The sequence below is a fragment of the Labrus mixtus genome, chromosome 16 (assembly GCF_963584025.1).
Source record: "Labrus mixtus chromosome 16, fLabMix1.1, whole genome shotgun sequence".
Taxonomy (NCBI): Eukaryota; Metazoa; Chordata; class Actinopteri; order Labriformes; family Labridae; genus Labrus; species Labrus mixtus.
In genome coordinates this window covers 18,635,812-18,774,803 of record NC_083627.1, presented here as the reverse complement: position 1 = coordinate 18,774,803, position 138,992 = coordinate 18,635,812, and the positions used below count along the sequence as shown (strand labels likewise).

The 138,992-nt window shown below is 40.8% G+C and overlaps 10 protein-coding genes across 22 annotated transcripts; 5 read left to right on the top strand and 5 right to left on the bottom strand.

Moving 5' to 3' along the window:
* The first annotated feature begins 8,690 nt into the window (after positions 1-8,690).
* LOC132991642 (protein Fer3) lies at positions 8,691-10,336 on the top strand. The gene has a single exon (XM_061060456.1). The coding sequence runs from the start codon at positions 9,629-9,631 to the stop codon at positions 10,091-10,093; it is 465 nt and encodes a 154-aa protein (XP_060916439.1). The 5' UTR covers positions 8,691-9,628; the 3' UTR covers positions 10,094-10,336.
* A 1,321-nt stretch (positions 10,337-11,657) lies between these two features.
* twist1a (twist family bHLH transcription factor 1a) lies at positions 11,658-13,548 on the top strand. The gene is made up of 2 exons (XM_061060255.1): positions 11,658-12,791; positions 13,064-13,548. The coding sequence occupies exon 1, from the start codon at positions 12,214-12,216 to the stop codon at positions 12,763-12,765; it is 552 nt and encodes a 183-aa protein (XP_060916238.1). The 5' UTR covers positions 11,658-12,213; the 3' UTR covers positions 12,766-12,791; positions 13,064-13,548.
* Positions 13,549-28,176: 14,628 nt separating this feature from the next.
* Positions 28,177-50,803, top strand: snx13 (sorting nexin 13). 4 transcript variants are annotated; one of them, XM_061060536.1, is made up of 25 exons: positions 28,177-28,349; positions 37,830-37,942; positions 38,056-38,158; positions 38,316-38,405; positions 40,383-40,504; positions 40,625-40,743; positions 40,957-41,061; positions 41,193-41,281; positions 41,562-41,645; positions 41,852-41,990; positions 42,139-42,227; positions 42,418-42,517; positions 43,205-43,398; positions 43,577-43,681; positions 43,782-43,952; positions 44,089-44,158; positions 44,642-44,784; positions 44,885-44,992; positions 45,079-45,189; positions 45,390-45,551; positions 45,720-45,791; positions 45,886-46,031; positions 46,604-46,672; positions 46,960-47,072; positions 48,109-50,803. In XM_061060536.1, exons 1-25 carry the CDS (start codon positions 28,338-28,340, stop codon positions 48,342-48,344), a joined length of 2,865 nt encoding a protein of 954 aa, XP_060916519.1. In that variant the 5' UTR covers positions 28,177-28,337; the 3' UTR covers positions 48,345-50,803. The 4 variants fall into 4 exon arrangements, with proteins under 4 accessions (XP_060916519.1, XP_060916518.1, XP_060916517.1 ...); XM_061060535.1 differs by having other exon boundaries at positions 44,642-44,790; XM_061060534.1 differs by having other exon boundaries at positions 44,606-44,784.
* Positions 50,804-51,624: 821 nt separating this feature from the next.
* On the bottom strand, positions 51,625-52,425 carry dmac1 (distal membrane arm assembly component 1). The gene is made up of 2 exons (XM_061060538.1): positions 52,021-52,425; positions 51,625-51,943 (listed from the first exon to the last, which is right to left on the bottom strand). The coding sequence occupies exons 1-2, from the start codon at positions 52,208-52,210 to the stop codon at positions 51,879-51,881; spliced, it is 255 nt and encodes an 84-aa protein (XP_060916521.1). The 5' UTR covers positions 52,211-52,425; the 3' UTR covers positions 51,625-51,878.
* Positions 52,426-52,892: 467 nt separating this feature from the next.
* On the top strand, positions 52,893-57,112 carry LOC132991586 (biotinidase-like). The gene is made up of 6 exons (XM_061060384.1): positions 52,893-53,199; positions 53,722-53,871; positions 54,043-54,194; positions 54,283-54,460; positions 54,548-55,126; positions 55,211-57,112. The coding sequence occupies exons 1-6, from the start codon at positions 52,984-52,986 to the stop codon at positions 55,481-55,483; spliced, it is 1,548 nt and encodes a 515-aa protein (XP_060916367.1). The 5' UTR covers positions 52,893-52,983; the 3' UTR covers positions 55,484-57,112.
* Positions 57,113-66,072: 8,960 nt separating this feature from the next.
* btd (biotinidase) lies at positions 66,073-68,597 on the top strand. The gene is made up of 6 exons (XM_061060385.1): positions 66,073-66,611; positions 66,876-67,025; positions 67,130-67,281; positions 67,381-67,558; positions 67,634-68,185; positions 68,271-68,597. The coding sequence occupies exons 1-6, from the start codon at positions 66,372-66,374 to the stop codon at positions 68,541-68,543; spliced, it is 1,545 nt and encodes a 514-aa protein (XP_060916368.1). The 5' UTR covers positions 66,073-66,371; the 3' UTR covers positions 68,544-68,597.
* Positions 68,598-68,633: 36 nt separating this feature from the next.
* On the bottom strand, positions 68,634-87,179 carry LOC132991584 (serine/threonine-protein phosphatase 6 regulatory ankyrin repeat subunit A). Of its 2 annotated transcripts, none has more exons than XM_061060383.1 (29): positions 87,025-87,179; positions 78,903-78,986; positions 78,028-78,106; positions 76,966-77,036; positions 76,160-76,360; positions 75,995-76,082; positions 75,728-75,870; positions 75,484-75,591; positions 75,004-75,108; positions 74,517-74,595; positions 74,261-74,375; positions 74,003-74,085; positions 73,858-73,921; positions 73,548-73,616; positions 73,296-73,436; positions 73,107-73,218; positions 72,937-72,963; positions 72,544-72,618; positions 72,216-72,417; positions 72,004-72,088; positions 71,731-71,848; positions 71,418-71,637; positions 71,228-71,315; positions 71,062-71,145; positions 70,814-70,962; positions 70,632-70,714; positions 70,230-70,312; positions 70,050-70,141; positions 68,634-69,950 (listed from the first exon to the last, which is right to left on the bottom strand). In XM_061060383.1, the coding sequence occupies exons 1-29, from the start codon at positions 87,049-87,051 to the stop codon at positions 69,652-69,654; spliced, it is 3,174 nt and encodes a 1,057-aa protein (XP_060916366.1). In that variant the 5' UTR covers positions 87,052-87,179; the 3' UTR covers positions 68,634-69,651. The 2 variants fall into 2 exon arrangements, with proteins under 2 accessions (XP_060916366.1, XP_060916365.1); XM_061060382.1 differs by lacking the exon at positions 87,025-87,179 and adding an exon at positions 81,115-81,812.
* Positions 87,180-90,542: 3,363 nt separating this feature from the next.
* On the bottom strand, positions 90,543-93,823 carry LOC132990556 (progranulin-like). The gene is made up of 6 exons (XM_061058814.1): positions 93,669-93,823; positions 93,247-93,384; positions 92,881-93,174; positions 92,523-92,690; positions 91,059-91,202; positions 90,543-90,888 (listed from the first exon to the last, which is right to left on the bottom strand). The coding sequence occupies exons 1-6, from the start codon at positions 93,699-93,701 to the stop codon at positions 90,760-90,762; spliced, it is 906 nt and encodes a 301-aa protein (XP_060914797.1). The 5' UTR covers positions 93,702-93,823; the 3' UTR covers positions 90,543-90,759.
* A 1,647-nt stretch (positions 93,824-95,470) lies between these two features.
* On the bottom strand, positions 95,471-103,875 carry fam133b (family with sequence similarity 133 member B). Of its 8 annotated transcripts, none has more exons than XM_061058815.1 (11): positions 103,721-103,875; positions 102,921-103,018; positions 101,034-101,112; positions 99,539-99,658; positions 99,422-99,454; positions 99,090-99,161; positions 98,628-98,726; positions 98,452-98,493; positions 98,094-98,186; positions 96,538-96,588; positions 95,471-96,203 (listed from the first exon to the last, which is right to left on the bottom strand). In XM_061058815.1, exons 1-11 carry the CDS (start codon positions 103,742-103,744, stop codon positions 96,108-96,110), a joined length of 807 nt encoding a protein of 268 aa, XP_060914798.1. In that variant the 5' UTR covers positions 103,745-103,875; the 3' UTR covers positions 95,471-96,107. The 8 variants fall into 8 exon arrangements, with proteins under 8 accessions (XP_060914798.1, XP_060914799.1, XP_060914801.1 ...); XM_061058816.1 differs by having other exon boundaries at positions 98,097-98,186; XM_061058818.1 differs by having other exon boundaries at positions 98,452-98,490.
* Positions 103,876-104,692: 817 nt separating this feature from the next.
* Positions 104,693-138,593, bottom strand: cdk6 (cyclin dependent kinase 6). Of its 2 annotated transcripts, none has more exons than XM_061060545.1 (8): positions 137,797-138,593; positions 136,590-137,117; positions 132,769-132,904; positions 128,049-128,216; positions 115,021-115,130; positions 108,544-108,594; positions 108,011-108,146; positions 104,693-107,882 (listed from the first exon to the last, which is right to left on the bottom strand). In XM_061060545.1, exons 2-8 carry the CDS (start codon positions 136,811-136,813, stop codon positions 107,730-107,732), a joined length of 978 nt encoding a protein of 325 aa, XP_060916528.1. In that variant the 5' UTR covers positions 136,814-137,117; positions 137,797-138,593; the 3' UTR covers positions 104,693-107,729. The 2 variants fall into 2 exon arrangements, with proteins under 2 accessions (XP_060916528.1, XP_060916529.1); XM_061060546.1 differs by having other exon boundaries at positions 136,590-136,938.
* Between the last annotated feature and the right edge of the window lie 399 nt (positions 138,594-138,992).

The following is a 138,992-nucleotide window of genomic DNA, read 5'->3' as shown; positions in this document are numbered from 1 at the left end:
GTTGAGAGACGCCTTTAAGATCTTTGTGTTTTCTTTACCCCCCACTCCCACCCAACAAACACACACACACACACACACACACACACACACACACACACATCCACACAAATCCCCGCTGTCTTTGAGTGGGGAGTCTCATCATCAGCTGTGAGGTGCTAAAAGTCTGAGAGCTTATCAGGAGCTGCCTAAAGAGGGCAGATAAGCAGCTGCAATTAACTCGGCTCATCCTCTGTGACACATGATCGAGTACATCTGTGCTTTTTAATGCAAAGCCCATAATGATGTCTTAGAAAGTGAAAAACTTTCTAATACGCCATCATTCTCATTGCTGTAAAAGAAATGTAGCGCTAATGCATGCTTCTGATTTGAAGAATACACATAATCACTGAAGCTTATTTTTTAACATATGCTTTGAGCAGTGACTTCCTGGAGTCTATTGTAACATATCTTTAATATATATACGTAAATCACCTATCTGCTTGTTTTTAAACCATTTTAAAGTGTGCCATGTTAGGAACTTATACCAACATGTGATTTGAGGTCAACATGAATAACCTCATTGGAATGGGCTAAAGCTGAACCTTGGAACTTTTGGACAAACACCTCAAATAATTACATTAAAAGCTAGTTTTACTCAGATGTTAGACTTCAACAGAGGAACCATTCCTTCTGGACCCTCCAAGTTAACTTGTGATTTCATAGTCATATCAGATCGCTCTTGATTTTCACAGAATGAAAAGAGAGTTTAAAACAGTATTCTTAAAAGTTCAAGTGGACTCTAAACCATTCAGTGTCCTCCCCTGACCTCTGTCTGCCTTTATCCCACTTTCGCCCTAACTCCAGCCATAGCATGTGTGCATCTCTCTTACACCTGTACCCCCACTTCCCCTCCATCACCACTCATTTATCATGTGACTCCTATTCCTATCACTCCCTCACGCTGACTCCCCCTTTTCCTCCGTCCTGCTTTGCCTCCTCCTCCACCTTCTTCCTCCTTCTACTTGTCTCCCTGATTTATAGGAGCTGGTGTGCAGTTCACACACATTCCACTTTTGACACTCCCCCCCCCCCCCTCCTCCCCTTCCTCCTCCTGCCACAGGACTCTCATATCTCTGCTCGCTCATTTATCTTCATGATCCTGGGATGAAGACGACAAAATGAAACGAGAGCAGGAGAGCACAAGACAATAAGGGGAGTGTTGTTTTTGTTGAGCAGGCCAGAGTATCTTTTTGAACACCTCTGTCTCTTGCTGGTCTCTGATGTGTGTTTATGTGTGTGGGTTTGTGTGTGTGTGTGTCTCCCTGGCTCTCTTTTTGTCAAAGTTTCCAGGCCTCCTACATGAAAAAACCCCAGAATTCTGTATGATGAACACACAGCTGCCTGACGCAATGCTCCAGGTTCAGGGCACACACAAACACATCACATCCACAAATCTCCGTCCTTGCACACCCGCATCAGCCAGGCCTAATTAGTCCTGTGGTCGGCACTCTGCTCCGTCCCAGAGCCCCAAATGGCAGCAGGTCATAAAAGCTAAGTGTTCCACCAGTCGGAGCCCAGCGTCTGCGGCCATATATCGTCCAAAACAGCAGAGTCGTATCAAAGCCCGTCTCTCACAGGTCTTCTAACATCCATGAAATCCCTTTATAGCGCTTTCAAAGGCATATCTGAGAGATTTTTGGCACTTCTGTTCAACATCTCTGTGTTTTAAGCTCCCTCAGGTGGGCAAAGAGCGCACAATCACACAGTGTCAGACAGATTGAGCATTAAACTCTTTCCCAAGGGATCGATGTCCTCACGCACACATGCTAAAAGCTAACATGCACACACACCATTAACCCCAAAGTAAACATGACGAGGATGAGTTGGAATCTCAGTTAGTTTGTTTCCTTGGTAACCACAACCCACTGATTAGTGTTTCTTCTGACACCATTTTACTCAGGGAGATAGTGTTTGGGTCATTGTTTGTGCCTGGCTTATTTCAGATGCCTTTCATTTATAAGATCACTCAGGCAGTCATCAACTCATTCAACCATCATCACATAGCCTTATAGAAAATTGTTTTACATCCAAATAATTCACTGAAAAAACAACAACAACAAAAAACTACATTTTTGACCTAGCCTAGCCTAAATACTGAAAAGTTTCAGATTCAACCACTTAAAGGTCCTGTGAGGAGTTTTAAGCTGGTTCTGGAACTGACTGAAGTAATATTGATATATTTTATCTCCCAAAGCAAAAGAGATCATTAGAGAAAAGATTGCAGGATGATTCCTTTAGTTCAAAACATTAATCATGCATGTACAGGACAAGATCAGCAAAAGAATGCAAGGTATCTCTTTTGACCACAGAGGGCGCCAAACTCAACAAAGACCAAAACTCCTCACAGGAGTTTTAAGTTGAGCTCTTGAATTTTTTCAAACACCCTTTTAAGCTTTGTTGCCATTTTTAAACCATAAATGTGTCCCTTGTATACAACTATAGACTTTTCCACCATCCTATAATACATTATGGGTAGGAGTCATTTTTAAATAGTAACATTTGCTCTAGACACTCATATTAATTCATATCAAGCCTCTTGTCTCTCTCCAGTGTCACCTTCCAATGTCAGAGAGTTCTTCATCATTCAAAGTGCATTTTACAGGTACTCCTGAGTCACATTTTGTATGACGGATTTTCAATTTGATATAAAATCTCTCTGTTTAACACATGCAAAGGATTTGAATCGGGACATAATTATTATTTTTTTATGTGCAGAAAAAGGAAGAGAGATAGCCTACAAAAATGTATTATTTACTTTGAAACTGAGGTGAAACACATAATGCATCATGTCTGGAGGATATATTATATTTTCTCATATTTACTTGTCATATTGTTCAAATTCAACATTCATTATAGTTTGCATCATCCTGTGTGTGTGTGTGCGTGCGTGTGCGTGTGTGTGTGCCTCTTTTCTACCCCGGCCAGTGAGATTAATAGGGCTCAGTGTAATCAGCAGTAAATGGGAGGCTCAGAGGCGTCTAGACAGTGTTCTGACCAAATTGTTACTCCTACACCCAAAGCACTGCAGGGAAATATGGCAGAAAGAGGACAAAAGGTAAAATAAAAGATTTAATCTTAACTTTATTATGATAGTAATATCCTTGACAGAGACAAAGCTTAAATTGAAAGAATGGGGCCTTGTCACACGTAGTGAACACAGTGATATACTGTACAACAACAAGCCAATGTAAAAATGTATTTTTATTAATCCTTATACCTTTTCCCTATAAATCAAGGAGAAAGCAGATATGCAGGGAGGGGTAATGATGGGAGGGGTAAGTAAAGGAACACACACATGCACAATATCATCAAACTTTCAGCCACAAACTCCCAAAACCACAGAAAATAAATAAGCCAAAAGGGGGGAAAAAACTCCTAGGTCTGGAAAAAAATGATCTCATGTTTAGTCGTGCGGAGCTTTACAGGACAATACCCAAGACAACACTAAATGTTTTATTATAATATTTTTATGACAACCTTGTAGAAGTGCTGAGCAGAGAGGTTTGAATAGGAAAGATTGTGAGATAGAGAGAGGCATGAAGAGAAAGTAAAACCTGGGTGGCCCAAGTGCTGCTGAGGATGTGTACTTCAGAACTGATAGAAATTTTGGAAAAGATTAAAGAAACTCATCTGATCAGTCAGTGAAATATCTGCTGACTCTGGCAAGCAGGCCATTTTTAATAACAAATGACAAATGTGTTAAATATAAAAAGTGAAAGACAGAAAGGTTTCCTCAGTGGGTTTAAGGATGCATCTGTGAGCCATGTGCCCGTGCGAGAGTAGATTGGTTATCAGGGCTGATGAGATTCAGTGTTATATGGTTCTGAAATGACAGGTTTCATATTTGACTGGAGTGGAAAATAATCAATAATCTGCCACAGTGTTATTGTAATAAACTACAACTCTTCTTAATCTATGAAACAGACAAAATATGCTCTTGTAATTGTAAAAATCAGTTCTGTGTGCACAAGGCTTTGGGAATTTTACTTTTATTTAACATTTTTGTGAAAAATAAAAAAATATTCTTTAAAGATGATATTCCAACAAGTGTTTCACAAGAATTTTATTATGAACATAAATCATCATGTTACAGTGTCTAATCTTCCTGAAAAGCTCATGCTGTCATTTCTAGACTCAAATAAACAATTTCTCCTTCCAGATTCCACTCAGTAAATGTGATTAATAACAAGTATATAAATATCTACTACCTTCTGATGATACTAAACAATAGCTATTTTAATATATCCCTAACTTTTAGATGAGCTCCTAGCATTATCAGTTAAGTCGGGACTGCTTCTTAGTTTGTTACTAAAGCCTTTAAAGCTCAAGAACCTGATAAACAAAGAGTAGGTCCTTATCTTGGACTGAATTGAACTAGTTCTGAATTGATCAAACACTTTTGGCGTTGTTTTAAGTTAAGAAAAGTCTAACCCATCTAAAACATTCAAGAGTAAACATACATTAATGAAAAGAGGAAAAATACTTTTATGGCATGGTAGACAAGCCTACAGTGCCAACCTATGACATTAAAATCAGTGTCAGAGCGGCATTCATCTGCACAATCTGCCGACATCTAGTCGCATATATATAAATAGCCAGTATATTTTTGTCAAAACAAATGAAACATGGCACCATCAAAATACACAGTAAGGGTGACAAACTTTCAGGAAACAAAGCTCAGGCAAGGCGCTGACATGATGGGTGTGTGTGATTTTAGTGTGGTGGTGGAGAGGGAGAGCTGAGAGGTTTTGAAAAAGGAGGAGTGCAAGAAGCATTTTGGCGAGCAGGAGACGTGGGAGAAAAAGGGGGAAGAGAGGGGGAAGAGATGTAAGATGTGGTATTGGGGTTTATTCAAATTTCACACACAAAAAAAGCAAATACCCTTCACTGGCAACCCAACCGTGTAAATACTCCATGATTGGTTGTTAGTCTGTAGCCAATCAGCGGAAGAGATGTGTGGGACAAATGTAGCAATGAGTCAGCTTTATGGGTGTGTAAAGAGGAGAGAAAGATAACAGAGGTCAGGAGTTAAACTCATCCTCTTTTCTATTCCCGTTATCGTTTCTTTTCTTCCCTCCATCTCTTTAAAATCAGTTGACTTGCTCCACTCAGGAGTGACGAATGTAGAAACATAATATTTGATCCGCGTTTGGAGAGAATCAGATCAACTATAGGGAAAAAGAAGAGTCAAAGAGAGAGAGAGAGAGAGAGTGTGTAGCTGAGAAAGAAAAAAAGAGTCAGAGAGGAGTGTCTAGTTTCAGATTTACTGTAGTGGTGGGAGAGATTTGGCGTTGTTCATACAGCACACTGAGGACCGAGCCAGAGGAGGAGTAGGAAGACAGATTTACACGGTGAGAACAGCTCAGGCTGCACTGGAGCAGCTCTGCACACATACTGTTCTCTGATGATCTCTATATTAGAAAACTACTTCAGAACATGTATGTTTTTCTGCAGTAAAACAAAACACATGACTCTTTCCAGGCTTGCCTCTTGGATACTTTGATTCTGCTTTTACAATATTTGGGATAAACTGTAATTCTGTAAGATAAAAACGAGACTCATTTGTCGATCCTCTATTCTCAGGTTGAGATAACTTGCATTATTACAATGAATGGTCACACTCTGACTGTGAGGTTACTGACAGTAAAAATTGGCGAGTGATATATTTTATTACAGGAAGGTGATGTATCACAGTGATCTCTGCTGCGACATTGAAATATACCTGCAACCTTAGATGTTAAAAAAGGAAGCCAATGCTGATGTGCATAAAACTGCAGTTCCTCTAGTGTCCACTTGAGGTTGGTTCAAAAAATCAAAGAATCTTTATCAGGCCACATATTAAAATGCCCATTTCTACAGCAGAAATGAACATGTTAACAGCCTAGTACAAAGCCTGTTTTGGTCTCTATAGCTCTTTCTCTTATTGGTTAAAACTATAGGGGGGTTATAACTCATCTGGTGTGATTATATTTAGGCTAAGAGTTTATCTTATAAGGCATAACTAGGGGCATGGCTGATTGAACTGATTGCAGGTACATTGTCGCTGTTTGCCAGGCTTCACTTAAATCCCTTTACTGACTCTAAACTGTGGGTTTTGTTTAATGCTTTTTTTCCCATTGTTTGGAATATGCTAGCTAGACGGCAAGCGAGAAGGGCTGGATGATATTCATGAGCAGACAGCATTCCCCAATATGGCGACCTCCATCGTTACGCTTCATAACACCTTTTCAGAAACAAATGGGACGATACTGAGAGAATATCCATGTTTTATGAAGTCTGTGTTAGAACGTCTACTAGACGCACATTGAATGAAGATGTCCGTATGGTCTTGCGTAGAAAGAAAGTGCTATTCATTTAAGAACATTATTTTTATTTTTGACTCCAAGACAACCCAATGTTACTCAAATTACAAACAAACAAAACATGAGGTCAAAAATGAAGTTGTAGGCTACTTGATTTATATAAAAATTTGCAAATGTAAGCATGCTTACTTAGATGATAAACATGTTAACATTATACCTACTGTGCTTCAGCATGCTATAACTGTGTTATCTCAAAGCACTGATGGTTCATGGCTTCTTATGTAACTGGTATGGCTGTAGACTCTTATTTTATGAATACGAATCTCCACTTGACTAACTTTGACAAAAAATTGGTGTCACTCTGAGGTTTTACTCCACTTGACTTCCACTGTTTACCTCCATAAACATTCAGTCACACCACAAACTGTCATTAATTTCACTCTGTGTACCCACTAATAACAGAGCAGAGCAGGAAACGGGCCATTATGAGTGTGTGTGTGTGTGTGTGTGTGTGTGTGTGTGTGTGTGTGTGTGTGTGTGTGTGTGTGTGTGTGTGTGTGTGTGTGTGTGTGTGTGTGTGTGTGTGTGTGTGTGTTTCCACTCTGACAAAACTGGGATAAACCCCTGTAGGTGTGTGTGTTTCTGTGTGTTTGTGTGACTCTTTTGGGGTTTTACTCCTTATTTAAGACCAATATTTACCCAGCAGCCCCAGGGTGAGATTACCTCATATTCTCCCACCCAGCTGTGCTTTCTCAGTGTTACCACGACAACCGACGGAATGTCTCATCATGTTTATCTGCCCGCCAGGAAAACAGAGCGAGAGGAAGAGGAGGCAGCGAAGGGAGATGGAGAAGATACACTTAGGTTGGAATTGAAGTGTGCATACAGACACTTGTGCACTCAAACTCTCATTCTTTAGTAATTGTATTGCTCACACAGGATTGCATAAGCCACGGCAAAAAGCAAAAAACTAACTATTAACACTGGCCGTAGCTCTGTCAACATGCTACCAAAAGTTAATCCAAGCAGTTCATTATAAAACATTATGTGGAACAGCCCTTTAAAGCACTTCTTCTTGTCCATTTTCATTGAGTAGACAAATTAAATCTCCCTTTGTTTACTTTTGATTCAAGATGATTAACTTTTCATAGTGATTCGTTAGTTTACCGGCCTCTATTTTGCATTATAAAGAATAATATAAATACTTAATCAAAGATTAATGACGCACTAAAAAATTGCTGCAAACAAATGTGCCTGTGTTTTCATACATTTGGGTGGACTACGCAATGAAGCAGCCTTGACTATGGGTGCAAAGAGTAAATAAAAACTTAAAACACAGTTGATTTAATAATGAACTGGAAAAATGCTTACATTGTATTAAGAATTTGTTAAGCCAGAATGATGAGTATTAAAGCAGTTCACATCTTACATATGGCACCCTTTAAAACTAGTTATCTGTTATAATTTTAGCCATTAAAGCTCCTGTGAGGGATTTGTGTTTTTGTTGATTTTGGCGCCCTCTTTGGTCAAAGTGGTACTTTTAATCCTTTTGTCGATGTTGTCACGAATATGCGCAATTAGTATTTTCTGCTGAAAAAATCTCATCTTGCTGTCTTTGACTTTAACATTTCACTTTCTGTGAACGTTTGCCATTCAAACGTTTTGTTTTTTTTGGCAGCGTGCTGTTGATCTACCCGGTGGCAGCGTTTACAGGTAAAAAGAAAAAGAAAAGAATTCAGAAATATAAAACTTCTCCCCAATGCTCTCTTCTGCTTTTGTGGATCATATATAGACATCAGTAATAATTTAATTTGTTTCATAACCAGCTAAAAACTCCTCACAAAAACTTTAATAAACACTTTCAGCGTCTTTTGTACACTTTTGTACGTCGAGAACTATGTATTCAGGTTTCAAACTCTAAATGCTCAGTACTTGGGGTTAAAATTAAATTTGATATTAATCTCATTAAAGCAGGTAAGCTTCATTAAATGGAACCAAAGCAGAAACCAGAAGACCATTTAAACAAACAGACAGTGCACATTCAATGTGTCTCTGCATGAATTAATTGAAACTTCTGCTGAAACCTCTGAATGTATACTATTTCAACACCATTGATATTATCATTTGGCCCTGTTCTAATAACTTAGCTTTAATTGTCATGCCCCTGAAACAATTTGTCATTACTTGTGGGCTTTTAAAACCATCAGCAGAATACAGTTACACCATGATAGTTGAGTTGCCCTTGAGTTAGTTATTTTACTACAAGAAACTGAAACTATTTATTATCGCCTATAATGACAGCAGTTTCTCTCTCTGGGGTATTTTTTAAAAAAAAATGCAAACCTTTTTTGCTCCGTATCCACATATAAGGATAATAAATATTTGTGTTCTAAGTGAAACTGCCAGGATAAAGCAAATGCTAAATCTTAGAAATTTACAACAAGAAGGAAATTCTCTTTGGCGAGTCAACTGTGGCTCAAAATATTTGAACAATTTCTCTCTCTTACCACTGAGAGGTCATCGTCATCATCATTGACAATTAAACACAAAATGTGATGTTATAAAGCAGATTTGTGGATGTCCTATCTCTCCAGAGTCAAGAAGTGCAGCAGTGATAGCAGTGTCTCTCCCAGCAACCCCTGCGCTGAGGACTTAGTCGTGCCATGGGAACGGACAGTTATTTGCTTACATTTGCAACAGAAAAGCGTGTGGTGTGTAGCGACTGTTATGGAATGTTCTATTTGGTCTTCCCCTGGCCTGTTTAAGTGATAAAAGTGTCATTATTTAGCCTCTGAAGCAGAAGGGACAGCGCAAACATGACTGCGTGACCCTCCGTCAAGAGGCTCTGTTCTTCAGAAGCTCATTAAGGGCCTCCAGGAGGAGTGCGCTTCAATCGACGGGGCCCTCCAGTTTCTTTCGGCCTTCTAGCCTCTCTGCTCGGATTAAACCCACGCACCGGCAAAGGAGAGTCAGAAATGCACTCGTTGTGGAGCCGGACTCGAGTGGACATCACTTAAAAGATTTCGCGCTGTGAGGAGGCATATTAAAACAGCAGGATAGGCCCTTGGACTTGAGCCAAATAGGATCTCATCCTGTAGCGCGCAGACCGGATTCGGAAAAGTTTGGGATTTACTTGTTGAGATGATTTCCTTGTTCAGTCTCTGAAAGATTTCTGCCTTTTCTGTCAGTTTTGATTTTGCTCCTGTTGGAATAGGATACTAATACAAGTGACAATTTCTCCATCACACTACTTTTTGGGCATGCATGTGGGGATGCAATGCCGCTAAATGGACTCTACGATAGCTCATTTTGCCGATGACTTGAATTTGATGGATTTTCCGCAGAAATACAACATGGGACCAAAACAGCAGGTGGATGATGACCTATCTAGTCCCAGCAAACAGGCGCACCTGGACGCCTCACCCTGGGGCCGGGACATGGACACCGGCGTGCAAACCACTGAGCATCTTGTGGTGAACTCCCCGAGGTGCTACAGCCGCGGGGCGCACGGGCATCTCAGCAAGTCCAAGCGGAGGAGGCTTATCACCGTGGTGCAGCGGCAAGCGGCCAACGTGCGGGAAAGGAAGAGGATGTTCAGCCTGAATGAGGCGTTTGACGAGCTGAGGACAAAAGTGCCCACGTTCGCCTACGAAAAGAGACTGTCCCGGATCGACACGCTCCGCCTGGCTATCATCTACATCTCATTCATGACGGACCTGCTGGAGCAAAACATCCAAAATAATCCAATGTGAATTTTATTCCATTGAGACTGGAACAGTTAGAGTTGGATACTGATATACGTGAAGACAATGGCACTGGACGGATAAACTAATTAACTTTCTGTATTCCAAACTGGGAAATCTTAGAACTAGACATGAGGCTTTGCAGAAATACATATATTAAACTATTAAAATCGTATTTTACCTTTCAATCCCCCGTTCCTTAAATGTATAGCACGGACTGCATTGTATTAATAATAAAATTCCCTATATAGACCCCCCCCCCCCCCCCCCAATACCTATTGACGCTTTAAAAACAAATTATATTATTATATAATAGTATATTTAACTGATTTTAAAATCCCAATTGCATCCAAATTGTAAGCAAAATTACATTAATGTAAAGAAATATACTTAGGTCAAAGCACACATAGGCCACATATCATGCAGTAGATAGACAAACACAGTTTTTCATTGACACCTTTTTTTAAATTATCTGTTTTAAAAGGTTGCGTCTGTTAATAACCTACCTTTCAATAAAAGTTAACGAACAGCAGCATTTTCTGAAGTGGTTGACGCAAGGCCGGATGACCAGGTGTGTTCTTTCAGTACCCTGGAGAGCGACACAGCCGCGTGCCTTACCTGGCCTCGTGCAGGCCGGGCAGGTGTGGGTGAGAAGAACGAAGGAAAAGAACAACAACTAAATAGATGAATTTTTCCCATTTAAAGCCTTATCATCGTATCACAGTCACATTCAAATGCATAAAGAATCAGCGTATTTAAATCGTAAATTCCAGGCTCACTGCATGATACTATGTTATCTTTGGCACCGAGGTGTGAATCTATTGATTAAGTCAAGGGTTAATTGAGTGTCAGATCCTGGTTGTGAGACAGAGATATAAAAAATGTTTTTTAAAAAAGATGCTTGTCGCTGTTCCTCTCATAAAACCGGACCAGACAGAGCCTGCTGTGGCCATCCTCGCGTGTCATCCTCCCCATCAAAGGTGAGGCCTCCCCGAGGACACATTCACACCACAGATCACCTCCAAAAGATGTCAGATCCAGTTTCAGCCACATGTCGAGGTTTCTCTGCTGGATTTTGATATTATACCGTGGAAGGACCCACATGCTGGGTGGTCATGTGTGCGTGTTAGATACTCTCTCTCTCTCTTTTCCCCTGTCCATCTTTATCACATCCACTGTTTACATTTCTCTCCAGCCGTCCCCCCGCCTTTAGCGACCCCGCTGTGAGGACGGATCCGCCCTGAGAGCTCCCTGGAACGGGCCGTCTTTTAAACCTGAGCCGCGGTGTCGAGATCCCTGCGGGAGTCAGACCTCATTTAAGCGCATACCTCAACGCGGGGCCGCTGACGGGAAAATAAACACCTTGGTCTGCTTACGAGCAGAGGCCTCCTGCTGTGACAGCCTCCTGTGTTTCAGTAGGTCTGATATTTTTCACCGCCACCGCTGCTCCCTTCTCAGGCAGTGTCTAGACCTGTGCAGAGAGACTTTTAGGCCAACAGATACAAGCTGATTTATTTCTGTTAGTAATGTTTTTCATTTGTTTGCGATACGACGAAAAAGAAGGTCGATGTTATGTAGGCTACAAGAAGCAATTTTAGAAAGTATTTGGAAAAATTAGGCTACATATTTTGATTTTTGTCACATTGCACTTTAAACCGAGACAAAAACTTCTAAGCTGGTCAAAATATGCTTTTGGGTTAATAAATGGAACACCATGTGAACATCATTTAAATACAAATTCGTCCCCCTTTCTGTTGTGCCAAAATCCATACCCTTATTTAAAAAACACAACGCCCCTGCCACACCTCCTCTCATATTCCCGTGTAAAGGAGCCTGCATGTCTTAACCACCAATCCTATAATAACTTGAACTCTCCGTCTCCTTCTGCAGTATAATGTTACACCCCTCCTCACCCAATCACAGCGCTCCCCAAAATCCTCCTGCGCGCTCCCCATTATAAGAGCCCTGGCCCTCCTAGTCTGGCAGACACCTCTCCATCTCTGTGGAGAGACACCTCTGTCCAGGGTTTCTATTACCTGTCGTGTTTGTTGACGCTGTAACCAGTTCAGTGGATAAAGTTCAGAAGTTGTAAGGGCCCCAGAGATTACAGAAAAGTTTTGAAAGATACGATGCGGGAAGAGGATCCTTTTCAAATGGACAGTGCAGGGAACAGTGAGGAAGAGACAGACTGTCAGCTGCCGAGGAGAGGCGCAAGGAAGCGGAGGGCGACGCGGAGGAGTCCGGACGACGAGGACGAGGAGGACGACACGGAGAGCCCGAGTCCAGGAAAGAAGAAATGCAGAAAGAGCTGCGAGGCAGGAGACGGCAGCGCGGGTAGCGGCGGCAGTGAAGGCAGCAGCAGCCCCATTCCCTCCTTCGACGACCTGCACACACAGCGCGTGATGGCCAACATCCGCGAGCGGCAACGGACGCAGTCCCTCAACGAGGCTTTCACGTCGTTACGTAAGATCATTCCCACTCTGCCGTCCGACAAACTCAGCAAGATCCAGACGCTGAAGCTCGCGTCCCGGTATATCGACTTTTTGTGCCAAGTTCTGCAGAGCGACGAGCTGGACGCGCGAGGGACCAGCTGCAGCTACGTGGCGCACGAGCGGCTGAGCTATGCGTTTTCCGTCTGGAGGATGGGGGGCGCGTGGTCCTTGTCTACCACGACCCACTAGCAGGCTGCTGTGGATGGAACAGCACGGTAGGCTTTTCACTCTTCATCCTGTAGGGAGGCCAGCTCTGCCAAAAAGAATCCATGCTCAGTATTACACACTGCAACCTAGAAGTCAAATGAAAGCCATAGAGTTACAATTTTTCAGATTATTTTTATTTTTCTCATAGTATTTCACTCAACGACTATTTTATGAAAGAGCTGTAGATAACAAAACAATTGAACACATTTGACACGCCTTGATCCCTACTATAATTTCATGTCCATGTATTGATTTTTATTGTTTTTTTTTTCTTTTACAGATTATTCTGACCAAATAACCAGTGGATCCGGCCGATCCTTCAGACTGAAACAGGACAATCCCAGATGAGGTTGTGCTGCTGTGTTTTAGGCCTGGGAGGAGAGCAGGCTGTTCTTCCACTTCCCTCTGCATGGACTGAAATGTTTGCTAAGGAGCACTTAGGACAGAGAGGACCGATATGAAGGAAGAAAGACCACTGCGACTATGAATGTTGTAAAAACAAAGATGAGCTCTGAGGAACTGCTCTGTTTGGAAACACAAGACAATCACCTCCTTCCACATTCCCTGTGACAATGTCTCACAGCAAATGAAATATTTTCTATTTATTTTTCTACACAGGCTCTAAATTCCATTTCCCTTCCCTTTCCAATAAAGCGTATTTATTTTGGAATATCTCGGAATGCTGAATAGATCTGCAGTCTGCACATTTTGAGTGTTGTAAATATTTGGTAATATTTTGAATTAAAAATGAAAGTATCATTCTAACCTTGTAGTTGTCTGCATATTCTTTATATACTTAAAATTAGGCTCCAACAGAAAGAATAACACGTAAAATACCCCAAATGTCTTTGAACACACTCATTTCCCATAGTGTCAGTACTTTGGGCTCACTCTGGAAAGTTTATTTTCATTGGTTGTTGCTGAATCCCCAGTTAACTAAACCACGGACGAGGGGGGGGGCAAAAGAAAACATCTCATACCCGAGGCTTATTTTGTAGTGATTTCTTGAGCTGGGGGATCTGGGATAGCCATAATTAGCTGGTGGTCTGTTTTAAAGCGGTGAATGTGGAGCAGTGGGAGGCATGCACGATATTCCCAGATGTCCTGTGAAGCCACAGGTCAGCATGGGGGTCTCCTGCAGGTGCTACAGCAGCTACACCCAGGAGCTTTGACAGATAAGATAGAGTGGATAAAGGTCATGATGCAAACTGGAGAGCCTATGACAACAGTCTTCAATTCTTAGAAGAAACGAGTAGATAATCATGAAAGAACAATTACACCATTATTTGAAGAATTCAGGTTTGTGTAGATGGAAATTCTCTCCATCTGAGATGCCCATCTAAGTATTTAAGTATCTCCCTGCATAATAGAGTATTCTTGAGCAAAATCAAAACACTTTAAAGCATCCATCTGTTCAGAATACCTGTAGAAATGAAACGGCAAGCAAATAGGACAGGTGTTGCAAATTAGCATTTTGCTATAAACACTAAGAGCAGTGCATCTGGAACCTGTGCATGGTTAAATGTTACAGCACCAATGTTACTGTGTGTTCATGTTAAATAAACAAACAAACAAATAGAAGGCATTTTTTCTCTACTAAAATAGGTCCTGAGATGTATTCAGGAAGTGTAGGACTAGATTGTAGCATTACTAAATTGGAGATCCTAGTTTGGACTTCGCTAGTTATCTATGCTTATATGCCTCTAAATGTCCACTTCAAGAGGACTACTTCATGTCTGTTTCCTTCCCACTTTCTTGGCCCAGATGGTTGTCACAAATCACTTTCCACCAATGATATTTCTGCTCGAGGTTTCTTCCTTTTATAAGGACGTTTTCCTTGTCACCTTTACCAGGTTGCTCATGGTGGATTAGGGTCTGTGTAAATAATATTATTAAGAGAACTGCCTTGAACTGCTCTTTTTGTAAAGGGTCTTGAGATTGCTTCTGCTGTGATTTGGCACTGGATAGATATAGTTCTTTCTCACAGTGAAATCCTTTAAATTTCCTATAAGAGCAGTCGGCTATTTCAGTGTTGTATGAGTTGGACGTATCACGCTGTAGATGAAAGATACCGAGGTCAATGCAAACAGCTCATATTGTGTTCTTAGTCTCTCTGTAGGATTGTTGAGGGAGAATATGGCAGTGTTACCGTGTTTTTGCGTCACGGGTGTGCGTGTGGAAGGTAAAGCCATCAGCTCTGGCCCTCGCCATTCGACCGGGGGGAATCGATTCCCACCCTCAGATCACCGTGGCCATGTTTTTTTAAACTTGAGGCTGTTGCTCTGACACACAGGAATGTCACCTCTCTCACACACACATACACGTAGGTTATACACACACACATAGGAAGATTTCTCACGCCTACCAAACAGGGAAATACATTCCTCTGAGGAGAAAGAGAAAGAGGGGGTAAGAGGGCTCCTGCTCCTCACCTCCTGCCCCCCGCCTTTTGATGTTTGAAGGTAATGGGATGAGCGCTTGTTATCAGTGTGAAGGCATCTGGTTTTCTGGATTTAAGTATGCTATGACAGACTCTTTGATGACCGACACACGCACTCATTAATCACTCTTTATATCTACTTGCTTTGCGCTCACAGGCCTTATAACGATCTAAAAGTCAAAGGTGCAGGTCTGTGTGTGCTTTGTTATAAATATTTGTAAAGCTTTTACTCCAAAGGGCTGACACTCTTGTTTGTTTGTCTGTTTGGTGCAGCAGAATCCTACCTGTCTTTTCTCTGCTTTCACTTCTTTCAGCTTTGTGTCTCCCTCACTTCCATCTCCCTCTGAAGTTTCCCATTATGGGGTAACAAGACCTGGTTTACATTAACCATTGACACCACAAGGAGACAGGAGGGGAGAGGGAGTTTGTCACAAACACAGACACAGACACAGACACACACACACACACACACACACACACACACACACACACACACACACACACACACACACATACACACATGCGTGCGCATGTCTATAGAGGAAAGACAGGGAAAGAGACTTGAATTGTCAGTCTGTTAGTCTGGTTTCCCTTAGAGCTAATTAGTTGTGTTTCATCGCCAACTCGAAGCAGTCAGTTTGTGAGCGTAAGTGTGTATATGTTGTGTGTTTTATAACCTCTTCACAATTATTGCTTTACTGCTCTTAAATATCACATCTCAAATCATGAAAAATCATACCTGAGGACATGCTCTGAATTAAAATGTAATACTGCTCTGCAGAAAAGATAAACACGGAGTACAGATCATTGCATTTCAATATGCTGCAGAGGTTTTAAGCAAATGAAAATTAAAGTTTTTTTGTGGAGTTTTCTACTGTTTAATGTTTAATGTTTTTCATACTACCTTAAAACCTTTATAGAAGTTATTTATTCAAAAACTAAAAAACTTGATGCTTAGCTGATGATTCTATTCTTTGAAGAAAAAAATAGATGCCTTTAATACTGTTTCCTATTTACTGTGTATTTAATACAAAAACAAGGTTCAGCATTTTGAGGTTTAACTGGTTCTGTCATCTTGCATCCAGGTTTACACATAAAGTTTAGCTACTTTTAATCAAGAGCCTCTGGAATCATACTGATCTGTTTGGTCTGGAAGTAACTCTCCAAAATCACAAAACTTACCCAGATGGTGACGTCAGGTTATCCCTGCTTTCACCACACACTAAATAAAACATGGACATAGTCTCAGTGACGTCATTGGTTTCTGAAATGGCATTACGAAGGCAAACGGTCGAGGTCGCCTTATTGGAATTGCTGATTCTACCTAACTTTTAATCTAGTAACAGGCAACGAGGTAGAGCTGAGGCCAGCCTTCAGCCTTCAGCCTCCTGGCAAACAGCTTGCACCCACTTGATATAGTCCACTCAGACATGCCTCAAAATATGCAAATGTAGGCATTTCTCTTAGCCATAATGTAATAAAAACAGGTACTTCCTTAAGAAATTACCCCGTATCATTTTTTTTTAACCAATTAGGAAAGAGCTGTTGAGACCAAAATCTTTTTTTAAACCAGGCTGTGATCACATTTATTTCTGCTCTAAAAGATGATATTTTAATATGGGTATTAATGGGGGTTCCCTGTTTTTTTGCCATGCCTTTCGTTTTAAACTGGAGGTTTCCACTTGGGTTCGACTTGTGTGCATGGATAAATGATCTGTTCATCTTGACTGTATGTGATTAGTTTATAGATCATTACTATGGTGACCGGCAGGGGCAATCACACTGCAATGGTCCAAAGATTTCCAAAAGGGCTAATAGGCTGCACATTTAGAAACCATGCAAAATCCAAAACAAATGCAAAAGTCCAAAACAAATGCAATGTCAGAAACACGCTGCAGATAACAGAGCGTGCTGCAAAAAGTCAAAACAGCTGCATTAACAGTTAACAAACCAATTGCCAATTCACGATATATCCATTTTATATTTGTTGTTTAACTTTTTTATGTGTAACTTGTGAATACTATTTAGTGACATACCTAAATGCACCTTATCCTGATGATTCAAATCTTTGTCCTGCTTAATAATTTAGATAATTAGTAAAAAAAAAAAAAAAAAAGTGTTTGAGAGTGTTGCAAGTATTTTGAAAGAGAACCTCTTTGTAGCTTTGTTAAAGCAATCAGGAAGCAATAAGAGTGACAGAAAGGAAGTCGGGACAAAAACTGCCCCAGCTGCGCAATAACATAATGAGCTCACACACACACACCGACACACACTCCCTGAGGACGATGCCAACTGCATCCATCAGTCCTGGCCTTTGACCTCTCAAACTGACTCCATCCCCGGACCACAGCGACCCCCAGCAGGACCACAAGCCATCGTGTTCACCTCCACAAAGTAAGCTCTCAGCTCACTGTCGCACTTATCAGATTCAGATTGTTTTACTGAGGAGAAAAGAGCAATGGACTGTGGATTGTGAAAGGGTAAGATTTGAGAGGAGTCTAAAACAAAGTGAGAAAAAAAGAGGAGAGCTGGAGAAACGAGGGCAGGAAGGAGGGAGCAAACTTACACAAATCCTCTCAGCCTCGCTCCTGCTTCAGGGCTGTTTATCTAGCAGATTGAGTTAAGCACAAGCCTCTTATAACTCTCCACATACCAGACAATATCACAGTGACCCCCGTTTTACGAACATAAACATGCACGCTTTTATCAAAGAGCAGCACGGCTCATTCAAACACACAGGCTCTTTCTCCTAACTTAATTTACCTCAAAACTACACCAGGGTCCTATATTGGATTTGAGATGTTTGAATGTCTGAATCCGGCTTAAAACGGGGAACATTAGGGGTCTTTTGATGGATTTGAAGGGGCTTTTTCTCAGTGTTTACTTCTGGAAACCACACTGGCCTCTTATCTGTGGATTATCAGAAAGAAATAACACAAAGTCACGCACAACACACCTTGTGTATTATCCACAAAAGGACACCATTGTTTGAGTGAACATAGGTCTATTCACACTGATGGAGTGTGGCTTTAAAAAGGAGATATGTATGTTTCCTTGTTGTGTTAAAAGTTTGTCCAAATTCTGCAGTGTGTTGCATCATCCTGAATTATATAAAGTTTCCAAGCTTTTCTCTTTCGAAAGTAATAACCAGAGCACAGCCATAGTTTACTGGCGTTCTGAGGGCCTTTGTAATGAGCCAGCATGCACACACACACACACGCACACACGCGCACACACACACACACACACACACACACACACACACACACACACACACACACACAGGGGTAAAGTGAAGGATGACTTGGCAGCAGGAACAAATCCAGCCTCTCTGAGGGGAGCTGTGCTGGGAGAGAAAAATACGTTGAAATCTGCAGCCTTCCCTCTGGTAGGGTGGTCTTTCTCTCTCTCTCTGTCTTTTTCAGTCTCCACCTTCTTTATCTCTCCCTCCTAGGTTTGCTCTCTTTGCTTTGGTGGTAACACTCCTTTTCCACCTCTCTTTCTCCCAAATACCTCCTCCTCTTCTTTTCATTCTCTCCTTATCGTACAATCTCCTTCTCTTTGTTTAATATTCCCCCCTCTCTCATTTCCTCCTCTTCTTCAAACTCCCCTCCCTTCCTCCCCTTTTGTTTACCTCCACACAAACACATAAACACTCATCATGTCTCACTATGTGCTGGATGGCATTTGCCAAATGTGTGTTTAGAAAAAAAAAGAAGAAATATCCTGCCCAGACAAAGAGAAAGATACTGTGACTAAAAGAAAACAAAGTCTTGCTGATGCAGAGATTATCGCATGTCAGCAGTTTTTTCTGAGTGTCTGTTTTTTTTTCTTTCCTCAGCGAAAAGTTTAATATTAGAGCTTTATATTTTATTTTCTGGCTGTTGTTTTTCTGTCTGTGTGTCTCTCTCAGAAGGTGTTGGTTGTGTGATTTTATAAGTCTGGCAGTTTGGTGTCACATGAACCATTTGGAGGTTTTTTTTTCCAGCTCCTGTAAAAAGGGCCTAAATGCCCAATAATTCTCTTCCCCTGGTTGGTTTGTGAGAGTTAGTGCCAACTTTCAAAAGTCACACACACAAATACTTGCACACACAACTTGAGTCATGGCACAGACCGAGCTGAGAGGAAAAGTGAAGTAACACCGCTGATTTATAAAAAGTAGCAAAAGGTCTTCTTGAGACCAAAAGTGCGTATAAATGACAGAAAGGACACATAAACTAAGAGAGGGTGAGAAAGCAGAAGAAAAAAGTGTGTTTTGGGTGTGTGTGTGTTCATGCACAAAACTAGTCTTAAGAAATGATAGCATAGTAAAAAACAGGCGCCAGGATTACAACAGGGCAGAGGAGTTTGAAGGTGTGGGTATGTTCGTGTGTTCAAGTGTGTGTGGACGTATGTGTGTGTGTGTGTGTGTGTGTGTGTGTGTGTGTGTGTGTGTGTGAGAGAGAGAGAGAGAGAGAGTTATAAATAGTTGGATCATCTGGAGTGCATTAGAGGTACAGTTTTTAAGTGAACAGGTCCGCTACCTGCAGCCACAGAAACCTCAAAGCAGACACAGCTGAGCCCCAAGCTGCACTCACACACACACACACACACACACACACACACACACACACACACACACACACACTCACACACACACACACACACACACACACACACACACACACACACACACACGCACACAAGTTTAAACCAATAACACAACCACCAGAGATGATTAGCAGAAACACCACAGGGATATTAACTGCTATTTAATGGTGGACCTTATGTTAATTTAAAGGGAGGGGAGCGTAATGTCTGAAGAAGGATGTTTAGCCTAGAACTTCTCATACTCCACTTCCTAAGGCCACACAACATGAATGGCAATAACACAAAAATATGTCGGACAACTGAAATAATACAGGTTGAACAAGAAAAAAAGATGCATTGATGGAATATTAATATGGACAATGCATCTCTCCTACCCTGTAAAAAGGTAAAGCAAAAATACTCCCACGATGGGTGCTGAACTAAAGCACCATTAAAATTTATAAAATGTCTGATTCCAGAGGTTGGTATACAGTCCATAGAAAAACTGATTTTTGCAGACACCTATATTTATGGAAAGTGCAATGACTGTAATGTTTTATCTAAGTTTTTGTTTTTTTCCTTTCCTCCTCTGCTCTGCTAAGCCAGCAGATAATATTGCAGGAGCCACAATTGTCAACAGAGCCGACAAGATGTTACTTCTGCTTTGTTTTTGTTGCATCAAATAACTAATTAAAACAAAGCTACTCGGAAAAAATAGCACTTGGATATAAACCAGCATGGTAAGTATCACAACAGAATGCAGGCTTGAGATAAATTAATTTGATGTTTATTTTAGTTTTGTAGTTTGACCCATGTTTTGTTAACATGGAGGAGACGGGGTTCATGACCTATACTGCAGCCAGTCAGCAGGGGGAGCTCTAAATCTTTTGGCTTCAATTCCAGGCGTCTTTTGTTGCATCCATCTTAATATGCAGTCATTGATTTAAATCTTCATCCTTTAAAATCCTGTTTTATCATGTTACACTATTACATTTAGAACATGTATTTGAGGAAAATGTCATATTTACAGTCACTACACTCAAGCAAATCTCAATAGCCAAAATCAATCTTTCAAATATGATACTTTACAAAGAGCTGCTCCCACAGCATCTTCTTTCCAAATTTTCCACAAAAAGCAAGGCCCCCAAAAGTCAGGAGTAGGTGCAGGAAGTGGACCCTCCCCCCGCCGCACATTTACACTCACACACTGAAACCTGAGCCACAGGAAGTGGTCCTGCACAGCATCATGTCAGGGCAGACAAATTATTCACCATTTGAAAAATGCACCTTCTCCCCTCTCCTATATGTTCCACCTCCTCCCTCTCCCACCTCCTCATCTTCTTTCTCCATTAATTGTTTTCATTTCAAGTCCTCCAGAGAGGAACAGTCAAGGAGACAAAACGCTCTGCTACCTGCGTTATCTCAAAATGAGCAGCTTTCAGGCTCAAAACGAGCAGTCGCTGTGGTTACACAGGCCCCCAAAATTCCGGGAAATATTCTCCTGTGGTATTCCCTGAAGACTTGCGGTATTCCTGCCCTCAGTATCCCCACAACGCTTTTGTGGAATTTCCTAAATGGATGAAAAGCAGGTTTATTTAAACTCTTTTGAAAATTGAAAATAGATCTTTCTTATCTCTACACAGCTGTATTATTTTACTGTATAAACTCAACAGGGACAAAGCTGAGGGGGAGAATAAAAAAAAAACATTTTTTGCGGGTTCGAGAATAGAATGAACAAAAAAAAGTTTAACACAAAATGTGGGTGATTAACACTGTAAAACCTCCTCCCAGAGACCTCACCACAAACTTTACTCTGTGTTACAAATCCATCTGTCAGAACAGGAATCAAAACAGACCATGGTATTTTTTAGAAATGAATAATAACCATTAAAAAGATTTTATCAAGTGAATAACTGTTGGAGTTAAACAGCAGGTCTTCATTTACACATTGCAAATGTAGCTCCTTTTTCTTGACTCAAGCGGGACCACTGAGATGAAACTGAGACTTGCAAAAGCTTTAGTAAGTAATTGTTAGCTTTTAACTTGTTCAGCAGACTTTTTTCAACTCTTAATTTAAAATTGAAGGAATTCCTCATCGCAATCATTATTACAAAGATTTCTCATTTCTGGTTGAATACAAATAGACACAAGAGTTATTTTCAATTCATGGCAGCTGCACCTCAGGTCATTACAGTTCTCAAAGTGTTTGACATGTATTGTCAACCTGATAGATTTATATGTAAGATGAGATAAGATGTTTAGTCTGAAATAGTTCTACAACAAATAGTTCTTTAGCTTTGGATTTAAAGGCTTCTTGGATCTCCTGGGTTATTTTTCAGACGTGTCAGTGCTTCAATTTGTAATGTGAACACCACATAGAGACTTTAAAGAACATGCTTTGGATTTGAATGATTTGCACAGGTAACCCCACATGAACTGCAAATAATGGAAACAGCCTAATACCATACTTTGATTAAACCTGAGAAAAATATTGGTATGCAAAGGTTTTAAAGGTTTTTGACCATTGTGCAAACAAATAGTGTAGTCTGCCATGCTTTGAACTCATCCTAAAAGATTTTGGATCTGACTCAGGGGGGGGGGGGGGCTTCACGTTGTTTTTTTGCCAATCACAAACTAATTTGTGAAAGAATTATGCCCATGATCACATTGCTGGAACCTCTTGTAGCAAAATGCCGAACCTCAAAGCCTGACATGAATAAACAAGTTACTTTAACAAGATGCTCTGTAATGCATTTAATAAACATCTTGACCTCCTTATCTCGCTCCTTTTCTTCTTCTTCCTCCTACTTTCACTCACTTTTTAATGCGGTTAGTGTGCAACATTCTTCTGACTTGCAGAACTGTGAGCTGATTGCTGAGTCTGCTATGTGGCTTGTTATTTTGTCTTAGTGCAATGTCATCCCTGTGTTTTCCCCTCAAAATATGTTCCCCACACGGACACTAAACTATCCAGCGTGTGTCGTATCCGACCACAGGGACGAGCACACATCACCAGAGTGACATGATCTTTGTGCACCAGGAAGTGTCAGCTCTCCTCCTCCTGTGGATTGTGTGGAGGTCAGGGGGGAGAAGGTTGTGTTAAGTGGAGTTTGGAGGGGCAGCGCGGCCAAACACACTTTCCCCTCAGGCGAGCAGTCAGGGGACAATTGAGGGCGCACACAAACACGGAAACCTCACGCACACACTCGTATAACCACAAATGGTTGATTCTGAGGTAAATATCTCGCCCCATTACTACCCACAGTGCCTCAGGCTTCTTGGCCTATACCCCGGTGACCCTTCTTACCATGGTGATTAAATATTGGGAGCCCTCATCTGCAAACATTTAGCCAGTGTCACCCTAAATCTACCGCCTGTCACCCTGCCACCACAAACATGCATCTCAAGACACACATTGTGCCACATAATTAACGACTTAAAAATGAATATATCATTCTGCTCTTTTCACATTATGCGTTAAAGTGACTATTCCCTTATTTTAACTGTCCCTCTTGATGGCTGTGAAAAGTTTATTGTTTCATACTTGACAGAAAACAGTGGCTGAAACAATAGGTCTGAATTAACTGCATCCTGTAAAACACATTCTTATTCTTCCAAGCTCTCATTTGTTTGCCAACACATGATTGAAATCATACTTTCTGTTGGAAAGAAAAGTTATTTGTCTGCACTGTATAAAGTGTTTCAAGGGGATTATTTATCCATGTCTATTGTGTTATCAGAAGATACATTTTGAGAATCACAATTCAAGAATGTTGTGGTTTTCAAAGGTACTGTAATCCAATGAAACAGGTTTTAAGTAAGGTTGATAAAAGGTGCAGTTTGAAAATAATCAATTGATAGTGAATAAATGTACCTATATCAAATTCATTTCCCTTGTCATTAGATTACAACTGGCCCGTCACATTCCACCTCCTGACCTCTGTCCTTTGACACACAGGTCCTCCTCCTTCAGGCCAAACCTCCCTGGATGCACTGCCTCAGGTCACTCATTGGCTTACTAAGCAGAGCAAAGGACTGTGTAAAGCCTGGAAACAACTCAATGACTCCTTTATATGAAAACATTGTATGGTTGTTAAGGGACATCAATTGATGCATAGGTATCCAAAGGGGTTGATATTATGATTTACCTTATATCTGACTCCCAATACAAAAAATGAAGGATATCCCAAAAGCAAAGTCTTACAAGTGTTTAAGTGTTTCTAAAAGACTCAGGATCAGCCCACAGCCTCGTTGTGCTTTCATTTTCTCATTCAGGGTGATGGACGTTAACTCTGGGATCCAGTCATGCCTAAGCAGAGTGGTGGAGAGCATAGTACCACAAACACAGGATTAATTACGTTGTTTTATGTAAGAACACATCGGAACAGGTACATAATACAGGCAACAGTTTGAACCCTGCAGACCACATATTGCACATAGGACTGAGATGGACCGTGTTGATGTTTCACACTCCACTATTGGAGGGGACATGAATTGGAATAACAGACATTGTCTGTGTGCTGTCTGGTGCAGTGACAATACACATTTTTGTATGACACAAGACACACTATAAAGCTGAAAGGATGAGGTTGTAACTTAACTGTGCCCATTGGGCTGCACCATGGCTGCTTGAGTTTATTTTTTATAAATTGAAGTGCAGATGAACCGGTATGAAAAGTTGTTTCACGTCACTGGAAGATTAAATTTTTTCAATCTGATAGCAGCAGCCTTTCTTTAATGCTCCTGTGAAGACTTTAAAGCTGGTTATGAAACAGACTGAAATGTATACTGATGCATGTATATGAACTGCAGCAGCAAAAGAGACCATCAGTGTAAAAGATTGATTATTCCTATATTGTTATTTTTAATGAATGTAGCACCAGGTACCAGGTATATGTTTCAGACGAAAGGATTCACAGCACTCTGGTGAAACATCCTTTTTTTTTTACATTAACCCCAGAAAAGGTTCAAGGTGTGTGACGTGTTTGAGTGTTAAAAGAAAGCAGGGTGACATTTCACATCAGAAAACAACGTATGCATGTACAAACGTTAAAAAACAAAAGCCGGGCTGTTTTCAAATGCTAAATCTAAGCCACTGAACATGTCTTTAAAGACAAAGCGAGTCTGTTTTTTTTTTTTACTTTCCAATATCTTGGTATTTTAACTGATGAGACCCTCTCTTTTACTCATCATGTCCAAAAGTTGGTAAAAAAGTAAAAAAAACGGAAAGTGTTATTTTTATGTCTTTCAATGTGTTCATGTGTCTTATATTATGTGGTAAGTATGGCTACTTGCTGTTTGTCAGAAACAGCAGCACATAGTGTGTTACCATGTGCTCACAGGAGCTTTAATTCAGACATTAATAATGGATAAGATCGGCAGAAGATAATAAGGTATTAAATGCCCATATAATATACTCAGAATCCTTTTGCAGCATAATGCAACCTTGACACTATAACTTCTGTTAAAATGTGGCTTGATAAGCAGTTTTAAGGGGAGCTTTAAATAAATGAGCGCTGTATTGAGGAAACAGTATGTGACTTATATTTGTTAATCTTATTATTTTATGTTGACATTTCTTGGAGATTGTTTCTGTATCACATTTTTCTGATAATGTTCATCAAATTGAATTAACCCTGAGTTAAATGCCTTATTTTATAATGGACCTCACATTCCTTTTGGTATTTTATGTATGTGGATTATGTTTCCACTTTTGGGTTGTTGCATTTTGGTTTAGCTGTGCTTGGCATGGACAGTGTCATTAAATGTAGACATTCCATTTATATTTATTTCAGCCTCACAGAAAGTTTATGACAGATTGACAGTGACCTCCAGTGGTAATAAAACCACACTGCAGTCAACAGCTGTGTCACATGGTATAGATTTAGAAAAAAAACATATTGCAACATCCTACCTTTAGAAAACTTTGGAGCAAGTTCAATTCAGAGGAGTGCATATTTTTTTATTTAATTTATTCACTATTAGCAAGACATATGATGCTTATGATGGGTGATCACATCTGCAAAATATGTTGACCATCATTCCACTGTAATTAGTCTGTGGAAGAGTTTGTAATATATCAGCATATCTTTGCTCTTTATTTTTATTTATTTTAATAGTTTATATTTATGGAAAATGACTTAGAACTTATCTTGATGCATTCAATGATCTTGATACAGAAACACTGGTCTTCTTGTCACGTTTTTTCTCATAAAAGGCCTGCGAATCATAAAATCCACTGTTAACTGTGGTTATAAAGTCCACTGTTAAAACTTTGCAGCATGTTTCTTTGAGTGTGTCAGGGAGGCAGAGAAAAGAGCAAAAGGGCTAAAGAAACATGAGAGCCCAGAGGAAGTCTTTTCTGTAAGTAACCAGGTGTTTGATGAAGAATGGGCAGCCTGGTGAGCGGGCTCTGCTCTTTGAACATTAGGGATCATAGACTTCATTTTGCTTAATACTTCTTAACAAACTGTGCACATGGAGACAGGTATCATGAGGCAGGCTCTTTGAAGCTGACAATCTTTTTCAATCACTCTTGAGCTCATTGTCTCTTGCTGCTTTCACTTTGCCAGGAAGTGTAAGCTATAGCCCGGGTTAATGAAGGTGCCACGGGGGCAATAAATAATGCACTATCACCAGGTCTGCAGGTAGCCTCTGGTCAACGATTGAATCAGACAACATTAGAACTTTATTTGACCTTAGTGTTTGGTGTCAAGAGGATGTTATTTATTAACATTATCCTGAATAGTGCTACAAGTTATATTATCAATCCTTTGTTGGTGAGGGTAATTTGAATCCTGAATATTTCAGTCTGGCACATACACGTTTTCAGAAAAAAAATTGAGATTTTATTTGGACAGTCACATCAATATTGAATTTCACTATATTTGTGTGTATGTTTTTTTTAACAGAACACAAATGTAATCCAGGCAATAGGCTGATAAAATGTTGGTGCACAATTTCTTCAACTATTTATTTTAGCCATAATAATGTGCTTCTTTATTTAGATGACTCGGACTTGGATACATGGATTGAAATGTGTCAGGCCACTTGAAAGAAAGACAAAACAACACACACAAATAAATGACTAGAAAATGTACATGTGAGTTTTTACACCATGCAGAAGTAAGGTATTTACATTCTAAAAAGTACTAAATATTTTTGGAATATTTCAATGTAAGTAACAGATCCCTTCATGAAATAAGCCACTTGTCGTGGATCAAATGGGAGAGCTATGTAGAAAGTAGGGGTGAAAGGTCATAAAGATGATGCACCACAACTTAATAAAAACAGACAAAAAATAAGTATTGTCTTGTTTAAATATACGCCCAGTAAATAGATTGTTTATATATATCGAGAGAAGTCAACAACTAAACACAGGGAGCATACTTACTTACTTATTTATTTTGATGTCATTGTCGTTGCTATGTTTTGTAAACAGTTGACTATCAGTTACTTTTTTATTGCTAGTATTTCTTGTATTTCTAAATATGCTTTCACAATGAATTATGTATAAATGAATCATGTATTATGTCTAAGACATTTTTTAATTTGACTGTTTATCTAACATGTATTTTTACCGCCTTGCTTCATATTGTATCTACTTGAACTTAATCTCAAGTTATCGGTCCCAGTTGTGGAACCGGGGGTCGTACCATGGGCAGCAGGGTTTTTGTTTTGTCTTGTGTGTTTGTTTGTTTGTTTATTTGTTGTTGCTTATTTATATACTAGTGTTATTCTTTTTTTTTAAGTGGGATGGTTTACATACCTATGACATATGAATTTGGACTGGTGTTTTGATGTTACTGGTTTGTTTGATTGTTTTGTTTTTATAGTATGCTTTACGTATGTCTTTTCGTTTTGTCACATTGGTGATTTACTTTTGGAAAAATAAAGTACAAAAATAAAAAAGTAACAGATCCCTTGTAAAACATTATTCTAGGATCCAAATGTAAAAAGCCAAACAAACAAAAAAGCTTTTTTGTTTGACCTAAACTTTTACAGTCCTTTTTAAATGATAGGCTACGTTTATCTTTTTTTCAGAACAATCACACAGATTCCATTTTCTGTTTTTAGATAAACAATATTTATGGGGGGGAGGGGGGGAGGGGGGGAGGGGGGGAGGAGGGTGAGAGAGGTAAAGATCCTTGATACCAACATAAAGAAAATACATCCAAGTCCGTTTTTCGGATAGGGATTGGTTTATTATGACAATGAAGTCCCCTTATATGTGATAACTCGAGTAAGATGTACATTTGTTTTTAAAATACATTTTCACTTCAGGTAATTCAATCGCTATCATCGCTGCATCTGTGTCCGTCAATCAGTCACGGGTGTGTTTCTGCGTCATCGCTTTACATCCAATCGCGTGGCGACGTCCAGAAACGGGGCAGCCGAGACATAAACCTCGCAAACATGGCGACGCTCCGAAGAGAGTACGGAGACTGGAAATACGACCGTTTTTAACCGAGCAAATAACCTCCTCGTCGCATGTTACAATGTGGTGGGGTTAGCCGGAGCCACCGCACGCACAGCCTTTGTGACGATGTTTGCAGAGGTGAGTAAGTGCAAGTGAAATGGACGTGTGTGTGTGTGTGTGTGTGTGTACGGTGATAAGACACGGCTAGTTAGCTTGTAGCAGCTAGCTACTAAGCGTTAGCCCCGCAGGTAAACACACAGCAGCCTGACAGGGAGAGGACGGAGCTGTGTGTTTGGAAATGCTGCCTTCTATAAGTCTGCATGGGATTACACAGGTAACGCGAAGTTAATACGATGAGTCCAGGATATCCTAAGTGTCAACGCGTCCTGGAATTAGCTCAACATAGTCAGTGTCGTTAGTATGTTTAGATTATGATTCACGTCCCTCAACAACCAATTTCTACTCTACTAGCACAGGTGAGCTGGGCGTTAGCTGCTAAGGAGCGCTAAGTGCACAAGAAAGTCATCTGTGTTGTACCATATAGCACATGTTTATGTTTATCATACTGTCTTGTCTGTGATAAGCTCACATTGAATTTGTCAACAACCTTATCTATTTGTCCGGACTAATAGGATGTCAAGGTATTTCCTTCCCTTATTTCTGTTTACTTCAGAGAAAATGTGACATTAAAACAAATAGCTGTTCATTGTATATGTTTACAGAGGGGTTTCAGAGTCCACACAGACAACTGGCCTAATAAAGGCTTCTACTAAAATATTAATATGTTGTCGTTGGTTCAGTGCTGCTGGTCAGTGGTTGTAGAGACTAAGTCATCTCTTGGTGGTCAATCGGGATGACATGCCATTTTTGGAGTGTGTGTGACTTGTTATGACAGTGTAGTTTTGCTGCCGCTCTGACATGTAGTTTCTCAATACGTGTTGGTTTCCTGCCTTCAAACAAACATAGTACTTGCCATGACATCTGTTGAGCAGCGAACAGCCTTCACTGTCTGCCCCACTTGAGAGGCAGGTGACCTGATAACATGCAGGCACTTCTCCAGCAGTTTAAGTACAGGTTTAGCCTCGGTAATGAGGCTTTAGGTTCCTCTGCACTTGTTCTGCATGGCTGACAGGGAGTCCTGATTTCTGTGTGATGGGGAGTCAGGTGTTGAAGTATAGTGTAGTAGCTCTTTGCAAAAATGTTGTTCCTGCTAGCTTTAAGTCTGAAGTAAATTATTTGTTGACATTGGACCATGCTGTTATTGGGCTGTTATACTGCCATCTTTATCTTTTATTATGTAGGTGTAAAGTGACTGTGAGGTTAAGATGCATGACAGTAGTTATGGCAACTTAATATGATAGGGGTGTAAATCACATGTTTCATAATGTTACTGTATTTTATTAATTATTTGTACAAAAATAAGATACTTGCTGATATTACAAACTCTTCCACAAAAAACTATTTCAATTTGATATAAGTGCCTAAAAATATAGCACATGCATATTCATTCAAATCTGATATAACAACTCAGATGAACAATCTACAAATGATTTGACTGTTTAATAACTGAAACCTCCCAGACATTTGTTGAACAATCTATTGTTTAAGCAAAAAATAAATAGATATTAGGTCCCTGTGATTTCTGCGATGCAGAGAACACGGACGGAATCACAGAATTTAACAATGGAAATAGAATCAATTTGGAATTTGCTGAAATGTTGGTGTGATTTGAAAAACTTGTGAAGTAAGCTAGGTTTCTCCTACCAATCTAAGTTTTTTTTTTTGTTGTTGTTGTTGTTGTATGTAATATGCCGAGTTTTAAGCGTACTTGGTGTAACTGCAGCTTCTTTCTCTGCTCTCTGTCGTCTGCATTTAGGAGCACCACAGGGACACGCTGACCCACACAAACACTCAAGGCATAACGCATACACGCAAACAGAAACACCAGTTAACTTTAACAGTATATGGAAAATATATGAGTCAGTGAATATATGAGTCAGTGAATTTATCGGTGTGCATAGCTTAATGAGTGTATGGGTTATTGTTTTCAGTTTTTATTGGTGATATTGAACCTTTGACTGAATATGTCTGTTTTGTAACACTCCTACAAATTGGGTGCATTTAATTACAGCAAAATGTATAATTCAAGATCTTCACACAAGGCTGGGGCCTCTTTGCTAATGATAAACCACTAGCTTCAATTCATTTGACTACACTGACCATGTGACCTCCTGGTGTCATGATACAAAGTTTTAGAAACATTTTATTTATTACCCTAAATTATCGGCTTTTGGATTAGATGTTCCTTTTTGTTTTATAAACTTGTTTTTTGCAGGGTATCAATTATTACTCTGCTGTTTTGTGTTCTTGTTGAACATTGTATAGTTTATCAAGGCTGGCTTTACACTCTTTGAAAGCTGACTGTGATTACCTCCTTTTGAGCAAATGGCTTAACCATTTAGTTTGATGAATGCACCTTTGCACACTGAGTTAGTCTGTTGTGTGTGCATTGTGTTCATCTACAGGCCCACATAGTTATCTCTGTGGTTTCCGACCCTGGCTTAATCTCATTTAGGTGTCTTAATTAAAGCTTGATGGACATATAGGCCAGTGCTTTGTCACAAACGGCCTAGTACACCTCATTCTCTGTCCTTCAGTCAGTGAAACAGAGTTCCCTGCCAAACAGGCAGACACATTCAAGAATTAAGCTCTGTACAGACCTGTGTTTTGTATCCACTATATATCAACAATGTGTCTACATAAGCCTGAGGTATTGACTTCAATCTGCCACAGATTATTGAAAAGAAAGAAAAAGTTTGGGATATGGCACTATTGCAGGACCTCACACACCTTTAAAGCTTGGCTATAATCCAATTGGTGGGATGCTGCTGGCCCAGTGTTTTCTACTTTTTGGTTAGTTTCTCTGATGAATCACATACCAAAAAACTCGAGATGCACTCTACCTACCTCAATACAATGTTAAAGGGCTGGATGTTGTTGCTGAAATATAATCACAATATTTCTTTGTTAATGATCAATAAAAAATACTTATCGGTGGTCTTAGAGGAGCCCAAGCAAAGCTGCTGCTAATAATAGCTTAGTTTGTTTCATGGAGCTCAGCTTGTAAAACGGTTACAGTGGTTAAAAGTAAAAGCACTAAATAAATGTGTTTCAGGTTAAACATCAGTGCATCTCTGGAGATCTTTATTAGACACAGGTCTTAAGTGGAGGAAGTTAGCTAGCTGCGTCTAACATTCACTTGTTTATAGCTTTGGAGCTTAACTTATTTTAGGGAGGAGATTTTTCCAATTCCAGTTTTTCTTCCTAATATCAATTCCAAAACCTAGACATTACTATATGACCATATTTGGTACCCCTAAGATACTAGTAGTGTGGTCAAGAAAATGCTATAGCTTTGAATAACATACATCCTTTGCTAGCAGCACATTTTTGTTTATGAAACCAGTTGATTTTGTTGGCTGCTCATGGTTATGGTGTCCGATAAGTGCATTGACTGACTTAATCACCAAACCCATACATCATTTTAAGCAGTATTGGAGGCTGATACTGATTGTCCTTGTATTTGTGAGTGAAAGGCTATTTGATGTATCCATTTAGAGTTTAAATGACCAAAGATCACTTTAATTGATATAAACTATATCACACAATTTCTTTAGGGATTTAGTTTCATTGCCATGGCCTAGAAGTTTAAGAAAAGTAAACAAGCGACCTCAGTATGGGTCAAAGGAATCTGACTTCACTCAGGGCAACAGTGGAGTTAATGCAGTGTCAAACTACAGGGAGCTGGCCATACCAGCTTGGACAGAAAATAGAGAAACAAATTAGTTCTCAGCCAGAGAGCCAGAGAGTGGACAGCCAATTGGTACTTCACCTTGGCCAAAGACTGTGTTTGTGGGATGAATCTGATACAGCTAAGTGACCACATTAAGTGTCTTAGTCAGGTGTTCTGACACTGGAAACTGCCAGATAAACACCAGTCCTCCATTGTACAAGTTTCTCAAACTTCACAGCAGAGATAAAGCCCTTTCTCAACACATTCACTCATTTGTTCATTTGATACTGTTGACTGTTTTCACATGTACCCTCCACTTCAAAGAGTCAAGTACTTTTACACCAAAATATCATTTTGTGTTCTTCTTCCTGTATGAAGTTTGAGCAAAAGCAAAGGTTATTTATTAAACTTGTGGATCATAAAATCTCCCATGACTCTCTGACATTTTAATCTCCTGTTCACCTATTGTAAAATATGTACTAGTGCAAACTATAAATAGTATGGTATGTACACAATACTCTCCCATAACCCACTTGTTGTTACCCTTTAACTGCTATTTCAAATATGTGCTCGGGGAAGTACTCTGCTGGTAAATCATGTTTTCAGTGATTAAAAAAAGAAAACCAGTTTGCCTAACCATCTCAGGTTATATTCTGTGCTGTCTTGAGATTGTTTGCATGTTTATGAGTGGATAGTTCTGGCTTTGTGTGCTTTCCTGTTATACTTGTTGCTCCACTTAATGTTAATGTAGTTCTGGTAATGACAGCTAAGGGTAGCTAAATAGGCAAAGGCTTGTTAGCTGAGAATTGCACAGCACAGGGTTTGAATTAGAATGTACTGGTAGCTTTGCACATTATCTGCTCTGCTACTGTACTGACTGTGGTGTTTGTTAGTGTGAGCTGTCAGTGATGTGACAGCCGCAGGCCAACCACCTTTAGATGACAGACAAGGTCAGATGCGCTTGTGAGATTTCAGATAAACTGTGGGCAATACAACATAAAGAGTACGTTTTCAGTATGATTTCTAATTCATTATTTAAGTGACATATCACAACCTCATTTTTCAGAAGCAATAACTTGTTATAATCAATTTCCCCATAACAAAAGGAAAGAGTAGCCACTATAGTAAAAGTGAAACCAGTCCTTGGATCCTGCTATTACTACCAGTCCAATGGTGTCTTTTTAGGATAAAGACCAGACCACAACAACTACATTTAATCACTATCTCCAGGGCTGCAATTTAGAATTATTTTTATAATTGATAAATCTACCATGGGTTCTTGAATTAATCTTTTTGTCTTTATGATATGAGAAAACAATGAAAATGGTCCTTCCTATATTCTCAAAGTTGTTGTTTTCTTCAGTGTAGTGGAGTTGTTAAAGCTCCTTGTAATCCTTCTATAATATTATGACTTTTGTCCAACATCCTTCTGTTCTTCTCTCCCATCATTACTGGAAGACGTTTTTAATGGCGCAATTCCACTAATATACCAGTACTTTTTCATTGTAGAGATGTAATCTCGAAGCTAATATGGAGGCTCTTTCTATTATGGTGGTCATGGTGGATTAGTCGAACATGATCAGTCAGCCCCACTCACTTTCTCTCCCTCTGAGGAATTAACCGTGAATCTCTCACAGGAGAGCTTTAATGGGCTGAGTTAACCTTTCCCCTAAAGACCACAGTTATCGACGTCGTCGCTTGTGGACTTGTGCATCACAAAAATAGCAGGATTAACCGTTGAGGAGTTCTTCCCACACGCGCAAGCCTGCAACTTTGCAGTGCAGGGTGTGTGTGTCGTTGCGTAGGATTTGTTGTCAAGTTGCGCCAGGAAATCTGGGAAATGATAATCTTCAAGACACTGATAAGAGGATGTTTGTGTGTGAATGCCTGGAGCCAATGACGTCAAATAGTGCAGATCTACATGGAAATGTTACCTCTTTATGTGGTAGTGCTCGAGATTGTGTGCAGGGGAAGTTGATATTTGTCGTTTTAAGTTTATGAGAGAAAGTGAAAAAACAAATGCAGGCAGAGTATGAATCATTATTTAAGTATCATGATGTCACACTAAAAGTGAAATTTTGTTTATCAAGAAATACAAAACTTTGAAGTTATTTTAGCGTTTTAGTAAAGTGAAACGAACACTGAATATTTTCACTCTTTATACTTGGCCATTTTCTTCATACAACTAATCATTTTTAACACATTATTGATTCTACGTCATCAGTCACTTAACTTATACTTAAACATTTATGTCAGCCTAGTGCTTACATGTGCGCTTATCTTGGTCCGACACTCAAAGTATTGTAGCACACATCTTTATGTGTCCATTCAGGGTGTGTTGTGTAAGGAATTGCTTTTGTTTAGATGTGTGTGTTCCTGATCGCCTGGGTGTTAATCACTGGAACAGATGGTTCATGTTTAAAACCCTGTGTAAGCTGTAATGACTCAAGAGTGTCAGTTATCATCTCTCCTATAGAGCCAAGCCTCCACAGCCTCATCACACAGACTCACTGATAGCCTCCACAGTCACTGCTGCTCACCAGCACCACAGACCATGTTTGATTCTGATGTTCAGCCCAGATGATCTGTTATTGTGAGGAGTTAGACCTCCCAAACAGAGAGTCATCAGGGAAATTAAAGATCACTTTTGACCTGTTCAATGATTAAATATTTTAGAAATGGGTAAGGTAATGACTTTCTGATTGGGACCACAATATCCCTTGAGGGGAGAAGTATACACAGCTGGTGATGGTGTGGCAAAACCACAGTGAACAATCTGGTCCCTGAGGCTAACGTTAGCAATCACACAAATTGACGTCAAACTAGAAGGTTCAGTCTCAGCTCTGGTTCAAAAATACACAAATGCACAACCTGTGTTGACCATTTCCGCCCAACCAATTTAAGATTAAGAACAAAACTACTTGAAAATCAGTCTGCTTTTTTCTGTTTTGTTTACATCTTTTTTTCTTGCGAGATTATACGATTTTCACTTGAGGTGGTTCATAACTCCCTCTAAAACACACAATAATCGTAGGAATATTCTGTTGTAAAATACGTGCGATTGTGTTTAAAACGTGCTTGTTCATGTTTGAGATGAAATAGAATATCTGTTGAGATCTTTTTAAATCTGTCAGGAATTTCAACGACTGTAGACCCAGCCCAGTCGAAGTATTTCACTGGAGATGTTTAGATAGTAGTTGCTGCTTCAGGTTAAGTTTTGAAAGCTAGCTAGCTCACTTAGAGTGCCTTCTCTGTATGGTGTGGGTGAAAGGTAAACAGAGCAGCTGTGTTACTACAGTTCAAACTGTTTGCATGGATATCTTGAGTTTAATTTGGTCGTTTGTAAGTGGCTAGTGGCTAAAACATAAAGGCTGATGTTATAGCTGCCTTGGTAGTGTCAGAGTTTAGGACACTGCTGTTCATTTTAGATAGTCAAAGTGTGTGGCACAATAAAAACCGCTGAGTGAAAAGCACTCCTTTGTTTTTTTCTGTCACTCCTTTCATAACTGTAATAATAGTCCCTTCTTTGACCAGCTTTTTGTTACTCCCTAAAGTCCTAACCCTGCAATTTGTGACTTTGTCCCAGCTAGTTATGACTTGCTAAAGACTAGGTAGTCGAGCCAGTTTGGACACATTCTGCTGCCAAGACAATTATGTGTCACAGGAACTGAAGACACTTTTAGTAAGAACCAGAACTTCACATCCATGAAGAATATTTTTTGGCACTACTGTGTATGATATGTTTGCTATCAACAGTGCTTATTTTATCCAAAATATTAAATGTTTAGAGCTGAAATAGAAATGAATAATAAAAGGGTGTTCATTGGCTGGCTTTTATAGTAAATACATTTTTTTGCTCTCTTACTAAAGTCCAGTTGATTCAACAAAAAAGACTAACCTTCTTGGTTATGTCAAGTCTTGCTATGTCTGCCCATACCTGATTTCTCCTATTACCAGATCTATTAACCAAGCAAGTGTCTGCTGTGTAACATATGCAAAGGCATGCTGGTAAATGCTGTTTTGGTATTAATGTGATAACTAACAATATAACCTGCCCTGTTTTGTCTTGGCCTGTGTTTTAGTTGTTTAGTTTACATTGAGTAAATAAATTCTGGGTCAACGGGTCCTCACTGACAGCCCTAAGCATCAGGTTTTCATCGCTCCAGAGTGCTGTCAGTGTAATCAGCCTGTCCTTCACTGGTGTGCTGAATAGGGATGTCACAAACTCATCAGACCTGAAAATAAGCCAGTCAGTTCCTTTTTAAATTGTCTTGTATTAGTGTTAAGAAGCCTGAACCGATTGTAACCCATCATGCTCTGGTTTCACTGGGCAGCACCATGAGCAAGAGTGGTCTGTTGAAATTGAACTCCCTCTATCATCATCATTCCTTACATTGTAAGCTTTCAGGTCCATTTTTCTGAATCCAACACAGTAAGTAGCAGGTCTTGTGTATTACATCAGATTGTCTATAGTTGGCTGCGGCAGAGAAAACAATGTCCCAGTGTCCTGCTGAAGCTCACTCTGTCCCTATCTGGCTCCATCAGTGGGAGCTGATTATCTAGGAACTCTGGTATGAATGTAGGGCAGCAGAAGATCATCACTGCTGATCATCATGATGTCTGTCAGGGACTCTTCTGATGCCTCAGAGTGTGAGCTCTTCATACCGTGTCCCTCTGTGAAAGGGAATTGCTGTGCTAAGGTTTGCATGGCCTGGTTACATTAGCACAAATTAGCTCATCTTTGCAAGGTTGCAGGAGTAGCACACTTCTGATGTAGTACTACTTGGTGCAAGAAGGTGTCTGCAAACTAGACTTCAGATGTGATTTGGCAGAAGGCTAAGGTATACAGTTGGGAGATATGCTTTATTTAGACTGTGAGATTCCAGACCACCAAGATGACAAGAATCCAGTCATGCTTTAGTGTAAATCTCCGAGAGAAAACACGGATTTGCCTTCCTTTTATGGGTAAACGAGACAAAGAAAACACATCCTATATTATGTATGATGGAGGTCATTTCCAGCTTTAAAAAAAAATCCTTAGCTATGGACAGTCACAGCACTGACCTGACCTAAGTGAATGTTTAGTCCTGCTTTATGTGGCTGTGCAACTTCATGAAGTGCCTAGTCTGGCTTCACTGTCTCAAAACTCAGAGGGGATTCTTAAGGTAACAGCTGAATTATATGTTACTTTTATAATTCAGATGGTTGCATCTGTAGCATCAGCATTGCATTGGACTAAAAAATTTGAGCTGCAAGATCGACTTATGTGGAAAACTGGGACACAGAGCTGTGAGCTGGAAACGAGAGCTTTGTTTCCTGCACTGACAATAACAGGAAAACCATAGGATGTGTCACACAAGTCTGTACACACACAGAGTCTATCCCTGAAACTTTCTAACAATACAATACAATCAATATTATTTTTCTTCATAAGCGTAGACTTGTGTTTTTAATGGCTGAAATCATTATATAGAACTATTGTCGGATCTTCTTTTTCCGTTTGTATCAGAATTCCATCTATCTATTTTTATTATTTCTTTACAGTTTTGTGAGCAGTAGTGCACGCATTTCTTAAGTGAGGAATTGATGATTTGATTGGTCTGGGGAAAAATATCAAGCAACACCAGCGACAAATATCACTTTTAACATGAATACACTGGATGTGTTTAGTGTTAAGTTTGCATATATTCTTTAAAAAAAAAATTAAAATGTCGTAAACTGTCCGTAGGGAGCCTTTCTTCAACCAGCTCTAATAATCCTCAGACCGGTTAAAGTGTAAACTTAAGCACAGGGAGTATTAACCTTGTGTGTTTGTGTTTTTTCAGGCCAGTCTGTCCATCTGGGGATGGGGGGGTCTTGGAGTCGTGCTGTTCCTCGTCACCTTTGGACCCTTTGCCATATTCTACCTGGCCTTTTATATCTTCTGCTTTATTGGAGGGTGAGCTTTGAGCAGGAGAACCTCTAAATCATTGTTCACGCACAAGGGAACTCTTTCAAATGTACTACAATACTCTGATCAGCTATTTTCTCACTCTCACTTCTGTTTTCCAGGGGCTTTGCAGTGACACTGCTCTATGGAAAGATCAATTCCGAGAAACATCTGGAAAAGTGCGAGCACTCATACCTACCACCCACACAAATTGGTATACTAAAGGTAAAAGCACAGTTATATATACACACACACACAAACAAATGAACTAGTTATTACTCAAGGTCCTTTGTTGGTGAAGTGCACTACAGGTTAGCTTTCAATGACTCAATTGCTTTCATTTCAGTGTTGTCTTTCTGTGTTTCTCTTTTGTCTCTCTTAGACGTTGGATGAGATGAAGCTGGAGCTGAAGCCAATAAAGATTGACAGGAGACTAACTGGCTCCTCTTTCATAGATGAACCACTACAACAGGTGTGTGTCTATTTGGCTTTGTGTGTGTTTGGTACTTTAGTCAAGATTCATCAGAAGTGCGTTTGCAATTGGGTGACCCACGAGAAAGGGAATCACAGAATTATCATGTTTTAAAAAAGAGATTAAAAAAAAAAAAAAAAAACCTACATGGTCTCTGTTAACCATTTTTTTCATTAAAAAAATATTTATTGTCCCTTGTATGTTGTCACAGCTGAAACTGAGATTCCAGTTCATGAGATAAAAATAGCTCAATGACAAAAGCTCTGCACTACATTATGTATTAATTACAAGTTCACATGTTATAAACTGTTTAGGATTGACTGCTTTAAAAGTTCTTCCTGCACACTTCACTCAGCTATGTAGTGGCACCGCTGAGTGATTGTTCTTAAAAAGCATGGCATACATGCTAAAGGGACAAGTGCTGAGTAGAGAAGCATCTGAAAGAAAACAGGATTAATACTGACTGAGAAATACTGACACGTCAGGCTTTTTGGATGCTGGCCCAGTTAGGTATTTGTCTGACCCATCAGCTGGTCCAGGCCAGCAATTTAATGGCCACAAACCATAAAGAAGTCTTCCTGAAGCCTCAGTGTGTCATGGCCACAGGAAGTTGGTTCCCGCTGATTTGTGTCGGTGGGTTCGTCCTCAGCAGAATGTCTGTCAGTTGATAAATGCTGGCTTTATTCCCAGCAACCATAAGCTGTGGAGAAAATGAATTAAGTTATAGCTTAATTTAGTTATAGAGGATATTAACAACTTACTGCTGGTACACACATAATAAATGGATGTCAGTTTTTCTTGTATATTTTTTGAGAATAACAGATGAGTAACTTTCTACTTGTGTGTATTTATTTTCCTCTAAACATCAAACAGCTCTGTGAAATGAATGTTAATTTGCAAAAATGTGTTTTTATGAGCCTAAAGAAAGTTTTATCATTTTAATACAATGTGTGATAAAATACTGTATTTATGGTTTATATTTAACACATTTATAAACTGTCTAAGAAACAATGTTTTAAATGCAGTTTAGATAAAGCACATAGTGTGGAGATGTGCCCTTTTGATGTCCAAGAAGCAAGTGGAACTGAAAGTTTCGGTCCTGTTTCCCTGTCAGGGCAGCACACTTCTGCAGTGCTGAGGTGCAATTTATTTCCAGCTAAATGCATACACACATAGATCCTCTGAATTTGAGTTTTTTCTGCCTGTCAAAAGGCACGAAATAGAAGTGTTTAGTTGCTTCTATCTGTTGGTCAGTGTTTTTTTCTTTCCACCCAGTCCTGTGGTTACAACCCTTGGAGAAGAAAACAAGATTTAAGCACACTGCCCTGAGTAAAGCAGCGTGGCCGGCAGAGTTAGCTGCAGACACAGCAGATTGTGACAGTCAGGTGACAGTGACTGCTCTGCTGTGGTGCATCTGTTCCCCCGGGAATGCACACTAATCATTTCAGCAACATGTGAACCTTGAGGTCTTGCACAGTTAACGTGACATGATGTTAACCTGCGTCATACTCTCTGAAAGACATTCATTGTCTTTATTGTTTTTCACTTCACGACCAAATCTTTCCATCTGTGCAGCTCTTAAAGTCTCTGCAAAATGTCAACTGACAAATACAATGATACATGTGTTAGCTTGATTTAACTTCACCTATGTAGTATCCTCCTTACTCTATGCAACAGAGTGGAACTAGATGTCTGACTTAGACCAGGTTTCCTCTGCTCAAACAGTCCAATAACCTGTTCTCTGGATGTTTCACCAATGAATCAACAGAATTAAGTGTGTTACCCATCTCAAACTAAAATCTTCTGCAGCATTTAATTAACCCATTCCTCATTGCTCAATTTACTTTCCACAATGGCTTTACCCTATTCAGAATGTTCATTTTATTTTCATGGTGGCCGTTGTTCTTTTAACCTCTCTCAGTTCATCTCATTGAGTTGTCCTTACTAATCATCTTTTTTGATTCTTTGCCCCTGTAGGTGATCCAGTTTGCTCTGAGAGACTACATCCAGTACTGGTACTACACTCTGAGCGAGGATGAATCCTTCTTATTGGAGATTAGACAGACGCTGCAGAATGCCCTCGTCCAGTTCTCTACACGGTACAAGACGCGTTGACATGCTCCGTCTTACTACTTAATTTTGTTCTACATCCTGTTTTTTATTTTCTAGTTGTTGTTTTTTTTTTTACTCATTTGAATATGTGTGTTTTTTCTTCCAAGGTCCAAAGAGGTGGACTGGCAGCCTTACTTCACCACTCGCCTAGTGGATGACTTTGCCACCCATTTACGTGTCTTTAGAAAAGCCCAAGACCGCCTCGCTGACAGGGAGGACAAGCAAAGTGAGCAGACGCATGCATAATTAAATGACTGGCATGGCTCCTATTCAACAATGATTCTGATTGTGTAGTTTGTTGCTCTTTTGATGAGCTACACAATACGGTTTGATTGCAATCGCGGTGCAGAAAACTTCAGCTGTGGAGTTTTTTGATGGAGCATAATGATGAGAGATTTTGCATTAGCAGTGATTATGACAATCATCGATTTCTAAACAGGGGACATAACAGAGGAGCTGGTGGACTCCTTCTTTGAGGCCGAGGTGGAGATGGAGAGGAAGATTTGTCGAGACGTCGTGTGCACTTCACACAAAGACGAAGAAGGTAAACACACATGGGCAAGGTGCCTGACCTTATAGTTAACACAGTCACGTAGAACTGGTTCACACAAACATGTGGATGCTTGACGGGAAAAAAAGAAAAAAAAAAACTCAAACCTGATGCGTTTGTGACAGGTTTTCTTCGGGACTTGTGTGAGTTGCTTCTGTACCTGTTACTACCTCCTGGAGATTTCCACAACAAAAACATGAGATACTTCCTGAGGGTGAGTACAAAACAAGGACAACAAGACCTGTCAAACAATCACAACAAGCATGACTTCATAAGTTTGACAAAAACCCTTATCATAACACACATGATGTCACACAACTGTTGTTTATCATGAATGAGCTACTAGCCATTCAGACATGAGTATTATTTTCCTACAACACAATGCTACTAAATAGACTATGCCACTTTGCCAGACCATGTGACTGCATGTTTGTAGTGTAAATTTATACGTGTGTGTGTGTGTGTCTTGAAGTGCACTGTGATGTTTCTTTTAGGAGGTGCTGGCACGTGGAGTGCTACTTCCTCTGATCAACCAGCTTAGCGACCCAGACTACATCAACCAGTTTGTCATCTGGATGGTGAGAACCGACACACACACCCTGCCTTACCACTCACACCCATCCTTACAACCTACATATGAACTATTTTGCAAACCTTTTTGTGGATCTAATATTACAACTACATACATATAAAAAAAACTAGAGTGCAAATGAAATGGGACATGACCAGCTTTGGGACCTATTGTATGTGCTGCGTAAGTGTAAATGCATTTGATTTCCTATAGATTCGGGACTCAAGCTGTAACTACGAAGCCTTCATGAACATCCTGAAGCTGACTGACAAGCCTTCAGAGCTGGAGTCCGTCAAAGACAAGGTGATGGAGGAGCTGCAGTACCTCCGCTCCCTGGACACTGCTGGAGATGGTGAGCAACACCCTTTTCCTCATTTACATACAAATACATACTCTCTTGAATTCATGGTGTAAGTGAGAAGGTATGAGGGCATTGTGGAGTCAATAAATGCCCTGCTTTGTTGTCCTCCTTTTGATGTCCTTGTTTCTCTGTCTTTTAGACATCAACGTGATCAAGAACCAGATTAACAGTCTTCTGTTTGTGAAGAAGGTGTGTGAGACCAGGATCCAGAGACTACATTCTGGCAAGGTGAGATGCAGCTGCACAGCCTCATTGTGCTAACACTGAAGGACCCAATCAAAACGTTCAAAACTTTGTTAGTGTGATTCAGGCTTTAAATGTCAGTTTGGTAAATTTCATTTTACGGAGTCAACCGGGCTAAGAATAGTTTATCATTCCTGTGTAGCAGACTTTGCTTACCATTTCCTGTGTTTTGTAGGAGGTGGATGCCTTAAAGCTGGCAGCCAATTTTGGAAAGCTGTGTGTCATTCCGCTGGATCACATCCTTGTCCACAACATCGCCCTGCAGTTCTTTATGGGTAATTCTGGAAAATGCAACATCAAATACACCAGTGTGCCAAAACTATAGTCTAAATGTTGTCATTCCAAGACTCAAATCCTGAACATTTCTGTTAATCATCTTTATAATCTATAACTTATTCCCTTTCTGTGGACTTTATAGCCCCAACCTGTTTGTTAGACACACCCCTTTTCAGTCCTACACGACTGCTCAGAGATTTTAAAAGGTTACTCCATGTTACAGATCAGATAATGATGGCGTGTATGTGTTTGTGTGCATACACATGGAAGGAACCAAGTTGCAAAAGCTTTGATGTGGCAAACGCGCATGAGCCAAGAGTATCAGTAGTTGATTATTTTATCATTGTTATATTTTGGGCCTTTTTTCCTTTATTGGATGACACAGCCTAAGAGAGACAGGAAATGTTGGGAGGAGAGAGAGGGGAATGATATGCAGCAAATGGCTGAGGTCGGATTCCATCCCACTGGCGCTGCAATGAGGACACATTCATGCATACAAGGGGCACACAACATAACCTCTAGGCTGTCCAGTGCCCTTTAGTTGGATTTATTTTTGTTACAGGACAACCAGACACTACAAGCTAAATGCTCCACTCATTCTTGATGTCTATGTACTGTATGTGTAACTAAAAAGCCTCAGTAGACAGAACACATTGAGACCAACTCTTGTGTGTCTGTGGACCCAGACTTCATGCAGGCAGCGGGGGCCCAGGCAGAGCTGTTCTTCTGGCTCACCGTGGAGGGCTACAGGGTGACGGCACAGCAGCAGCTGGAGGCCATGCAGGGCTGGCAGAAAGATGGCAAGAAGCAGCCCAGTGCAACCAAGGGACTTCTGAAGGCTGCTGCGTTGGGTGTGTTTGAGCAATACCTCTCTGAAAAGGTAGGGTATGAAGAACTTGTTTTGTTTTAAATAAATAAGAATGATTTGGCCTCATTGTTTGTCTTGTTAAATTAAATACCTTGCCTTTTTATGAAGCACTGCTTTCTTTCGTCTTTGTGGTCCAATATTTTAAACAAGTATTTGCTGATGGCCATCTGCTCTTTTTTCTACCAATCAGGCATCTCCCAGGGTGCAGGTGGATGACGAGTCTGTAATAAAGCTAGGGGAGAAGCTGCAGAAGGACGACCCCACACCAGAGATATTTGATGAAATCCAGCGAAATGTAAAAAGCTTTATATCTCTGTGAGGGAATATTGTAAACAATGCGAATACTCTTTTTTTTTTTTTTTACGATTAATTTACAATGACCAATGTTTCCCAAGGTGTACGACATGATGCTACGTGATGAACGCTACTACCCCTCCTTCAAGCAGAGTCCTCTCTACGTCCGCATGCTAGCAGAGCTGGATATGTTGAAAGAGCCAAGCTATCGAGGTTCTGATGACGGCGATGGAGAATCCTTCAACGGCTCTCCAACAGGAAGCATAACCTTAGTAAGTGTTTGTTGAAGGGTTCCGAAAAATGCTGATGTGCAGACACATAATGCGTTGTTGTTGTCACACTCTACACAATACTGCTCTTCTGAGTAAACTGCACAAGTACATGATGACTTGCTTCTTGTGATTTCAGTCTTTGGACGACTTGTCCAACTCCTGCCATGATGAAACTATGCACCTACATGCCTTCATCTCCGACACAGGTACATATGCACACAATTATCACAACAACTGTCAATCTGTAATGAGGATTGTTAAGAGTCTTACTTGATGGAGGGTTGGGGTGAGATGGTGTGGTTTTGTTGACAGTATTCAGCATCGTTTAGCCCCTATTTGTCCTTCCCTGCATGTTTTTCCTCCTCCTAGCTCTATTCATTATGTCTGCTGTGTCATTTCAAACTTTTCCAGTATTCTTTATTTCTTTCATTCCATCACCTTCACTGTTTTTCTGTTTTCCTTTTTTCCCTTCTCTCCATCATTTTGCCACCCCTCATTTCATTCTGCTCTGCATACTTTCATTTTGCTTTCCTGCTCTTCCCTCCAAACCCACACACACTTTTCCTCCTTTTCCCTTCTTTCTTTTCTTTCCTTCATCCATCCCCCTTCCATCTTCCGTTATATTTTTGGATATATATTACGGGGTGGGGTAGCTGACACTTGTCTCCCCGGGTTCTGGGGTGCCACAGGGGTTTGCAACGACCACGGTAAGACCTACGCGCTGTACGCCATCACTGTGTTCAGACGTAACCATGACGGAAGCGAGGACTGCTGGAAGACGTATCGACGTTACTCAGACTTCCATGACTTCCACATGAGAATCACCGAACAGGTGTGTGTAAGTAATCATTATTTAAGTACCAGACATTTATTTTCTACTAAAGGGTGAAAAAGCCAAAACTCATCGTTGTGTGCATACGTTTTTGTTTTAGTTTGAGAATCTGACATCGATCCTCAAGCTGCCAGGGAAGAAAACATTTAACAACATGGACAGAGACTTCTTGGAAAAGAGAAAAAAAGATCTCAATGCTTACTTACAGGTAAAGTGAAATATTTTACAGTTAGAATTTATTGTGATGTATCGTTTTGTGAAGTGTATATCATTAACATTTTGTGTATGTTCCAGTTGCTGCTAAACCCAGAGATGGTTAAAGCCTGTCCAACTCTGATTCCTTACGTCTATGACTTCCTAGAGAACAAGGCATACAGCAAGGGCAAGGGAGAGTTTGCACGAAAGGTAGCTGCTTTTTCCCCCCAAATAGATCACATACGTTTTATTGACATTTATTTTATGACCAAAAAACTGCAGACACACTATATTTACTAAGATGTTGTCTGAATACATCAATTTTTAATCTCAGTGGCTGTACTTTACAGATTTGCATATGTGAAAGGTTTTTTGAATGTATGTTCCCTTTGTTTTTTTCCACTCATCAGATAGACACATTTGTAAATCCTCTGAGGAGCTCCATGAGAAACGTGTCTAACGCAGTGAAGGCCCTGCCTGACAGTCTGGCTGAGGGCATGACCAAGGTCTCTGACAACATGGGTCGCATGTCCGAACGACTGGGCCAGGACATTAAACAGTCCATCCTAAAGGTAACAATATAGAAAAAGTTCTTTGTATCATTTTTTAAAAATATTATTATGGTCTGTTTGTGTTTAACCCACTCAGCAGGCCGGGTACCAGTCTGTAAAAATCTTAGCCTTGTAGCCTTGACTACCAACCATCCTCTGACTTTCTTGTGTCCCCTTCTTTTATCCCAGGTGCCTCCACTCCTCCCCAAGTCTGAAATCGACCCTGAACACTGTCGAGTCTCTGCTCAGCTGGATGACAACGTAAGTCGCATGTTGGTTACTAAATATTTGTTTCATTTCTTCGTTTCCTTGTGAAAGTGAAATGTTGTTAAAACATGCTCATTTCCCCTCTCAGGTTGATGATAACATCCCTCTGAGGGTAATGCTGCTACTAATGGACGAGGTGTTTGACCTGAAGGAGAAAAACCAGTGGCTGCGCAGGAACATTAAGAACCTGCTTCAGCAGCTCATCAGGGCCACATATGGAGACACCATCAACAGGTCAGAGACATGAAATACAAAGCAAAGACTCAAATACAGTCAAAGACCTGGAGAACACGTAGAGAAGACTCAAACAGATTAATTCATGTATCCTACTGTAGAACAATCTAAGTGGGTTCTGTGCCCAACATAACAAGTCTGAAAAGTAATCACAAACCCAATCAATACAACTACTTTTTGGGGTTTAAGAAAGATGATAAACATAAAGTTTTTTCATGTTGGGAACTTTTTATCTTTAAGTCATTGGTGATATGTTTGGCTTTTAGCATTACAGATACTGGGAGTCTGTTTCCAGATTGTTAAGCTATTTTCATGATGTCAAAACAACTGTGTTTGGTAAACATTCAAACAGTGTTTCAAACAAACATGTTATGACAGTTGTGATGATTATTGCAGAACCAGTTACTCCTGAACAAATAGAAATCTAGGATAAACGTGCAGGGTTGTGTGCTAATACTTAAACTGAGCACACATGTTCAGAACATAAGACAACACACACACTGTCATCTTGTACACAACAACAGGGATGAGTAAATAGCTTCAAGCCTGAACCCTTTCTTTTGTCCCTTAAGGAAAATTGTGGATCATGTGGACTACTTGACCTCACCAGAGCAGGTTGCAGACTACGTCAAGAAGTTCAGGTAATCCCTCCTCCAGTTTGTCTTTGGAAAGAACTATTGATTGGTCATAAAAGTTATACGTGGGGTAGCCTGGTGGTTTGTGCGTGCGCCCCATGTACGGAGGCTGTGGTCCTCCAAGTGGGCGGCCTGGGTTCAAATCCGACCTGTTGCTCCTTTCCCGCATGTCATTCCCCACTCTCTCTCTCTCCCCCTGATGTCTGACTCTATTCTCTGTCATATCTCTACCTAAAAGCATAAAAAGCCTTGAAAAAATAAAAGTAATCCTCATTGGCTTTGTTTCTATACAGGGATTCTTACTGGCCCAACGGTATTCTGGCCGAGTCACCGCCACGTCGGGACAAGAACATCCGCATGAGGACCCGAGTCGCTGCCAAGACCAGCCTGCTGGGCATCATGCCAGGTGAAATCACTCTCGCACTTCATCTTGATGTTGGCTAGTCTTCTCTTCCTCTCTTAGTCTTCTTCTCCCCCTTCGGCCTCCTCTCTTGTTTGGAACTGACAGATTGAAAACACTTCCAATGGAGTATTTATATAACCTTTGTGTAGCTCGTCGAGGTTTGTTTCTGACTGAGCTTATTTCTCCCCTTATATTGTGAGAAACATGACAACAAGGTATAAAGTTGTGTTTTTCAGTAAATTCAAATGATGGTCAGATCTCTATTTTTAAACTGAACACTCACATGCTACTTTCTTGCTTTAATAATAATTCATCATATTTACATGGCGCCCATTTTCCTCTGACATCACGCTCTGGGTAGGACGCCGGAGTACTGTTTTAATGCCTTGTGCTGAATCTTTAGTTTGTAAGTTGAACAAACACAGGCAGTCCGACAAATTCAGATTTCACATTTGAAAAGACCCGGGAAGATCAGGAGAAACATATTGGACTTAAGTGGGAAACCAGATTTGTTTACAGCTCATGTTGTCATTCAGCCTCTTCATAGCAAATATTACTATTGGCTAGGAAGTGACTAAACATTTTTATTTTAGAATGTTTATAAAATAGGTTTTGATTGTGATGTTACCATAAAAGCAAAATATGCTACAAGTTATGTAAAGGATGTGATTTAATGCTTAGCTATTTTATTGCAGCTATTTTCCTATTGCATCTTGTTACACTTGTGTGTTAGCATTCAGCTATATGATACTAGGAAGTGGCTGAATGCTAACATTAGCTGTTATCTGATGGTAAACGTGGGTTATGAAATGTTATTTTTACTGGAAATCTTAGTCAAGGATTGTACTGTCAATCGTTTTCTCCAGTGGCTGACTAATATAAAAGCATCTTGTTAATAATGAACCGACAAATATCCGAAATTTACATGACTTCTTACCTTGACCCAACATTTTAACAGCATCATAGCTTAAAGTAGACGTGAAAAAGTTTCCCTTTTTATTCACACTTCTAACCTCCTCTTATTTTCTCGTTGTCTCAGATGAGCTGAAGCACATCATCGGAGCAGACACCACAAGAAAGGGCATCCTCCGTGTCTTCGACATGTTTCAGTACCAACCCATGAACCGTCGGCTTGTCTACGTTTTCCTGGAGGGCTTCTTGGAAACGATGTTCCCCCAGTATAAATTCCCAGAGCTCTTTGTCAAACTACACTCCCGCTCGCCGCGCATCCACAGATTTAGCCAGAAAGTCAAATCGTCCTCCCTCAAGAGGTGACAGGAGAGGACAGAGGCAGCGGGACATCAGCCAATCAGACACACACTTGGACTTGAGGGCGGAGAGTGATAGTGGAGGGGCTTGACGTGAATGTTAAGGTGTGTTCGCTTGATTTCTGCTCTTCCACTTCCCTCACACACTCTCTTCTGTGAAAACACTCCAGCTGTCTGGACAGAGCTGAAGGATGAGCAACACGTACATTGCCCTCGTCTAACTCTGTGACACAAACACACCTGCGCAAACTTAAATCCTGTAATTTGCACCAAGACTGATCATTGCATAAATTTGTTTTAGTTCAAATAGTTTCCTTTTTTCTGATGTTTTAGTTGTGTTGAGCTTTATCATGGGCCAGTCAATGCTGCTTTCTTGTGGTTCAGAGAACAGACCACAAATACTGTATTGTTTTTAACTGCAGGAGCAGATAGCATAGACCCACACCTTGCCTTACCTTCCTGCTTCTGTGTGTGTCAGCCGGAATAGCCCGCCATCTGAGTGACCCGGCCATTCAGCTGTAGACAAACTAACCCACACGCTAGACATGTTATCTACGAAAGCTGCACACTTGCTTACATGCAAAATTGTTTTTTCATAGCAACCAAATATGTCAATAGCACTGGGTTAAGAAGGCGCTATTTTTTAAATGTGACTGAACAAACTGGGGTTGAAAGGACAATTTTACATTTTAATGACACATTTTTCTACCCTCTTTTTTTTTTTTTTTGCCCACGATCCTCAACGAATAAGCCACACCCCCTTTAATGCTACTGTCAAACATGTGAAGACCAAAGCTCATGCTGTCCATACTTGTGTTTGGCTTGATGTTGGGATACTCCGAGCATTACTGTGCTAAATAAACGAATCATGTGAGGGAGGAGTAAGTTGACCTCTGGTGACCTAATGGTGAGGCTCTAAAGTGTGGCACAGTTGTGGGATGCTCAGCGCCATCAAAGAATGTACTCTCTGGTCTGCTCCGTTTTTGGCTTGAGTAGAGTTTTGTGTGAATGGGTGTGTGCGTGTGTGTTTTAGCATAAAGCTGCTACACTTTCTCAGTAAGAAACTGTGCCAGTGTGAGCTAGTGAACCAGCCTTAAAAGTATAAACAGGACATACTGACCAAGAGACACGCTAGAGGTAGCGCTTCTTCACAAGACTGAACATCACAAGGAAATCAAAATAGAGATATGGAGATATATCCCTAATCACTTTTATGCAGAGAAAATGTTTAATTTTGTGCAATACTTTGTTTTCTGTAATGCATGTGCATTTTGAATCATTGTATACTGAAATAGAATCATATAGTTTTAATAGTAAAAAAAAACAAGTTTCCCAAAAAACATCTTCTTATCCCAACAACTTGACATTCCGTTGTTGTAAAAGTACAATGTTTATTTTACAGACTTGTTTTATAAGTCTTGAGTTATTTCTTGTTTTTTTGCTTTTTGTTTTGTTTTTTTTGGCATGTGGGGGATATTTTCCACTTAATCCAGCCACTCCAACAGAATCTGTTTTGGGCGATGACTAGGGAGGGTTTGTGTTTCACAGTATGATGATTAGCTCATCGGGCTATTGCTAGCTCCGAGGCGGCCTCACAAACTGCTTCATTTTAATAACTAGTGGTGTTTTTATGCATTAAACATGTTCTGTTCAGTGTGAACATATTTTGTTGTTATAAGCTGACAGCGGGAGGGACACCCCCCCCCCCCCCCCCCCCCCTTTCTCCTGTCTGATAGGCTCACAAGAGAGCCTTGTCCTGTGACCAATGGAATCACTGCTAATGAGCACTTAGTAGCAACTGTGGAAGGGCCTCTCTCATTGGCTGGATGATGCGCTGTTCTGCTGCAGTCATTAAATGGATTTTCCTTGTCTGCACTGAGCAGCTTTAGTGGACTGTGATGGGGTGAACCGGAGGACATGAACTGGAGCCTCTTCTTACTCAGAGGTGAATATTTTGTCCCTATAGTGGAGAAGGTGTCACCTTTAACTTTCTGCACACCTCTCCAAACAGGAAGGCTTGTCTTTTTTTAACCCCAGTATTTATGAATCTATGATAATGAAAATTGTGCATATCTGTGTACAGTCTGTGTTAATAGTGTGCCTAAATGTACTGTCAACTCTATTTTCATATTTTTCTTTAACCTAAAAAAGAAATCAATCAGAATGTCATGATCACTTTATGCGACTGAAAATGACTTTAGGGTGTTTCTTTGCATCATGCTTATCAAACTCTTCCTTGTGAGCAGTTGTGCTCAGATCAGTATAACACTAATAAAAGGTAACTCAGACTAACTGACCAACAATATTCATGTTGTCTTTGTGTGCGCTTGCAGAATTTGTAGTTATTCAAGGTTTGATGGATATTTACCCTCATACAGACCACTAACTGACATATTATCCAGAGTGCAGTCTTTATAATGCTAAATGTAAAATTGTTGACTTTATTAAAGTCTGGTGTCAAGCTTCTTCATTCGTGAATGAGTTAAGATCTTCCTCTAGTCAAAGGTACATTCCCCTTAGTCTTATATTGTAGTTATTTTTCCAATAGCTTTATAATAAATACTCAAATTTACTTTTCACACTGTAATTGTCTTCTGCTAAATCAGAAACCTGGTGGCATATTAATATTAGATGTGATAAATGTTATCATGCATAACATTTGAAGAATGATAAAAGGATCCTAAATCTGAATGACACCAGAGGGTTAATGAAATAAAATGTATCTTTTGCAATTGTTTATTCTAACAATCAGAAATGGTGTATGGAGGACGAGATCTGACAGAAGTATAACTGTAGAAATAAACTGTCAAACACTGCTGGGTCAACTTCTATATCCATATCAGCGTTGAGCGTTATCGTCAGCTAATGCTCGTAAGTCATTCGCTAAAACTCTTGAAATAAGCCATCTTCACTTCTTCAGCTAGCTGTCAGCATCGAACGGAAGTAGTAGATTTGGATCGTCACACTCCTGTGACCAATCCTGAATGAGACTGACGTTAGTCCCTCCTACCTCATTAGCATACGGACACAGAAATGTAGAAATAAATAAATATGGAAATAAATAAATGTGGAAATAAATACATGTAGAAATAAATAAATATGGAAATAAATGTAGAAATAAATAAATCAGGAAATAAATAAATGTGGAAATAAATATAAATAAATGTGGAAATAAATAAATGTAGAAATAAATTTAAGACATTTAATTATTTATGTCCCATTTATTTACCAGTTTTTATTTATTTATTCACGCATTTAATTATTGATTTATTCATTCATTCATTCTTTTATTTATTCCAGTATTTATTTATACTTCTGTCAGATCTTGTCCTCCATAGAAAGGTAGCCTACACAATGTCAACAGAAATCTAGTTGGATTTGTATGTGAGGCCAAATCACTGTACAATAAAAAACACAATCAAAGAAGCGTCTTTGGCTTGGTGTCAGCTTGTTGCAACAAATATCTGCTGCACAACACCTCAGTCCATGATAAAGCCATTTCAAAGGCATATTCCTGCTTTTGCTCGTTTCTCCACTGTGTTCACGTCTTTCTCTGCGTTTTATCCATCGGGTCAGTGATGACAACAAGCCCCCATGAGGTCAAACCTGAAAGATTGAAAACAAGTGTGCATTTACTTCAGGGGAGACACGATGCCTGAGATACATGACTTCAAAAAGCTTACCTGCAGCAAATATCATCTGTGCCAATGTGCCCATGGAGGTCGGTCCGCCTTGTCGGATGGTCCTCAGGGCTGGGAGGAACACATATGCGCCGGACAGCATCAGACCACCGCCGGAGAGGAGCCGACAGCTCCAGCAGTTCTTCACCACCTGACCAGGTTTTGACACTTGTGCTTCTGGTGTTGTTGACATTGCACCAAAGTGCTAATGCTAATCCTAATAAACGCCCTTGTGGGGGAAACGTACGAAAGCGTCAGGTGAACATAAAAACATGTGATGGAGTATGTTGCTGTTGATCGTCCTCGTATATTAAAACATTCGCCTAATTTAATGCATTATTGCCAAAGTTGATCTCAGCTCATTCTCATGTGAGCTGTACAGATAGTGCAAGACCTTTAAAGTGCTTCCGGGTGACGCTCGGGATGTTTCCGCTCTTGCCTTTTTAAAAATAAAAGTTGTATTTATTTCCAGCAAGAGACACGACTTCGTGGTTGTCATGTTTGCACAGTGGCCCCCCCAAAAAAAACGTTTTTACATTGTTAAATAGAAATCTGAATATCAATTGTGTTGATATATTTATGTCATTTAACCACCAAATACAGACTCTTCATTATTCATTCTTATAATTTCACATTGGTTATCCAGAACAGGTGCGATTTCACTTTTTAGAATCCAAACTGAACAACATTTCGATATAGTTAACATGAGTAAATAACATTTATAATTGCTTAATAAATAATCTTTAATTTATTTTCACACAAAATCAGATACAACTAGTTCACATAGCTGTATTGCTAAATGTGGAGAAATGTTGCTTTATTATTTAGTGGCCCGACTTTACAATCGTCATCCAAATCTGTTTCGCAACATTTTTGTTTTTTTTGGCACTTGGCCAGAAAACACGACTATAAGCTGTGTTGAAGTCTACCTGAGTTAAATCATTCGTGTCTCACTGCAAAGTAACCATGACACTACTCAGTGCCTTCGCCAGTTTTGTTTTTACATTGGCTGCTGTTGAAAACCAGCCTGTGATGGAGTCCTCATATGTTGCTGCTGTGTACGAGCACAACTTAATCCTTAACCCGGAGCCCCTTGTGCAACTGTCCCGGTCTGCTGCCCTTCAACATATGCAAAAGAACTTGGACATCTACGAGGAGCAGGCTGCCGAGGCCGCTAAGCAGGTATTGTGACAGGGTTGTGTTTGCGTTCTTCAGTCAAAGATTTCTAAAGGGTCACTTATTGCTCATGGAATACTGTAGTTATGTTGACCTACTGTCAAAGGGAGAAGAAGTATCGTCAGGGGCTGTTCAAAACTAAAAAGCACAGCCAGCTGGGTATTGTTGATAGATGTGAGAGGGGATGTTGACTTGAGCTTGTACAACACTTTTCTAGTCTTCTGAGTACTGGAAGAACTTGTACACCCATTCACACACCGATGGCAGAGGTGGCTATGTAAAGTAAAGTAACTCATCCCATTACACACATGCATACGCCACTTGAAGCAGCGGGAGCAATATGGGATTAAGTGTCTTGCGTCGGACATGTTGCTGCAGGAGCTGGGGGATCGAACCCCCAAACCTTCCAGTTGAGAGGCAACCGACTCTTGGCCTGTGCCTGCTGAGCCACAGCCGAAATACTGTTTTCAAATGAGGAATGGGGTTTGAAAACAACTCAACGCCCCTCTCATTTCTTTCCTCAATCAGGGTGCCCAGATCCTGGTGTTTCCAGAAGATGGCATTCATGGTTACCACTTCAGCCGTTCATCCATCTCTGGTTATCTCGAGACAATTCCCGACCCGCAGCAAGAGAGCTGGAATCCCTGCACAGAGCCTGAGAAGTACAACGTCACTGAGGTGCAAACGACACTTTGAAATAATGTTGTTCTTGACAACCCTAATCTAACCCGTAATACACTAATTCAGAAATGCCACCAGTTTGTCAAGACTAATGACTCGTTAAAACATAGCCTTAGTAACTTCCTCTTTGAATATGATTCCATATTTGAGTGTTGGGCTGTTTCACAGGTTCTCCAGCGCTTGAGCTGTATGGCCCGTCGTAACAAACTCTACCTTGTGGCCAACATGGCTGGCCTGCAGCCCTGCCCCCTGAAGACCGACCCCACCTCCTCCTGTCCCTCTGATGGACGCTGGCAGTTCAACACCAACGTGGTCTTCAGGTGAAGTAAAATAATGTAGTTTAAGTGAAATCCAGCAAGTGACTCGAGACATAAATTCCTCATTTTCAAAAGCTTGTCCTACAATTAGGTCAGACGGCCTGCTGGTGGCGCGCTACCATAAATACAACCTTTTCTTTGAGGAGTCCTTTGACACTCCGCCACAACCGGAGCTCATTGCATTTGATACACCTTTTGCCGGGAAGTTTGGCCTTATCACTTGCTTTGACATCCTCTTCCACAAGCCCACAATAGCCCTGGTGGAGAAGGTAAAAAAAAAACACGCCCGATTTCCGTATCAAACTCTGTGTTCTTGTGTTTGTTATTTCTCTTCTTAACAACAATTCTCCTTTTAGGGCGTGCGTCAGCTGATCTTCCCCACAGCCTGGATGAACCTGCTCCCCCTACTAGACTCTGTCCAGTTCCATCGGGCATTGAGCTTGGGTGCCGATATCACCCTCCTCGCAGCAAACCTTCGAAATGACAGACTAAACATGAGGGGAAGTGGTATCTACACCCCTTTTTCTGCCACCTATCACCACGCACAGAGAGGAGACCCGGAGGAGGGCAGACTGCTCGTTGCTAGGGTTCCTGTCTTAGACCGGCAGTGGTTGGACAAAAACGTCACCACTCAGGAGGAGGAAGTTAAGGCAGAGCTCATATCACCAAAGGCTACAGACTCTGGATTCTGTCACCATGAGAGCTGTTCTGATGCTTCTCCAGCGCCTCCCTCCTCCGACACCTTCACTTCCTCCATGATGTGGGACACATTTACATTTGTCCTCGTAAACGAGACCGAGGGTGTCACTAATGTCTGCAATGGCACCTTTTGCTGTCTCCTCGAGTACCGTCGGTTTCCACAGGGTGACAGTGAAGAACTCTATGCATTGGGAGCATTTGCTGGAATGCACAAGAATGGAATCTACGCCCATCAGGTATGAATGAGAAGATGAGGTAATATCCGGGATTGTAAATCTGCTGACGAAACTTATGTCACCTGTATCACACCTCTGTTTCAGGTGTGTGCACTCGTCCGTTGTGCAGGGTTGGACCTCAGCTCCTGTGGCCAGAAAGTGGAAGAGGCCGAGACTAAACTGGACTTCCAATTGGAGGGGAAGTTTGGAACCAGATATGTGTACCCGTCTGTTTTGGTCAGCAAGATGGTCCTGGATGAGCCAGAGCATTTTGAAAAAGGTGCAGACGGCAGAGTGGTCTTGAAACACTCAAACATGAGTGGTGGGCTGGTGACCGCCTGTCTGTATGGACGGATGTATCACCTGGACAATGAATGAAGTGCTTCGGAATGATGTGTGTGTATTCATACGTTCTGACCAAAACTGGTTGTAGTGTATCTGTTTCACATTTGTCTTCTATCAAAAACATATATCTTTATGCATTGGGGTGTAATGGAAAATTGCTAAGATGACCATTTAAACCACGTTAGTGAATGTATCTGATGTCTTCTTGTATCCCTTAGTAAAAGTATCAGCATGGAATATGACAACACGACTGTCCTTGTATTATCTTTGTCTGTAGCCATCATGGGAAACTCCCTGGTACAAAATGTCAGTTCCAGTAAAATCCTTATTAATGTGCGACCATGAGCTTGCCTCCCCTTCTCATGGAGGGGTGGGGGGTTGGGTTCTGTGCAGAGCTCTGTATTGATGCTTTTTTTAATTTTTTTTCCATCCACACATCATGGTGACTACACATACATTCTGCTGTCTGATCCTTTACCTTGAGACGTGCACAATGTAAACCTCATTCCTAGTGACGCTCCCACAGCTTTTGAAACACATTACAGTCTTCTTTACAAAACCAGAGCTGGCTCCAATATCATCACGTGAATGTGCAAAAGTGTTGGACTTTAGTCACATGCTGTTAACCTCTGTCTCTGTCATAGATTTCCGCCTCCATGTAGCTAACTCACACTGCATAAGCTTATTTCTCTGCAGCCCTGGCTGATTTGAAAGCATTTTGATAAAATGAGGACCAGTAATTTAGTCCCTCATTTCTTAATCTATTTTCTACAAAGCTGTATGTAAGCTGATTTTCATATTCGAACAGAATATGAGTATTGAGAGTTCTGTACTTTTTATATTTTGGGATCTAAACGACTCTGTAAGTCTCTTACAGCACAGAGATTGATCTTTTTGTTTAAGAGAAAGATCCTTTTAAAAACTAGCAGGCGTTATAGCACTCTCAACAAAGCTACCAAACTGGGGAAAACAGTTAACTTATTGATTAATAATACATTTACCTTTAAGAAAACAGACTTAGCTGGTCATAGTCATCTTAAGTAAATGATCAAATGACGCATTTAACACAAATAAATTGTTAGGAACCTTGATAATGGCCCCAAGCAGCACGTCCGTCTACAGGTTATGTGAAGTCTTTAAAAATCTTTAATGTCACTCTGATGCCATCTACGGGACGAACCTGGAACTAGACTTTGTGACTTATGAGTTCAATTTAAGGTCTTCCTTCTTTTTCTTTTTTTTTTTTTACCTTTTTTAGACCTTCCCCATCTGCCAGAATATTGCTTTTGATTTTCTTTAGTACCTGAAACACTTAGATGAAGACCTCTACATTCTCAGAAAGATCATATTTTTCATTTTCTTATTTTGATGTAGATAAGGAGAGAAAAACTTCATATCATATTTACTTTTTTCGTTCTAATTTTAAATACAAAAAAAGGTTGGAGATATTTTGCAAAATCTTTCTCAGGCAAACTTTGAACCGGCCTTGCTGTTTATGTTTGAATTTAGTCTGAACACAAAACAGAAAGGTCCTAAAAGAAAACGTAACTAACACAGAATCAAACTAACTACTAAACTGTTATACGACACACATATTATGTTGTTCTTTCACAAAAGCGTTTGCTTTTAACTAAAGTTTAAATAAACTCCCAATTCATCATATTCCTTCAGATGTCTGTGTTTTATTGAATGTAAAGCAAAGAAGCAAAATTAGGAAAGTCAGGTGACACAGGCTGGATGGTGATTGGTTTACATCTTCACTCTGGGGCTCCAGGATTTCCAGAGATGAATAAGCAGTCCTGCCCTTTAAAATAGAAGAAACAAGAGGTATAAATGTTTGTTCTACTAAATCATCTCTCTTTTATTTAACATGAACAAGTCGCAGGTAAAGGTTATTTTAGTCTATATTTTTTGTATTTGTGTAATCTATAACAAACTGGTACTTACTGAAGTGACTGAAACACAGAGCAGCATCTCTCTGCAGCTCGTCCTGTGGTTGGCCGTCCATCCTGCCTGATGGGGTCTGCAGAGTGTTTGTTGGTGATCTTTTCTTCTTCTTCTTCTTCTTCTTCTTCTTCTTCTTCTTCTTCTTCTTCTTCTTCTTCTTCTTCTCCTCCTTCTTCTCCTCCTTCTTCTCCTCCTTCTTCTTCTTCTTCTCCTCCTCCTTCTTCTTCTTCTCCTCCTCCTTCTTCTTCTTCTTCTTCTTCTTCTCCTCCTCCTTCTTCTTCTTCTTCTTCTTCTCCTCCTCCTTCTTCTTCTTCTTCATGGTGGATCGTCTGCACTCGCTGTCCTTGTGACCTCCCGTTCTTCCTCCTGTTGCACCGCCGTCATCCACAGTGAACAGCAGCAGCTCCGGTGATGGAATAAGAGAAAAGAAGAGAACACAAGAGGTCAGTAAAACAAATCATCTTTAATATACATGTGTAATAATATTTCTCTCTCTGTCTGTATTAAAGAAGCTGATACGTTTATACTCACCTCACCTGTTGCTCTTATCCTCCTCGACCTCCGGCGGCCGAGGAGGATAAGAGAAGAGAAGAAGAATGGTTAGTAAGATGAAAAAAAACATACAAAGAAGTACAAAACAATGAAAGTGATATTGTTAAAGACAAACTCAAATAATTTAATAAGTGATAATAATGAGTTAAAATGGAGTGGCATATTTTGTAAATCACTTTTACTGTAAGTCAGAAACTCGTGCTCACCTTTTTCATACCCTAAAGAGAGAGAGTGTGAAAATGAAAGTCAGTAACTCGGTCAAATAATCTTTGAATAAATTAAAATAATCATGACATAAATAGGTGTTAGGTACAGTATGTCGCTCAGTTACACATTCTTCCAGGTGACTGTTGAAATAAAGTTTACCAACGACTCAGGTGATGACGTGAAATAACAGTGAGGTCAAATCATGAATGGTTCGTAAGATGATGATTGATTATTAGTTAAGAAGAGGGTTAATAGATAAACAGATTAATGCAACAATAAAACACATTTTTATCACAAGTAAAAAGTCAACTGAATCCTTCACAACATTCTCTATCAATCTGTCCTCCAGTTAAAACTGCATTAGTTACATATTTAAATATAATGATTGAAACACGGTTAAAATCCTGGTAAAGGAGTCCTGGTAAATTAGGGATTTTACTGCAGTTGGACTTGACCTGTCTTGAGATAAAATCCAGAGATGAGAACAAAACTTTCACAACTGTCATCTTGGACTGAACTCAACAACAATAAAATCAACTCTGAGTGGTTTTGTTGACATGTCAGAAGCTCGTACTTACCTTTTTTAAAGCAGCTCAAACGGCAGAGGAAGAGAGAGAATGATATATAATGGTTAGTAACACAGACAGATCATCTTTGAATGACTAAATGAGTGATATTAAATACATGAAAAGAATGAAGCTGGTTTATGAAAAAGTAGTGCTGTTGGTACAACTCTTCACAATAGCATGAATCACTTTCTGTCTTATTCTCATAAATTATTGGAGGTCAAAAGTTCGTACTTACCTTTTTCGTCCTCAGAAACAATAAGACAAAGAAGGGTCAGTATGACAGTTCTTTGAATTTTGAATTTAATGATGAGATTCAGAAGCTCATACTTACCTGTTTCTTCATGTTGCATGAGGGGAGGAGTTTGTCCAAGATGTCCTCTGTTAAATCAGAGCATTCCTGGGTCTCGTCTCCTCTCTCCACACAGCCACGATGAAGGTTCCCGTCCTTCTTAAGGCACGAGGTGTCGACAGCCCTGCCAGACGCAAGGGCTACCTGAGGCATCACCGGTCCTGCCAGACGCAAAGACCGGCCCTCAGGATCCAAGAAAAGTCGATCCAGCCATCGTGCCAAAATGAACATGAAGTTAAAGTCCCGGTGCGAGACGCTACCTGGGACATTAACAGCCCTGCAAGATGCAAAGGCTCCTTGGGGGTTAGCTTGCCCAGCCAGACGCAAAGGCAAGCCCTCAAATTTCCAAAGGATCCTGCTCCTTGCAAACTCAAAGAAATCAAATGTCCTGGCGCAAGACGCTTCTCAGGAATTCCAAGCCCTGCCAGACGCAAAGGCTTTTCCTCAGGGTTAAAAAGGGTTCATAACCCCTGCCCTGAAAATGAAAGTTTCCGGTGCATAAATAATGCTATTCCAATTTTTGAAAGACCTTCATGGGTTTGTTGTTTCTGCCAGTTAGAGGAGAGATGTTGCTGCACCAATCCTGCCAAAGTGGTCAGATGTAACCAGAAGGACTACAGAATCAATCTGAGTCACTGCTGCCATCATCCCACCTCGGCCTCTTGGCAGCAGCCTCCTCCTCCTCCTCCTCGCTGTCTTCCCACGCTCGGCGTCTCCTGTGTCCAGAAGTTGAGGGAGCTTCCGGGTAGCCTCGCACGGTGCTGTCACAAGGACCAGAGTTGGAGTCATCTGAAACGTCCCCGTAAGCAAGAGCAAGGACAGGACTGTCATTCCCATCATCGTCCCCAGACTGTGAGAACTCGCTGCCAGACTCAAACTCCTCATCATCCTCTTGAAGACGCTCAAACTGCTGCAACTCAAGCAGCCGATTGATGTCAGCAAGTTCCATGGGAGGGTCAGGGTCAGGCTGAGGGACAGCCGGGTCAGGAAGAGGGAAAGCAAGGAAAGGAAGAAGAAAAGCAGGGTCGTCTTCAAGGGGACGCCCATACCGTTGGAACTGAAGGAACTGATCGAGCTCAGCGAGTTCAGGGTCAGGTTCAGGGTCAGGTTCAGGGTCAGGTTCAGGGTCAGGGTCAGGGTCAGGGTCAGGTTCAGGGTCAGGGTCAGGGTCAGGTTCAGGGTCAGGTTCAGGGTCAGGGTCAGGGTCAGGGTCAGCACAAGGAAAATAAGGATCAGCACAAGGAAAAGAAGGATCAGCACAAGGAAAAGAAGGATCAGCACAAGGAAAAGAAGGATCAGCATGAGGGAAAGAAGGATAGTTAGTGGAAGCAAAAGCAGGAGGGTACGCTTGAGAATAAGCAGAAGGATAAGCTTGAGGATAAGCAGAAGGATAAGCTTGAGGATAAGCAGAAGGATAAGCTTGAGAATAAGCAGAAGGATAAGCAAGAGAATAAGCAGAAGGATAAGCTTGAGGATAAGCAGAAGGATGAGCAGGAGGATAAGCTTGAGGACAGGTAGGAGGATATGTAAAAGTGTGAGCTGGAGAATATGCAGAGGAATAAGCAAGTGGATGAGCAGGAGGATAAGCTTGAGGATGAGCAGGAGGAAGAGTGAAGGGACTAGCAGGAGGATAGGTGTGATGATAAGCAAAAGGAAATGCGGGAGCAGCATTGGGCACAACATAAGAGTTAGCCAAAGGTAAAGTAGGAACAGCAACAGAAGCAGCAGGAGGCGTGGCAAGAGGAGCTGCAGGAGGAGCAGGAGCAGAAGAGGGTGCTGCAGGAGGAACAGGAGCAGAAGAGGGAGCTGCAGGAGGAGCAGGAGCAGAAGAGGGTGCTGCAGGAGGAGCAGGAGCAGAAGAGGGAGCTGCAGGAGGAACAGGAGCAGAAGAGGGTGCTGCAGGAGGAGCAGGAGCAGAAGAGGGTGCTGCAGGAGGAGCAGGAAGAGCAACAGGCTCAGCAGGAAAAGAAGGAGGATCAGAGAGATGAGCAGGAGCAACAAGCTGAAAGACACCACCTGTAAAACAAAAACCATCAAAAGGTTAAAACAGAGTGAAACAGGAGGCTAATGAATAAATGCACCAGATATATTAAAAGCATGCTTTGCTTTAGTTCTTCTGCTATCATTTGAAACATTAGGATGCATGCTTTTGACTCTTACGGCTAAACAATAGCTCTATGTGATTCATAAGGCAAGAAAATGTCAAGAAGAGAACATTTCACACCACAGCAGCTAAATAAAAGACTAACTACAGGTAGAATCTTAAACATGATATATCATATACTTATACAAATGTAAAGTACAACACAGGTATTTAAAAATGCCTACTGTGCATATGATTATATTTTTAGACTAAATAAATACAATTTCAGTCATGTTTAAAACAGATAAACAATACAAATAGAAATGCAGTTCTAAAATCCAATTTCTGAAATAACCAAAAGGAAAAGAGTATTTACTATTAAATCAATGTAACTCATGCAATAAGAATCTGTCAGTAACCCAAATTCTACTTAATAACCCTGTTAACGTTCACGTTTTTGCTTGTTCAACAGATTTTACTTTTCAAAATCACAATAAAATGTGTTCAGAAAATTAAACAAAAACCTCCGTCACAGTGCATCCTATCTCAGTTATGTCGAAATGCATCTCAAACCTGGAGAGGAAATAATCATGTTTGCTTGAACACGTGGTTTCAGATAGATTTTTTTTAAGGCACTGTGGAGTGTCTAATAGGATGCTACTTCCCTGTATAGTGTGACGAAAAACACTGAAATGTAGCCTGAAAGTTCAATGCGTAACAGGACTCAGTGCGTCATTACGCACGTCAAACTGTGTTTACCTCGATTAATTGTGTGCAAAACAATAACAGGGCCTCTCTCTGCTTTATGATACTACCATTTGGGTTATACACTTCCCATCAATTAATTGCAAATCATGCGCGTGGAGGAGAGTTGTATTTTGGACGCAGCACAGAGACCGCTTAACAAATCACTGTAATCTCTAGTTTGTTTACGCCTGAGCGATGTGCGCATTGACGTCCTGACGTTCTCTCCGCTCCTACAGATTCCATCGTCTCCATGGTGCACAAGAAAAATATGTTTTGGGCATTTTTCGAAAAATGGTCCAGTCGCCATTATTTTTTCCAAAAATTTCGACAACTTATCAGAAAATTGGTATGTCCTCAAACGAAAATAACACATTTTCAGATCATTGCACAACTTTTGACACATTCCACGTTTGTCCCGCGAAATTCAGAAAATCCCCACAATTAAAAAATCGTTTTTACTATAAAAAAAAACATCAAAATCACCTAAAATGGTGTTTCTTAACAATCCAACATAAAGTCTGTCAACATTAACTGTCTCTACATTCAATAACTACTTTTTAAACGTGTTTTCTACAGAGACCATACTTAAAGGTTGAATTGGAATAAATTACAAGCCTACATTATTCAAAACTAAAAGATGTCTTACTTGTAAAGTCGGAGAGCCATCGTCTGAGTCGGGTCAGCGGGCGCTCCTCCACACGGGGTCCCCCAGAGGCCATCTTTCCAGCAGGTAACTTTTAGATGATGAAGATTTGTCCTTCAGGTGAGTTCAGGTGTCCCACTGTTTGTTTTCCAGGAGAAGATTCAGGTTTTCCAAAATAATCCGTTTTCCGCAGAGAGGTTTTGCAATCAGGCCAACAGGTGTCAGGTTCAAGTGCAAATGAGAAATTAAAGAGTCATTTAGCTCTAACGTCACCTCGGTCATACGTCACCTCGTTCGGTTACCATGGCATTTAGTTACGTACGTCCGTATAGGCCCATGCGTGCGCTAGATTGGAGAGATCATCTAAATTTCAGTAGGCCTATGTGTAAATAGTTTGACTATTTGAGTGTAAAAACTCAAATTAACATTTGTTTCCTATTTTCTCTACTTGAAAGTTAAGCGGTAAACTATGACTTAACTTAAACCCCTTCATTATTATTCAATCCGTACGTTTCCATCCTATTTTAACGGGCCTATATACAAAAAGATAAGCTCCTCATACTCCTCCACCTTTCACACATGATATATTTAAAAAATAAAAAACAACTCAAAAAATATTTTGTGCACATCTACGGTATGTTCTCCCTACAATAATAAAACATTGGCATTGTCCTTAACCCTCGTGTTGTCCTCCCGATTGCAATACACCACCTGTCCTCTGGGGTCAAAATGACCCCGCCCGGTTTGACTATAATTTAAGTCATATAACATAAATGAATTCAATCAATTCTGTGTTACACCTTTAGTCTGACTTCAGGCCAACCCATTACCACGCATTTTCCACTTTTTAATTATTTTTTTAGGGCCAATAGACCTTGTTTACATAAAAATATACCCTTTTTTTGAGTGGAAAAAATATATTTTTAATTTATATCATTTTGACTCTTTGACTTATCACAGAGTGGTATATGTCTATGTCTAAGTATAAGTTTAGTGAAGATGCTGTGTTTGAATCATTTGAATTTTTTGAGTGGCAGCAAATAATAACACCTGCTGCCCTCCGGGGTCAAATTGACCCCGTCTGGTTTGACTGTAATTTAAAGAATATAAAGTGGATTTTTAAACCCAATTCTGTGTTACACCTTTAGTAACAACTTCATTCAAACACATTAGCACCATTTTCTTATTCCGTTTGAGATTTAAGGCCAATAAGACCTCATTTGCATGCCTGCATGCGAGGCAGGTAGTAATGGCATGATCTGTATATGCACTGCATTTTTGGCACATTTCCAATGTTTTGAGATCACTCTGGTGAGGGCAGAATTTGCACCTGTTTTTTGGGTGATGGGCCAGGAGGGGCTGCTGGGTGTTGGGGAGCTGCTGCAGAGGCCAAAAAGATACCTACTATTTTAACTAGTGGACATCGAGGCACTTATTCCTTTACTAGTAAACTGTATGGGGCTTTACTAGTAAACTAGTAAGGTGAAAACTGCTGCCCCTAGTGTGACTAGTTGACATTTTAGCTACTACTAGTTAACTAGTAAACATTTCCGAGCCTATGGAAAGCCCTTTTAACATTAAATCATTAAGAAATTGTAGATATCAATAATTGCTTTTTGACATGTTAGAATTCCAAGCCGACATATCCACAATGTCATTTTCAACTCAATTCTCACTAAAAATGTTCATTCTTGATATCAAAAATTCAATTCTTTGAGTGACAAAGTTCATTTATGATATCTACAATTGTTCTTGCATTACAAATATCACAAATTAATTCTAGATATCTAAAATGCAATTCTTACTAGTCGAAATGACATTATTGATATGTTGACCAAAATGACATTTTGACATGTTGAAATGTAAATTCCGTTAGTGAAAACTAAATTGCCACTTGTCAGCCAGACTCATTTAATGTTAAAGGACTGGTCATACCGAGCCTCACTAGTTAACTAGTAGATATTTTGCACCTTACTAGTTAACATGAAGAATTTTTGCTGTCTACAAGTTAGTAAATCTTTCAACTCTCTACTTCACTAGTGCAGGAAACTGAGTTTTTTGTTGTTGTTGTTGTTGTTGTTGTTGTTGTTGTTGTTGTTGTTGTTGTCATAACTATTGCTTGACTCCAGACATCAAACATCCAAGATCAAAGATGTTTTGGAAAGCAGTATGGTGTGATCATTTACTCCAATGCACTACTTTATGCTGCGGGGTCATTTTGACCCCAGAGGACAACAGACGTTAGTAAATTCAATAAAACACCCAGAATTCAATCAAATGACCTCAAATTTACTGTAATCATGAAGAGCATAGTACTGAACAACCCCCATTATTTTCAAACCATTTGATGAATAAAAAACATATTTGATGGCAAAAGATTGAATTTGGGGTCAGATTGACCCCAGGACAACCCATGAGGATGAATTTGACATTTTAACCAAACTCTAAGGAAATCAAAACCTCACGTTACTGACGTCATCCTAAACTTTGTATCACAGGCTTTCTTTTCAGTTCTCGTAGGGCTTTTATTCAACTATAACTGTTCAAGGTCACAAGGAAGTATTTCAACCTTGATGTAATGATGCCACGTTTCTTCTGAGGTCCTGTAGCACCAACATGTATCCAAACTAAACTGCTGGTAACAACCTTCACTTTGAAGAGCTCCCTTTTCAGAAAACTCCAAACTTATGAGCCCGAGAGGGAACATTGAACAGAGTAGATTTAAATCCTCTGAAGTTTGAGCACCAACAAATAACTGCATGAAGGAATTTAGATATTGACAGACTATTGTGTTTCTTTGAATGATTCATATTTTTAGAATCAGTACTTTATAGAGAGGTTTTTGGAAAGGGTCATACAAATATAAATTAAATAAAATGTGTTTTCATGCAGCAGATGGACTTTCCCATCACCATTAATATTTCTAATTACTGGAATTAGCACAGCAGTTATCTTCTGAGCTTTCAAAGACTGAAGAGGGATTTCTTGTTAAAAAAAAAAGCTTCTGGGAGTAGTATGATACGTTTTTAAAAGGTGCGCCATTTAGCAGGCTTTCACTTCTCATATTCTGCAGACAAAGTGAATGTTATTAATGTATTTGAAATTATTTTTGCGTCTCTGCACATTTTGTCTGATACACGTCAACATGTGGAGAAACAGCCTTCCATGTGTAGGCATATGTATGAAATGTTACATATGAGTTATGAGAGCGCTCTGTGGAGATGCCCTGGGTGTATACTATATATTATTTATATAGTATATAATATTTACAGTCTATGGTATATACTGTATATTATAATTGTAGTATCAACATTATATGTACTTTATTTTTCTACAGATTTATTTATTCAGTATTTATTTTGTAAATGTCTTGTTGTTTTCTTTAGTGTTAAGTCTACTGTGGAATGCAAATTAGATAAATTGTATTGTACAACAAATATTTAAAAAGGACAGAACTGGATTGTATAAAGTGGTTCCGGGTTACATGCGCCACTATTTCCTGTGTTGTATTTTCAAAATAAACGCGTGTTTACCTAATATTTACAGTCCATGGTGTTTACATCATAGTTCACGTCTAGGTCACAGTTTTCTGGAAGCCTCTGGAGAAAGCTTTGCAAATATGTTTAAGAAAATGCAATACCGATTTTGCACAAACTACGACCATGTGGATTCATATTTTTTTTTATGGTAGAATCACTTTTTGAGCTCCCTTTGAACTGACAATCTGAAGGTTTCACAGTTCATTCATCAAATCGGACTTTTGACCTGAGGTTTTTTTTTTATTTTTTAGATGTAACCAGTCCGTTGGTTTGGTCGTACTGCTGATGTATTGCAGAGATAAAACGATGTTTTCGTTCGTTGTCTTTTCGGTCTGTTATTCTTTAATATCAGCTGTGGTCCAAGTAGAGCCCCGTGAGATCTCTTCTTACGTAGCTGCTGTGTACGAGCACAGTTTAATCCTGAACCCGGAGCCTCATGTCCCCCTGTCACGCGCCGCTTCCCTGCAGCACCTGCAGAGAAACCTGGACATCTACGAGCAGCAGGCTGCACGAGCCTCCCAGCAGGTATGGACAGGACGCTTCCTTTGCGTGGTATTTCAGTCATACACACAAAGTTGATTTGTCCGCAGGTCACAAATACAAGTGTTTTTTTTTTGTCAAGTGATAATACTGTTCAAAATAACATCATTAAATATCAGGCAGTCCTAGGTGGTCTCAGCGGGGATCAGGTTGTATTTCCAGATTTGTTGTCTTTGAGAGGTACAATGTCACAGTCGTCGTCATGGCTTAAAAAGAGTAATATTTCCTGGCTCACGTATCTTCTGTCAGGGTGCCCAGATCCTGGTGTTTCCAGAAGATGGTCTTCAGGGATTCAACTTCAGCCGTTCATCCATCTCTGGGTACCTTGAAATAATTCCTGACCCCCAGCAAGAGAGGTGGAACCCCTGCACAGAGCCTGAGAAGTACAACAACACTGAGGTGCACAATCACACTTTCAGATTTGATGTTGTTATTGACGTGCATTCTGACATGTGACACCAGTTTGTGAATGTGAATTACATTTGATTGTGGTTACGTCACAGGTTCTCCAGCGCTTGAGCTGTATGGCCCGTCGTAACAAACTCTACCTTGTGGCCAACATGGCTGGCCTGCAGCCCTGCCCCCTGAAGACCGACCCCACCTCCTCCTGTCCCTCTGATGGACGCTGGCAGTTCAACACCAACGTGGTCTTCAGGTGTTGTTTCTCCAGGCGTCTATAACTGTCTAATTGAATTGCTCCTCTACATGACCTCCTACTGTATATGAACTGTTGACAGTTTCTTCTTTATTTCAGCTCAGACGGCCTGCTGGTGGCGCGCTACCACAAAAACAACCCCTACTTTGAGGAGGCCTTTAACACTCCGCCACAACCTGAGATCATAACTTTTGACACTCCTTTTGCCGGGAAGTTTGGCCTTATCACTTGCTTTGACATCCTCTTCAATGAGCCCACAATTACCCTGCTGGAAAAGGTAGAAATACATCTGCATTACACTCCATGGTTTTCATTTACTTTTCTAACATCTGCCTCTTTTGGGATCCTTTAGGACGTGCGTCAGTTAATCTTCCCCACAGCCTGGATGAACCAACTCCCCCTCCTGGACACAATCCAGTTCCAGCAGGCCATCAGTTTGGGTGCCAATATCACCCTGCTAGCAGCCAACATTCGTAGTGATACTCTTATCATGACTGGAAGTGGTATCTACACCCCTTTTTCTGCCACCTATCACCACGCACAGAGAGGAGACCCGGAGGAGGGCAGACTGCTCGTTGCTAGGGTGCCGGTCTTAGAACAGGATGGGGCGTTTGCAGCAGAGTCGAAATCATCTACAGCAGCAGACTCTGGATTCTGTCATCATGAGAGCTGTTCTGATGCTTCTTCAGTCCCTCCCTCCTCAGACACCTTCACTTCCTCCATGATGTGGGACCCATTTACATTTGTCCTCTTACAGGAAACAGAAGGCAGAGTTAATGTGTGCAATGGCACCTTTTGCTGTCACCTGCAGTACCAGCGGTTTCCACAGGGTGGCAGTAATGAGTTGTATGCATTAGGAGCATTTGCTGGAACTCACATTGTGAATGGACGCTATGCTGTGCAGGTAAAATAAAGATTTATTACATTTTTTTTATTCATTTAAACTTTTTCATAACAGTTATGTCACCTGTATCACACCTCTGTTTCAGGTGTGTGCACTCGTCCGTTGTGCAGGGTTGGACCTCAGCTCCTGTGGGCAGGAAGTTGAAGAGGCGGAGTCTAAAATGGACTTCCAATTGGAGGGGAAGTTTGGAACCAGAAATGTGTACCCGTCAGTTTTGGCAAGCAAGATGGTCCTGGAGCAGCCAGAGCATTTTGAAAAAGGTGCAGACGGCAAAGTGATCTTGAAACACTCAAACATGAGTGGTGGGCTGGTGACCGCCTGTCTGTACGGACGGATGTATCACCTGGACAATGAATGAACTGCTTAAGAGAAAAATCTCAATAGTTTTAGAAAATACATTTTCTGACCAAGACGGGAACCACATCCTTCATTTCCACACTGCAACAAATCAAAAAACAAATATCTTTATTTATTCATTACTTAATCTTTACAAACATTGCACCAAGTAGTTCATCCTCTTCCTGAAAGTCGGTTATTCCTAAAAAGGCAATAATTATTAATTTTTCTTTCTGTCTCCCCCACACACGTATCTCTTACACACACACACAAACACACACACATATCCACAGTGTCAGCAACGTTCCCCTGTCTCCAGTACAGTACACAGACATAAGTGGTTACAGCATTGCAAGTTAAAAGTTTCATGGGTCGCTCATTCAGGTTGTCAATCATCTTATTTCTTACCGATCATACAGTAAATGGGTGTTGCATCTACGTGCTGTCAGAATCCACTCCTAAGGATTCTCCCTAAGGATCCCTCCACTCAAAATAAATTTGTAGTGTTCAAAAATAATTGCCTTTCCTAGAATTAAAGTGGTTTAAAAACAATGAGGCAGCATCACCTATGTGCATGAGAGGTTACAGCCATCCCAAGCTACAATAATAGCTCAAATGGGAAGAAAAACAAACGATGAATAGCCAAAACAGTGTTCAATGTCCTGGTCCCTTAAGATTGTCCCTCCTTTTAAGACAATCCTGCATAAAAAACAGTCCTCTGAGCATTTCTTTAGATGCTTAATTTCTACTAAATGTTGAAGGAAAAAATGTGGAAATGTTTAAAACCACCTCAAAAAGTAACATCTAAGATAACAAGCTTAATTTAAAAAGCAAAACATTCCTTAAAATCTAAAAAGACACCACTGTCAAAGAGAAATGTAGTGTGTGTTCTCCTTATTCTATATTTTAGCACATAATTATCGGTATACACCTAATGGAAACACGCATCCGGCTAACAACAAGGATTATTTTTAGATCTGAGGAAGCTTTTCTAAAAATAACCCACACACTGGCTCATTTTTCTCCCCCTTCTCTGTCTTTAAGTTCTTGTCAGTGATCTATTAAGGCTCCTGAGTGGCTGGCTAACCTGCCAGTATGTCGCTGTGTCCAACAGCAGTCACATGTCCTCCTCAGTATGTCTCAGAATCAGAGTCATTCAGTTCATCGTCTGCAGAGACAGAGGACAGCGGGTGCTCCGGCCTACAGTAGGAGGCATGGTCAGGCCTCAAAGGGGGCAGGGTATCAAAGGCAACACCTTTGGAGACGTGGTTATTAGTGGGGTGGTTGTTGATGACTGTCTGAGTAAGAGAAAGTGCAGGTAGAGCTGCTATGGTGACCATAGGGGAGGCAGGCATCATGGAGTTGAGGATGAGCGCCAAGCAGTCTGCCACGTCACGGTTCGGAGCGCAGGCCAGAGCTGGAGTGTAACCTTGGGAAAAAAAGAGTAGCGAGAGAGTAAAGAAGATTTTTTTTGAAGAAGAAATTGTGGATAATGTTGCAAGTGCTAAGAAGGGAGATGAAAGCTAACCGTTCTCATCCACTGCTAACACACTAGCTCCTTTCCCCAGCAGCTCTTGGACCACCACTGTCAGACCCCTCTTGGCTGCCACATGCAGAGGCCTGCAGGAAGATGAAGGGGGATACACTGTTAAAATATGTCCAAGTTACCACACAGTCACTCTGTGTACACACTCTCTATACTACATACGTCTGGAGAGCAGTGTTGGTGCAGTTGATGACGTTCCTGTCACTGATCTTCTCCAGAATCAGCAAGGCACTCGTCTCATGACCCTGAAATGAACCGAAAACAATGATGTAATGAACTCTGAGAGAAGAAGTTAGAATAGAAACATAGATGCCACCATAGTTTTCAAATCTATACAATGACAAGGTAAAAAAAATCTTCATATTTATAACAATTCCTTCATTTATGATTTTGAAAAAAGTTTTAATAAATCCACAATTTAAAAAATGGATGAATGATTAAAATTTCCACAAGCTAACATCTCTTTAAAACTGACTGGGTTATTACTTTATGCTTTGGTCAAAGATCCTCACTCATTTTTAATATCTACAAAAAGTATTTTTAGTTTCTATGATTGGTTGTTACCTTGCTGCAAGCAAGATGTAATGATGTGTCCCTTTGTGCATCCTGTAGTGTCAAGTCAGCTTTAGCACTGCTCACCAACACCTCTGCAACACATGAATGGAGACGGTTTATAAGTAAATGGTTTAAAAGGTTTAGGTATCAAAAGGCTAAAAGAGTATCTGTGTGTCAAGGGATGTACTGACCCACAGTGTTGGTTTGTCCGTTAAGAGCTGCCATCATAAGAGGTGTCCTCCGCAAGTGTGTGTCCAGTACGTTTGCCTGCGCTCCGTGGCTCAGCAGCAGGGAGACACACTCCACGTGGTCGGAAAAAGCTGCAGCGTGGAGCGGGGTCCTATGTTGACAAAAACATGGTGAGCATTATTATTATCAGCAGAACATGTGCAACACAACCAAACAATTCCTAACAACCACCAGTGACTGAACCTCTCACCTGCCCTTGGAGTCAGTTGCGTTGACAACACTTGTTCCCAGTGAGTCGATTAACATCTCCGCCACTCCCTCGTTATCGTTCATACTGAAACACACCACACATGCATAACCTCAGACTAGTGTCAGTCGACATAAAAACAGTCATCCATAAAAAAACATTTCCTTACACAGCACAGTGCAGCGGACTAAAGGAGTTTCCTTTCATCTTCTTGAAAACATCTTGGTCTAGCAAAACCTCCACACAGGCATCATATCCTGAGAGAACAGTGAGAGGGGTACAAATAGAGCATATGTTGAAGCTGCTTTGTTATGGCCTCACATAAGAACAGAGAAGTGAGTCATGGTATGTGTCAGTACCGTTGTAGCAGGCCCAGTGTAGTGGTGTGTAGCCCTGGTTGTCGGTGAGATGTGTGTGAGCGTGTGAGGTGTTCGTGGCTTGCAGAAGAGCACCCAGTGCACCCACCCGGCCACAGGCGGATGCCAGGTGAAGAGGGGAACGGCCCCTTATGTCTCCGACACACACACTGGCACCCCGCTGTAGAAGGGCCTCTACACACTCGTCCTGGCCAGTCACAGCCTGTGTGAACGAATGCAAAGTGGAAAACATTCTATTACATTACATTATTAAAACGTAAATAGAAAGGTTAGTGTTTGTGTGTGAATCACTCACCCCTCGATGTAGTGCAGTCCTCCCCCAGCGGTCCTGATTCTCTACACTGGCTCCTTGACTGAGTAGCGAGTACACACACTCTGTATGCCCATTAAGTACAGCCAACATTAACGGTGTCCTGTACAGAGTGTAAAAAATGAAACTAGATATCATGTTTATTCATATTTTTTTGTAGAACTAGTTAATGTTATCTCCTTGAAGAAAAGCGCAGCATAGACTCTACAGCAAAAGCCTAGAGCCTAAGATGTTTTGTCTTTGCACACAAACACTCACTGTCCATCGGTGTCTTGTGCGTCCACATTAATGTGTTGGTTGTTGCTCATGAGCAGACGCAGGCACTCTGGGTGGCCATTCATAGCTATGGCAGACAGACACACATGCAAGGGTATGAGTTCTTTTTTTTCTGAAGCAAAACATGTTTATAAAGTCTTCAGCCAGACATTGTACTCATTGTGTGATTTTACTTTTTGCATGTGTGTGTGTACCTGCAGCATGTAGAGCTGTCTTTTTGTGTGTGTAGTCACGGGTCATGGGTGAGGAGCTGTGGTGAAGCAGCAGAGAGACGCACTCCTGGTGTCCCCTGGAGCAGGCCAGGCTGAGGGGGGTCCGGCCCTCTGGGCTGCAAACATCCACCTCCAGCAGAGACGACAAGAGAACCTCTAAAGCGCCACAGTGTCCGTGGTAAGCCTGAATAGATGGAAAACACAGCAACAGACCCACTTTGTTCGTGTGTAATGGTAGTAAACATGGCAGTGGGGCAGTGTACATGACAAACTGTCAAATCCAGAGACACTAACAAGTCTTTGAACTTACTGCCAGGTGGAGTGGACTGACGGGGGCCTGACTCTCTGAGTCACCCAGGATGTCTGTACCTGATGTCTCCATTAACTGAAACCAAGAGATGTTCACATATTACTAGTTATAGATTCAAGTGTGACAAAATATTAGTCAAGACAATAGTAACAGCTGCATAAGATATTAAGAGTGCTTTATAGTGGTGTGTGCCACTAGGAACCCTAATATGCATAAAACACACATTGACCTTCCCATTGTAATCCAACCAATAGGACAGAACTTTCCTAAGGCTTCATCTGGCCACCAGATGGTCTAACCACCATGTACCCTATCAGTCCACCAGAGGGCGCTACTTAAACTTGATATAAGGGGTTATTGTGTAACCGAGGACAATGAAAATATCTTTCTTACCACATCAAGAGGAGTCTCACTTGACATCTGAAAGAAACACAGACACAGACTTAAGTGTGCTTGTGTATTGTGTACTAAACAGTTCAAGAAACTTTAGCAGACAAAGTTCTTTGATGTAATTTCATGGGTTTTTTTTGGAATGTCTGACCATCTCTACCATATATACACACCAGTTCCAGGCAGAGTGTGCGTCCGTAGGCTGAGGCATAGTGCACTGCACTGTAACCCTGTTTGTCTCTCGATCCTGGATCAGCATCATTCCTCAACAAGTATTCCACACACCTGAAAAATCGGAACTTTCATCTGACACTTCTTTGGCACATTTTTGTACTCAATTTAAAACACAGAGCAGAACTTACTTTCCCTCTGTGTCGGCTGCAGCAGCATAGTGCAGGGAGCTGCAGCCTCTCTGGTCCCGCTCATTGACACTAGCCCCGGAGCCCACCAAGGCAAACACACACTGATAGTTACAGTTTGCTGATGCGTAGTGAAGTGGAGTCCTGGAGGGATAAATCTGTGATTATTTATGGCAGTGGATATTCATAATTTCCCTCTACTTTCTAAGGTGTGGTTAAAAATCAACCGTTGTCCTTCCTACATGCTCAGCTTACCTGCCAAAGTTGTCTTTTCTGTTAAAGTCAGCTCCAATGTTTAACAGCAAGTTCAGACACTCCAGGTTCCTGATAGGAGAGACAGCTTAACAATGATGTTTTCTTATCATACAAATCTAGTTTATAAAAATACAGGGATAATATTTCAGAGCGTAAGTGCTTTCTGTTTTGCAAAACAAAACAATGTAATGAAAAGTGAACAAAAATGAAAATAAGTCGGTTATGGCGATTAAATAGGGAACAAAGAAAAGCTTAGAGAGAGATCAGATATAAAACAATGGTACAACAGCGAGCTAAAATGATGACTCACCCTCCAGCTGCAGCAGCATGTAGACAGGTCCTTCCAAAGTCGTCAGGGGTGTCTATGTCAAACCCTGCACAAATATGCATTCAGCATCAATTAGGATGTCAACTAGGTGATTCTAGTGGTAAGAACGGCGTCAGCGTGAATGTACCTGAGGACAGCAGCTTCCTGCAGCAATCTGAGAAGCCGCTGAGAGCTGCCAGGTGTAGAGGGAACATCCCATGAATGCCTCTCCTGAAAAGATTCACAAGACAAAGAGGGTAAGGTGTGAGGGATATGGGTGGATTTTTTTTTTATGGTAGATGATTTGTCCTGAGTTTTTCCCATCTGTAGTTTCCCTTTATTCATGCTTCTTATGACTACAGTGCAGATTATATTGACAGATGGGTAAATGTCAATTATTACTAACTTGGCGGTGTTGGCTCCATGTTTGATGAGTGCTGTGATGATGAGCTCATGGCCATAGCGAGCAGCGATGTGAAGTGCAGTGCTTCTGCCCTTGTCCTCACAATCAATCTCAGCTCCTACTCAAACAAATAAATGGGTTTATTTATTCATTTACATTTAATTCAAATCATTTAGCATAGTGTGTCTCATCATGGTATAATATTTTTACGATGACTATCAGGACACACAAAAAGACAGCATACTATACGAGCACTCACCATTTTGAATTAGAGCCTGAGAGCAGGAGAACCTTCCATGGGTAGCTGCCATGTGGAGGGGGGTCTTACCATCCTTACTCTGTGCAGATAAAAGGAGAGACAGTTCAGAGAGATAAAGCTTAGGAATATTTAGCATATTTCAGCATTGCAATTTTGTAATTTTAGGGAGTTTAAAATGAACAGAAGTTATCTTAGACCCTCTTTTGGACAACACAAACACCAACACACAGATTCCCAGAGCAGATTGCAGCCTGGGGGAGCCACCCCCTCCCCTGTCATATTCCATATGTCCTTGCATCTTGAGGCTGTTGGGACCTAATATCAGTTTCCATCACTGCTAACAAAGTGTAACAACACTGTAAACATTTCCACTAAAAACAAAGCTATATTATTAAGATTTAATTCTGAATCAGGTTATGTAGTATATACCTTCACTTCATTTGTGTCGATATGAAAATTGTTTTTATGAAAGTGTTTGTGCACAAACCCGCATGTTGATGTGAGCTCCGTGAGCCAACAGCAGCTCCTGGCACAGCGCCCCTTGGCGTGAGGAGGAGGCAAAGTGGAGAGCAGAAAAGCCCCTCTCATTCACCTTCAGTAAGGCACAAAAAACACAGTCAGAGCAACGCACACATCCAAATCGTTGAGTGCTGGACGCTGGACAAAAACAATATATATAACCGCACACCAAAAGCCGCTCCATTTAACAATTAGTTGAAATTATCAGCACATGCGACATTACGGGTCCCTAGCCCTTCTTGTCAGGTGACCTCAGGGGTTGTATGTATGTGGAGATGCGTCTCCTCACTTGTTCAGGCTAGGGGCCTGAAACGTCGCATGTGGTGATCATTTCCATTTAATGTTAATTGGAGCAGCTTCTGGTGTGCGAACTTGGTCTTCTTTCTGTCTTTGAAAACAAATGAAATGACCACATGTGCAAGCTGGTACTTAAGAGACACACACACACCTGGTTGACATGGGCTCCTGCATCTATAAGCTCACTGACCACCACATCCTGTCCATTGTAGCAGGCTAAATGGAGTGGGGTGTTGCCGTAGGTGTTTGCCTCGTTGACCTAACAAGGAAAGAAGGTTTATGTTCACTACTTTAACAAGTTAAACTATTTTTGGTGTTTTATTGAAAAATGTCAAAATATTTAGCTTGGTCAAGTGTCATGGCACTTAAAATGTATCATAAGTATCTTCACTTACGTGGACTCCCAGGCTCAGCAGGAAGTGCACTGTACTGCTCATGCCACTTGAAGCGGCTGCGTGTAGCGGCGTGTAGGCTTTCTTGTCTTTACAGTCAACCTCTGCTCCGCTGGATACCAATAATTTCACAACCTCCAGGTGACCTGATACGGAGGATGGAGGGGAGCGAGAGATTAAGCCTTCATAGAAAGCAGGGAGAGACAGAGGCAACATCTAGTCTGATAATCTATAGTGTGTTTGCATGAGAACCAAACGTAACAGTCTCACCCATGTAGGCCCCCCAGTGGATGGCTCTCCGGTCCTTTTTGTCAAATGCATTAATGTTGGCTCCTCTAGACAGTAGCAGCTTCACCATCTGTCACACAAAACTAAAATTAACTACATATGAACATCAACAGGATCGTTTATGTGCCTGAATCTTCAAAGACTAACCTCTACATGTCCACTGAAGGCAGCATGGTGAAGGGCAGTGCGCCCTGCCCGGTCAGACACGTTGACGTTGCTAAGCAGCGGGACCAAAGCCTCTGCACAGCGCACTGCTTTGTTGCTAGCTGCAACGTGGAGCGGCGTCTGCCAGTTCTTGTCCCGGGCGTTAACATCTGCACTGTGCTTCAGCAGCACTGCCACTGCATCCTGGGTGTTGAGCAAGAATAGATCAGGGCGCGCAGACTAGTAATTTACATGGATGTGCCCACAGTGTTCTTACAAAGTACTCTCTGGTGTTTGCAGGTGGCTGTGTTGGTAACACAATTCTTTGCTATTCTTAGGGGGCTTCAGTGCCGACAATAGCAAAGAGGCTGGCTATGCAAAGTGGCTGTGCTAGGCCGGCATGTTGCCCAGGGCCTAGCAGAAGAAAAAAGAGATTCTGAAGGCTTATCAAACACTAACACACATTACAGTGGTTACTGCATTTTGCCCTTTTAGGCCAGATTATCCCAGAAGCAGTAATCAATTCTATTGCATGCCGGTAAGTTAGCCACAAGATATCTCATGGGCTTTGCGTGTTTGCTGCACTAACTTGTATTTTCACTGAAATGTAGAAAGTGTGCTGTTTTGTTGTGGTGCTATTGTCAGTGGAAAATCCCTCTTTGTGGGGTTGACTCTTTGTCCTTAAAAGTTTGAAATAAAGAAAACCTATCAGCCTAATTTTAAGACTAGTTTTATATCTTGCCACATAATAACAGTGGAGTTGACACAGTAAACATTAGCACGTGTGTATCCTGTTATGTGTTACTTACCTCACTACAAGAGGCGACAGCTCGGTGAAGAGGAGTCAACCACTTGTTGTCTTTGGCATTAACTCGGGCTCCTTAGACAAGAGAATACGAGATTACAGAGATCCAGTATGTCAACAATGTTACACACACAGCAAAGATAAACATGGTGGAAAAGTGTGAATCACTTTACAATTGAAAACCACATTAAAAGCTGGATGACCACCTGAGGGGAATAGTTAGAAGAGTAAAAACAGACAAACTGGATGTTTAAAGGGCGTTTTAAATCACTTATGGTAGGGGTGTTGTAAGCCAATAATGCTCGGAAGATATAAAACTCCTGTGGTACTACGCAGCTCGGGGGTTAAAATAGCTGCACCTGTTACTTGCTCCTCACGTTATTGAGCAACAGTCAACACCCACATACACACTCTTGCACACTACTCGTGTGTTACTACAGGGTTGGCCCGACCTCCTGACAACGTGTTCAGCTGACTTCACAGGAAGTTTAGGCGATATACTATCAGATGATTGATGGATCACCAATCACTGTGGGACAGTGACAGGCGGAGTAATGAGGATGAGTAGCAGGTAAAAAATTGCATAGTTAAGGAAAGCTTTACCGGATGAGAACTGAGAATAACACAAGATAAACAAAAAAAAAAGTGAAACATAAGACACTACATTTTTTTCCAAATCCAAGAAATCCAAACTCTACAATTATCACACGCAATTGTCTAGCCCTAAGCATTCATCTAGTTAAAAAAAACTATTTTTACTTTAATGTTGTTTAAAAAATATTTATCACATGTGGACTTTGCAGTGTGTGTATTATTAATGAATGCACAATTAAAGTGCAACGGAGAAAGACAAGTTGAAGGAGAGCCAATATGGCTGCAGAGTTGGAAAACAGGATAAGATGGATGCACACGGGGATTGTTGCTGACAGCCAGTGTGGACGGGTGAGTAAGCTCTTAAGGAGAATAGATACAAAGGGTGGTCAAACACGAGATAAAAAATGAAGTCAAATGGCGGACTAGATAAATGTATAGATTGAAGTTAGGAAAACATTGCTGTGATGTTAACCTGAGAGGATGAGCAGTTCAATGATCTCAGCGTCTCCCAGGTAGGCTGCAGCGTGCAGAGGCGTCCGCTTTTCATTGTCCTGAGAACAAGATCCAGAAACACAGAACACACATTTAAGGAAGTGTATCCTTTACAGACACACACACACACACACATCACGAAAAATGACATGCCCTCAATAAAATCTATAGACCTCACACTGCTGCAGGCCACAAGCAACATGAGACTGGAGCCACCAGGAGAATAATGTCCATCACTTGCACTCTTCACTACACTCCATCACTTCAACACACTCTGCTGCTTCACCCCACTACTCACTCGCTCTCTGTCAATGCAGCTGAGAGCAATCAACAGAGTGCGCCTATAAACAAAGATCATGTGACTGAAATAGGCCTCAGCCAGTGTTGCTGACTCCAGAGGACTGAGTGTGATGACCCCAGCAATACAGACTCACGGAAACACAGAGAGAGACCCGAAGAGCATGTGTGTAAACTCAGGATATAGATTAAGAAACAATAGGGGCAGACAGGGATGGCCGTTTAAAAAAAGAAAGAAAGAAGGATCAGGTGATGGTTAAGTTCTAAAAACAAAAAAGAAAGTAGTGTTAAGAAGAGTCTGAGCGTCTTGTCCTGGATGACAGCAATATAAGATGGTGAAGCTGCCAGAAGGCACTCTGAGTCAGTCAATCGATCAATAACAACACAGATCGATGTAGCCTGCTGCCTGACTGCTGCTCTCCTTTGTGTTTTTTTATCTGTCAAGGTTGCTGTGAAAAGCTGCAGTCTAAAAAGTATCATACACAAAGGTATGACACAAAAACAACAAAGTTGAATTGGAAGAAAATCAGGAGTAACAATAAGTAGAGTGTGACTTACCTGAATATTGACATCCTCTTTTTTAAATATGAGCGAGCGGACTTCATCTGGTTCCAGGTTGAAGATGGCTCGTAACAGAGACGGCTACAGAGACAGAAAAGGAAGAGGAAATGCTGATGTTCACTAGCACCACACTGGATTTGCAAGGCAGTAATTTTCTATGCTGACAACTGTGTTATCAGTCAGAGTTATGAGCGTTACGGAAAGGAGAGTCTTACACACAGACACCATAATCCTGAGCTGGGACAGAACCATAGGTCACAAATGGCTTTACATCACCAATTTGTTTATGACAGTAGCAGCTGCAGATCATATCACATAAACACATACATGCATGCAAACAGGAACGTAAATGTTTGAGCCCATAAGAGGTTAGCGCTTTGCTCTTTTGGCACCTGGTGCAAGGAGAGGTAACAGATGTTAAATATAAGGGGAAAGTTGGAAAAATGACAAGGTTAGTCATTAGAACATTTTACAAGTGAACAAGCTATACATGTTTTTTAGAAGTTAAAGTTCCCCAGAAGGTGGACATGAAGGAGAGATGCAAAACCACACTGAGCATAACTCAGCGCTATAAAAGTATCTCTCATAGTTGTATTTACATTTGCAATCGTGTGTGAATGTTAACAGGTAAGAAATGAGGGTGTCTGATACTGAGATCTGTAAACAGTAACCATTGAGTCTATTTAAGTTAGACGTTCGGGAAACTGAAACTATTTCAGTTTAGAATTATTTGTGGATCCAAACACAGTTCTGTCATTCTGATTAATGTGAGATTAATCCTTTCCCCCCCTATAGCTTACATTTAACCAAGGATAACAAATAGACATAATTATTTGTACATGAAAGTTTGCTTGCTATGTTACACAGAGGATATTTGCTTGTTATTGTCATGATGACAAATAGCTATTTGCTTCTTGTAACTCAGTGATACTGTGGGTTTATTCCTTTTATGATAGAAAACCCTCCCTTGTTTCAATTTGTTTGGACGAGTAGTAGTAAAATAATTTTACCTGGAAAAGTTGTATAAAATAAGACATCACTTACAGTGTTGTTTTTTTTTAACCTTTTGCTGCAGTACTATATTTTTTATATGTATTGTGAGCTGTATGCTTTTGCATAAATCTACCTTATAAGGGCCATACTAAGCAAAGCATGTTAAGAACATAATAAATGCACAACTTCCAAACTTACTATCAATAAGCATTATTAGGATGGTACTGGGGGGAACACTCTTACTTAATGGCCTATTAGCTATAAATGAAGGTCACATAAAGTAAGGTACTATTAAGCACTTAATAATAACTCATGAGCGGCTAGTACGCTACTTATTAGCATGCTAATAAGTAACTATAATGTTGACTATTGTCACCTTAATTTAAAGTGTTTCCAAACATTTTTATAAAAATGGACGTGGATTTCTGACTAGGCTTCAAATTTAATAAATGTCACCTTTTTGGGAGTCAGTTGAAATACTGTCGGTCTCATTGATTACATTTTGTCACAAGTACGCCCCTTTCCCCAATAAAGGCGGCCGAGTTATTCCATTCAGTTACACACGTGTACTATGATGTAGTTCCTGCTCCTCACTCTCTATTTTCCTCATCCCTCTCTCATTTCGTCCCACCTAAAAATAAGTGTTGCTGTCAGGCACGCCAGCATCTGTCTCCTGCCCATTACACCGATGATCACCAAACAACTATGGTAGAGATTGGAGAAGGTAGTCGCAATACAAGACAACAAACCCTGTCATCAGACACAGCCGGCCCATCTCATCTGACTTTCCCCATTCTCAGTTTACATTTCAAAGAATGGCTTTCATAGGATGAAAGGACTTATTACCATCTTTCAACGGTAGGCTTGCCCTTTGTACAGACAGCACTGGAGACTACAAAGGCCCAGGCTTTGCTGATAATCTATACTAACTAGCAGTCATCTCATATGGCAGAGCTATATTGGTGATTATATTGGTACTATATTTAGCACTGAATAGCACTGAATGTGTTGACGCTGGGCCGTATTGTTTCTTTATGCAATGGTAGTACATAGTGTAAGTATGTAGCCTACTCACAGGTTTACATTACAGGCCACGTATGACCAGTGAACTTGTGGGGTAAAAATGCTGTTAAGCCCACCAAAAAAAAAAAGAAAAGTATATGAGCCTTAAACGCAGCAGAATATCTCAACAAATGAACCATCGGACCCATCTCACCTTGTCCTCCTGAGCAGCAGCATTCCTTTGAGAGGCATGATGGGATCTGCGGTCTGGGGATGATTTGGGCTGAGGAGGTGGGGGTGAGGAGGAGGGCTCATCCTCCTCCACCTCCTCCAGCACCACGATACACACACGGCTAGCCCGCTCTGACCGCATCAGGAACAAACACTCACACAAATGCACCGACACAATCACTAACACATTGTCTCATTCACACACACAAATACAGTGTTCCTTCTTACATACGTGCGCAGTCTGGGAACACAGAGGTGAGCAATAAATCCCATTAACAGAGTGATTCCTCGTAAAACAGACAGCGCTCATCTTCACGTATAATCCAAAGTGAAATCCGTCTCTCTTCTCTATCTGTCAGAGTCCCTTTGCTGCATGTCTCCTCTCCTCTCTTCTCTTTAACCCACACTCACACTCTCTGTGAGCAGCAGCAGCGGAGACAGCAGGGAATTCCTCTGCGTAATGGTGGCGGTAAGCGGCATGCGGCAAAATGAGCTTTGGCTGCCTAGCAGTACACAGGAAGCTACATATCCTCACTGCTGTGCTGCAGCCAGGAGCACACACACAAACACATACGTCACATGCAGACACTCGCGCACACACACAGAGTCCCTGTGATTAGTGTGGACGGGGGGCTGAAGCAGCCTGTGTATGTGTGGGCATGCGTCGTTCTTTTCAGGCAGACTGCTGAAGCCAGCTCTTTCAAACGGAGAGAGGGAGTGAGGGAGAGAAAGAGTGAAAGGAAAGGGGAGGGGAGAAGGGATAGAATGGGAGGGGGGAAGAGAGAGAATAAATGTAGGCAGGTACTTAGAGCACTATAAAAAAAAAAGGAACCAGAAGATGAATGGAGCAAAGGCCAAGGGTAGGCTGGGGACAGAAAACTGGTTACAAAAAGTCAAATGAGAAACTCTATAATCAGGAAAGAGAATGTAAAGCTAGAAGAGAAAACGATCATTCAATAAATTAAAAGAAAAGACTAAGAGACCACTGAGACTAATTTGTTGCATAATTGTTGTCAGGTCATTTTATTTGACAGTTCAGATCCATTATTGTGATGTGATTATACTAAAATGTTAAAGCGTAAGTGGACTGGAGACTCTGATTGCTCAGCAGCACAACACAATTGTTTTGTTATTAAAGACTTACATATCTTGCTAATAAAAAATAAATGCTTGTTGAAAGCTTCTACACTGTATTTTTTTTTTTTTTTTACTGTGTCAAATTTTATTAATACATTTTTTATGGAATCCGTGCAATTTAAGCTAAATGTGTCACTACCTAGGTTGGAATTTAACTTTTTCACCTATACCTGCCACTGTGACTGGTGGATTCAAAAATCATTTGTTTTTACCTGCCACTTTATTTAACCGTCAGCATAATGTAATGAATTATGTAAATCAAACCAAGGCCTACATAATTCAAGAAATAGGATATTTTATGAAGGGAGATGTTTCAACTACTAAAGAAAATACTAACATGCTCTTTGTCTCGCTCACAAACAAACAAAAAAGTTTAATTGCGTAATTTAAGTTTATTATTTTGAGGATTGTAAGAGTTTCCGTTACAGCCATGTCCTAAAAGACTTACTCATTTAGCTGATTTAGCTGCAAATTAAACTCAACTGAGAGGAAAGATAATACATTTAGTGTTTTAAAATCACTCTGTTACATTACTTTTATTTAACCGTGACTGGCAAGTTGAACAAATTCACCCAAAATAACATCCATATTTGTCGGGTGATGGGTGCAAATTTCCAACCCAGGTCCCCATATTCTATCAAATAACCAAGCTTGAGACTACCGTACAAACTTTTTTAGAGTTTATGTTTTACTATGTTGCTATAACATTTAAGTCTTCATGCAGTTGGTGCTTAAATAGAAGTCTCATTATTTCTGTTATGAGAGAATACAGAGAAAATAATGGATACCAGATTGTGTGTGTGTGTGTGTGTGTGTGTGTGTGTGTGTGTGTGTGTGTGTGTGTGTGTGTGTGTGTGTGTGTGTGTGTGTCAGTATCCTCTTTGGTTATCGGTGGCATAGCTTCAAAAGTCCCGATCTCCTCATTATAAAACTGGAACAAACTGGCTATGCCAGAGAATGTGAGGGTAGCTAACAAGACCACTCTGTACGTGCATGTCTGAGTGTGTGAGTGTTTGCCTTCTTCATATTCAATACAGATCCTAAAAAGAGCAATCTTGCCAAGCCACACAACCCCATTGACTCAGAGGGAGGGACAGAGCCAGTGAGGGCAAATGAGAAAAGAGAGATTTGGTTGGATGGCGCCTCTCTGAAGGGCTACATTTTAAGTTATGGCCTTACCATTTATAAACTTAATATGAAACACAGACTACACAACACAATACTTCTGCTCCTACAGCGAATAAGTTGACATGAGAGATTTACTTCAAAGGAACAAATAAAGAATGATGTTTGTTTGGGAAGGAAATGATAAACAAAACAAAAGAATCAATGTTTTCAACTTGTTATAGCTGTGGGGATACTCTCAGGAGTGCAGCCCAAAGATATTTACAGAGAATCATTGGTGCCACTTCCCAAACAGACATGAGTCTTTCTGGTAACAGTAAGTGTGTATTTATGTGTTTGGAGATGCAAAAAGCACTTTTTAGCATATGCTAACAAGTCAAGCATGAGGAACAAGCATGAAACTTTTACAGACAAAGCTGAGGGAAAAACCGAATGCAGTCACAGTATGAACAGCCACAAATAAAATCCTGATACAAGTTACAAGCTGTACTTCATGAGAGGGATCCAACATGACGGTGCGTGTGTGTAAGTGAAAGTATGCTGCTTGCACTGACCTCTGCTCTGACCCTGCGACAGGATGCACTGTGTGTAATGTAATCCCACCCCATAAAACACAAAGGCCAACACGTGTGGGTGTGGGTTTTTGTGTGCTGGGACAACCAGTCACACACAAAGCAGCAATGAAGAAGCTGACATCGAGACAATCTAAATGCTTTCAAGGATCAAAAGATCAATTAAAGCTTTGCTACTCTGATATAACACACATGGTATGCACACTTACTATGACCACCACGACATGCTATACAGAAGTTGTTTTAGGTGGATGGTAACCTAAGGTTGTGTGAATAATGATATCTGAAGAGCTAGAAGATTCAAATCACAAATAGTTTATAGACCTGCGTCAGATGCAGAAAAAACAAGGCTGCCTTTATGGCAGTAAATGAGAAAATCAGTATTTTTGTACATGCACCGAGCGCACAAACCCACGTTACCCGTTTAGATGGACCCCAAGATACATAACCATGTATTTGCACTAGTGTTGAATCAGTAAGCAGATAACTACATTTTAGAAAAGCAAGAAAAATGTGGTCTATTAAGAACTTACAGTGAAAAAAAAAATTCTGCTAATGGATATGTGAGAGACTACTTTTAAGAAACACAGTACTGTTTGAAAACATCCTGAATAATCAATCATAATACGGGTATGCTCATTTAGAAATTGATTTAATCCCAAATTACATCCTGATATGAAATTAACATAGCTATTCATGCAAGGCTGACAAAGTTGAAGGTGCTACTTCTCACTTGTCTCTAATCTTATCTGTATTTGTTTATTTCCTAATACTAACAGACATTTAAGATACATCTGAGTGATGACTAAGTGTTGGATTTGCAGTGTTTGTCTTATCAAAGGCCTGGCATACAGACTTTTATGCTCGCTTACAAAACAGCAACAAAAACTGCACGTCCTAACTTGAACTTCTTCATCAGGTCAACAACATTTGCTATTACTGTATTGTACTTAACAGATGCACACCCTTTTGGACAATAGCAACTAGCAAATTGCTCCAGGCAGGCAGGCTAATAAATACAAACAATACTACAATAGTCTCTCTGATATGCTTGACCTTTTGTTTCATTCATGCGTTTTTCTCTCAACGGCCTGTACCATCTCTTTCTTCAAGCTGGGTCAGATCCTGGTGAGGATGCTGGGCGTGCTCCAAAGCTAAAGGACGCCCTCTAGAGGTCATAGAAGCTATAGCCAAAAGTGACATTTGCTCATGTCTGCAGTTCAGTCCTGTGCTCTCTGACCAAGGCTATTTTTGTACCTTTGTCCAGTTCTCTGTCCGAAGCACTACCCAGAACAATGAAGAATAGAGAGGGGGATCTTATCACACACACTCTTCCCGTCGAGTGCCTGTTGACTACCCGGAAGACATGTCAGGCCAGGACAGGCAACAAAGCTGCACCCTCACTGACCAACTTTGACTGAAGTTCATGTTACAACAGTTCAGTGTTACAATAAGATATCTCACGATGCCCATTTTAGGACAATTTTAGCAACACATTTTAGGTTTTCAAAATACTTGACTGACATTATTACTGGAAACCACAAAAAAAACCATTTTTTATGATTCAACTTAAAGAGCACTCTGTATAAACGAAGTAAAGATGAGATGAGAAGGCAAACATTTATGCTTCAAAAGCGGTGTTCACTGAACACTTTGTACATTTTCCTGATAAAATACATTTAAATGTATTAACTGCAAAACATTTCACAATCCCTTATGGTTGACACAGATTGTAACTAAGTTTTTATTTTTTTATATTCAGGTCTAATTACAGATTTTTTGTGTTTATAGGTTCTTGCTTTAAATTGCACATATATTTTTATCCCTGCATGGGTTATGTACATTTCTTGTATAAATCTATTTCTAATTGCACAGTTTAAGTTTGTTTCATAGGGGTATTCTTTAAATCTTTTTTGGGGTTAATATATATGTATGAGAGGGGGGGGGGGGGGGGGGGGGGTCGGTTTTTTGGTTAAGTTGTAACAAATGTTTCATGTCATGTACGTCTTTGTAACCTGCTACTGGATGCTCTGAATTTCCCTCGGGATCAATAAAGTATCTATCTATCTATCTATCAATCTAAGTGGTTTTTATAATTGATCAATTTCCTCTACCTGTCAGACACACACATTTACAATCAAATTGTCGAGACTAGAGTATTATGCAAACTGTCTTTAAGATATATTGCAGCATACAAACACATGTCAGTGGCATTGGCTTCACTTATTACAATTGAAGTTGAAGAATATGCTTTAAACTTAATGCACATTACAAAGCCCTGTGTTGTGGTTCATAAAACTGATCTGAGCTTTGTCATAGGTGACAAAATCCAGCCCACAGTTGGAGACTTAAGAACCAGCAACAACTGCTGTGTAAGTCTGACAGCCTTTCTTATTTCCAGCAACAGGTGACTGCCCACAACTACCCCTGAAAACTAAAGCAGGGGGCTGAACGGGGCAGCTGACTAAGCAAACCCGCTCCCTGGGTGTCACATCGGTCAGTTAACGCTGAATTATACGAGCAAATAACGATACCACGTTTCTTAAGTTCATAACCGTGCAACACTTTGTCTCCAAAGAGTCAAAGTTGCGACCACATAAGCAGTGTATTAAGAGTTAGCCACCCTGTTAACACCGTAGCCACCCAGCTGTGTTCGCCAGTCTATCACCACCAGACAAAGCAAAACCAGCATAGGAAACTCTGTGTCTCTGTTAACATGACATTAAACTGGTTGTTCTACATTAACTGAGGAGACTAAACCAAACATTAGAGCTGGGGAAACATGACGGCTTTCTGGTGACTGGTTACCGCTACTAGCTAGTTAGCTAAGCTGTCAAATGTCATTTTTAGACTGAAGCATTGTTAACTTCACCATTTGGCCTTTTTATTTAAAAGTTTAATTTTCAGGACTGGTATAATTTACCACATGTGTTTTCCGTTTAGTTAAGCTCAAACAAGCGTTTAGTTTTGGCACGGTGTTGACTAACGTTATAAATAAAGACATGTATTTAAAGAAACAATGAGTTAAATGGTATCTTAAAAAGGATTGCACACGTTACCTGGTCTTGTAGCCTCAACACAGCCATATTCCATGAGTGAAAACAAAGGGAAGCAGTTTAACTCGCCCGGGAGTTACTGTGAATTAGCCGGGAGAAATCTGAATGAGGATGGACTAATCCGGAGCCGGAGTCAAACGGTGCAGCGTCCCCTCTCTTCCTTCCTGACAATAACACTCACCACATCATGGGACACACACCGGGAAAGTTAGGACCCCAAACACAGCAGTCGACAAAGCTGCAGAGAGCTTCGGTGGGCGATGTGATATTTTTCATGCGACTGTAGTTTAAGAAATTCCACAGAAAACGGATTCACTTTAAAAAAAAACACCCAAAAACATTTTTTTTTTTACAAACTGCATGAATGAAAAGACAAGAAACCCAAGTAAAAATTGCTAAGAACTAAGGTTACAAAATGTAGGCAATATAATTTTAAAAAATAATTTTAAATTAATTAAATAATAATAATTAATTAAATAATAATTAGACACAAATTGCCTAATAAGATGCAAACTGCAAGAGAGGTGCTTTACTTTACTTTATTTCATACCCATAGGTTCATATTATTATAAACAAGCACAAGAAAATATAAAAACAGGACATTAACAAGAAGGGATAAAATTGTGTGTGTTTGCACATGCATCGTCAGTGTGCACATAATGGAACTACTATCCACATGATTTAAAACAATGAGGAACAAGTCAGGGAGTCTGACTCAGTTAATTGCTTTGAGGTCTTCAGATTAAAAATTCCCAGCGATGAAGATCTTTAGGGTCTTTTTGATGTAAACATATCTGTGCACAGTGAGAATATCAAATGTAAGGTGTTTGGCTTGATCTGACACCAGACCCTGTTTTCCCATGTGAATGTTACCTTTTTGTATTTGCTTGTCCTTGTTCTGCAGCTGCTCCAAGTTATGCAACTCAGGATGACTCACTGTTGATAAAGATACAACATTTCAGTTGTTTGCATCACAAGTTTGTACATGCAGGGACGGTAACATTCTGCATGCCATGTTCTCCACCAGACATTGCCTTAACAGTTCCTGTTCCTTTTCTTGAATTTGCAGCAGCAATGAAAGGGAAAGACGGAGAAATGTAAAGCTACTAAAGCATTCTGACACTCCAATAACCCAGAGAACAGTCATCAAAAACATTGTCAGCTGACCCCGCATCATCATTTTGCTGCTTTAACGGAAAGCCTGCACAATAAAAAAAACAACATACTACCATTATAGTGTTGAACGCATTGTTACACAACAGATATGAGAAAATGAGAACTGAACTTAATTTTTAAAACAAAACAAAATAAATAGTCAAATTGAAGCAAAGTACCATACAAACCCTGTTGTTTAGACAGGGGACTCTCAATTTTGTTTTCTAACAGAGGGCCTTTTTCTTTAATATGTCCAATGTGAGTGACTTCCAATCCTATCCTTCTTATTGCATTTTTAAGGTGCATCATTTAAAAGCACTAAAAGGGCCCAACAGTAAATATCTGGGATGTTTTAGCGTGTCATGGACATCAGGAAATGTCTTGTCTTAGTTATTCCATCATAATGAACGTGTAGTGTCCACATATTGGTGTCATGGTTTACTGTCTACATGGTTTTCTTCAACAGAACACAGCTATTGGTGATGCTTGTGTAACCCCTGTGGGTTTTACTACTTTAAGAAAGTCAAAATCTCTGCTCTGAAATGAGAAAAAACACGCCTGTCATTCTCCTCGTCAGAAAGGATCACAGATGCTTTGTGTGAAGCAGTGCTTCTAAGCAAAAGGTCAGACACGCTCATGGCATGCTGGCACGCCAGCCAAAATGACACAACAATGTGTGACCCATACAGTAGCTGCCAGCAGCAGTCAATAACAAATGGACATGCCACGGCCATGACGTCATTTAATAGTTCTCTCCATTGGCTCTATTACCAGAACCAGCATGGTGGTTGTTTCCATTTGTTTTGATGCCTTCATCTTACTCATCAGGAGGAGCAGTGGTGATTCTAGAGTCTGTTGGGGCCCTAGGGAAAAATTTATTGGAAGCCCTTAACCACCATTATGTCTGCCAATGTCCCAATGCGCTCTTCCTCTTTCTTTTTAACTCCCTGACGGATTCTTCTTCTTCATTTTCCTTCAGTGACTTTCATTAAAAACTTTGGTTTTCACAGGAAAAATGCATGCAATGCTTAGAAGGGCAATGAGAGTGAGTGCTGTCAGCAGGGGGCCCCTTAGGGAGGTTTACTACCATCATTAAGGTTTAAGGTTTGTCAGACCTTTGGGGCCCCTTATTGGCCTGAGGCCCCAAGCCGTTGCCTGTTGACAAGCAGCACCTCTGAGGAGGGAACTTGCAAATGCAAATGACCCATTACGATGTAAATGGTTTTAATTAAAACATATATAATTTTAATGTTTCCCCCCTCTATTCTCTGCAGCAGATTATACCAACTAAGTACCTTTAGTGTCCTGGACTTAGATGCATCAAATTCATGTCCTGAAAACAAGGCCAGTGACACCCTCTGATTTTTTTTGTGGTAAGACAAAAGGCCTAAAAGTAGAATTCATTAAATTGCTCTTTGAAGTGCAAAAAAAAAAATTGGTTGTAAAATGAGTGGTAATGCCACGAATGATTATTAATTTGGGCCTAAAACCCCATAGACACCAGTAACTACTATCAGCCCCTCCAGAGTGATGCTCATACTCCATCCTTGCAGTGTAATCTTTTTTTTTTTGTGTCAGCTAACATTGACTTGTTTGTCCAGTCATTACATAACACCTATTGATTTGTTTTGGCATAGCATATTTTGTTCCAGCCTGGAATTGAAAATGCGTTTCACTCATTCCTGTTTGATGCTGTGTCTCATAATAACTCCACCACAGCTGCAACTCTAAAGCCCTCCATTCATTTACACATTGTGGCTGACCAATGTTTTTTTTTTTTTACAGACATTAGACAGTCCTGACAACATCCTCTGTCCAAAGTGTTTGTAGAATCAAAGATCTTTTTGGCATGTAAATGTTGCTTAAGTTTCAACACCAGTCAATATTCATTTCTTAAATTAATAACACTGCTAACTGTTTATGTTCAGATGTTATTCTACTGGAGTAGACACTTGTTAGAAGCTACCAACCAGTAACAATTGTGTTATTGTTTACTGCAATTCTTTATGTCTCTAGGCACAGAACTATGTCTGATTATCATTGTAAAAACAAAAACTAGATATGTTCTAGCTATGTTTCATGTGTCATGTATTGTTCTTCAAAGTCAACCTTGTAGCTGCTACAGTAATGTCATTAGATCTGGTATTAAATGTCAAACATGAATATCTAGAAGGACAGGATAAACATCTAATTTACTTCAACACATCCCACCCCCTCAGAGATGATGTATAATTGTGAAATTAATTTATTCACTAATCAGCTATAGATACATAAATATACATAAAACATTACATACAAGAACAAGAATGTTTTTCCATCATCTAGTTAAGGCAGCATTAAATTAATAAAGAGAAAAGATAACAACGTTTCCCATTTTTTCTTTTATTCAAAAAATGATATCAAAGTGTAAGTGTCCAATTCTGTTTCATTAGAAAATACCTGATGCTTATAGTTCTCTTGATTTGTGAATTTATTTTAACTTTTAATATTAATCTCTCTATTGATTGTAAGATGTGTCGTTAATTTTAAGTGAAATAAAATATCAAAAAGCTGTCACAGTGCACAAACTTGAACAAGAAGCCCTCAGTCTGTTTTGGCTGGCTCCTGTTCCCGAGAGGGGGTCTGAGAGAACCCTGCATTGCAGGAAAGAGAGGTGGAGTCACAGGTAAAACCATGCTGACAGCAGTGCCGACCATCCGCACAACACTGGCCCTGCAACACGACAAGTTTTGATGTTAGAAGAAATACAGTATTTACAAATGAATCACCGTTGTCAACGCAGCTAGCAGTTCATGTCTAGGTTTCAGAGCAAAGACCTGTGTCTGATTATTTTTGTACAAGATCTATGACCAATATGTTTCCTTTAAAACATATTTTCATACCAGTTTGTAGGGACAGCAGCTCCACTGGTCTGTGGGTCCTTTGCAGCAGGACATCCCTTGTGCGCAGTAGAACTTGGAATCACAGCGAATGACTTCAGCCTCACCGACACCAACAGTGGCTTCTGTTAGTGCTGCCATTGGTGTCTGCAAAAAGGTAAACGCAAACTTACTATTTTAGCCTGTCTACTATGTGAGAATAATAACAAAAAAGTACTGATAAAAAATATTAGGGTTAAAAAGAATCCTCTGTGTTTTGATATGCATTGAAGCCTCTTAAGAACGTGCTCTCTGTTAATTCTTTGTCTATATATCATGAATTATCTTTAACAAGCAAAACCTTAAAATATTTTTTTTTCCTCCCAAACATAGGTAGAGGAAAAATGTTTTGAAAAAGAAGCAGACATTTTTACTGACATATAGAGCAGCACTTGGAAGCAATCATCGAGTCAGGGTCTCACTAACAGTGGAGTTTCTTTAAGGCTTTTTGAACAGCTCCTCGCTGTAACTGGATAAAGTGTTGATGTAAAGTATGGTGGAGTGTTTGAGCCAAAGTAAAGAAAAATAAACTGAAATCTTTGAGAATAAAGTTGTAATGTTACCAGAATGCTCAGGCTGCCTGTAAGACAGCCCTTGTCTAACAATCTTAAGCATTATGAGCCGGGGATCCGGCCGAAGATTTCTGCCTTTTAATAAGTCAGTTTTTTCTTACCACTGTAACTTTTGCTGCTTTGCTGAAGTGCTCATGATGGATAGGCCGGATCTTTGTAACATAACAATGAGTAAGGTCTTTTACCTGCTTTGTGTAACATAACAATAAGTAAGGTCTTTTTACCTGCTCTTTTGTAATGTTAACAGACAATGAGTAAGGTCTTTTACCTGCTTCTTGTAAAGTGTCTCGAGATAACACTTGTTATGAGTTGACGCTATACAAATAAAAATTGATTGATTGATTGAATTGATTAACACTTCACACAATGTGATGCTGATTTGATCAGAGGATTTAGTTGTTTTTCAAACCTAAGTTATAACTTCACAAGTACTCCACTTTCCTCATCCTAGTGCATGAAGCTGGCTGCTCTATTCCCGTTCAAAATAACAAACAGGATAGGATTCTATTCTTGTAGTATAACAACTTTATAGTAATATTACTACTTCATATTTTAAATCTAAAATGTCACAATGTGACATTAGTGACATTTTTATTTAAAGAATGCTGAATCCATATTGGTGTACAGAAGGACCTTTTCTTCCAACTAAGCCCCATTGACTTCAAACCATTGAAAAAACAAAAGCAGGAATCAAAATGCAGAGGAATCTTTTTTTCTTCCTATGTATGAGAGTTGTGTTTTCAGGAGGATCTCAAAACTTGAGTTGAAACGATAAAGAGGATGGAGCACCAGAATATTATGAATCAAAGGATTTATGCACCACATAAAGAGAGACAAATAACAGTGACACTCCTACCTCTTTCGGACTGCTTTTGACCTCTTTAGTTGAAGTGAGAAAGGCCGGGACTGAGCCTTGTTTTGGGGTGAAGGGGTATCTCAGACCCGTCCTCACACAGTGCGTATAGGTGTAGTCACAGTCGTAGCCGTATGGACAGCAGTGGTAGCCATCCAGACAACACCTGCCCTAAACGTCACACATCTTTACAGATTAGCACGAATACTTCTTAAGATTAAAACACAGAATTCTGATTTCAGTGTAATAAAAAAGAAGTCAATTTGAAATGGAATCCCTTTGAGTTAAAGTCAATAATAAATAGAAGGAGTTTTATTACAGTCATTTGTTTGATTGCACAACAGTATATAGGTCAACTCACAGGAGAGTATGGGCAGCAGAACCAGGCGCCTTTTGGGTGTCTGCAGCAGGTAGTGCCATCAGGGCAGTAATAATAGTTGTCACAATAGACAACTGAACTCTTCTGTTCGTCCGGCTTTTCAAGCTCCTGTAGAGGGGATAAAGGTAGAAGAGGAGCGCTTGGTTCCTCTGCAGCATCCTTCTTCACCATGGGTACGTTCAACCATGGCTGATCTTCTTTCTCACACATCTGAGTAACGAGGTTACAACGGAAGCCTGAAGGGCAGCAGTGTGCCAGGTCAGAGCAACACACGGCCTGAGGACACATGAAAACAGATCTTTACTACCTCAATTTAAGTTAATATATGTGAAGAAACATGTGGCTTACCTTTGGATACGGGCAGCAGCTGAATCCACGGGGAGTCTTACAGCAGGTGGCGCGATCAGGGCAGACATTTCCGTCAGGACATGTGATGGAGCAGGACGCAAAGCCGACCACAAACAACCACAGAGTTACCTTCAGCATCTGCGGAAACAAATAAAGGATTCATCTGAAAATGTTTTTTTTTTTTTTTTAATCTCCTTAAGAAACAGCATTTTTTTCTATTTCAAAAGTCAGATCTTTTGCCTTTTGCGACACTTTAGGCATTCATGTATTTGCGTGTTGTTGGTGTTACTTTCAGTTTCATTTTAGCTCTGATGCAGATCTTCCTCCCACTCTAAACAACTTGTAAAAATAAGCAGTGGGTTGTTGTACAGCAACATTCTGGCTGGTTACAGATTCATGAAAATAAAGATTGTACCACTTACCTTTCTGAAAGAGATTGAGCAGCTTCCTGTCATACACTAACACTCGCACATCCTCTGATCTGAGCCACAGAAGCTCTTTATAAGTGAGGCCAGACCCTCCCACTTGACAAAATCACATCACATCCTTGTGTCCCGTGATTGTCAGATTTCAACAGTGCGTGGTTTTGGAACTAGTTCACTTGGATTTTTAAAGAGAGGTCGATGAGCATGAGGCCACACACACTCAGCTATCATGCAGTCGTTTACAAGCTCAAGTGAACCTTTGATACCAATAGACTACTTCACTCACATGATCTGTCTGTAAAGCCTCAAAAACATAAAAAAAAAAAAATGCAATCTAAGTTTATTGGTGGTTAAAAGTTATCTGACTGGTTGGAGAAAAGAACAAGAGAATACACAAATAAACTATATAAAGGCATTCCAGCTTCTTTCTACTTGAATTGATGTATCTTGCTACTTTGCAGAGAAGTTAAAATGTCATCAAGTTGAGATCTGAAAAATGCTTTAAATGGGACTGACAATTGTAATACAAGTGTTTCAAATTGTCTCCAGCTAAACAAGCCACACTAAACTGCTGCTCTGGTGATTCTAGTGTTTCTCCTACAATGACTTCAAATGTGAGTATACTGTTTTCATATTTAGCCTCCTGGACAACAACCACCACCCTCTGAGCAGCACCTTCACCAGGCACAGGAGTGTGTTCAGTGGCACACTGCTGTCACAATCCTGACCCACGGACAGACTAAACTCTTTTGTCCCAGTGTCCATACGACTGGACAACACCTCACTGTTATGCCCACGGGGAAAGCACACAGTGACTCTAGGACTATATTTTTCTATCTGTCCTAAGAGTCAGCCGAGTTGGACACTTGATGCATATCTCACAATAATATATTAGCACCTTTAAGGTTGATAGACTGTTCTTTTAAAATTGCACTACCTCCTTTCAAAACCCTGCTGTACATACATAAACTTTCAGGTCTGCACTATGTATGTACAGGTCTAACTTACCGTTCTTCTTTTAAACTGTTAATAGGTTTTGTTTAAATTGCACATCCATCTTTATTCCTGCACAGGTTATGTATTTTTGAAGTATGAGTCTATTTCTTAATTGCACAGGTTTCATTTGAATCCTGAGGGGCTTCTTTAAATCTTTGTTCGGGTTAGTTAATATATATGTATGGGAGGGGGGGGGGGACAGCAGTTGTTTAGATTTGTTGTGCATGTCATTGTAAACTGGATGTTTTGAATTTCCCTCAGGATCAATGAAGTATCTATCTATCCTCTAGTTCATACATTCACATTTTGACTGTAACTTTTTCTCGCAGCAGAAACTGTATGAATTTCAGTGTAACTTTTTTACCATCAACGTATTGGTTTTATTTTTACTTGCGACAGTTTATTATCAAGTTAGACGTATTTGAGCAGCAAAAAAGGTTGTAATGTATTTTCCCTCTGTCCTTTAGTTTTTTTTAATGTATGTGTTTTGTATGTTTAACAAGAAATATATAAACGTACCAGGATGAAGAAAATAATTAATGACATTTGACATGTAATGTAAAAAACCTGAAGTGAAGTTTAAAAAAACAAAAAGAGCAAAAAAAAGGGGCAAATTTAAAGGGAACCTTTGGAGGACGTGATAATAAAGTAGGCTGGATTCTTTTCTGGTTGATTGCATTTGTTTTGCAATACTAACCTCAAGTTATAATTTAAGGAAGTAAGACAATGAAGATGCATGAGTAACAGTTTGAACTAAAAACATAAAGTTAACACTCACAGTAAAGGTTGTAACTTAACAGCTATAAAAGGCTCAAACAATACTTTATTCATGAACTCCCATTGTTTACACATTTACACTGCAGTGTAGTCATTCTTCTAACTGAGCAGTTCTCCTTTGTGTAACGGTCGACTGTGAAGCTCACATTTATTCATCATACATCCAGCTTCAATATGAGGCTGGTGAGACATCCGATCATCAGGTCTACATGCATGACGCAGGTACGAGCTTAACAGCTTCATCTGGCAACTAGAAATGCAAGCTGTCGGGTGTGAAGCAGAGTCACCAGAAAGAGAGAGAGAGCGAGAGGGCCAGCATACCGAGGGTAGAAAGGAAGTGCTGGTCAAACTGAAATCTCCAAGATAAGCAGGGGGTGAAAAAAACAGTGAAATACATTTCAGTCCTGAAGTTGAGTGAAACTCGAAGAACAATCATCTACAAAAAAGCCTCGAGGTAAAAATCAACAGAAGATATGTACCAGTAGTTGCCACTTTTGAGGGGCGGCCTCCATGCCCGTTTGTAACTTCACTCACAGAACTCCAGCATTGCGAGTGTGTCGGTTTCAGGCTGGATGGAAGGAGATTTTTAAAGTCAAAAGGCAAAAAAAAAAGAACACTACTTGTGACTGTCAGGACGATGAGACAACCGTAAAGCTACGGTGGTTAGTCGAGCTCAGAGTCTGAATGTGATGCTGCCTTCTTTTTCTTTTTTCTGCCATGCTTCTTGTGCTTCTTTTTCCTCTTCTTCTTGGATTTGTCCTGTGAACAGAAAGCACGAACTTATAGCACTTCATGTTTTGTCTAACATGTCAGACCCGACAGCTGGGTCAATAATACAGATGTGCTTTTGTAGCTGTAGTTTTAAAAGGAGTCAGTTTTGCCAACATATTACTGCAAATCTATCAGCTGACACTAGGACTGTTGAAATGTATGTCAACCTAAACCTTCCCAACATACATTTCTGTTATACCTGACAAGTCTCTGCAAAAGTAATCAGGTGATATAATTGTAGCTCTTTCCAAAAGAACTAACTTAACTCAAGAATCTGATTTATTCACTGTAGCTTTAAAAGAAATCTAAGTCGATTGCTCACTGTTATTTTCTCCTTTTCCTCGCTACTTCTCTTTTTCTTCTTAGCTTCAGCCTGTGGGGAGGAAAAGTTCAAATGAGGACATGGAAAGAGGGAAGTTTTAATGTACAAAAAGGTCTAAAATCCTCTTTTTGCAACAACCTTTTTACAATTTCACAATGTTTTAAATTTCTACAACAATTAGCAACTGCAGCATGTTTAACAATTCTACGCCAAACCAAATTTGTAAAGTCATCTGTTCTTGAACCAATCCATTTTTTCCCAATACTCTATTTAAGCCAAGCTGCTGAAGAATCCTCTCCTCTTAAGAGTTTTACTTTAGATTTTTCAGGGTTCAGCTTTTGTCAAATGGTAAATGAGAGAAAACATGATGAAATGACGGGCTGATAGTTGGATCCATTTGATTCATTTCACACAGCTTTGAAAACAATGTTTAGCCATTAAAGAGAAAGCTAGGGACATGTATGGTAGTGCTTACAGTATAGGACCATATTCTCAACTGACAAGTCTTCAACATTTGTCAGACTCTCTCATAGTGTAGTTTCTAGTTGAATCTCAATATTACTGGTTAGCCCGGCTTGGCCCCAACTCTTCAAATCTGCCCACTGTTTGAAAAATAGTAGTGGTGTCCAATCTCCTTGGCAAACATTTTCACTCCAAACCAAAGGAGGTAGTATTAGGAAGTCTCTCTCTCTCTCTCTCTCTCTCTCTCTCTCTCTCATGCGCAGAGTCACAACCCTGCTGCAAATACATCAAACTAGTGTTGTAGTGCTCAGAATCGGTCTCCAGACCACTTTTTGAAGGTCTGGTCTCCAGATCTAAAGCATTTTTACTCGGCCTTGTCTCGGTCTCAGACTGGGTGGACTCAGGATTTCAAATCAAGACCGGTCAAGATCACCACGGACAGGCTATTTTTCCACGCCACCACTGAGATTACAAGGGAAACGCCTCTTTCTAAAATAACTAGTAACTTCAATTCATTTGTAGTTTGATTGTTACGGTCTAAATGAGCAACACATCTGCTGCATACAAGATGATTATTTTCATTAATGTTTATGGTCTCGCCCTGCCTTGGTCTTGACTCAGGTTCGATACCTAAATGTCTCTGTCTTGGAGCACTCGGGTGTGTCTTGGTCTCGGTAAGTGTGGTCTTGTCTACAACACTACATCAAACAGTGCCTCCTGTGAGTAAATCAAAGTTTTCCTATCAGGAGGACTGAAACCTAATTAAACGAGATTTTGTTTTAATATTAGACTCTAAATGAAGACTGACAGACATACTGTATGTTGAGGAGGAAAGAGAGAGTGTGGAGAGCTGAGTGAAAGTAGTTCAAAGTCTGCTTTCTTGAGTCAAAAACAGCATGAAAATAAAACAAATCCAACATTTAATAAACAACTGAAACCTGTATATTTGTTTTGTAATTTCCTGTCTCACAAATTTGAATCAAAAAGAGGACCAGAGACATAAAAGAGGAACTAAGAAGAGAGAATGTGGTTTATTTTTCACAAGGGTGTTCATTTTTGTTCTACTCATCTACAAACATAAAAATAATACTTACTACCTCTTCCCCCTCAGAGTCTGCAGTGGACTCAGATGATGAGTCTTTATAACTTCGCTCAGCCTTCTTTTTTCTTTTACGGAACTTGTCGTCCTGACAGACACAAGTTTGACATCAGAAAATAATAAATAATGCTCGTTGTATAAATACCTGGACTTAAAGATGCTTGACTGAGCTTTATAACAAAGAATAACATAAAGACATGCAGTGATGATAAATTTGAAAGCCTCAAACTATCCTGAAATTACAATGGGTCGATCAAATTTAACAAATTTCCCCCGGGGATTAATAAAGTATTTCTGATTCTGATGCAAATGAACACAACCACAAACTTTGTAACTGACAAAGAATAAATCACCTTGTCTTTGTCGACTTCTTCCTTGATTCTTTTCTTCTTCTTCTTGGGAAAATAAAAAGAACAATTAGATAAAAACCTGCGCATTTTTAAATGACCGTAAGTCTATTTTTTGCTGCAGGGTTTCAACAGCACAACCAGACTGTTAAAGTGTGCTCTTTAAACAAACAGAGACGGACCTTGCTGTCAGCATCAGATTCTTCATCTGAGCCGTCTGATGCTCTCCTGACCGATGACTTCTTTCGCTTCCTCTTTTTCTTGATACTCTTCTTTTCTTCCTAAACACAAAAACAGAAATGCAATCACTCAATGTAGCGCTGAGTTTAGTGAGCAACATTCAAGATTTATTTTTGGGCTTTTTATGCCTTTTTTTATTTTAGAGATAGGACAGTGGATAGAGTCTGAAATCAGGGAGAGAGAGGGAGATTGGGGAATGACATGTGGTTAAGGAGCCACAGGAGGATTCGAACCAGGTCCACCCATTTGGAGGACGATAGCTTCTGTACATGGGGCATGCGCACTAACCACTACGCTACCGCAGCCCCTATAGACAACATTCTTATGGGATGGTGTAGCACATGGATCAGCAGATTCAGAGCACCCGGTGTTACTCACTTGTGGGTTTGTGTGTAATGACTTACCTCTTCTTCAGATTCTGAGGAGGAGCTGCTGGAGGAATCAGAACTCGATGAGGAGGAGGAAGACGAAGAATGCTTGACCAAAACACAATGAAAGCAGGGTTCATTAGACTTGAGGTTATTGGCTTGTTTTCGAAAATGGAACAACCACACTAATAAGAGACTATCTCAGGACAGGTGGAGTGTGTGAGAGAGAGAGTGTGTGTGTGTGTGTGTGTGTGTGTGTGTGTGTGTGTGTGTGTGTGTGTGTGTGTGTGTGTGTGTGTGTGTGTGTGTGTGTGTGTGTGTGTGTGTGTGTGTGTGTGAACCACAACGTCCTGGAGGTCTCTCCTCACCCTGCTGGATTTCTTCTTCTCTTTCTTCTTTTTCTAAACAGAAGTGAAGAAAGCTGAAGTTAGAGAAGATTAAAGAGCGAGAAAATCCAAATGTCTGATGACTGAGTGATACCATACCTCCTTTTTTTCTTTCTTCTCCTCCTTTTCCTTGTCTGTAATCTTTTTGTCTTTCTCTTTGTCTTTTTCACTCCCACCTAACATCTTCTCTCTGTTCTTGGCCAGTTCTTTCCTCCATTTCTGAAAAAACAACAACAGTAAACAACAATGCAACAAAAAAAAAATCTCCTTTTCTACATTTTCAATTGCTTATTAGCTACATGTTCATCTTTAAATACAGAGATATGATGAGGGTTAACATGACAGCCAGTTAAAATAAACTGCTTAAAAAAATGAAGGGAACACTTTACTCATACATCAGATTAACTAACGTGCATTGTATAATTTGTTGAGAATGAAATACAGAGGAAGCCAAACTCATTAACCCACCAAGAGCTGAATTACAAATCACACCAAAAATCGTATTCAAAAATTTTAATCACTGGCTGATTTAACTCATACTGTGACTCTGTGGTGTTTATGGCCCTTGTGTGCCTGTACGCACAGCTCACAATGTCTGGGCATGCTTCTGTTGAGTTGGTGGATGGTACCCTAAGGGATCTCCTCCCAGACCTGGATCAGGGCATCAGTGAGCTCCTGGAGTGTGTGCAGCAGTTCTTGGACGCATTAGATGCACTGATGCATAACTTCCCATTGGTGCTCAAATGGAATAAGGTCAGGGGAACGAGAGGGACTGTCAATGCCATCTTCAGCCATTAATTGCCTACACTCTCTTGCCACATGAGGCTTGGCATTGTCCTTCACCAGGAGGAACCCTAGTCCCCCTGCACCAGTGGAAAGTCTGACAATCAGAATATTTTTGTTCCGCTACCCAACAGCAGACAGGTTACTGTTGGCTATGATGAGGTCTGTGCGACCCTGCAAGGATATGCTTCTCCAGACCCACGGCCGTGCGGCCATGCAGGATGATGTTACAGACAGCATAACGATCCCCACGGCGTCTTCAGACCATTTCGTGCCTTTTACATGTGTTCAGTGTGAACCTGCTCTCAGCTGTGAAGAGAACGGGGCGCAATGGAAGACCTTCCAATTCTGGTGTTTTCTGAGGAACGCTAATGGAGCAGCATGACGCTGAGCTGTGTGCACAGGTCCCACTAGAGGACGTTGGGTCCTCATTCATCCCTCATGGGAGTCTGTTTCTGACAGTTTGTCAGAGACAGAAACGGCAGTAGCTGCTGGAGGTCATTTTGTAGGGCTCTGGCGGTGCTTCTCATTTTCCTCCTCGCACAAAGGAGCCGGTCATGCTGCTGGGTTGATGCCCTTTTCCGAACCTGTACAACTCTAATGTAACCTGCCAGTCTACTGGTGAATCCTGTTCTCCTCTTCATTCTCTTGACACTATGCTGGAAGAAACGGCAAACCTTTTTGCAACTGCATGACGAATGGATGTGCTATTCTGAAGGAGCTGGGACTACCTGTGTTATCTGAATGGAGGCAGGTAACAACATCATGCTACCAGAAAGGACAAGGACACTAGCAGAACACAAAAACTTACATCGTTCATTTTGTCCTCAAAGTCAGCCAGGGCCCGAGAGCCCTTCTTCTTCTTCTCCAGCTGCTCCTTTAACTCCTCCCTGAGGAAGAGACAATAAGTCAGTGGAAATACAAATCAGAATGTGAAGTTTGTCAGCAGATATTTCACCCAGACAGTAAAAAAGTGATTTTATCAACAAGAGGTAAGAGTAAATACTTGGATCAGTGGGTCTAGCCAGATAACAGAAGGATTCTCTGGGGATACTCAACTTGCTTGGTAATACAACTGCCAGGTGTGAGAAATACTTTGGATCATGGATAATTTAAGTTTTTTCATTTTTCAGGTTGGAAAATTATGAATTTCAAATAAATCGGGATCAATAATTTTTTCTGCAAGACAGCTGGAAACTTGTTGCTTGTAGAACGTAAACATGATGTAAGGAAACAGCATTTTCTTGCTAACAGATCATTTTTGAATTCATGAGATGACCAATCTTCACGCGTATTCAGAATTTAAATGTTCACATTTCTTTGTTGACGAGAGTGAAATTACATTGAAAAAAATCCAGAGCCTCTCAAAACCACTATGTAGGATACCCATATCCAATCAGTGTCAAGAAGTTTAATGCTAAGTGGAAACATTCATATACCAAACTTGGTTCAACATATGATTCATAAACTCTGAGCAAAGTCTGAAATTTACAAGATGTAGAAGTTAATCATATAATCCATAATCAGACTGAATGCACGATCATATGTGGCCTGTCTGAATGTTAAAGACATCATATTTCAGCTGGCAGTATAATGGAGCTCATAGAAATGAATATGAAAGCGTAATAGAAAGCATTAATTATGCTGCATTTTATATCTTGCATGTCATAGGCTATAAAAAGAAAGCTGTAGTGCTTTGTTTAGTCTCTGTTGTAGGATGATAACTGTAAAGCTTCAATAATACACTTCATAATTATATCTGACATATTATAGGCTACAACGTAAATATTATTCAGTGGCTATTTCAATGTGCATGAGCTTTCTCCCCCACATAAAGATGGTTTCACACACATAAATGTCCTCTCGTCTATATTCTGCTTAGTTCATTAATTAGACCTAATTAAGTTAACATCTCCAGATGTATTTGTAACTCCCTGCAGAGTAATGCAGCCCCTCATCTAGAGGCTCCTCGACTAAAGGACATGCCATGCCAAAGTAGGTTTTTGTAAAGTATGCCTCACAGACTATATAAAACAACCTGGATTTTTACTCAGACAAACAGTGAATCTCCAATGACACTCGTGTGATACTGACTGATTGAATGAATTAGGAAATTAAACCGTTACTGGCTCTGTTAGAGGGAGTAGACAGAAAGAAACTCAAGGTATTAAAAAAAAAAAACCTTCATGTTCTGAAAACCAAAAGTTAACCACAGTGTCAATAACTGTAAAGGATGGCAGGGGGTTGAAGATCATTAGGGCCTTATGAAACACCAATGTGGGTTTCACACCCACAAAAAATGCATTTTAAAAATCTAATCTGGGTTTCCCCTACCAATTCTAAGTGTTTTTCACAACACCTGGGCAAAATTAATTGACAAAAAATATGTATTTGCTTTGAAAAACACTTAGAATTGGTAGGGGAAACCCAGATTTGATTTTTAAAATGGCGCAGATAGCCTAGTGGTTATGTCCTTCACCCCATGTACAGAGGCTATAGTCCTCATCGCAGTGGGTGGGTTCAAATCCAACACCAGCCCTTTGCTGCATATCATCCCCCACTCTCTCCTCACAACATTTCCTGTCAAAAAAGGTCAATAAAATAAACACTTTTAAAATATCTGAATTGAGCATTAGGGTTTAGTGTGAAGGCTGCCTAAGTCGACGAGGGTCACTGAGGAGCTCGTGGACTTTCTCACCATGTTGGTCGAGGTCTGCTTAAGTAATCCTGTATTGATGGTCCGGCATTCTGTGACGGTCCTCTGGCTCGTGCTGCAGCAATGGGGTTAATATAAGCCTGGAAAACCAAACAGAGGGAAGCATTTACTCTTTATTTTAGTCATTCAAAACACACACAGAAACCAAACTATAGGACACTGGGATGAGCAGTAACATGAATTCCGCCTAGAAGCACTACACAAATCCCCCAAATAACCATTAGAGTAAATGGAACAGTTTGAAAATAAAAATAAAACATTGTATGTTATCATTGTACATCAGTCAGTCAGTCAATATGTAATCTCCATACATGACAAGACAAATGAACAAAATACTCGTGCATCAGATAGAAATCGTTCCCCTGACATTAGATAAGAAACTAAGTGAATTAATTGATTATGCATAGGGTTAAGGTCCCTGCTTGTATTTAAAAGCGGTATAAAGACTAAACAGAAAACAACAGTGCGCAGCCTGCAGCCTGGTTGAAGCTAAGCTGCTAAAGTTAGCATTTACACCTTCGCGCAGCCGCATTAGTCTATATTGCGTTAGGTGCAATGAGATACACCAAACACTTAAAACCTCGAGACTGCCAATATATTTCAAAAGTGTTTTTCTCTGAAAGGTGATATGCACACGTATGACGTGAAAGAAACCCGCCAGGGCCCAGAATAAGTACAGTAGGCGGAGAAATGCATTACCTAGCTTGTTCGTAGGCTAAGCTTGTATTTGGGCTAGTAGCATTCCAATTATCAATAACTTTTCCACTTTTTCATGTGCTTACCACTCGATTGTCTCTCTTTCCCATGCCGAGTTATTAATAATGGAAAATATCCAACTATGTAAACAATCATTAGTGTTATTTTGCCAGCGTTAACATAGCCACACTGGACTGTAAACGGAACCTGACGACTCTTCTTCTACTGTTGTTTTTCCGGCTGTTGGAAAACAACGAAATACTGCAGTTGCGCCACCAAGTGGTGTGGAGTGTGAATCAGACACGTCTATAAAAACCATCAAAAAATAAAATAGAGAAAACAACACAATTATCTGTAATTGTCAATTATGCTTATTGTAATTCTGATATAAATCAAAGTTTAGTTTGGTATGTCTGAGGCTTTGAATCGAGACACTTCTCTTATATTTCCAGTGCAATAGAACCAAACCTAAAACTTTTTTTTTTTTGAGGGGAGGCGGTGGGGTTCTTTTCTTGCTTCTGTCTGTAGTTCACGCCGTTTTCTCCTCTTCCTGCTGCTTCTTCCACTTTCTTCCAATTTTTTAAATATTCTTCTCTCACTCCAGTTAATCATTATATTAAATTACTCGCAGCACATTGATTATATTTAGATCTTTAGCGTATATGCTGGTATTCAGGATAACATTACACACTGTCCCAAGATTTGAATTCTATCTCTTCTGTGATTCTCTCAAAATATTTGGTTAGCTTGTGGCATATCTGTGTTTATGCCTCCAACCTCTACAGTACAAATTCTTCTTGTATATGAGTTTAATGTTGATACAAGCACTTATAGAGAATCAGACTAACAACACACATTTAGTGATACAAAAATATTTATTAAAAAAATATTTTGTTGCTGGTATGAAATAGACGCAAACTGTTGAGAGTAGATGGTGGCAAAATTCAAATACAACACACTGTAACAGCAACTGTGTTGTATCTAATATTCCCTCACTACATTAACGACCAACTCCACACAAGAATTCATTAATTGGTTGAAATAAGTCCAAAACAATATTCTCAAAAAGCTGCTTTTTATTTAATTGGTGTAACACAATAATAGGACACCAATGCCAGCAACCATACATAAGTATGCCATGATTGTGTTTATTCTAGCGTTCATTTCCACATGCCTAATAACAAATGTGACACAGGAACATGTGTGTTATTTGATTTATATGATGAATTACGCAACATTGGTTTGAAAACAGTGAAGCTTCTTAAAGTTTAATATCTGACTTCAGTTTTATGTTTCAAGATTGAAATGTACTAAAAACCTGGTTAGCTCATGAAAAATGCGTACAGTGGTTTTTATCAAGTGTGATGAGATTAAAGCAGTCATTATTTAAATTGTAAACCTCTAGGCCTAAAGTATTTGGAGCTTTCATTGCATTGTATGCACCACTGATACCAGATATGAGTCATCAAATAGAAAATTCACACAGTGCTTAGTCAAGCAGACAATTATATATGATCTACATTGTGTTTGACATCTTGCAATCAAAAGTAGCTGACAAAAATAGTTCATACAGGCAGTTATCTTTAGACAGTAATGACTACAGTAACATATTGTTGATAAATAGGAATGACAGTAGACAGTGATCAATGATATGACCATGGGTGGAACAGTTTGAAAAGAAAACCTGAAAGAGTAGTGATGTGGTCAGTTAGTAGCCAAGAGATGTGCAAACTGTGCCCGAAAGTTTCGGACGTCCGTAAAAGAACCTGAGAAAGTCAGAGTGTGTGTCTTTGTGTTTGTGCTAGCAGCACTACCTGTTAAGAAAACATAAACCAGTGTTAAGATATGTTACTGTTCTGCAAGACTACTAGATACAAAAATACAACTCTGCATAACTTGCTCTTTCTGTGCTGGTTATAACTAAATACGACGAGACATGATTGTAAAATAAAGCATCAAAATTGTACACAAAAAAAATTGTGCATTACTGTAAAAATTCGTAGTCACTCTCAATCCGAAGCAAATTCAAATTCGACAAGCACTCACAGAGCTCACCCAAAGTTTCCAAAAGACAAAACACCTTTTGCCATACGACATTCCACTGACCTTCACTACTCTACATCTATCCATTTTGACGACATATCTATGGGCTGACGATGCAGGAATCAACAATTCTCTATCGTTACATCGTTTACTTTGCACTCTATACGGTACAGTACCAATGCCTATCCTTTATACATTCCTCACTTTGTCAAACTACTTTTCAAATATTCTAACATCATCTAGAGTCGGTGTTGGTGTAATATTTTCCCCAGCATCTTTAAAAAAAAAACAAAACAAAAAAAAAACAATCAAGTAACAACTTGATTACAACAAGCATATAAGACCTGTCAATAAAATTAAAATTAAATACCCAATATTGGCGACACTATCCTGTGCCAAATGTATTCATGTGGAATAGTGCTGGTGGGACTTTATCCACCTGTTGCAAACCTGTGCATTACCGTATCATTAGGATAGTAAATAATAATTGTATTTTAAATGATGGCTGACTAAAAGCAAGTAAAATAAAAAGGCAGAGCAAGTATCAGGAACGTCTCTATAAAAAGTTATTTCATCAATGTCTCAGCACTGATATCAGCCTGTTATAAAAAAAAAAAAGAGTGCAGAAACCATTAGAATCCCGCTACTGGTCTGCAGTTACTCAGGACATCCTCAAGGTGGCAGTAATAAAATACATGTAGAACTGGAATGATAAGTCATGACTTGGCAGTGAGTGGCTGGCTTGTGATGCCCAATAATGTTTCAGTAAGTAGGTGTATACATGAGCGTGCTTATGACAGTGGTGGTGCACACGCTAAATGCCGTGTACACATCTGTGCTGGTTCGGTGTGTCTGCTCACTGCACACAAACACACACAGTTAGCAACCGAGGCAGGCGAGGTCCATTGAGTTCACACAGGCTCCTGTATGGTCAGATCCCCCACCCCCAGCGAAGAAGGCTCTTGCAGGACTAAACACTGGTCACACGGCCTCCTGCCCGCTTCTAGAAGTCAATGTTTCTTTGCATTGTTTACAGTCATTAATCAACATTTAACAACCTAAAAGCAGCAAATATACTCTTATCAGTTCATGGGAGGATAGCTTTTGTGCATTTTCGAGGGCGGGTGGGGGGGGGGGGTGAGAGTTTGGTGTCATTGTTTTTGACTTTATCTTGACCGCCTTTTTTTTCGTTCCATGAGTTTTGTTCACTGACTTTAAAAAGTCTTTGCCCCCCCCTTGGTGCATTCCATGGTTTGTACAAACACAGAATCACAAAGCTTTTTTTTTTTTTTGACACTGATTACACAAAACAAATGTCTTCTAAAGTCAAAGGAAAAGCAATCAATACAAATGGATCTACTTAACAGCTTCAATATAACCCCTTCAAACTTTAATGTACTTCTCCGTAGTTCAACCAACCAGGAAAGCTTAAAAATATGTACACCCGCTACCACCAATGGAGGAAAAAAAAATAGGGATTTTCAGCTATGTGCACCTTTAACGGCAGGGATCAACACATTGCACTTTGGAAATTGGAATATATTCTTGACTATGAGCTTCTCAGACCTGGTCACAAATCTAGCTTCAGGCTGACTGCTGGAGGGAAAGAAACTGGTCAAATTTATGATGACATTTTGGTTGTTTGAACAACAAAAACAAGTAGGGTCAAAAGAGGGCTATCATGGCTAAACTAAGCTTCCTGAGCAACAACATAAAGCTGACTCGAAGCCTTGTCTTGGTGTTATCATCATGTTGTAGCAAGTTGGAGTCTTTGTAGCAGCATATTTGCAGAGAAGAATGAAGGAAAGCTGGACTATCATATATGCAAAGCCGCTGCTTGTAGCACTTTGTTGTCTATTCATTTCTAAACTTTCATTTTCACTTTGACGATAAAGAGTCACGTGTGGATCAGTGTCGAACAAGCTTTGAACAATGAAATAATGAAACATGAAAAACACCAAGGTGGGGGTGGGGGTGAGGGTGGGGGGTGTGGGGGGCTGTGAATGCTTCTTATAGACACTGCATGGGATGACTGAGGGTGAAGGAGGACTATCAGGCGCTCCTCTCCTCCATGGTGGGCTTGTTGCTGGGGATGGGCTGGGCCACGTACACACTTCTACTGAGGCTGTCCACGCTTTGAAAATAGGGGTGGCTCAGTGCTGCGAAGGCCGATATCCTCCTGGAAGGGTTAAAGGCGAGGAATTGCTACAAAGAAGAGAAAAGGAAAAGAAGACATAAAAGTATTAAATACAGAAGATGTAAATGCAGTGTTGTGATGAAAAAGAATGCACAGAAGAATTCATTTGTAGAGGCTCAAAAAAAAAAAAACCCACCATTAGGAGGGCGCGTCCCTGTTCATCCATGTCTGGCACCAAGTCCTCTATTGGCTTAGGGGGCCGGGGGGTGAAGGCACTCTGTGGTAGGGCCACTTCCTGGGGCCAGTCTTCTGCTGAAGGTACCCCGACGACACTGTGGGTGGATAACAAACCTTAGTGCTTTCACCAGCAGCAATGGCAAGTGTTCCCTGCTTCTCTGTTTAAAGTCTCTGCTAAAACTAGCTTAGCGGCAGAAACAGAGAGTCGAAGCGTTTCAAATCCCAAAATGTACTTGGACTGACTTTCCACTGATTTAATGAAAATCGATTACGCTCCAGCTCTGATTCAGTGTAAAACACTTTTCTAATATGCAGATGCTTTTCTATGAAAAAATATTAGGGATACACTGATGTTAAATCGACATAGGCCAACATCAGGCGCGTTGTCAGACATTAGCCCTTTGGCAAAGACAGTGTGTGTTATGCACTGATGTCAGGAGATGATTTTCATCCGTTTTTTGCAACAATTTCAAGCTGGCCAATAATACTTACTCAAATATCTTTCCCAGCTGATCAACATCAGAGTTTCCTCGAAAAAGCGGTCTGGGGAAGAAAAAAAATACACAAGTTTAATTGTACTGCATGAACATTTATGTTCACAAAACCCGGAAGATGTACAAGACAGTGAAAATGTATTCATTATTTTCTAATTAATATTGTTCATATCGGAACCCTGATGCTCACATGCCACACTGCAGGTGAACAGCATCGTATAGAAACATTTTGCTCGAGGCAAAGAGGAATGTGTGACTCTGATGTGAGTGGAGAAGCCACACACTTGCAGCTCCATCTCATGTCAGGATTGTGGAGCTGTGTTGGTAACACCGCTGATGAGGGGAGGTGGAGGGGAGGGGGTGGGGGGGGGGGGGATGAAAGGAGGGAGGAGAGCAGCAGCAGGCCTGCTGGTGGTTCCTGTGGCTTTGGGCCGTCTTTGGATGCCCGTGGGCGGCCATGCCTGCGCTGGCACCCGCACAAATTCCAGTAGTCATCATCGGCACAAGGCTGCCGGCTGCCGCACAGCACAGAAAAAGCCTTTTTATCCCTTATGTGTGTGTGTATGTCTTTTTTTTTTTTTTTTTCACTTGTGTGTAGGAAAGTAGGAGTGAGAGGCGTGTGAAAGAAAAAGTGTTTGGGAACCGGACCTTTTCTGCTGAAGTTCATCTGAAAGGAAACAAGGAGATGTTGCTGGAAAAAAAGGCTTTCTGCTAGCCCTAAAGACGCCGTGAGGTGATTTTTTTCTAAATGTTTTCCTTCCAAACTAACAATATGAAATGTCTTAAGGTAAAAGAAGTTCAAAGTGTTGAGTTAATAAACTATTTGAAGATGATCAGTCACCAGTAGATGTCAATGTTAGGCAGGATAATGTCACAGAGGTGTGCTTGTGTTTGCTCTGTTTCCAGGCCTAAACACAGTTTAAGTGCTGCCCTCTTAACTGAAGTCAGCAGACTGGCCGGCCACCATGTGCTCCCTGTGTTTTCCCACTTGCAGGAAGCTTTGCATAGCTCAACACCCACACTTTCCTATGGACTGAAAAATGGGAAATTAGTCACACAGGGGTATTTTTTCACAATTGTACTGCGGTAGCAAACTTTCTGTGACACACTCCAGTTCTGAAGTGAAATTAAGATAGAGTTTTTTTTGTTGTCGTGATTAATCACAACTGGTATCCAAAATCTCTGCGTCAAAGTTCTGACTTTGAAAGAGTATCACACCACTCGTGCAGGTCTTTCGGGGTGAAGCTCTGCGCTGAAGTTTTGAAAGCCATTTAAAGATCAGACCAAACCAGTTCTGACTGTTGCAAAAGAAGAAGAAGAAGAAAAAAAAAAAACACCTACAGCAAAGTCATCGTGCCAAAACAAGTAGGGCTGATAATTCCAAGAGGTCCATTTTTAAACCTGGAGTGGTTTGTTGGTTTGTTTGAGGGGGGAAAACCGGATTCACATAGAGCCGGCCACTGGCATGCACTCACAGTCAACAGTGGAGTACAAATGCTAATGTGCACACACTAAAAAAAAAAAAAAAAGTAAGGGTGTATAAATGTGCACACACGCATTAAAGAGATTGTTTCCTACTCTGAGATTTTCATGTGCACAAATATATGCACACACACAGGCGGGTGGTAGTGGGAAAGAAAAAGACAGGGTTGGGACAGGCAGCTGAGTCATGCTTCCCTTAGTGCCTACCCTGTCCCTCATTCCACTGAGACAACCTCTGGAATGTGTGTGTGCATGTTTGCACGTGAGAGCGTCAATCAGTCTGGTGGGAAAAAGAGAGGGGGGGGGGGGGTTGGGAGAGAGAGAGAGAGAGAGGGGAGAGAGGTAGAAGTGTGTGTTTTAGTGTGGCACCTTCACTTTGAACTGCAGAGACATGAGTGTGTGTCAAGTTTAGATCATCTAATTGTGCGGCATGCTTGTGTGTACTGGAGGATTTATCGATTGAGTTGCAAACTGTGAGAAAGTCAACACAGATGTAAGGCCTCTCACGGACCATTAACGAATCACGTTCGACTTTTTCGATTGGAGGAATGTCAACAAGCAGGCGCTCTCTCTTTCCCCATTCACTCGAACCGTGACTCACCCCGACACCATCCCAGTCATGCAGATGCAGACTTGCATGATATTTGCTCAAATTCCTTTGGTGACAAGTTCCCAACCATTCTGGCTACAGTAGATACTCATGTTTTTTTTTTTTTACAGTGCTGGTTTGATGATGAGAGTGGAGAGGGGAGAGGAAGGTGCTTGGGGGGGAATACCTTTGATGTTTAATGAGTCATAAGAAAAGGTGAGGTGAACTGGGGTTGTCCCTGACGTGGGGCAAAGAGATGAATCCTCCATGTGCAGATGACATTTTGCACTCATTCAGTTTAGATACCAGCTACTCTCAAAGTACTTAAACCACTAGCGGGCATGTCTGGATCGTTGTACCTGAGCTGTCAACGATTGTAATCTCCAATTCAACAGAACTGCAAACCAATAAGCAGTGTTTTCTCCTTGCCTCTTGTTCGGCACTTTCCCTCAATCACGCTTTCTCCTGCCTTCTTTCACCGCTTCTCCCAGGTGCCCTTTAATCTCTAACAGGTGGCCTTTTAAAAAGCCACCTTAATCACCTGCAGAGAGTAAGGGAGAGAGAGAGAGAGAGAGAGAGAGAGAGAGAGAGAGAGAAAGTGTGTGTATGTTCTGTTCATGGCCATCAAAGGGCTCTGCTTTGCCTTCCGCCTCAAGGCAAAGTTGGACAGGTGCCAGATTGTGAAAAGACACACACACACCAAAAGCTTTTTACAGCTTATTGTGTCAGGGTGAGAGAAGTATCTACACACACACACACACACACACACACACACACACACACACACACACACACACACACACACACACACACACACACACACACACACACACACACACACACACACACACACACACACACACACACACACACACACACACACACACACACACACACACACACACACACACACACACACACACACACACACACACACACACACACACACACACACACACACACACACACACACACACACACACACACACACACACACACACACACACACACACACACACACACACACACAGCTGAGTGCTATCAGACGAGGATTGTCAGCCTCACATTGTGCCTGCTCTTTTAAAGGAGCACTGTATGGAAAGGACCGGAGAATCACATAACAATAACATTGAAAGCATTTTAACTCAACAGTGAATTGTTGAACTTGTACGCTACGTTACCCATATGAGGTCTGTAATCATAACTGCAATATCTGAGCACAATTTGTTTTCCAGTTTGTAGGCTAATACAAATATGATCTAGAGTCTCACACCTGGCTTTTTAAGAGGTCGTGGCAAACAGTCACAATCTGTAAAGTGCCCAAATTTGTACGCCAAGTGAAACAACAAAGACACATTGCCATTAGAGTCAAAATGCCAATGAAAAGCAGCAAATCTACAAAATGTAGTTAAAATAAAGGCTATTTATGATCTGGAAACGTCTAACTTTAACCAACAATTCACCATTACAGTTGCCAACTTTTGGTTTACCGTACTTGCTAATCAATCAATTCTTGAAAGCAAGATTCAAAAAGTCAAATAAGTCTAAAAAGAGGTAAAGAGAAATGGTTGGAGAACTAAGAATGCTCAGTGAGAGGTCCTAGGATATCAACCCTCTGACACTGAAAGAAAAAAAAGATGGCCACCACTTCTTTACTACAGCTGACAGAGACACAACATGTAAAGCGTAATGTGTGGTAGAATGACAATTGTTTTCTGAACATCAGAGCTCAGCATGAACAACTGTAATGGGTTGTTACGTCTTCGTACATTCATAGTGATTCATCAACAGCATGATGTTGGTGTCCCGGCCAGTAAATTCACAGTGCCTTATGTACTACGCACAACATGTAGAGGAACAGCGGGAACTCCACATACACACTGTCTGACATGCACACACAGCGCTGCTCACCCCCACTGGCTCAGCTGATCCCGTCATGCCCCTGTAAGGCCTCGATTACTACCCCCAAAAAAGCAGCACAGAGGGGAGAAACAGGGACGCACAGGGATATTGCTCATTGAACGAGCAGCCTGAATCGGGCTAATGTCCTAAACCCTTCCTTGAACTGCAACTTTTAGTCAATTAATGTCTGATTGTGGACTGTTGGTCAGACAAAAGACGCAACATGAAGACATTCTGGCACAATCATTTCAGTAATTGCTTGATAGGATCGATCAGTTAATGAGATCACTTAATCGATACAGTAGCGTTAGATTAATCATGAAAGAAAATATACATTCTGTCCCACACTATCAAAACATAGTCATGTGTCACCATTATGTAGCAGTCTACTAAGTGCCGCTTGACCAGTTTCTGACATTGACTCGCGCTGTTTAAAAGGACAAAGTGAGGAAAGATTCAACAACACTGGATGGGTTACAGTGGAAGAGGCTCTTCACCCTGTGTCACCTCTGTGTCACCACAGCCTTTATATTCCCCCTGCGTCCCCCGTGCAGAGCACGGGTCGCGGTGTGCGGCTCTGCACGTTGGGGTTGGAGGACGGTTGGGGAAGGAAGCATAAATTACAGTCAGGGCAGCTCCTGCTGGCACTCTGCCTTACCTCAGAGAGACTGTTCTTATCTGCTCCAAAGCACACCACTACAGGCTGGCTCGACCCCAGTTCACTGATCATTACAAGACAGTTATACACATCATGGCACATAAATATCAATATGAGAGGCAGGCAGTTTAACCTCTTCTTTTTTTTTTTTTTGAGAGAAATGGTCCGTTATTAGCTTGGCTCTCCAGTGTGTGAAGTTCGTTAGACCACAAACTGACAAATGCCTCCAACAAGAAGCAGAATCTAGACTTGCATTTTGCAACCACAGCAGGCAGCCTGTCATTACTGTAATGGTTTGATAAGCTAACTGAAATGTGATTGCTCACAAAGCATCTGCCAGGTGTTGTGTGAGGAGAAGTTTAAGAAATGCCTAAATAACTGATTCTTCAAAGATGGCTGCTGAGAAATAAAAAAAAAAAACATAAAATGAAAAGAACCGTGTGCTACATCTCAAACTTGTTAAAACATATCAAACATAGATCAGGGACGTCTGATCCAACTACAGGTTTTGTATCAGTATTCAAAAAGTAGAAATACCTGGTAAATAAGAAGAATAAGCTTTTAGTGACACTTGCTAAATATATAGAGTACATTCTATCTAAAAATATGCCAAGTCACAAGGATACGAGCATGTGAATGTGTGTTTACAGTCAGTCTTACATCCCTATAGGTCCCTGATCGTTATCTGTTCTTGTAATAGTAAACGTGGTAAAGCCATCAGTAAAGGGGGAAGATTTTCATTGCATGACTTGTGAAAACTCCTATGATTGATCCACTGGTCTGAAAAGGGACAAAAAAAAAAAAAGTACATCTCAGAGTTAAAAACAAAGCTTCAACGGTAAAAACAGGCACAGATTTTCTCAAATCCCTTAAGCTTTTGACAAGTTGCTATGGTAACCAAAGGGAGTGAAATGAGCTTCAGGTTCAGTTTAGTTTACTTTTCTAACCTATTATTATTTAACCAATGGTCAGTTCAGTAGTAAACGTCATACTGAGCTGACACTAAATGACTTCACACGGGTAAGAATGAGCTAAAAGGGCACACCACAGTGCAGTAATATATCAATATAGCAACTAAGGCACCAGATTCCTTGTAGCAAAGACTTTATGCTGATGCAGGTCAGTGAGTGTGTGACTGTTTTCTTGTAAACATGCTACACCACAATAGTCAGTTGCTGAGGTGCAAAGTGAAGTGTAATTGTTCACAGCAGTGAACGAGGAGCGTAGTACAATGGATGAATGCGGGATTATGTCAATTCGTAAAATCATGATTTTGAGCCGCCCGGATCTGATCGCTGACCACATTTGCATGGTATTTAAGGACAGAAACAAACAGCTCCGGTGTTGTGTTCATGGACAGATGTTTAAATGAGGTAAGGTGAGGACTGTTTAAGAAAGGGTGTCATCTTACTGTACTGGAGAGAAAAAAGTGCCAACACAAAAATGGCAACAAGCATGAATAAGAAGCTGCTTACAGATTGCCTGTTTCTGCGACGGCATTGTGACAAAGTTCCTTGTCAGTGAGAATGTGGGTTTTGGTTCAAATCCCTTTTATGTCCGAGGCGTAGTTACCAGAATCAGAATCAGACATACTTTGTTTAACCTGAGCTTTGCACAAGCCCTTATATAAAAAAAAATCATGATGTAAGTAAAGTAAACACGAATGGAATACTTATGTGAAATGTGTTACTTATGTATATTCAGGATAAGAATACAATTCAACATATAGAGACAAGTGAGAATTTAAAAAAAAGGAGTTGTAAGCAATAAATCAAAAATCCCAATACATACTTAAACACTGCAGAACTTCCCAGCAAATTGTAGGTGAAAAGATAAGTTCTCACCTTCTCCTGAACATCTCAGCAAAGATGCAGCCGACGCTCCACAGGTCCACTGGTGTTGCATAACTGGACTGGAGCAGCACCTCGGGCGCTCTGTACCACAGTGTCACCACCTACAACAAACACACACAAAACGCAGTCCTTTAAGAGATAAAGTTTAAACAAAAAGACACGCATGGACAAATGATGGCCAATGTCGAACATGTAGTTAACCTGCAAGAACAACTGAACAGACATCACGATCAAAAATGGGAGGGCTCACCAAGACACTGACACACAGAGTAAAAAAAAAATCATGTAATGCATCAATAACGTTGCCTCCACCTGAGGTATAACAGCAGCCAATTTGTGCAACTTTACACAAGTTATGGTTTCAGAAAGTGTCCCTGTTAACTCTATCAGGAGCTCTGAGTGTGTGTGTATTCATAACCTGCAGGAAAGCAGCAGCATTGTTAACAGCTGCAGTAGTGAAAGCCTCCAGACAAAACTCAGTGACCCTTAGTAAGACGGTGGACTGGTTCCAGGTGCTTTCCTAAACTCCAGATATTTCCAACAGCTTTTGGCTGCAGTTCCCCCCACAGGCGCTGCAGAGTGCTTATCGGGTCCTCAGAGTCTGATGCAAATGTTAGTAAGCAAAAAGGAGAGTGCTGTAACTTAGATACCGGTATCTTTATTAACTGGTTTGGACTGTGCATGGGAGTACTTGGAAATGATACGCTGAGCTTTTAGATGTGGTTCACGTGACTCTACTGTCTGAAATATGAGAGCAATGAAGACGGGTGCACTCGAGTTGATTGTCCCCAGATTCTTGTTCTACCACTGCCATGACATTCACGAGTGTGGTTCATAAATATCTTAACAGGTTTTGAAGGAATTGCAGCCTAACACCTCACAATAACTCACAGTCCCCCGAGGATGAATTCAGTTTACTTTGTGGATCCTATAACTTTTTTTTGCAGTGCCATCAACAGGTCTAAATTTCCATTGTCTTATATTTTGCCTGAAGAATAAATGAGTGCTAAGTAGATGTTAAGAAAACTGAAATAATGCATCATGTATGAATTGTTTGCCAAACGTCTAGATGACAGTTTTGTGACTCTGCACACACGAGCATGTTAAACTTAGCATTTAGCTCAAATCACAGCTGCGTTTCAGTCTCACTCAGCCCTGGAAACTCACAAAGTGATCAAACTTTACCCCGAGCTGGAAGTTCTTAAGCAAAAGCAGTCAACAGAGACTGATAAGAGGAATAAAAAGTTCAGTCACATTTTTTCCTCTAAACTGAATGACACTATTAATAGAGCCCGGGGGCTGCTCTTTGCAGATGTGTGATACTTTCTCATCTCCTGCTTCCTGCTTTAGTGGAAATATAAAGGAAGTTGAGGCTAGTTGGCTGAGATGTGTCAGCTGAGCAACGTGACGAGAAATGAGACATGTACAGAGAATGAACAGGCTGACTGTTTAGGTCATTGACCATTTTTTAGAACAGAGAAACCTCAGAGAATTTCATGAATGGAAGTTGCACAGCTGCTGATATAGTCAGGCACCAAATGTCATTTCATTTTTAGAAAATTCAGGGCCGCATTTCTGTCATTTTCGTAGGACTTATTATTAAATATTAAGTTTAAACTATGCTGCAAGTGTTCAGTCACCAAACCGTCAAAAAGCATCATTTTTTTCACAAATGTGCATTGGTGACAAACGGCCCAATCAAAATCTTCCACAAGCTGCAGATTCATATTCATGACATTCCGTGACTTCATTGTACTGCAGAGTTTGCAGCTCAGGGCTTGTGAATACACACACACGCACACGGAGCCTTCTAGGAAGAACCACAGACCTAGAGCTCGGGGTACATCCGCCTCAAGTGTGATACATAGTTATTCGAAATACCTGCCCACAACGACAGATTAAGGCATCTATAATCACACATGCACGCACTCGCGGAAGAAAGATGATTTAAGGTTTATCACAAACTGAAATAGCTGCATGACTGTCTCTGAAATCTATCTACTGAAAAGTCGACTCTTGTGCTTTGTGTGCATCACAGCACAAGACTGTTCATTCTCTACTTGTTCTTTTTTTTGTCAATGAAATTTAAAAAGAAATCCAGAAACAACACGAGTCAGCCTTTCAGGACTTTTTTCACTTCCCTACTCTGTTTGTGTCACAAAATCCAGAGCCCGCATGTTCCTATTCATTTTCTTTCAGAACATGTCACGCATAAGTAGATACTTTCCTTTTTTTTTATAGGTTAAGTCATTTTTTGTTAAAAACCAATATGGTGACTGTTGGTATAATTTTAGACTTGTTAGGGACTTTTCAGCTTCAGATACATAAAGATTTATTTCATTCAGTAACTGGAACACAAGGATAACATCCCCCATGTTCATTAGAAGGAACTAAGGTGTCATTCTAGTGCAACAGCCTGGATCACTTATCTGTATTAGTTTGTGGAAAAGGTTATGACCTAAGAAGAAAAGAAAGTGTCAGAAATTGGCCAAATAGGTGACACTTTTTGTACGATAATGTATTTGAATTTAAATACCTACTTGTTAATGCCGTGATTTCCTTCACCCATCACCTCTGACCCATTATAACTTACAAAAAGTTCCAACAATTGAACCATCGTTTTTTGAAGACTACCAAGTTATTTTCTATTTTGCTTAATGTCCGTTAACTCCACAAATTAAAATATCTCAAATCTCAGATTTAAAGTTTCAGGGTGCTTACTTTCATTTCCTTAAAATCAGTCTGGTGTCAGCGCCACATTTAACTCAGCAGTCCAAACTCCTTTCTCCATCCTGCACTCCCACGTTTCACTCTATAAAATGCATCTCTCTCTCTCTCTCTCTATGTCCTTAAGCCAAGGAGTCTGTAAAACACACGTGTCTGCAATGCTGTAAAGTGTACGTACAACAGTTGCTGAGCCTGTAATATCCATGAACACATCTTGAACACACACACAGCTCTACACTCTCCATAAAATACTCAATTGTCTCAGTCAGCTCTGCTCTACTACATGTCTCGTACCTAACTCCTTCAGAAGAACATGCTCTAAGTCACACAACCTAATAACTGTTTTCATGGAGATGGTTATACCAACATGGACTGTTCTTCAAAGGGAAAAAGACATTCCCAAACTGCAATGTTGTCCTGTTGAGCTTTTTTCTGTCCTTTCCCTTCGTCTTCTTCTGACCACATTTGCATTCCTTCTTCCTTAGTCTTCCCTTTCTCACCCTTCTTATTCTCTGTTCTGCTTAACATATCCCTTCATTACACACTCCCGCTCTCTCTCTCTCTTCTGCACGGGCTGAATGGAAACAGAGATAAAGACACATTTGGAACAATCAGACACAGGGAAAGTAAGTCAGCCCTAAACTGTGCATTGCACTGTTCTCCCCCTAGGTCAGCTGCTTTGCATTTTCAATCTGTCTCTCTGCCTATCTCACACCCCTCTTCTCTTCCGCATGGTAACAGAAAAGCCAGAGGAGGTCAGATAAAGCAGATGGAGAAAAAAAAAAACAGAGTGTGTGTGAGGCTGACTCCAGATTAAAGGACAACATTCTAAGAATTCCTCTCCGCTGAGAGCATCCTCCCCCTCACCACCACCACCACTACCACCACTCTCCTCCTCCTACTCAATGCTGCTCTCTGCTCCCCGCTCCGCTTCAGGGAGGAAATGGCTTCCTCTGCCCCAGAGGATCTCCAGACCTCCTGGGCCAGACCTCCAAGATTGTCTGAACTTGCAACATCCGGACCTGTGCCACCAGCACGCTGTGCATGCACAGCGGAGGAGAATGACAATAGGGGAGCATGCATGTGAGCGCGGGGGCGTTTGGTTTGTGTTATGTGTGTGTGAGTACTTGCACGTGACCAAGTGAGCACCTGCTTTTGCCTGGATTCACGTGCTGCATTGCCAAGAGCTTTTGAGTGTATGCGTGTGTGTCTGCAAATGTATGCAAGTTATCTACAGCATGTGTTTCATGTTTAAAGGATCATTCTGGTTTATTCGACCTGGGTCTTATTTACATATGCTGGCAATCATTTCCTGTGGATAGTGAAGAATACCCACTAAGTCAAAGGTACCTTGAGGAGTTTTTGATCGTGAGTTATGTTTAAGAGTGGGTGATCGTTTTGCTTTTATTCGTCTGTACTTAACGTTCACCTAGCAGACATTTTTCTCATTGAATATTTGTAACAGGAACGACTGCTTCCCTTTCTAAATGTTCGGTTTTAACACAAAATAAGTGGTTAGGTTAAACAGGTTTATGTAATACTTCAACATTTTGGGGATTTCTGCTTGTCCAGTTTATTGTTCAGAGTGTCATAAAGGTCAGAACCACTTAAAAATGTGTCCGTTCATTTGACGCAGCAAAAAGGATGTGTTATCCTAGCTTAGCATTAAACTGGAGGCAGGAAAAACAGCTGGACTCTCTCTCCTTTCCTTCTTTCCAAAAAGTATCGAAGATCAACTTTAATAACAAATTAGAGCGGCCTCATTTGTTAATAAAAGTTGATCTTCATACTACAAGTGTTGCTGGAGCTTTTTGACCTCTTCCAGCCTCTCACTCTTCATGCACCTTGGTAGTTGGGGAAGCTGTGACAGAAAATCCTCTGCTCCTTTCAAAAAGGTAAAATAATTAACTTGCTTTACTCTGAGGTTCACAATAGAAATGTTGTATCTTTAATAAACAACAATCTATCGACCCGTCTGCCTTTTCCCCTCTTTTTCTTACCTTTCCACCTTAACCTCTCCCACACAAGTGTGCCTGTAACCACCTCAGAGACCGCTCCACTACCAAACGGAGGTAAGCTGGTCCACTGTTGTTTTTTCTGTTAGAATAATTCCCTTTAAAACTTTTATATTTGCCCTTTATTGAACTATAAGTAATCATAAGTAGTTAATTGAGAACATACTTTAACTCCGCCCTCGAGCAGTGGGGATACATTTTATGTGGCCCTCTTGGTCATCAAGGTTGCCCGTCGTCCGTGTGCTAAGCCAATCATCAGCTGACAGGAAACTCGTATTTAACAGACATGAAGTAGTAGTCAATTTCTTACCTAACTTTTAATGAGAAAGTTAGTAAGAGCATTCTCAAAGTATCAAACAATTCCTTTATCCGCTGCCTTGATGGAAACGCTTAGTGACTCTGCAATGATGTGGCACAAGTTATCATGTTTCCCTCAACCTTAGCAACAAGTTTAATGAGGACAACGTTTGTAATGACTCAGAAATAAGGTCTCAAACTAGAAAACGATTCCCAAGTTGAAAAAAAAACCCTAAATTTTTCATGAACCAAATGACGTTGCATTTTTCTTCCCTCATTCCTATCAACTTCAATTCCTACCTCTGCTACCAAGACACCAACATTTTCCTGTTACTCTCCATGTGCACTTCCAAAGAGGACGTTTACAGTGACCTAATGTCATGAGGATGACTGAGGCCGGAACACAAGACTGCAGCGCCGGAGGGACTGCGGCTGATGGGACTTGGCCGGGGGCCTGTATTTACATTCTCTCTCACTGAGGAAGCCCAGGATGGAAGCCCAACACTGCATACACAGACATATACAACCTACACACATACAGTACACACTCATAAGTACTGTGGATGCACCTGAGGCCAAATATCTGCTGTGAGTCAATAAGAGCATGACATGAGGTTTTAACTTCAATTACTGAATAAAGAAGAATAAGTCTGCAGTGCAGTTGAGTCTCTCAGGTAAATGGCCTGACTGTTTCATGCTTTTAGTCCTAAGCTAGAATTTGACGACATTCCTGAAAGCAAATGAAACCCTTCTTATGTGAATGTAAGGAAGGAAAACAGATAAAGGCTGCAGAGTTGTATATGCAGGCCACATATGGGAGAAGCTGAGCGGATGTTATAATAATAAAAAATGAACAGAACTATGCTCTCTGAGAGCACAGTGGAGCTCATGCTGTAATGTTGTGTCTCCAGAGAGGCCCCATTCGAAGCTCTAGCAGTCAGCCATGTTGTAAACACCATTATTTCACTCTTCTCTCACTTTCCCTTCTTTTTTTCTCTTGTTCTGCAAAAAAAAAAAAAAAAAAGACAATTTACAGTCTCAACAATGGAGCTTCAAAAAGCCAAGAAAGGAAATAAGGGATGAAGGACAGAGGAGAGAGATGAGGGGGAGAGGTAGAGCTACAGGAGCTCAGAAGAAAAGTGCAAGAGCAGCACACAAACAGTATACAGTAAAAGAGAAAAAACGGGCAGTACGACTGTTGCCAAAGTATGCACAGTGTACAGGAATGCAGCATGGGGCCCTCGGCGAGCGAAACAAAGACAGCACAGTCAGTGGCTCTCTCTCCCCAGTGCTACCACATCCGCACATCATTAGCTGGAAAATTCCTGATATATGCTGTAATTTTTTTTTCTCTTTTTTTCCTCTTCTTCCTTTTGCCATTGCTGGTACAGACAAGGCTTTAATATCCAGATGCTGGTGTGTGCGTGCATGCACCTCCCACACACACAAACACACCAATCAGTAACCCCTTTTCCCTACCTGGAGGAATGCCAAGAGACCATCAACAATAAATACAGTAGAGTGTGGAGGAGTGTGTGTTTTCTGTGTGCATGGGGTGCTACATGTATGCCTTTTAGGCACCCTTAAGAGAGGGTGCATGCTCAAATAAGTAACAATTGCACTGACCGTGGTACGTTGTGCAACAATGTTTGAGCAAACTATGTTCATTTTTGTGTTTCAATGTGTGCACTTACAGTCAAATCCTAGTTAGAATGAGTGTGTGTAAACTGTGTGTGTTTGCTTATGTCAAATTGGGGCCAGCCCCCTTTGCTCCAGCCGGCTGCAGTCAAAGCACAGAGCATGACTTTTCCTTTTTTTTTTCCCATGCGGAGCCGTATGAGGAGATATCTAAACATTCCCAGAGTACTGCACGTGCTCTCCTGCGTGCAGTGCAGGGTCCCCCCCCCCCCCTCCCTCCCTCCCTCTCCCTGCTGCTGCTGGCCTCCTATTCTGTCTGTTAGTCTGTCCAGAGTAGAAACACATTGTCTGGCATAAGAAGGCAACCACAGACATGACTGTCCAGTTCAACCTTTTTCATCATCAGTGAGAAAGATCCGTTTCATCAGATTCTCCACCTAAGCTCTGTTCAGAGCCGGCGACAGTGTGCTCATGATGCTTGCATGTATGATGCACTTTAAAGATTATAAGATATGTCTGTTTTGCATTGAGGTTTGTTCCTTTCAGTTGTTGTCTTAAAAACTGTAAGTTAGGGGCGCTGGTGGCGCAGTGGTTAGTGTGCCCGCCCCATGTATGGAGGCTATAGTCTCAAAGCGGGCGGCCCAGGTTCCAGCCTGTGGCTCCTTTCCCGCATGTCATTCCCCACTCTCTCTCCCTGATTTCTATCTCTATCCACTCTCCTGTCTCTCCATTAAAGACACAAAAAGCCCAAAAATAAATCTTAAAAAATAAAATTTAAAAAAACCAGTAAGTTAAATGTTCATTTTATATAACAAGGGCCAACCTAGGAAGCAGATGATATCAAGAAGCGTATGGTGTGCCAACTTCAAGACATTTCTTCTACATTATCATCACTATCTAGTGAGATTAGCGTATGATTTAAGAAGTGAGAACACCAAACATTTCCCCAAAACTCGTGTTCAGAGTCCAAAAATAGCCAAAAAAAACATTCATAATAAAAAAGTATGAAGTCTGAATAGAGTGTGACTGTGCTTAAAAGCTTTGTATTGTAAAGACCTGTTACAGTTTGAGCAGGAAATCTGGATTCAATTTGTTTATTGTCACCTAAGATATTTGCGTCTTCTGGTAAAGGTAGTGGGAGGGCTCTAAGTGAGGGGGGAGAAGGGGAACAATTGGGAAAACACCTGATCAGGTAACAATTTCCCTAATCTGCATGTCTACAACAACACGTTTACAGGAAAGTATGACAGTTACTTCACAGACTCTGTAAGGGGCGTACTCACCCCCCCAAGCTACTTTGTTACTTTTTGAGTCAAATTAGTCAGATACAGCCATAGAACTCTGGGATTTCTTGACAATGAAGGCTGTCCACGTTGTGTGCCCGTGCTTGTGCATGAACTGTACCGTGTCGAAGCACACCTCTTCCAACCGTGCTAGAGCCAATGAAGTGTACCGTCCTTGAGCACGGTAGGGAGCGCTCACAAGGAGTGAGTGCGCCCTTAGAAGATTCAGCTTTGAGCAATGATAACATATAAAAGCATGGTTATAATAATTGGTTCATTTGATAATATAAAAGGGAATTCAGAGACCATTTATTTACTGAGAAATACTTGAAAGGACCTGGCTTCAAGACTTAGAGAATTGGCTTCGGCTGCTGTGTAACTCAATAACACACTCACTTAAGATCATCTCAGAGAACACACAGAAAAAAATAGTTCTCACTGAAATATGCTTATCTTGTGATCTTCTGTAAATCATAGCACCCCCTCGGTTTATTTTGGTTTCAAGCTAGAAAAACAAGACTTCAATAATAAGTGATAACATAAAAGGTCTGGTGGTATTCCTCTGGAGTTTTCCAAATCTAATTTGACAAGCAACGACAGTCGCATGACATCCATGAGAGCCGACGCTAATGGACTTCATGGGATCCCCGTACAACAATGGCTGCCAATATGTGGCCGGAAAGACCCCCACGGTCAGGTGATTGGAGGTTATATTTGGAAGACAACACCTGATGCAACCTGCACTCCTCTATCACTTTCAGATGATTGAGACATAATCAATAAGGATGATTTCCTACTATAAGTTTTCATTTGTAGGGCTGACATGGTGAATTACTTGCACTTTTAAAAGCCAGAGAACCATTTTTGCTAGTAAATAAAATGTTTATCAATACACAAGAATGTGTATTTATGTTGGAAGATAGTCCTACTTTATTAGTACTGGAAACTACATTTTCAGCACAGTGTAACAGTATGTAAGCAGGATCATCTTAGGTATTATTCTTCTGTTTGATCTGGTGTTAAGTTATTTAGATTAGCTAACATGGCATCACATATACTTAGAAATGTTAATCAACATTATAGTCTGGTTGGGTTCTGCTATCGCTATTGATCCAAATTCAAACAGCATCAGAAGAAATGTCCTCAAGGGCTTTGGCAGAGATGGAATCGCATTGTGATGGACAGAAAGAAAAACCCTCTCCACTCTTCTCTTCTCTGGTTTGTCAGATTAACCCATCAGCTTTCCCCATCTGCCTGCCACTCAAACCAGTACAATGAGCCCTTGGCCAGGCTGGGGTCATTAAAAAACCATCAACAAAGCAACGACCCTCCAGGGATTGCCAGGGGCAGCCTAATCCGGACCCCAGTACCGACCCAATGGGTGGTCTCTCTCTCTTTCTCGCTCTCTCCCTTTAAGTCTACCTCCCTCTCTCTCTCTCGCTCCCTCTAACTCTCTCTGAAGGTGAAATATGTGCAACATGGTAGGTGGGTGATGCTGATGGGGCCAACAGTCACATGTAACCATGCATGTGCTAGTGTAGCCAGACGCCATTGCACACTTTTTTGTTAAATACACAGAAAGCAGATTTTTGGTCAATGACATATTAACAGCCCCACTCGTTGCTAGGTGAGAAAGCAAACTCATTGCAAAAAGAGAAGTTGGAGCAGTTGTGGTAAATCATCAGCAGAAAGAACAAGAGTACTGCTTTCAGTAAGTGACACTGGGAAGAGAAGAAAGGAGCAAGGGACTCTTTTTTGACGACTTCATGCAAATGCTTAACGCAGCTATGTTGTCATCTTAGAAGTGCTAAATGAATCACTTTGAAAGTGAGAGAGAAGTGCCCCGTTCGCTGAGGAAACAACAGTTCTCCAAAGCCCATCTGTGTGCCAGTAACGGTGGCCTTCAGTGACTAAATAAGCAACTGCTTGTCTGTTGGGCAAAGGGGAAGATCATCTTTAACACAGTGTGTTGATGTACATGTGTGCATCTCTCAATCTGCTTTTATTAGCAAGAGGAAACACTGAATGGATGAAGGGACAATTTGGGTGTCTTATGTGTGTGTGTGTGTGTGTGTGTGTGGACTGATAGGGGGATTCCAGACAGGGCAGCATTAGCTTTAGACCCTGTGCTCACATTGCAGCACTCTCCTGCGCAAACGCACACACATCCTCCGTCTCACTTTTGGGCCCCAAGGAAGGAAATGAGTGTGTGTTGTGTGTGCGTGTGAGTAGTTTCAGGTACTTAGTTTCTACCAGTTATTACTGTAGGTGAATTCCCTTATAATTAATTTGACAAAATTACCCCTGTCGAGTCATAACAGAAAAACATTAACTCAACAAAGAAAAAAAAAAACGTGCCTGCTTTCCTGCTAGGATAATAACTTTGTCAATAACCGCATCATGTCATTTCAATCAACAGTGATCAAATATCTGAATCAGTTCCAATCCAATCTGAATAATCATTAACAAAATGTAATTTAAACGTTCCCGGAGTCTATTGTTTGGCTCATATCAGGTATGGAAAAGAGAGGGATACTGTTCTGATAATAAATGCAGAATATTAAGCTTAGATTTGATTACTTCTTAAATAGCCCACAGCGACTGTTTCCTAGTGTGCCAAGAAAACAATTAATTAATACACTTAATCAGTGATCTTAGGTCAATACCAATCGTATGCAAGAAAAGGTTTCAAACTCAGAAGCAGTCTGCATTTTCAATAAAACTCTTGTTGAGCAGTCACAAAAGGCACAGACTGTGTTTGTCAGTCTTTTCATGAGAGCAGCATCAAAGTTTGCAGTCCATCCAAAAGGACGTTTGTTTACTTTAGATGGACAGATGCTCCATTAGTGGAGGAGCGTGGCTAAAGTTCTCTTATTAGTTTTGCTTACTTGGCATCACCAAAGTTTCATGGCTCTAAAACTACAACCCCCATCTGGCTTCTGATCATTCTCATGCTTCATAAGCAGATCTGGTGAGTAATATTTACATTTACTCGTCCGTCCCAGTTTCTTTCAAATTATAATCCATCTTCTTTAACTGACACAGCACTTCTAGCTTGAAAGGTTGATGGAAAGACCGGTACTAATATCCAATCCTCCATGAAAAAAACATGACAAGAAAAAAAAACATCTTAGTCTTATCATTAAGCAAACTGATATACAATATACTGAAATGTATAAACGAAACATTTCTGAATAGATCAAGATAATTAGCAAAAAAAAAAAAAGCTATGCCATGGAAGCAAATATATGTGTGAAAGTGACGCATCAAAAAACTCTCTTTGTAATTAAAGCTTATAACAACATAATGAGAAGTAGCCTGCTCCCTTAATCTTAAACGTCTCATCTTTCTCTATCTTCAAGTCTTCCAAAGACTCCTTTCAGTCTCTCTCTACATTTTATCTGGTCATCAGAGCCCACAGCTCACCAGTTGGACATCAAAGTACCGACAGTGGGAAGGGAGGGGTGTCCGTCTCTCCTCGTCTGTCCCATCCCCGTCTGCAGCAGCCACTGAGGGATTCCTGAGACGGACCGCGGGGGCGCCTGGCTCTCATTTTACACAGAGAAACCCTATCATTCTGCCTGATGCTGCAGAGCTGCTCGCTGATGCCCTGTAAGTGCCCGCAACGTCACTTTAGACGCTTTTCATCTCAGTCTCCAGAGACGGGCGGATAGTTCAAGGCGGTGTGTCAGTGTGTTGGTTTGTGTGCGTCTGGATCAAAGATGTGATTGGCAAAGGACGAAAAAAGCCTGAACAATACCCACCCATCCCGCACGCACTGCCTAGGTGTGCCAGCCCAAAATGTATGTTTATTTAATATATATATTTTTTTTAAATCCTGTTTGTAACTTTCCTAATGTCATTCATTGTATTATAAATTTAACTTTCATCAACAAACGTTTCTTTTCCTGCATTCACATACATTTTTTTGTAAAAATGTGTGCCTTTACTTCACCACTTTATAAAGATCCCTTCTTGGGTCAGCTTTGGTTTCTTTTAAAAACTCTACTGCTGTTAATGAAGCAAATTTATGCAAGGATTATATCATTCATCTAAATGCTTTTACAAACATGCCAACTTTAATAGTACTTGTGTTTTTCCACTATTTCAGCCATAGCCTGCAGCTGTATACAAGTAGGCAATTTATAGTTCATATTTCATTTTTGCATGGCATAACTGAATTAATTAATCATAAATTAACTAGTAAGATGGAGAGAGAGAGAGAAAGAGAGAGAGCGAGAGAAAGAGCCGATCTGCTGCTGACTGAAATCCCTTTGAGCAGCACGCACAGAAAATGGCCCGCTTAATAACCCAGATTTTATTAAACAAACCAAGGTCCAGACTTTGCTAACCTCATTTTCTCCCTCTGTTTCTCTCTGCCTGTTTGACGATCTTCAGTAGCAGTAGGCATATATTTTATTATGTCGCCAAAACAACACAATTCAGGTTTTAAAAGGTTTCACTCCAGAATCGGTTCTCACATCAGATGAGTCCTCTGTGAGGATGCTTGTTGTAAAGACTATATGAAGAGAGTGCACAATAGCATTGGCAAATATCTGCACAAAAGCATTAAAAGGTAGAGTCAGTAGCAACTATTCATTATTCTGAATACTCGGGTGAAAATAAACAGCTCTTAAAAAGATTAAGGCACTAGCAACACGATTGTGTTTTGTTGCATTTAGCACATATATCAGTGGACAGAACACCTTGTTGTATTTCTTATTTCTGGAGTTTTTTAACTTAAATTTCCTCTGTAGCAAGTATGACAGAATTTGGAGGACACGGCTGTAGTACTTAGTACTAATTACTTTATGTAGGTGGAAATTAGCCAAACTCTTCAGAGCCTGTGCACTTTATGACAACACAAACTAATATTTGAGGTCATGCAACATTGCCCTTTCCAAGTCTATTTTTGTCTGCGACCCAGTTTAAACATCCTGCAACCCACAAGTCTTTCTTCTTCAGCTGAGTTAACAGTGTTTGTGTTTAGTCACTCTGCTTCAAGAAACTTTTGGATGAGAAAAACTGAATTCAGATATTTAAAAACGACATAACTCACCACAGAAGTGAGCGCCATCTGAAAGCTGTAGATGCGGGCCAGGCCGAAGTCGGCCAGTTTGATCTGTCCTGCGCTGGTGACCAGGATGTTCTGCGGCTTTAGGTCACGGTGAACCACGCGGTGTGAGTGCAGGAAGTCCAGCCCCTGGAGAAGCTGGTACATCATATTCTGCAAGAGAACAAAACAGGAAAAAAGAGAGAGAGTGATGGATAATTATGACAATGACAACAATTAATATGACCAAATAGGTAAAATTGGTTCTGAGCTTTTGGATAGTGGCGATAGAAAATGACACTTGAACAGTCAAGAATTTGATTCAGCTCCAACTCTCACATCTGTACGTCAGAATTTGAATTTGTCCCTGTCAAGCCAGGCAACAAAAGGCCAGAATGACAGGTTCATGCAGTGAGAACTTAAGCACAAAGGCAGAGACACTGTGGCAAGGGGGGAGTTAACTAGAGGAGGCCTGACTTTTCTTGTCAACTGTAGCAGATGTTCGATAACCAACAGACAGCGAGGGGCCCTGCTCTGTACAAGCATGGCTCTCTCTATTATAGCAGCTGTCCTAATTCAGTTAATCAGCTCTTGTTGTCTTTTTTTATGCCCAAAATCTGACCTCAGAAAGGCCATAGGCTCTGACTGCCTCCATGACAGACGAGCACAAGTAGACTGGTGTGAACAGCAGTCAACTATGTCAAAACCAGCTAAGACTTGTTCTATTCAAACTGAAATACTCTCAAACAGGTCCTGCACCTGTAAACAAGTACAAGTCATTAACAGGGGATTGTGGCCAGGTGGTTTTGGCAGAGCTGGAGTTTGGATTGTTTGGTTAAAATCTTGTATATGGAGTCATTTCAGGTGAAAGCCTTATGACAAATACAAATAAATAGGGAGATTATGCAGGTAATACATGTGCTTCCACAGTCATTTGATCTGTCAGAAAACTAAAGGCAACAACCTGAAGAGAAAACAGATATTTGTGAATTGTAATACTGTGATGCTGGTGGGGGTTTGTTGCATCTTGGTGCTGTACACCCCCCTCCAAAACACACACACACACACTCTCCGCCAAGACCTCACAAGTGACATGGACCTGAGCCCGCAGCGCTATTCACTGGCTGACCAGCTGGTGAGTGAGTCAAAGGGGTCTGCACACTCAAGCAGAAAACATTAGCAAACGGCGCGGGGCTGGCTGCTGTGCTGGCCATGGAAGAAGAGACAAGGCGCCACACACAATGCTGCGGAGACAGGGTGTGATGTGTGTGTGTGTGTGTGTGTGTTTGTAAACACACAGTGTCCCTCTTGGTTGATGTAAGTGTGTACAACATTATTTGTTCGAATGTGCACCTCAGACTGTGTAAGGGTGCATCTGTGTGTGTGTGTGTGTGTGTGTGTGTGTGTGTGTGTGTGTGTGTAAGCATGCTGTGTGTGTGTGCCCTCTGACCAAGGGCAAGCAGGATGCATGAACAGACCTTCCTTTCTACATCTCCATCCAGCCATGACCCGGTGAGGAGGGCAGCAGACAGACAGAGCCATAGGAGAGAGGCAGGCAGTTGGTTATTTTGTATGTGTGTGTGTGTGTTCTGGGGGGGTGCCTGACACAATAGCAGCCCCCCCACCACACCACCAGTTCCTCTCTGCTTTAAATAGCCATTTTGCCGTGCTTCCTTTCAACAGCATTTCCTAGTAAACACTAATTATCTCAGAAGTGTGACTTTTAGACAAACACGCAAATAACACTGTGCCCCCCTCTGCCTGAGTGTCATCTCTTCTGCTGTATCAATTACTGTCACAGCTGAGTAACATTCAAATGATCAACTGTTAGTTGGCTGCATTTGAAAATGGGAAATCCCAAGTTTAGCTATGTGTAACTAATATCTTAATAAATACAGTCACACAGTTTAATACCTCATGTTACACAAAGACATTTCTTTACATCTCTCAGCCACAAAATATCTAACCAAGCAGCAACAGAACTCACTTAAGTTGCATAGCACACAAAAGTCTTCAAGCCCAAACTTCAACCTTTTAATCTCCGCATACAACTTGGCCAGGAAGAAAAATCACAATTGGTGACACATATGACCCTAAAAAAGGCAGAAGGACCAAAAAAGTAGTCATCTCTCCGCAAGATGCAGTCAAAACATGGCTTACTGGGTTCGCCTCCTTTTCTGATGCAAATGCACCAGAGGCAGCCATATTGTTTATTGTAGCCAGGCACAATATGGGACATCTGCCGGTTAGCGTTAGTGTAATTCCCTCCCCATGCTTCATTAACCTCCCCCTTTATGGGCCCAGAGAATAGAGCTATGGAAGCTTGCAGAGTGGCGGCGGAGGAGGGTGGGTGAGACCCAAGCGCTTGCCCGGCTGAGGAGCACTGAGGCCGGGGCAGACTGGCTGCTTGATGTCATTCCAGCTCATTTGATTCCTGGAGGAGGACCTCTTTCATCAATGACCATGTGGTGGGTCTTGAGTCTGAGTAAGGCAGAGTGGTGGGTGGGTGGTGGAGGGAGGGGGGCGTGCAGTGGACAGGCTGGGGAGAGTCTGGTTTTCGGGGGAAGTATGTCTGTTGTTTTTGGTGTGACTGCTTTTTCTTAGTTCTTGGTATTCAAAGTTGACAGTCTTGAAAAGGTGGACATTATATCTGATAGGCACAGGTATGTCGTGCTGTGAAAGCTGGACTGAGATACACTATCTGGTGACATCTGCCAAGACCACATTAGGCTGTTGGGGAGGGGGGGGTTGTCCACTGTCCTACAACAGGGGATGGTGCCAGTGTCTTCATGTCACTCCGACTTTGTCCTTTTGTCCCCTAAAGGCCATATGGATGTTAGGGAAAGCTTAAGAAGGAGGTCTTTAGGGGTCAGTATGCTTCAAACGAAGTGCTTGTGGGATTGCAACATCAGACTTTGAGGGGGAAACTATCATTTTTTCTCACAGTTCTGACACTAGCAATCTTAAAAAAAAAAAGTGTTTGGTAGGTTTGTGGAAAAATGAAAGTAAACCAGATCTGAGATTAAGTCTTTGGCTGTTTTAAAGAAAGGAATATCAATATAAACCTGCTACAGAAAACTACTACTATTTATGTGTATGATCAAGTATGACAACTTGAATGCCTGTGAAAAAAGACCATAGAACATTAAGAGGGGTTTTCCCCTTTTAAATAATACATGTGGCACTGTCTCGACGACAAATAAGAAAACAGTTCTCAAACCTGAGGAATGACCTTCAGATTGCTTTCTTAATAATGAACCTAAATATTTTTTATTTTCAATGATGAAAACTATTTGATAAGTAAATCCTCATACAAAAAGAAGTGGAGACAAGCTATCATTCATCATGAAAAATGACTGACTTCTAAGGCTCCAATGAACAACTTTTTCCAGCAATTGATTCCTCTATTTTTTTTAATTCACTATTCATGTATTGTTTTACCTTTAAAATGCGAGAGTGGGGACAAGGTGACTTATCTACATTCTGTTAATCAACAGTCCAAAAACAAACACACAGAGCAGATCTTCACATTTGAAAAGTACTTGGAAAAAGGACAGATGTTTGTTGTGTTTACTTATACATTTACTGTACAGCCTAATAATCAGAGTATTTAAAACTACAAATAATTTCACAATGGCTGAGAATTTATATCCAATGTCAAAAAGCAGTGTCAGTGTTTCATTAGAGGTATTATATCTCGAGCACACCACCATTATTATCCACACAATCATCATTGGGTGAATATCCAAACTACTGTACTGCACAGTGTATCATCTTCAGAGAAAGGCATGGGAATGCCTCAGGTGTGATCTACCTGACTCATCTTCACTTGCACAGCATCCCGTCGACATTACAGCTCGACACAAAATTATCGCACACAAACCCAGCCCTAAAGGTGAAAACAAACGGTGATTCTAGCATCAAGAACTTCTCCGTTTCAAATACGAAACTTTAAACTCTGAGGCCCCATCTGTCCAAAAATAGAGATTTCCTTTTTTTACGATATTGTGCATGATACATTTACAGACCTTGGGGTGAAACACGATGAAGAGATTTTTAAAAAGAATTGAGGGTGGGAAAAAATGGAAATAAAGAGAGAAACGGGATTGTGGAAAAAATCAATTTCCGACCTTTTGGCAAAGAGAAAACAGATACTCTGTGAATTGATTTATGGAGAAATGTTATATCTGTTGTGAGTTTGAATGAGTTGATGGTACAGACATTAAACTTGCAGCTAGCATTTAATCGAGTCCACTTTAAAAAAAAAAAAAAAAAAAAAAAAAAAAAGAGTTTTAGGGCTAGTACTTCACACACAGACTTTTTGTCTCCATCTGTTAATACAGTGTGGACTTGAAGGCTGAAAATAGAGAAGATGGGGAGCCTCTAATTTGCAGCCCATCTGCCACATGTGCTGCCCTCCAGAATGCTCCGGTACCTCTGATGTTAAAGGGGAACTTTTCTCTGTCCTCTGTAAACTCACTCAGTACCATGCAGACACAGCTCTAGCCATGCAATGTACAACCACAGAAGATTAGCAAATAGCTTCCTTTACATTTCAAGTAGAGATTGCAAGCAATATTTCACAGTACCTTCTTCCATTTGTTGTTGTTTTTGAAATCTTTCCTTGTTAAAATATCCAAAAATAGTGTTCTAATAATAATAACAATCATCATTAAAGCCTCCAACACAAACATTCAAACCTCTAGGTAACTAGGGTAATGGTTACCTTTATGGTCTCAGGTGGTACCCCGGGGTCAGGGGCCTTCTCCAGGTAGGTGGTCAGGTCCTGGTCCACATGCTCAAAGACTAGAGTGAGTTTGGTTTCTCTGTCAGTCCGAGACACTGTACACACATCAAACAACCTGGAACAAGAGAAACAGGTGGAGGACATCAATATTCTTGATTTAACGTTGGCCCACTCTGCTCAGCCTGCTGCGACAGAGCGACCGACCACAGCTAATGAGACTGAATGTAGAATCAAAACACCTTTTTCCTTATCTTGTGCATATCATTGTTATGTCCCTAATTATCCTGCAGAAATGGCCATCGTCTGAAATATTTCCCTTGTTTAACTTTTACCAGTTCCTTCCAGTTTAACCCTTAGTAGTACTGAGTAGGAGCAATCTAAACATTTAACTGGTAACGTCTTCTTTGGAAGCATTTGTATGTTTTTATGTTTTGGCTGTGTTGTGTTAAGCCCCTAAAACAATCTATTGCATCTATTTCACACTGGAGAATCGTAACATGTTTTTCTTTCAGGGTTAATAAGGAGTGAGTTGGGCAGTTGAAGACATTTTAAAGACAGGTAGAACTAATGACATTGACTGTGGCTGAAAGCACCCACTACTAGTACACTATTACAAGGATTCACTGTTTTGTAGTGCTCCACAAATTCTGAGTGACAATGATTACTTATTTCATAAAACAATGCGTTGAGAAAAGTAGTGTACAACAGACAGTCACTAACCAAGTAATATATAATATCATGTCTTTATCGGTGCTCTGTGCATCGGCAAAAAGTGCAAAAGTGCCAATGAGCTCACAATAAAGTCTTCAACAGAAAAACCAAATGAAGTGCCGAATTAGAATGTGATTTCAGACACAATAATGAATGATGAGTGTTTATGGAGCGCCATATTGTAGAGGGGCTGGTTGCTAATGTTACCAGGTTCACCTGTGTGGCTACTTCTACGACAAGTTTAAGTACATGCATGAAAAATGTGGATGTTGATGCAGCAAAAAAAAAAAAAAAAAAAAAAAAAAAGAGTTAGCATTTTTCAGTTCAGCGATAGAAAAATATTCTGAAAGGTCATCATTATGAAAGTTTAACATTTTGACTTTTTAGCTGGTCAGTCAAGCATCACCTAGTCTCTCTCCTCGGACATCAGACATCTTGGGCCTTTTGAACCTATTGTCAGTAGGCAGTAAAAAAAAAGGTATGAAAAGCTTCTGGAAATTCAGGACCATCAGGCCTTAAACACATGCGCTTATGGTGCTTCACTAGGCAACAAACTAAGGCCAAGAATCCAGATTATGTCAGCAGACCTGCCAAAGCAGGCTTTGGTGAAAAGCTGAAAAAGCTTTCCAGAATGTCCTCTTCAAAGAGCTGGGGACCACAAGCAGCATTCTTCCAGCAGCACTATGACAACTCCTGATGCTCTCTGGGAAGTCGAGTGCCTGTAGCTGCTGCAGAGGCAGCATCTTTATCACAACAACACACGAGCTGACGGAGCTGTGAAGAAGGATCTCCATCAAACACATTTGTATCAAGGTAATGGATGACTGTGATCACATTGCCTTTATATTGTGTATTTATTACTACGACTATCAGGGTATTCGAACGAGACAATAAAATCAGAAGTATGATTCATAGAGTAATTTCCAATCTGCGAGGCAAGTATCACAAGAAGGAAGATCGTGTTTCCCAAAGACTTTGACTTAAACATTCTTATCATATTTATTGACTTTGAAATAAATGACAAACGCCAACATATACTTTAATGTGTGTAAAACTAATGTGGATGTTCTAAAAAGCTTTCAATTCATGTAATGGTGTGTTCATGACATCACACTGTGCATCAGCTTTATCTTCCAACCCAAAAAATGGCAAAGGGAATTTGAGCAAATACTGACAATAAATAGGGAATGTCTAAAATGTTAACTGATAGTAACCCTTTCAATGTCATATCAAAACTTTAAAACACCTGTGCATCTTCATTTCAAACTAGCTGACCAACATAAGCCATTTAAAATGGATGCATGGAATGAAATGACTGAACCTCCTCAGTCAGTGCGGTGGGTGAGGTATCATTCAGGGTTTATGTGCATGATGTCACAGCATAGACGGCGCCCTCCTCTCGAAGCGCTGAGGTTAGAAGCCCCTCACAGCTCGATTGTTGGGCTACAATGGGGGCTCTTAGCAGACACTGAACATATGGAATGAATAATGGGCCTCATTACAAACATCCAGGGGTTGCCTGGAGTCACACAGAAAGCCCACAATGCACTCTTGCTGGTGGTGAGCTGCGAGAGGCAAAAGCGGAGAACAGCAAAGTCCCTCTGTTCAAAAATTGCTTTCATGGTCGCAACAAAATGTGTTGAACTTTTTAATAAAATTTACATAAGAGAGCTTTAGTGCAAGCTGTGTCTTCCAGTGAGAACATATCCCATTTTGAACCCATTAAGAGAAAAACACTATCCTCCATTATTCATTGATACGCTGGGGATATATTGTCAGAGGCCCAAGGGCTTCAACTGTGCTTCTAAAACATCCATTTAGAGCTTCCCCTTCAATCCCAAAGCACTCAATATTCCATAATAAACCTGTACCAAGGCTAGACCTTGGCAAGTTCCAACATATGACGCAGTCTCTGACCTCTGAGTGAACAATTCATAACAAAAGTGAAAGAAAATGGCCTCCACATGCAGAGGAGGAAGGAGGACAACTCAAAACCAGAGATGTCTTTAACTTGAGTATTTCCACTAAATCCAGTTTGACGTACAGTAACTGAGCTGGGAGAGTGCGAGTGTCTTGCTTAAGGCCACATCAATAAAAACCTGTAGTTTTCTTTCTGTGGATTTTGTCGCACTGTGTAGTTTTACTGTATTTCAGTCCAGTAACTACCAAGGGAGTTAACTTTGGTGAAGAATATTAAATTGTAGATATTCTGTATATGTTACCAAATACAGCATCTCATTGGATGGAATTTTATTTCGTTTTACTTTTTTATTTGACATGGACACACAGTAACATTGGTGCTGTGACATTTAACCGCGCACTAGTCCCAGATGCAGTGTTTATAATATCCAGAATATAACTTACAAAATTCTAGCAGACACATTCACTTACAACAATATAACATATGTGAATGATATTTTGAAAAGAAATTGGGGGGGGGGGGATTCTGATCTGATTCTTTTTGTTGTTCTGACTAGTAAAGCAAAACCAATCTAATGATGTTGACTTCAGCCTCAGAATAAGGTAAGAGGTAGTTTCTTTTTCAATAAATGACATGCAGATGAATTGATTGTGAAATTCAGCGTGATTAGCACTACCACTCAGGTATACACACAGATCCATGTTCTGCTGGTGAATGCATGTTCTGAACGGGGGATAACCTTTTTCATAGATGAATACATGAGGGGTTCAGTGTGGTAGGAGAGGAGACCGTCAATGATATTAAGCTGACAATGAGTATAGACAGTGGGATTGAAGAAAGGTGTGGTCTGACAGGTGTGTAGCCACTGTCTTCTGAAGGTGTCATCAACCAGCTCACTCAGATGACAGTTACAAGATGTCTGCTACAAAAGCAGAGGACAGGCAGCATAATGTAAGCCTAACCTGTAGGTCAAAGAAGGCAGCATGGTCGCCACCACAGATCATCAAAAAAGGAAGTTGCATGTCTTTACCTTGTACAAAAAAGTTCTACCAGTCTCTGCCTGCCCCCCCCCCCTCCCCACCCCCACCTCTAAAAATAAATTTGCAAACATGCCTACACATCAAAGTATTCACCCACACAGGCCTACCCACCTCTCCCCTTCACTTACCTGACAACATTGGGGTGCTCGAAGGCTTCAAGTTGTCTCAGTACCGCCACCTCCCGGATGGTAGAGAGAGGCATCCCCTCTTCCTCCGTCTGGACTCGGACTCTTTTTAAAGCTACAAAGCGTCCCCCGTTGTTCAAATCTCTCGCCTTGTAAACTTTCCCGTAAGCGCCTTCTCCAATCTCGGCCACAGGCTCATATCGAGTCCCAGCACTTTCTCTGTCCATTTTTGCAGATGTGTTGTGTTCCTCGTCTCTCGTTGAAAATATTGAGGGGAATCCCGGCGAGGGTGACGAGCCAGAGAGTTTCTCACAAAGGCATATTCACAGAAAAAAGTTGGCACATACAATGCCTAGATGACAGGGAGACACAGATGGAGGAAGACACCATCTTTGTCAAATCTGTTCAAATGTTGCTCCAGGTAAGCAATAACAGGCTGTCATCATGTTTTATTCCGACTAACAACACAAGAGCCCCGTTGCGTCCGAACTTCCACTCCTCCTCCTATTACGCATAGCAACTCATGTCCTCCTATCACCAACAAAAAGGTAAAATAATTAAAATTCAACACGTTAGCCTCTTTTCAAGCTGTGTTTGCTCAAAATAAACTGTCTAGCTTGTGCAACAACAACAAAAAAAATTCACCCAACATGCAATGTTGTTAAAGTTAAGCTCATGTGGGCTGTCTTACTCTCTTAAAGGGAATTAAACTTTTTTTTTTTTTTTTTTTTTTAAAGAGAAAACGCAAACGACGAGAACAAACATGTCACAATAAGTCACTTAAGCTAGGAAAACAGCAAGCCAACTCTCCCAACTTTCATGGAAGTGCGTGCATGAGGCGACACAAACTTTGAGAGCACGTGGCTGTCTGATTGCATTGTCTGAACTTCCTAAAGCAACAGTCTGTTTAAAACACAGTAAAACTCACCTTTCAGACATGAAACTGTTGCAATTGCGTGAAACAACACGGCAGCGGAGTTTTAAAGGTGTTTTCCTTCACTAAGACAGCGTCCTCTATTTTTTTCTAATTTAATTGCGCGTGGGCTCAAACTAGCTAATTAAAGTGAATTCTAGAAAGGGGAATGGCTATTTTCGGGTTTTAAGGTGCCTTGTAATTGAACACTTCTATGTCATTTTAAAACACCTTTGCACAATGTTCTGTAATATATATATATATTTCTGTATAAATATCCAGACTTTTATAGTTTACCTTAGTTTATGTTGTCAATAAAATGTCGTAACGTCGGCATGTCCAATAAAACGTTGTGGAGACACTCGCGTCTCGGATAAAAAATGTCCTGCATCAAACGCATCACTGTCCTCCATGCGGGGGCCACACAGGTAGTTGGACGGTGCAGGCTCTAACCCCCCATCCCTCTGACTACACCAGGCAGAGAGACACTCAAACAGGGAGGAGGAGGAGGAGAAGTAGGAGGTGGAAGAGGAGATGGTGGTGGTGGTGGTGGTGGGGGGGCTGAACGAAAACTCACACACGCACTCTCACTGCAACTTTGTGGGTGGGGGGTGTGGAGGGGAAGGGGGTGTAGCGTGGAGGGAGGAGGGAGGAGGGACGGGGGGGGGGGGGGGGTCATAGGACAAAGGCAAACGCGTGATACAGCCCTCCAAAACCACGCTCTTCTTTGGATTTTCCCCTCTCTTTCTTCTTCTTGTTTCTTCCTTATATCCCCGGATAGGCCCATGCAACTGCAGCCCCGCTCGCCTGTGTGAGCTCCGTCTCTGCCTGGCTTTCCCACGCCGGCTGAATGTGGCCTGACCCCCTTCAGAGAGGTTTGACACGGAGCGGGGACATTTCCGCATTCCTCTCCGACTACAAAGGCTCACCGCCTCCTTTTTGCTCTCCCTCGGCCTCCTCGGTCCTTTACCATTCATAGTCCTCTCCGCGGGTTTTGTCTCCCGTGTCAACCCCGGGAGCACCACGGGGATCAGAGAGGGGAGAGAGGAGGTGTGTTGGATGGACGGCCACACTATCTATCTCTCTCAAGGCATTGAGGAGCTCCTGCAGGAGACAATGCGCCAGCGGGGATGCGATGTGACAAGCTCGCCCTAGATGGACCTGAGGGGTCAGGTTCAAGGCCCGGAGGCTTGATCTGTGGCGGGGGGGGGCGGGACTCCACTGCTCGGGTGGTCGTTTGCAACCAGGGCCCATGCTGCAGGAGTGTAACCATATGAGCTACAATATGGAAAACGATTTCTTTGGAAAATCTGGAGATATTTTTCAGATGATCATTTCAGGATAAATTATAATTCTCCTTGTTACTATATGCTTTTTAAAAAATCTGATTGCAACATTAAAAACAGTGCTATTGATCAGAATAGTTCTTCAAACTTTTAACACGTTTGTTTTCTCCTTCATGCTGGACACGGTTTAGACATGACAAGACTTGA

What these genes read in the sequence shown, in the direction of transcription:
- LOC132991642 (XM_061060456.1), top strand. Translation starts at nt 9,629, where the DNA reads ATGGACTCTACGATAGCTCATTTTGCCGATGACTTGAATTTGATGGAT.
- twist1a (XM_061060255.1), top strand. Translation starts at nt 12,214, where the DNA reads ATGCGGGAAGAGGATCCTTTTCAAATGGACAGTGCAGGGAACAGTGAG.
- snx13 (XM_061060533.1), top strand. An exon ending in ATCTTCTGCTTTATTGGAGG is followed by an intron (nt 37,943 to 38,055) that starts GTGAGCTTTGAG and finishes TCTGTTTTCCAG; the next exon opens with GGGCTTTGCAGTGACACTGC. An exon ending in GACTACGTCAAGAAGTTCAG is followed by an intron (nt 46,673 to 46,959) that starts GTAATCCCTCCT and finishes GTTTCTATACAG; the next exon opens with GGATTCTTACTGGCCCAACG.
- dmac1 (XM_061060538.1), bottom strand. Translation starts at nt 52,210, where the DNA reads ATGTCAACAACACCAGAAGCACAAGTGTCAAAACCTGGTCAGGTGGTG. An exon ending in ACAGATGATATTTGCTGCAG is followed by an intron (nt 51,944 to 52,020) that starts GTAAGCTTTTTG and finishes TCAATCTTTCAG; the next exon opens with GTTTGACCTCATGGGGGCTT.
- LOC132991586 (XM_061060384.1), top strand. Translation starts at nt 52,984, where the DNA reads ATGACACTACTCAGTGCCTTCGCCAGTTTTGTTTTTACATTGGCTGCT. An exon ending in CTGCCGAGGCCGCTAAGCAG is followed by an intron (nt 53,200 to 53,721) that starts GTATTGTGACAG and finishes TTCCTCAATCAG; the next exon opens with GGTGCCCAGATCCTGGTGTT. An exon ending in CAATAGCCCTGGTGGAGAAG is followed by an intron (nt 54,461 to 54,547) that starts GTAAAAAAAAAA and finishes TTCTCCTTTTAG; the next exon opens with GGCGTGCGTCAGCTGATCTT.
- btd (XM_061060385.1), top strand. Translation starts at nt 66,372, where the DNA reads ATGTATTGCAGAGATAAAACGATGTTTTCGTTCGTTGTCTTTTCGGTC. An exon ending in CTGCACGAGCCTCCCAGCAG is followed by an intron (nt 66,612 to 66,875) that starts GTATGGACAGGA and finishes ATCTTCTGTCAG; the next exon opens with GGTGCCCAGATCCTGGTGTT. An exon ending in AACACCAACGTGGTCTTCAG is followed by an intron (nt 67,282 to 67,380) that starts GTGTTGTTTCTC and finishes TCTTTATTTCAG; the next exon opens with CTCAGACGGCCTGCTGGTGG.
- LOC132991584 (XM_061060382.1), bottom strand. Translation starts at nt 81,273, where the DNA reads ATGCGGTCAGAGCGGGCTAGCCGTGTGTGTATCGTGGTGCTGGAGGAG. An exon ending in GCAGCCGACACAGAGGGAAA is followed by an intron (nt 73,219 to 73,295) that starts GTAAGTTCTGCT and finishes CCGATTTTTCAG; the next exon opens with GTGTGTGGAATACTTGTTGA. An exon ending in TCAGTCCACTCCACCTGGCA is followed by an intron (nt 72,418 to 72,543) that starts GTAAGTTCAAAG and finishes CCATCTATTCAG; the next exon opens with GCTTACCACGGACACTGTGG.
- LOC132990556 (XM_061058814.1), bottom strand. Translation starts at nt 93,701, where the DNA reads ATGACAGGAAGCTGCTCAATCTCTTTCAGAAAG. An exon ending in GCTGCTGCCCGTATCCAAAG is followed by an intron (nt 93,175 to 93,246) that starts GTAAGCCACATG and finishes ATGTGTCCTCAG; the next exon opens with GCCGTGTGTTGCTCTGACCT. An exon ending in GCTGCTGTCCCTACAAACTG is followed by an intron (nt 90,889 to 91,058) that starts GTATGAAAATAT and finishes GTCGTGTTGCAG; the next exon opens with GGCCAGTGTTGTGCGGATGG.
- fam133b (XM_061058815.1), bottom strand. Translation starts at nt 103,744, where the DNA reads ATGGGAAAGAGAGACAATCGAGTG. An exon ending in AGAAGAAAGAAAAAAAGGAG is followed by an intron (nt 99,455 to 99,538) that starts GTATGGTATCAC and finishes ACTTCTGTTTAG; the next exon opens with AAAAAGAAGAAAGAGAAGAA. An exon ending in ACTCTGAGGGGGAAGAGGTA is followed by an intron (nt 96,589 to 98,093) that starts GTAAGTATTATT and finishes TCCTCCCCACAG; the next exon opens with GCTGAAGCTAAGAAGAAAAA.
- cdk6 (XM_061060545.1), bottom strand. Translation starts at nt 136,813, where the DNA reads ATGGACAGAGAAAGTGCTGGGACTCGATATGAGCCTGTGGCCGAGATT. An exon ending in GAGCACCCCAATGTTGTCAG is followed by an intron (nt 132,905 to 136,589) that starts GTAAGTGAAGGG and finishes CTCTTGTTCCAG; the next exon opens with GTTGTTTGATGTGTGTACAG. An exon ending in GCTGAGATGTTCAGGAGAAG is followed by an intron (nt 108,595 to 115,020) that starts GTGAGAACTTAT and finishes TTTCTTCCCCAG; the next exon opens with ACCGCTTTTTCGAGGAAACT.